Source organism: Hyla sarda, chromosome 4 (assembly GCF_029499605.1).
Source record: "Hyla sarda isolate aHylSar1 chromosome 4, aHylSar1.hap1, whole genome shotgun sequence".
Taxonomy (NCBI): Eukaryota; Metazoa; Chordata; class Amphibia; order Anura; family Hylidae; genus Hyla; species Hyla sarda.
Window position 1 is genome coordinate 348,207,933 of NC_079192.1, and position 144,179 is coordinate 348,352,111.

General features: G+C 44.0%; 2 protein-coding genes across 4 annotated transcripts in view; one reads left to right on the forward strand and one right to left on the reverse strand.

Moving 5' to 3' along the window:
- The first annotated feature begins 7,852 nt into the window (after window positions 1-7,852).
- On the forward strand, window positions 7,853-84,639 carry NME5 (NME/NM23 family member 5). Its single transcript, XM_056516568.1, has 6 exons — window positions 7,853-8,470; window positions 13,450-13,610; window positions 48,115-48,320; window positions 61,249-61,349; window positions 74,516-74,634; window positions 84,450-84,639. The coding sequence occupies exons 2-6, from the start codon at window positions 13,458-13,460 to the stop codon at window positions 84,516-84,518; spliced, it is 648 nt and encodes a 215-aa protein (XP_056372543.1). The 5' UTR covers window positions 7,853-8,470; window positions 13,450-13,457; the 3' UTR covers window positions 84,519-84,639.
- Window positions 84,640-125,815: 41,176 nt separating this feature from the next.
- The window catches only part of PFDN1 (prefoldin subunit 1), a 53,463-nt gene continuing 35,099 nt past the window's right edge, over window positions 125,816-144,179 (reverse strand). For all 3 annotated transcript variants that reach the window (XM_056516569.1, XM_056516572.1, XM_056516571.1), the window contains exon 4: window positions 125,816-126,044. In XM_056516569.1, coding sequence (XP_056372544.1) covers window positions 125,961-126,044 — 84 coding nt within the window. In that variant the 3' untranslated portion in view covers window positions 125,816-125,960. The remainder of the gene's footprint in view (window positions 126,045-144,179) is intronic.

Here is a 144,179-nt window from a genome sequence, read left to right on the forward strand (position 1 = left end):
CGATTCATCACAAACTTCTCGACTCGGCAGTTGATGACTTTTCCTGCATAAATTCAGCTTTCAGGTGCTCCTGTGGGCTGGAAAAGGTGGATACATTCCTAGGAGACTTTCCTAGGACTGTATCCACCTTTTGCAGCCCACCGCTGAACACATTTATGCAGGAAAAGTCAACTGCCGAGCCGAGAAGTTTGCAACGAATTGAATTTACTATAAGTTTGCTCATCTCTAGTTGGCACTCCTGAAATATTTCTCACAGAAAAGGATTGCAGTATCGCTTGTTTTGCTATACACATGTTTGTTCCCTTTTGTGTGTATTGGAACTAAACAAAAAAAGGAGGGAAAAAAAAGCTAATTTGACATAATGGAGGAGATTTATCAAAATCTGTGCAGAGGAAAAGTTGCCCATAGCAACCAATCAGATTCCTTCTTTCATTTTTGCAGAGGCCTTGTTAAAAATGAGAAAAAAAAAAATCTGGTTGCTATGGGCAACTGGGCAACTTTTCCTCTGCAAAGGTTTTGATAAATCTCCCCCAATGTCACACCAAACTCCAAAAATGGTCTGAACAAAATTATTGGCACCCTTAACTTAATATTTGGTTGCACACCCTTTGGAAAAAATAACTGAAATTAGTCGCTTTCTATAACCATCAATAAGCTTCTTATTCCTCTCAGTCAGAATGTTGGACCACTCCTCCTTTGCAAACTGCTCCAGCAATTTTAAGATATCTCCACAGGTGTTCAATGGGATTTAGATCTAGACTCATTGCTAGGCACTTCAGAACTCTCCAGTGCTTTGTTGCCAACCATTTCTGGGTGCTTTTTGATGTATTTTTGGGGTCATTGGGGGAGATTTATCAAAACCTGTGAAGAGGAAAAGTTGCCCATGGCAACCAATCAGATAACTTCTTTCATTTTTCAGAGGTCTTGTTAAGATTGTAAGAAGTAAGCTGATTGGTTGCTATGGGCAACTTTGCCTCTGCCCATTGTTCTGCTGGAAGGCCCAAGATTTGGATACAAACCCAGCTACTGACACTGGGCTGTACAGGGCAACCCAAAATCTGTTGGTAATCCTCAGATTTCATGATGCCTTGCACACATTCAAGGCACCCAGTGCCAGCAAAACAACCCCAAAACATCATTGAACCTCCACCATATTTCACTGTATGTACTATGTTCTTTTCTTTGTAGGTCTCATTCCATTTTCAGTAAACGTCTTGGAGACAGATGAGACCAAGAGAGAGCTTTTTGGTAAAGCACATCATTCTATAATGATGTGCTTTACCAAAAAGCTCTATCTTGGTCTCATCTGTCTCCAAGACGTTTTCCCAGAAGGATTTTGGCTTAGTCCCCTTTCGCACAGTATAAAAGACATCCATTATGAACGGCCGTTAGGAAATCGGCGGTTAAATGGCCGGTACAAAATCAATAACGGCCGTTAGAAAATCCCATAGTAGTCTATGGGATTTTTCTAATAGCCATTTTAACCCCTTAAGGACTCAGCCTTTTGCATTTTCATTTTTCCTCATCACCTTCTAAAAATCCTAACTCATGGAATTTTTTTTTTTTAGCAAAATTGAAAATTATGGCTTATTTTTTGCGCCACCAATTCTACTTTGCAGTGACATTAGTCATTTTACTGAAAAATCCATGGCGCAGCGGAAAAAAAAAGTAATTGTGCCACAAAATTGAAGGAAAAAATGTCATTTTGTAACTTTTGGGGGCTTCTGTTCCTACGCAGTGCATTTTTTTGGTAAAAATTACACCTTCTCTTTATTCTGTAAGTCCATACGATTAAAATGATATCCCATATTGTCGTACTTCTGAAAAAAATCATAACTACATGCAGGAAAATGTATACGTTTAAAAATTCTCATCTTCTGACCCCTATAACTTTTTTTATTTTTCTGCGGACGGGCCGCTATGAGGGCTAATTTTTATGCGCCGTGTTCTGAAGTTTTTATTGGTACCATTTTTGTATTGATCGGACTTTTTGATCGCATTAAATGTTTTCATGATATAAAAAGTGACACAAAATACACTAATTTGGACTTTGGAATTTTTTTTACGCAAATTTTTTTACTCATCTGTCTGAGGAATCTAATGATTCCTCCTAAAAGTCTAATAAAGTGTATAAAAATAAAAAAAATAAGAGTTCTATTGAACTTCATTGATCTGTGATCCATTGATGGAGCCTAGTCAAGACAGGCTCTATCAATGACAGAGCCACTGGACAGCAGGAAGCAGAGGTATGCCCTCCGGCTACCTCCACAGTGGATCGTCCGCCCATGATCGCACAGCGGGGTGGGGGCACGATCTAGCCCACCAGGGAGCATTCACAGATCCCTTTAGATGCCGCTGTCAGCTTTGACAGCAGCGATCTAAAGGGTTAATAGCCAGCTGTGGCGAATGCCGCATGCTGGCTATTAGCGGCGGCCACGGATACTGAAAACAGGCAGGGGCTGCAGAGTATGGAGCGGGCAGGAGTCCGCAGCCAGCTCCATACACCCAGATCGCTGCCGCGCTTGTCCGGCCCTGCTTGCAGGAGCCAGAAAAATTCACCTGCCCGGCGCCCGGAACAGCATGTCCTAAGCGTCAGGAGATACAAATTCCACATTCCTAAAAGTATCGATTCAAAAAAAAATTGAATCGATTCAGTATCGCCAAATGAAAAATAGCGATAATCGCGCAAATCGTTTTGTTTTTTTCTTGCATCCCTAATATTTATACATAGTTATTGTCTCCCCTAAGCCTTCTTTTTTGTAAACTAAATAGCCCTAATTCTGATAATCTTTGTGGGTACTGTAATCCTCCCATTCCCCGTATTACTCTGGTTGCCCGTCTTTGAACCCTCTCCAGCTCCACCATATCTTTCTTGTACACTGGTGCCCAGTACTGTACACAGTATTCTATGTGTGGTCTGACTAGTGATTTGTACAGCGGTAGAATTATTTCCTTGTCGTGGGCATCTATGACCCTATTGATGCACCCCATGATTTTATTTGCCTTGGCAGCAGCTGCCAGACACTGGTCACTACAGCTAAATTTATTGTTAACTAAGACTCGCAAGTCCTTTTCCACGTCAGTCGTCCCAAGCGTTCGCCCATATAGTACATAATCCCAACCCAGATTTTTCCTCCCCATGTGCATTACCTTACATTTATCAGTGTTGAACCTCATCTGCCACTTCCCAGCCCAAACCTCCAACCTATCCAGATTCATTTGTAACAGTGTACTGTCCTCTATAGTGTTTACCGCCTTACAGAGATTGCTACTTTACTATTCAACCCCTCTACAAGGTAATTAATAAACATATAATATATTAAATAGAACAGGACCCAAGACTGACCACATGCCACCTCCTCCTATCCCCTGCCATTGGTCGGTTAAGACTAACCGACCAGTGGGGGGGTGGCTTACAGTTGAAATCTCTGCTCTGCCCGCCCCTGGATGTCAGGGCAGAGCAGGAGGAAGATGGCGGCGGGTATCGGAGCAGTTGAGGATGGCGAGGGACCAGTGATCACAGCAGGACCGGTGCAGTGCCATAGAATGAAATTTCCTATAGAATGAAATGCTCCGCCTCCATCATCCTATTGGCTCACACAAGTCATGTGACATATTTAACTGTCACGCATCGACGCGCACGGCAGTCTCAGTTCGGCTATCACAGGGAGAGGATCGATAGCACTGTCAGGCTGTTGCTGTTTGGTTGGTATTTGGCTGTAAATGAAAAGACGGGGAACCACACACGTTTTTTTTCAATGAACATTGAAAAAAAAAAAAAAAAAAAAACGTGTGTGGTTCCCTGTCTTTTCATTTTCAGCCAAATACCAACCAAACAGCTACAGCCTGACGTTACCAGGGTGGGCAGGGACCATTGTTACTGGCCCTCCCCAGCCTAAATAACGCCAGTCTGTTACCGCCTAGGCCCAAGAGCACCATATTTGGCGCTCTAGGCCTGTTGGTATCGGCTCTTCCCGGTACTCCTGTGGCGTTGGGTACCGGGGTAATAATTGGGGGGTTAGCGCTAGCTGTTTTTGGGGCTAACGCAAAGCCCCGACTTAGTAATTGACTCCGTCTACACACTAGCCTGCAAAGTAATAACAAAGAAAAAAAGCACACACAAGTTAAAACATTTTTATTAGGAAAAACACTCCCCCACAGCCCTCGTTAACCATTTTATTAAAAGAAAAGAAAAAACTGGAGGTCATCATCGTAGTCCACCGATTCCGATGTAGTCCTCCGCATTCACGTATCTCAAACGGGAAGAAAAAACACAAAAAAAATGGGTTAGTACCTGGAGAGCCTAACTTACAACCCCCCCCCCCCCCCCCCCCCCCCCCGTTCCAGCTCCGTCATCTTCCTGCATTGCTACAAGGCCAGTGACTGAGCAGGAACGGAGGTGGGTAAGTGGCCTTCTGATCACCGTATCCAGCCATCTATCCTCTTGGCCGTATACTGTATTAACGTAGCAGAGCGCAACTGCCTCTGCTACTTTTGCAAAACTACAACTCCCATCCTGCCCGGACGGCCTTTGGCTCTCTGGGCATGCTGGGAGTTGTAGCCCCTTCACTTTATGACTAAGCTAAGCTACGCCCCACGCTAAACTCTCTAAACTACACTTCATCTGCCTGTAAAACTGAGTTAGCAGGGGACGGGGGTATAGCAGCGGGCGGGGAGGCAAGCGGTTGACTGCGCTATCGGGCATAGGGATCCCGATAGCGCTGTCGACCCGATAGCGCTGGCGATCGAGCGCGCTGACGGGTGACCATAAAACAGTAAAAGTCAATACGTGACGGTTAAATATGTCACGTGACACGTGTGAGCCAATAGGATGTGATGGAGGCGGAGCATTTCATTCTATGGCAAATTTCATTCTACGGCACTGCACCGGCAGAAGTAAAGAGGCAGCGGAGCAGTGGTGGAGGCAGTAGTGAAGATCAGTGGTAAGTGATCTTCACTGCTGCCTTCTAGGAGTTGCCAAACTACAACTCCCAGTTTGGAGACCACTATACAGTAGTGCCCAAGCTGTAGCCCTACAGATGATGCAAAACTACAACTCCAAGCATGCCCAGACTGCCCATGCATGCTGGGAGTTGTAGTTCGGCAACATGTGGCTCTTCAGATGTTGCCGAACTACAACTCACAGCATGCCTGGGAGTTGTAGTTTTGCAACATCTTTTTATTTTTTTCCTGCGTTTTGGCATTTTTTGTGGCGTTTTTTTCCCGGCCAATTTTGTACCCTGTGGCAGTTTTTTTTCACTGCCTTCAGGGTACCACTCTGTGGGTCGGATGAACAGCATCTGGTCCACAGAGTATTAGGAGATGAGGAGTGATTTCTGCTGGTGTATAGTGTACAGGGGTGCAGAGTGTAGCCCTTTATACGATACAGGAGCCAGGAATCCTGTCACTATATTGACAGGATTCCCTGCTCCTATAGCCCCTTTGGGCAGTATACAGTATATACAGCTATCTATAGATAGCTGTATATAGTGTATACAGAAGAGGACGTCGACTTACCTCCTTTGCTCCTGTTCCCTCTGGGTCCATGTAGCTCCGCCCCCTAGTGATGATGTCATTAGGGTGTGGAGCTACAGACAGAAAACAGACTGGTAAGTGTGAGACTCTGTTCACATTGTACATTTTGTATAATGTGAACATACCCTTCAGGCAGTGTCTTCCCAGACAGGGAGACTCCAGCTGTTGCTAAACTACAACTCCCAGCATGCCTGGACAGCCAAAGGCTGTCGGGGCTTGCTGGGAGTTGTAGTTTTGCAACAATTTGAGGCTCCCTGTTTGGGAAGACATTGCATTATGGGCACTCTTCCCAGTGGAGAGTGCCAAAAATGTAATAACCCATTTTTTTTTTTTTTTTTTTTCTTCATCTCGTTTCAGATCCGTGTATGCAGAGGATTACGATTACGGCGGATTCGTTGGACTACATGAACTGGATTTTTTTTTCTTTTAATAAAATGGCTAACGAGGGCTATGGGGAGTGTTTTTTTTTTTTTTTTAAACTCAATTTTCAGGGTTAGCAGTTGAAGCAGTCTTTAAGACGGGGCTTAGCATTAGCCCCCAAAAAAGCTAGCGCTAACCCCCAAATATTACCCTGGCACCCTCCGCTACAGCGGTGGCGGGAAGAGCCAGTACCAACAGACTCGGAGTAACAGGCTGATGTTATTTAGGCTAGGGGGGCCAGTAACAATGGTCCTCGCCCACCCTGGTAACATCAAGCTGTTGCTGCTTGGTTGGTATCTGGCTGAGAATTAAATATGGGGAACCATATGTTTTTTTTTTATAAATACATTTAAAAAATTCATAGGGTTCCCTGTATTTCATTCTCAGCCAGATACCAAGCAACAGCCAGACGTTACCCCAGGGTGGGCTGGAGCCAAAACGAATCTGCCAGAATCCTCTGCATATACTGTTCTGAAACAAGCGTCCCGGCATGCTGGGAGTTGTAGCATTATGCCAAACATACAATGTAAACAGAGCCTCACACTTACCAGCCTGGCATCTGTCTGTAGCTCTGCCCCCTAATTATGTCATCACGAGGGGCGGAGCTACACGGTGGGGACAGGAGCGAGGGAGGTAAGTGGATGTCCTCTCCTGTATACACTATAGCTATGTATATATTGTATATGCACAAAGGGTTAACCTACACTGTCCAGCAGTGTAAGTTAACTCTTTCCTTGCTGGGTTGGCACATAACGCACAGCTCAGCAAGGGGTTAAAATGCCGAAGTCTGGGGAAAAAACACCAAACCCAAAAACGCTAAATGGCTCAAAAACTGCAGTGGTGTTTTGCATTTCCCCATTGACTCCCTGCTAACATCTTTCCCACAGAAAAACGCCATGCAGCCATTTTTTATTTTTGGCAAAACTCCCCCAAAAATACAAGTGGAAACTTAGCCTAATTATAGTTTAAAAATGGCGCTGGGACCCAGGTAACTACTCCTTGGGGAGGGTCCAAGCACCTGCTCACACCCAGCAGGCTTGAGTGGCGCATCTCTCCCTAGCTGTGTATCAGGAGCGACGTGTCACTAAAGCCGGACAGGCAACCAGTTGCCGGGACCCGCCCTGAGGACTGGTTACCTGACGCCAGCACCATTTTTATACTGATTACTTTGAAATGCTCAAGCATCTCAGAGTAATCCATAGTGTCCCAGAATCATGCTGCCTGTGGTTTGGGCAGCATAATCTGATGACAGTTTCTATTGTGGCTCAGATACATGACCTTATCTGTACACTTCCCCTGCACCTGCTCTTACTAAATAACATCACCATATAAGCCTTGGTTTTTACACAACCAATTGTACTTTGTAATGACACCTTTCATTTTACCATAGAATATTATTTATGGTGAGAAACTGAAAAAAGAAAACCGCAATTTTGCAACTTTTGTTTTTTTTTTGTACACTTTATGGTAAAACTGACACAGTGGGGGAAATTTATCAAAACCTGTCCAGAGGAAAAGTTGCTGAGTTGCCCACGGCAACCAGAGTTCTTTCATTTTTAACAAGGCCTATGCAAAATGAAAGAAGCAATCTGATTGGTTGCTATGGGCAACTCAGCAACTTTTCCTCTGGACAGGTTTAAATAAATCTCCCCATTATCTTTAGTCTGTGGGTTAATATGATTAAAATGATGTCTATGTTTACATGTTTTTTTCCGGGTGACCACTTCTGGCTCAAAAACTGAAGTAGCAGTTGCCAAAAGTTGACCAGTTGCCCATAGCAACCAATCAGATTGCTTCTCTCATTTTGGAAAGGCCTCTTTTTTCTAAATTACTAGAAGCGATCTGATTGGTTGCTATAGGCAACTGGTCGACTTTTTCTCGGCACATTTTGATAAATCTCCCCAAGTGTGTAAGTGCAGTAACTTTCTTGCAGCTGGCTGAGCTGTCCCCCCCAATATCAGGAGTGCCCTCTAGGCGGCTGCCCCTTTTGCATATAGGTGGCACTGACCCTGTACTGACACAAACTGGCATCCCTATTATGTTGGTGTAAAAGCTGCCTCATCTGAGGAGTGCAGCTATTATCTATACAGTAGAAACATATTACAATATGGCTCCTCCTGCTTTTTTTTTTACTCGAGGTGACAATTCTGCCCTCAGTATGACCGGGTCATTGCAGTGTTCAGTACAAGCTGGAATGGCTCAGTATGGCGCAGCCACCAACCTATATCTGCGTTCACATACTATGTAGTCCGTTTACACATAGTCACACTGCGTTTTTACTTTCATTTTCACATTGGAAAGTAGGGTCTTTCGTCTACGTAGTTCTGGTATAACAGCACAGTGTGGCCCACTGCAGACGCCGTACTATCCTCCTAACGACCGTTGCCAAGAAGCGAATGTCGCAAACAAAGGCTTGATCCGGGTAGACGGGGACATTTTCAAGTGAATCCGCATGTGAGGACAGCCGAGGGTGTTTGCAGTCTTTATACACGGTCTCCTACTATATCTGGGGCTGGTAAGTCTCTTTATACACGGTCTCCTACTATATCTGGGGCTGGTAAGTCTCTTTATACACGGTCTCCTACTATATCTGGGGCTGGTAAGTCTCTTTATACACGGTCTCCTACTATATCTGGGGCTGGTAAGTCTCTTTATACACGGTCTCCTGCTATATCTGGGGCTGGTAAGTCTCTTTATACACGGTCTCCTACTATATCTGGGGCTGGTAAGTCTCTTTATACACGGTCTCCTGCTATATCTGGGGCTGGTAAGACTCTTTATACACGGTCTCCTACTATATCTGGGGCTGGTAAGTCTCTTTATACACGGTCTCCTGCTATATCTGGGGCTGGTAAGTCTCTTTATACACGGTCTCCTGCTATATCTGGGGCTGGTAAGTCTCTTTATACACGGTCTCCTACTATATCTGGGGCTGGTAAGTCTCTTTATACACGGTCTCCTACTATATCTGGGGCTGGTAAGACTCTTTATACACGGTCTCCTACTATATCTCGGGCTGGTAAGTCTCTTTATACACGGTCTCCTACTATATCTGGGGCTGGTAAGACTCTTTATACACGGTCTCCTACTATATCTCGGGCTGGTAAGTCTCTTTATACACGGTCTCCTACTATATCTGGGGCTGGTAAGACTCTTTATACACGGTCTCCTACTATATCTGGGGCTGGTAAGACTCTTTATACACGGTCTCCTACTATATCTGGGGCTGGTAAGTCTTTATACATGGTCTCCTAGTATATCTCGGGCTGGTAAGTCTTTATACATGGTCTCCTACTATATCTCGGGCTGGTAAGACTCTTTATACACGGTCTCCTACCTGCAAGGTTGGTGGCACAGCCAGCTCAGCTCCGTTGTATTTTCTGAGGCGAGATGGACAACAACCACCCTCATCCTCCTCTATGGAGCGAATTCAGGACCTGCTATGTGGAAGAAGCTGATGCCTTTGCCCCATAGACACCAACAGTGACTGCTCTGAAGTTTGAGAAAGAAAGGGATTTGCTAACTCTGTAAATATGTGAATAACCTCAGAAAAAGTTTAGAGGTTAGCATGGAGATCATGCAGTTCCTGTGCTGGACACTAGATGTCAGTGCAACACTGTATGAGAGCGGGCGCCTATATAAGCTTGGGCACCTCATAATAGTACAGTACTAAAGATTTCTTTGTATGGCGCCAACATGTTCCACAGCACTGTACAATTACAAGGGTATAGATGTACACAATAGGGAAATGTATTAAAATCTGCAGAGGAAAGGAAGTTACCTATAGCAACCTTATTAAATTTCTGATTTCATTTTTTAGAGGCCTTTTTTTAAAAATAAAAGAAACAATCTGGTTGCTATGGGCAACTGCTCTACTTTTCCTCTGCACTGGTTTCGATAAATCTCCTCATATGTACAGTAAATGATCAGACATTAGTGAATGACATGCTAATAATTCAACCAGGAGGAGTAAGGGCCTGTGCACAAGACTTTCGATATGAATGCCCGTTAGGAAATTGTAGGAGATGTGTAGCAAACTTCGAGGCGGATAGGAATTCCGGCGCTGACCAAGGAGAAGACCAATCTCCTTGGTCAGCGCCGGAATTCCTATCCGCCTCGAAGTTTGCTACACATCTACTGTTTCTAGGAAGGCTGCAGACCAGGATCATCATATTAAACGCATATCCTGGTTGTGTGGGAGTGCACACAACTTGGCAGGGTGAACCTTTACTTTTTCCCTCCCCTCCCACACACCTGTGATCCCGTTGATTCTCCACAGGGGAGCGCCTGTTTTTCTTTGTTTTACAGATCTGTTAGGAAATTGGCAGTTATACGGCCGGTACAAAGTCATTAACGGCCATTAGAAAATCCCTTTATAGTCTAGGGGATTTTCTAATAGCTGTTTTAACCCGTTATCGCCCGTTATTAATAGTGCATGCACTAATTCTCCCGTTACTATCGCCCGTCACAAAATAATGTCCGTTATTAATAACAGGCGATAACGGGTTGAAACGGCTATTAGAAAAATTTAAAACAATTTTGACCCCTCTTCTTTTTTCATATGAGGGCAAATGTTTTGTGCTGTGATCTGTATTTTTTATTTTATGTAACATTTGGATCACTTTTATTTAGTGTTTTCCTGGAGTGTGATCAGCAATTTTGGCCTTTTTTTTTTCACATTTACGCTTATACATGATAACTATTTTATGCTTTTACGTTTATACACGATAATTTTAACATTATATTTTAATAGTTTGGACATTTACGCACCGGACTGTACCAAATATGTTTATAAATTTTTTTTGTTCTGTTAAATTAGGCTATGTTCACATGGCATTCTGCATAAATTTAACCCCTTAACAACGCAGGACGTCCTGCGCCGATTCCCGATATGTGAAGCGAGCTCAGGGGCTTAGCTATCAGCAGCCAGGACCCGCGACTAATACTGGCCGATCGGGCTGATGTCCAGTATTAACCCTTTCAACTTTGATTGCGGCGTCTAAAACAGGAGAATATTGTTGCCGGTTAGCTCAGTGGGCTGTTCGGGACCGCCGCAGTGAATCGCGGCATCCCGAACAGCTGAGAGGACAGCAGGAGGCTTCTTGCCTTGCTTCCCGCCTTTCGACCGTCGCTCTGCTGCTCCATGCCATAGATGCAGGCTGGTGCAGCAAAGCACCGATAACACTGATCAATGCTATGCTATGGAATAGCATTGAACAGTGTATGCAATCCAAGGATTGCATGTAATAGTCCAATATGGGGACTGAAAAAAAGTTAATAAATGTAATTTAACCCCTTTAGTTATAATGATGAATCACCCTTCTCCAATAAAAAAAAAATGTAAATAAAGATAAACATATGTGTTATCGCCGCATGCGTAAATGTCCAAACTATAAAAATATAATGTTAATTAAACCGCACGGTCAATGGCGTACACGTAAAAAAGTTTCAAGTCCAAAATTGTGTATTTTTGGTCACTTTGTATACCCTAAATATTTTTATAAAAAGCAATCAAAAAGTCCCATCAAAACAAAAATGGTACCAATCAAAAAACTAAAGACCACGGCGCAAAAAATGAGCCCTCAGACTGCCCCGTATACGTAAAAATAAAAAAGTTATAGGGGGTCAGAAAATGACAATTTTAAACATACTAATTTTGGTGCATGTAGTTATAAATCTTTTTAAGTAGTAGTAAAATTTAATAAAACCTACATAAATTGTGTATCCTTGTAACCATATGGACCTACAGAATAAAGATATGATGTCATTTTTACGAAAAAAAAGTGCACTGCATATAATCGGAAGCCCCTAAAAGTAAAAAAAAAATTGCATTTTTCTTCAAATTTTGCTGTCGCGCCCCCTCCCATGGACTTGCATTAAGGGGGCAGGGCGTGACGTCACGATACTCCGTCCCCGTGGTCGGGAGGCATGAAACTTGGAGCTTCCTGCAGTGCTCACAGGTGGGTGCTGCATGCTAGATTGCAGGGGTCCCCAGCGGCGGAACTCCCGCGATCAGACATCTTATCCCCTATTCAAAGGGTTGGGGATAAGATGCCTTAGGGCTGGAGTACCCCTTTAAGACCAAAATGGGCTTAGTCCTTAAGGAGTTAAAACTAATAAACTTCAATGGGATTCCGCTGTCCCATTCACACATCAGAATTTCTGCTGCAGAATTTCCGCTGCAGGAATGAGTAATTACTGCCGAATTTTCATGCAAAATTCCATGCAGAAATTCTGCCATGTGAACATAGCCTTACTGTTCAGTGCTATGCAACACTGATGCCGTCCTTTAGATGCGGTGATCAATATGGATCACAGCATTTGAAGGGTTAATGGCGGGCATCACCATGATCGTTGATATCCGCAATTACTGGCGACCTGCTGTCTATGAAGAGAGAGCAGCTCCTGCACATTCTTTATAGTCGTAATGCCACTTAGGATTTAAAGGTACGTCCTGGTGTGTTGAGTACCAGGGTAGAGCCCTGTGTGGGACTGTTTTCTTTATCCCAGTCTTGCTGGATTTCCGACCATTACCCTCTCCCACAAGGAGTGTGTTACATTTCAGCCCACGTCCGCAATATGTGTGTCAAATTCTGCCTGCTCCCCGCAAACATTCTGTCACAGCTTTTAGAGATAGCCCCTCCCCCTTGTGCCATGTCATCACCCCCTTGAGCTTGTGCCATGTCATCACCCCCTTGTGCTTGTGCCATGTCATCACCCCCTTGTGCTTGTGCCATGTCATAACCCCCTTGTGCTTGTGCCATGTCATCACCCCCTTGTGCTTGTGCCATGTCATCATCCCCCCCTGTGCATTTCAGAAGTTTGCAGGACTGTGTGGGATTTTGCCAATCCGCTGTATGTTCTCTGATCACCCGCTTCCACCCGATCCTGCTAGTTTTATTATGGGTCCTGTGGATCCCAATCCCATTGCAATCTTCTGTACCTGGGAAACCAAGAATTGCATGTCATTAAGTGGTTAAAAAGGTTTTTCCACAAAGCAAAGTTGGTAAAAATCTGATGTGTACCGCTATATATATATATAAATATATATATGTGTGTGTGTAAAGAAGGAAAAATGTGCTGTTTTAGGCAATATAAACTACATCACTGTACTGTTATTTAGAATTGGGGCTGTATCAAAAACCATGGATAATACCAAGTAGTTTATCCAGTTGATCCCCCACTCTATTGGGACATCTTGCAGTCTAAGGGTACATTCACGCGGGATCTACTGCGGAAAATCTGCTGTGGCTTAAACCTGCAGCACGAAACTCGCAGTCGATCCCACCAGTGTGAATGTACCTAAAAGGGTTATTTCTGAGTCACATAGGTAGGTACTGAAGAGATTATCTAAAATATACTGCAGCCCTGAAAGGTAGATTACATATTTTTTGTGATTGTTAAACTATATAAACTATTCAATTCCCTGGTTGAACTTGATGGACGTATGTCTTTTTCAACCGTACTAACTATGTAACTATGTAATATTTCCAGGACAAGAAATGACTGAAAATCTAACAAAAATGAAGGAGCAGTCCATGGAAGCACCTAGGATTCATGTTGAAAGAACCTTAGCACTTATCAAACCAGATGTTCTCCATAAAGCAGAAGAAATTGAGGACATAATTCTATGTAGTGGATTCCATATTGTTCGGGTAAAATCATAATTCAATTATAATGTAGCAATAATGTATATTTGTCCAGTCTTGTGAAGTACTAAATAGTATGAAGTAAATTAATGGTTGTAATTAATGTTCGGAGTCTGTCACCCTACTTTATGCTTTGCCAAACCACAGGCAGCGTGAAGCACTGACAGGCCCCCTCTCTACAGTTATGTATGAATCACGTTAAAACGCTTTAGAGTTTCAGAGGAATCATACTAATAAAGCTGGTGGGGAAAAGAACTGCGTTGTCATTGCGGTGGTTCCCGGAGGCTTATCCCTGCTTCTCTATCCCTTATTGATAGATATCTCCTTTATACCCATAACAATAATTCCTCAGAAACATCAAAGCATTTCAGAGTAAACCATACGTACAGTCATGCCCGTAAATGTTGGCACCCCTTAAATTTTCCAAGAAAATGAAGTATTTCTCACAGAAAAGGATTGCAGTAACACATTTTGCTATACATATGTTTATTCCCTTTGTGTGTATCGGATTAAACCAAAAAAGGGAGAAAAAAACAAATTGGACATAATGTCACACCAAACTCCAAAAATAGTCTGGACAAAATTATTGGCACCCTTTCAAAATTGTGGAAAAATAAGATTGTTTCAAGCATGTGATGCTTCTTTAAACTCACCTGGGGCAAGTAACAGATGTGGGCAATATAAAAATCACACCTGAAAGCAGATAAAAAGGAGAGAAGTTCACTTAGTCTTTGCATTGTGTGTCTGTGTGTGCCACACTAAGCATGGACAACAGAAAGAGGAGAAGAGAACTGTCTGAGGACTTGAGAACCAAAATTGTGGAAAAATATCAACAATCTGAAGGTTACAAGTCCATCTCCAAAGATCTAGATTTGCCTTTGTCCACAGTGTGCAACATTATCAAGAAGTTTGCAACCCATGGATGGCACTGTAGCTAATAGGGATCGACCAATATTGATTTTTTAGAGCCGATGCCGATAACCTGTGAACTTTTAGCCGATAACTTATACCGATATTCCGTTGACAGTATAGTTCCCCACATTAGGTTGGCAATATAGTTCCCCACATTAGGTGCAGTATAGTCCCCCACATTAGGTGCAGTATAGTTCCCCACATTAGGTGCAGTATAGTTCCCCACATTAGGTTGGCAGAATAGTTCCCCACATTAGGTTGGCAGAATAGTTCCCCACATTAGGTTGGCAGAATAGTTCCCCACATTAGGTGCAGTATCGTTCCCCACATTAGGTGTGCAGTATAGTTCCCCACATTAGGTGTGCAGTATAGTTCCCCATATTAGGTTGGCAGAATAGTTCCCCACATTAGGTTGGCAGAATAGTTCCCCACATTAGGTTGGCAGAATAGTTTCCCCATATTAGGTGCAGTATAGTTCCCCACATTAGGTTGGCAGAATAGTTCCCCACATTAGGTTGGCAGAATAGTTTCCCCACATTAGGTTGGCAGAATAGTTTCCCCACATTAGGTGCAGTATAGTTCCCCACATTAGGTGCAGTATAGTTCCCCACATTAGGTGCAGTATGTTCCCCCACAGACATACAGCCTCCAGCCATATACAGTGTATGGCTGGAGGCTGTATGCCTGTGTACTGCCTCACTTCAGTGCTCTGACCACCACTCCTCATGTCCGGCCATAGCAGTAGGTCCTGGGACCGGAGAAGCGGTGGTTTGAGCACCGAAGCTGACGTGCTGCTGGTCACTTACCATGCTGGCCAGCGCGTGTCTTCCACCTCCATGTTCTGCTCCTCCGCGCCTCTGTTGCTATGGGCGCATGCACGGGACGTCAGTGACGTCCCAGCATGGGCTATTGCCCGATGGCCCCAGCGTTTTTAAATGTAATGTGGGGCCGCAGAGAGTTGTCGGGGGCATCCCTGTGTCCTGAAAACATCTTTCGGGACACAGATGTCCGGGCCGCAAATATATTCATTGGGGGGCGCACGTGCTGGACGCATTATGGGCAAGGTTAGATGCCGCTACCTATAATTTACAAAATCGTGAATATCGGCCGATAATGTTGGCGAATCCGATAGTCGGTCGATCCCTAGTAGCTAATCTCCCTTGGCGTGGACGGAAGAAAAAAATTGATGAAAGGTGTCAACGCAGGATAGTCCAGATGGTGGATAAGCAGCCCCAAACAAGTTCCAAAGATATTTAAGCTGTCCTGCAGGCTCAGGGAGCATCAGTGTCAGCGCGAACTATCCGTCGACATTTAAATTAAATGAACCCCTATGGGAGGAGACCCAGGAGGAACCCACTGCTGACACAGAGACCTAAAAAAGCGCAAGACTACATTTTGCCAAAATGAACTTGAGTAAGCCAAAATCCTTCTGGGAAAACGTCTTGTGGACAGATGAGACCAAGATAGAGCTTTTTGGTAAAGCACATCATTCTACTGTTTACTGAAAATGGAATGAGGCCTACAAAGAAAAGAACACAGTACCTACAGTGAAATATGGTGGAGGTTCAATTATGTTTTGGGGTTGTTTTGCTGCCTCTGGCATTGGGTGCCTTGAATGTGTGCAAGGCATCATGAAATCTGAGGATTACCAACAGATTTTGGGTCGCACTGTACAGCCCAGTGTCAGAAAGCTGGGTTTGCGAACAAGATCTGGGGTCTTCCAGCAGGACAGTGACCCCCAATGATACGTCAAAAAGCACCCAGAAATGGATGGCAACAAAGCGCTGAAGTGGCCAGCAATGAGTCCAGATCTAAATCCCATTGAACACCTGTGGAGAGATCTTAAAATTGCTGTTGGGAAAAGGCGCCCTTCAAATAAGAGAGACCTGGAGCAGTTTGCAAAGGAAGAGTGGTCCAACATTCCGGCTGAGAGATGTAAGAAGCTTATTGATTGTTATAAAAAAAGCGACTAATTTCAGTTATTTTTCCCAAAGGGTGTGCAACCAAATAATAAGTTAAGGGTGCCAATAATTTTGTCCAGCCCATTTTTGGAGTTTGGTGTGACATTATGTCCAATTTGCTTTTTTTCCTCCCTTTTTTGGTTTAGTTCCAATACACACAAAGGGAATATACATGTGTATAGCAAAACATGTGTTACTGCAATCCTTTTCTGTGAGAAATACTTCATTTTCTTGAAATATTTCAGGGATGCCAACATTTACTGCCATGACTGTAACTCCACCAAGGTATATTGTACTAACTTGATCCTGTTTCTGAGGTTTCATGTGACTGAAAAATGTGCTTTTGTTTCAGCTTTGATTCCATTGAAGCCCCTCCCACAGCCACAGATTAGCGCTAGGTGCTTTAACCACTTAAGGACTCAGCCGATTTGGGCCTTAAGGACTCAGACAATTTTATTTTTACATTTTCGTTTTTTCCTCCTCGCCTTCAAAAAATCATAACTCTTTTATATTTTCATCCACAGACTAGTAGGTGGGCTTGTTTTTTCTGCGTGACCAGTTGTCCGTTGTAATGCCATCACTCACTTTACCATAAAATGTATGGCGCAACCAAAAAAATACTATTTGTGTGGGGAAATTAAAAAGAAAACCGCAATTTTGCAAATTTTGGAAGGTTTCGTTTTCACGTTTTTCATTTTTCTGTATAAGCGGCAATATGAGGGCTAATTTTTTGCGCCTTGTTATTAAAAAGCAACTATTTTTAACCTTTTTTTTTTACGTTCACGCTGTTCACCGTACAGTATCATTAACATTTTATTTTAATAGTTGGGATATTTATGCACGCGGCGATACCAAATATGTATATAAAATAATTTTTTTTACCCTTTTTGTGGGGAAAATGGGACAATTTAAATTTTTATTGGGGGAGGGGGGTTTTCAATTTTTTTTTACTTTTATTTTTACACTTTAATGGTCCCCATAAGGGACTATTTATAGCAATCATTCGACTGCTAATACTATTCAGTGTTATGCATAGGACATAGCACTGATCAATATTATTGGTCATTTTCTGCTCTGGTCTGCTTGATCGCAGACCAGAGTAGAAGACACATGGAAGGTAGCAGAGCCAGGTGAGGGGACCTCTGTCTGCCATGCTGGATGATCGGATCGCCGCGGCAGCACTGTGGGCAATCCGATCATCCATTTCAGTGTCCGCAATGCTGCAGATGCCGTGATCTGTATTGATCACGGCATCTGAGGGGTTAATGGTGGACATCCACACGATCGCTGATGTCCGCCATTGCCGGCGGGTCCCTGGCTGCTATCAGCAACCGGGATCTGCCGTACATGACCCGAGCATCGCTCCGTACGTAAATGTAAGTCTTGGTGCGTTAAGTACCAGCTCACCAGGACATACATTTACGTCCAGCGTCGTTAAGTGGTTAAAATGGGATCATTGGCAGATTTTAGCGACGCCTGCTTGTTCCTCTTGGTATTACAATTTTATTTCAATGTTGAGGAAATCATGTGTTTCCTACTACCCCCCATAGTAAAAAAAACAAACACAGGGGACAGTACAGAGATCTCTCCCATGATCTATTTATACCCAGGACTGTATCTATAACAAGGGGGCATCCTCACCGATATCCTCTAGGGGGCATCCTCTACGTCTAGAGGAAAGATGGTTTCTACACCAGCACAGACGGGAGTTCTTTACTGTAAGAGCAGTGAGACTGTGGAATTCTCTGCAAGAGGAGGTTGTCATGGTCAACTCTGTAATGGAGTTCAAAAAGGGGCTGGATGCATTTTTGGAGAGTAATAACATTACTGGTTATGTATACTAGATTTATAGGGACAGAAGGTTGATCCAGGGATTTATTCTGACTGCCATATTTGGAGTCGGGAAGGAATTTTTACCTCTAGTATGAGTTTTTTTTTGCCTTCCTCTGGATCAACTCAACTCAGTAGGGACTCATTAGGGTTATAGGTTGAATGGACTCTGGTCTTTTTTCAATCTTATGAACTATGTTACTATGTTAACACAGATATCTAATCAGCCAATCATAATAACCTCAATGCATTTAGGCCAAGACAACTTGCTGAAGTTCAACCTGAGCATGGGAAAAAAAGGGCATTTAAGTGACTTTTAACGTGGCATTGTTGTTTGTTCAGAAACTGCTAATCTGCTGGGATTTTCAGGCACAACTATCTCAAGGGTCAGGGATGTGGAATTTCTATCGCCCGACGCCCCGGACTAGCAGTTTTGGGCGCCGGGCAGGTGAATTTGTCCGGCCCTTAGCCCGGCTTCGGGCAAGCAGGGCCGGACCTGACAAGTGCGGCGGCGATCTGCAGTCTGTATGGAGCGGGCAGGAGTTGGGAGCCCGCTCCATACAGACTGCAGATCCGAAGCAGAGTAGGGGAGATGAGAAGCTGTGTATGTCTCTCTCTCCCCTGCTCTGCAGACGTGCGGGGGTAGATGAGGGGGCGTGGCTTACTTCTCCCCGTGCAGACCTGCGTCCTCTGGCTTCACTCCCCCCAGCTGTAGCTTCGGAGAGCTGAGGGGAGGAGGCACGTCTGCACGGGGAGATGTATGCGGTGCTCTGCAGTATGTATGGAGCGGGCTCCGGACTCGTGCCCGCTCCATACTCTGCAGCCCCCGGCTGTTCTCAGTAGCCGGGGGCCGCCGCTAATAGCCAGCATGCGGCGATCGCCGCGGCTGGCTATTAACCCTTTAGATCGCCGCTGTCAAAGCTGACAGCGGCGTCTAAAGCCTGGGTTCTCAACCTGGGGTACGCGAAAACGCTGACAAATACCGGCCATGCATTGGCCAGTATTTGTCAGCGCATAGCCGCGGCAGCTCACTGTACAGTAGCGCGGCCAGAGATGCGGCCGGGGCTACTGTAAGTGAGCTGCGTGGTTGCCAGGGAGACGTGTGGCCTCCCCTGACGTTGCGCGGAGTTGCCGCACAGCGCAGGGGGACGTCACACGTCAGTGCGGCCCTGTGGAACATCCCGTGAAGCAGCAGGCAACGGGACCACAGGACGCCAGGTAAACAGCTGTATGGCACAGAGGGGGGGGGACGGGACTGAATGGGACGGAGCACAAGGCATTAAGATGGAGGGGGGGGGAGGGATAATGGCGGAGGGGGGGGGGGGGAGTAATAAAGCACAAGGCATTGAAATTTTATGTCTTGTGCTTTATTACTCCCCTCTCCCCTTCCATCTTAATCCCCTTGCACCATTCCCCCCTTCCTCTGATCCCCCTTTTGCCATATGCGATAATAATGGCACAAGGGGATTAATATGGAGGGGGGAAAATGACAAAAGGGGATCAGAGGGAGGGGGGGAATAATGACACAAGGGGATTAATATGGAGATGGGGGGGTTGATTATCCCCCCCCCCTCCATCTTAATCCCCTTGTGCTATTATTATCCGATATGGCAAAAGGGGATCAGAGGGAGGGGGGAATAATGACACAAGGGGATTAATATGGAGGAGGGGGGGTTGATTATCCCCCCCCCCCCCCCCTCCATCTTAATCCCCTTGTGCTATTATTATCCGATATGGCAAAAGGGGATCAGAGGGAGGGGGGAATTATCAAACCCCCCCCCCCCCCCTCCATATTAATCCCCCTGTATCATTATTCCCCCTCCTCCATCTTAATCCCCGTGTTCCATATTGGATAATAATGGCACAAGGGGATAAAGATGGAGGGGGAATAATGGTAAAAGGGAATCAGAGGGAGGTGGGAATTGTGGGACAGGGGTAGTAAGACGGAGGGGGAATAATAGCACAAGGGGATTAAGATGGAGATGGGATGCATTAGTATAAAGGTAAGAACACGCCTTTTCTCTGCGGGTACCCCTCGCTCGCAAGTTCCGCGTGAGGGGGTACCCGTGGACATACTTTTAGGCCTTGGGGGGTACGGTCACCGAAAAGGTTGAGAACCACTGGTCTAAAGGGACATGTGAATGCTCCCTGGTGGGCTAGGGGGGTGGATCACCCCTCCCCCCCGCAGCGCGATTGCAGGGGGGCGATCCACTATGGAGGTAGCCGGAGAACTTACCTCTGCTTCCTCCTATCCCGGCTCTGTCATTGATAGATCCTGGCTGGACCAGGCTCTATCAATGGATCACAGAGCACACAGATTAATAGAGTTCAATAGAACTCTATTCATCTGTCTGAGGAATCTAATGATTCCTCATAAGTCTAATAAAGTGTAAAAGAAAAAAAAAAAGTTTTAATAAAAGTTTGAAAGACACCCAGTGGTCTTCAAACGGTGCCCCTCCAGATGTTACAAAACTACAATTCCCAGCATGCCAGGACAGCCGTTGGCTGTCCGGGCATGCTGGGAGTTGTAGTTTTGCAACATCTGGAGGGCCACAGTTTGAAGACCGCTGCATTAACCCCTTCCATGTTAAAAGTTCAAATCACCCCCTTTCCCTATATAAAAACATGCAAACATAATAAAAATAAACATATTTGGTATCGCTTCGTGTGTGATTGTGCAACCTATTAAAACATAACATTATGTATCCCGTACGGTAAATGTAATAAAAATACCAAACCACAGATTTGCAATTTTTATAATATCCCAGAAAAAAAAAGTTAAAAAGCGATTAAAAAGTCAGATCAATGCCAAAATGGTACCGATACAAAAAACAGATTATGGCGCAAAAAATGATCCCTCATACAGCCTGGTATGCGGAAAAAAAATAAAGCTACCGGGGTTAAAAAATGGCAATTAAAAAAATTTGAAAAAGTTCAGAATTAGTAAAACATGACGTAAACAATACAAATCTGGTATCGCTGTAATCAGGCGCCTAAAGTAAAAAACTAACATGTTACCTCAACCACAAGGTAAATGGCGCAGAAAAGAAAAACACCAAATCTGCAAAATTATCTTTTACTATTTCAATTTCACTTCCCTAAATATATATATATTTTTTGGTTCAGAGAATACGTTATTGAAAAATTAAAAAGTATCCTTATAGTAGGTATTTATGGCTATTATAGGGCGAGGAGGAAAAAATCAGAGCGTAAAAGCGAAAATTGGCCCGGACAAGTAGATCGTCATGAGGGACAAGTAGATTTTGCTCCATTTTAGTCCCGTTTACAAGTAGTTTTTTATAAAATTTCCACACCCCTGAGGGTTTACAGAGAATGGCCTGAAAAAAAATATTCAGTGAGCGGCAGTTGTGTGGATGGAAACGTCCTGTTGATATCAGAGGAGAATCAGACTGGTTTAACCCATTAAGGACACAGCCCATTTTGGCCTTGAAGGGGTACTCTGCCCCTAGACATCTTATTCCCTATGCCTCTCTTGATACATCCCATGATTTTGTTAGCCTTGGCAGCAGCTGCCTGCCGCTAATCACTAAGCTGAGCTTACTGCCCACCAGAACCCACAAGTGCTTTTCAGTAAAAGTTTTTCCTAATGTCTTATTATTTAGTATATAAATGTACATGTTGTTTTACGGCCCAAGTGCATAACCTTACATTTATCCACATTAAACTTCATTTGCCATGTGGTGGTGTGTTAAAGGAAATCTGTCATCAGAATCACCCGCACTAAACCTGTTACACAGGCTTGTAGTGCGGGTGATCCTGATTAAAACGCTCCTTACCTGGTTAAAAATGGTTCAGTGGTTCTTAAGATATCTATATTTTTAGTTTTCTGTTATTCCCTGGCTTGGGACTCAGTGGGAGGTGTTATCATCTGGGACTCGGCCACACGTCATTCTAGCTGGGCAGAGCTGCCGCCCGGCTCATGAATATTCATGAACTTATCCTCCTGGTCTAATTCTTCTTTCTCGGTCTAACTTCATGAATATTCATGAGCCGGGCGGCAGCTCCGCCCAGCTAGAATGACGTGTGGCCGAGTCCCAGATGATAACACCTCCCACTGAGTCCCAAGCCAGGGAATAACAGAAAACTAAAAATATAGATATCTTAAGAACCACTGAACCATTTTTAACCAGGTAAGGAGCGTTTTAATCAGGATCACCCGCACTACAAGCCTGTGTAACAGGTTTAGTGCGGGTGATTCTGATGACAGATTTCCTTTAAAAGGCAATTTATTAAGATACTTCAGAATAGCCTCAAAAACCTTACCCACAACACATTACCCCTTAAAGGGTACCTCTCATCAAAAAAACTTTTGATATATTATAGATTAATGTATTCAGAATAACTTTACAATTGCATGTTATTAAAAAATATGCTTCTTTCTATTTCATTTTCCACTTTGAAGAAATGACCACTAGGGGTCTCCCTACCAGTCCTGGCAGCAAGCATTTCAGACTCATAGTTACATAGTTACATAGTTAGTACGGTCGAAAAAAGACATATGTCCATCAAGTTCAACCAGGGAATTAAGGGGTAGGGGTGTGGCGCGATATTGGGGAAGGGATGGGATTTTATATTTCTTCATAAGCATTAATGTTATTTTGTTCCAGGAATGTATCTAATCCTGTTTTAAAGCTGTTAATTGTTCCTGCTGTGACCAGTTCCTGAGGTAGACCGTTCCATAAATTCACAGTCCTCACGGTAAAGAAGGCGTGTCGCCCCTTGAGACTAAACTTTTTCTTCTCCAGACGGAGGGAGTGCCCCCTCGTCCTTTGGGGGGGTTTAACCTGGAACAGTTTTTCTCCATATTTTTTGTATGGGCCATTAATATACTTATATACGTTTATCATATCCCCCCTTAAACGTCTCTTCTCAAGACTAAACAATTGTAACTCCTTTAATCGCTCCTCATAGCTAAGATGATCCATGCCCCATATTAGTTTAGTTGCGCATCTCTGCACCCTTTCCAACTCCGCAGTGTCCCTTTTATGGACAGGTGCCCAAAACTGAACAGCATATTCCAGGTGAGGCCGTACCAATGCTTTATAAAGGGGGAGTATTATGTCCCTGTCCCTTGAGTCCATGCCTCTTTTGATACATGACAATATCCTGCCGGCTTTGGAAGCAGCAGCCTGACATTGCATGCTATTCTGTAGTCTGTGATCTACAAGTACACCCAGATCCTTCTCTACCAGTGACTCTGCCAGTTTAATCCCCCCTAAGACATACGATGCATGCAGGTTATTAGTACCCAGATGCATAACTTTACATTTATCCACATTCAACCTCATTTGCCAAGTGGATGCCCAGACACTTAGTCTATCCAAGTCATCTTGTAACTTATGCACATCCTCTATAGACTGTACCGTGCTACAAAGCTTGGTGTCATCTGCAAAGATAGAAACAGAGCTGTTAATACCATCCTCTATATCATTGATAAATAAATTAAACAACAGCGGGCCCAGTACTGAATCTTGGGGTACACCACTAATAACCGGGGACCAATCAGAGTACGAATCATTGACCACCACTCTCTGGGTACGATCCATGAGCCAGTGTTCAATCCAGTTACAAACTAAAATTTCCAAACCCAAAGACCTTAACTTACCTGTCAGACGTCTATGAGGGACAGTATCAAATGCTTTAGCAAAATCCAGAAACACTATATCCACAGCCATTCCTCTGTCAAGGCTTCTACTCACCTCTTCATAAAAGCAAATTAGATTGGTTTGACAACTTCTATCCTTAGTAAACCCATGCTGGCTATCACTTATAATACAATTATCCCCTATGTATTCCTGTATGTAATCCCTTATAAGTCCTTCAAACAATTTACCCACAATGCACGTTAAACTTACCGGTCTATAGTTTCCTGGGGAAGACCTAGAGCCCTTTTTGAAGATTGGCACCACATTCGCCTTGCGCCAGTCCCTTGGCACAATACCAGACACCAGAGAATCTCTAAATATCATGAACAGGGGTACAGATATTACTGAACTTACCTCTCTAAGAACTCTTGGGTGTAGTCCATCTGGCCCTGGAGATTTGCTTACATTTATATCACTTAACTTACCTTGTACCATCTCTACTATAAGCCAGTTCAGTACATTACATGATGTGTTACCAGCACTGACCTGGCCAATGTCAGCTCCTTTTTCCATAGTGTATACAGAACTAAAGAACCCATTCAGTAGCTCTGCCTTCTCTTGATCGCCTGTGACAACCTCCCCATTATCATTATTAAGGGGTCCTACATGCTCTGTCCTTGGTTTTTTTGCATTTATATATCTAAAAAAATATTTAGGATTAGTTTTGCTTTCTTTGGCCACCTGTCTCTCGTTTGGAATTTTTGCTGTTTTTATTACATTTTTACAGATTTTATTAAGCTCTTTGTACTGTTTAAATGTTATCGCTGACCCATCAGATTTGTATTTTTTGAAGGCTATTTTTTGTTGTTTATTGCTCTTTTAACATCATTTGTCAGCCATGTAGGATTTAGTTTTAATCGTTTATATTTGTTCCCCTTTGGTATATATTTAGCTGTATAGTTATTTAGAGTTGATTTAAAGATGTCCCATTTACCTTCTGTATCAGTATTTGACAACACCTGCCCCCAGTCTATGTCCTGTAGTGCAGCCCTCAGCCCAGGGAAGTTTGCCTTTTTAAAGTTATATGTTTTTGCCTTCCCCGCCTGTCTTTGTTTTCTACATTTTAAGTCAAAAGTAACTATATTGTGGTCGCTATTACCAAGGTTTTCCCGCACAGTTACATTACCAACCAGCTCTGCGTTGTTGGAAATGATCAGATCCAACAAGGCATCACTTCTTGTTGGGTCCTCCACAAACTGGCCCATAAAATTATCCTGCAATAAATTTAGGAATTGACGCCCCTTTGTAGTTTTAGCAAACCCCGGACCCCAATCTATATCTGGATAGTTAAAATCTCCCATTATTACCACTGTACCTGCCCGGGCGGCCCTCTCTATTTGTTTATGAGGCCGAACTTCTATCTCTTCAGTGATATTAGGGGGTCTGTAGATTACCCCAAATATTATTTTTTCAGTATTTCCCTCCTTTTGTAATTCTACCCACAGTGATTCCACCTCCTCAAAATCATCATACACTATGGCATCGTTCACATTGACTTTCATACCACTTCTTACATACAGACAGACTCCACCACCTTTTCTGTTCATTCTATCCTTGCAAAACAATGTAAACCCCTGCAGATTGACAGCCCAGTCATGCGAGGAGTCCAGCCATGTCTCAGTGACCCCAACTATATCAATATGTTCCTCCAGTATCAAGGCCTCAAGCTCTCCCATTTTATTTGCTAGGCTTCTGGCATTTGTGAACATACACTTTACATTTCCATCCTTTATGTTATTGGGGCCAATGGGATTCAAGGGTGTAAGTTTTATTTTCCTATGAAGCCTATTCCTATTAACTATTCTAACCCCTCCCTCTGCTCCACCCCCAGGTACATTTATAATTACCACCTCTCTATCTACACTATCTTCCCCCTCTTTGCTGTGGGTTCCCTCCCCCCAAGTCCCTAGTTTAAACACTCCTCCACCCTTCTAGCCATCTTCTCCCCAAGCAAAGCTGCACCCTCCCCATTGAGGTGCAGCCCGTCCCTACAGTAGAGCCGGTAACCGACAGCGAAGTCAGCCCAGTTCTCCATGAACCCAAACCCTTCCTTCCTACACCAGCTTCTGAGCCACTTGTTTACCTCCCTGATCTCCTGCTGCCTCTCTGGTGTGGCTCGTGGTACAGGTAATATTTCAGAAAATACTACCTTGGAGGTCCTTGCCTTAAGCTTGCGGCCTAAGTCCCTGAAATCATTTTTAAGGACACTCCACCTACCTCTTACTTTGTCATTGGTGCCAATATGTACCATGACTGCTGGGTCCTCTCCAGCCCCGCCCAGCAACCTGTCAACCCGATGCGCGATGTGCCGAACTCGTGCGCCAGGCAGACAACACACTGTTCGGCGATCCCGGTCTTTGTGACAGATTGCCCTGTCTGTCCCCCTAATAATTTAGTCCCCCACCACCACTAGTACCTGTCTGGCCTGCCCTGTACTCCTCCCTTCCTCCTTACTGGAGCAGACACCCCCCTGGCGGTCAGAGGCGGTATCCTGCTGCAGTACTGCTAGCTCTGTAATGGCATCCCCCTCATCTGCCAAGCGGGCAAACTTGTTGGGGTGAGCCAGTTCAGGACTAGCCTCCCTGACACTTTTTCCCCTACCCCTCTTTCTAACTGTAACCCAGCTAACTGCCTGACTGTCCTGCAACTCCGTCCCACTGTCCTCCCCCACCTCTATTCCCGAGAGTGCCTGCTCAGTGAGCACGAGACTCCTCTCCATGTTGTTAATGCTTCTCATTGTTGCCAGTCGCCCCTCTAGATGCAGGATCTGGGCTTCCAAATGGGCAACTAGCTCACATCTCGCACAACAATATGCACCCTCAAACTGTTGTTCAAGGATTGCATACATTGAACAGGATGTACATTGAACTGCATTTTCCAACATGGAGGCCATCTAGTTATGGGGATTTCACAAATGTATAGGAAAAAACAGATAATCAAAATTACACTTAAAATTTTTTGTAGACCTTGTGGGTTCAGAAATTAACACTCACAGCGATCTCAACCTCCTGCTTTCAAACTCCTGTTTTTGTAACTCCTTTTTCACGCCCCCCCCTTACACAGCAACACTCAGAAGAGCAAGCTCTCAATAAGAGTCCCAAGCTAAGATTTATACACCTGTGCCCAATCTACTCCTCCTCCCCCTAGAGGTGGAACAGAGAAAAAAAAAAAATGAAAAAGGGTGTTTAAACTCTAACAGTTATCCCACTATGTGCAAAAGAGAAAGACTTACCCAAAATATGAATGTGGACTACAGGCAGTCGCACCCACTCCACAGATTCACTCCGCACAACAGATAATCACAGTTTTTGTAACTCCTCTTTCACGTCCCCTCTTACACAGCAACACTCAGAAGAGCAAGCTCTCAATAAGAGTCCCAAGCTAAGATTTATACACCTGTGCCCAATCTACTCCTCCTCCCCCTAGAGGTGGAACAGAAAAAAAAAAATAATGAAAAAGGGTGTTTAAACTCTATCACTTATCCCACTATGTGCAAAAGAGAAAGACTTACCCAAAATATGAATGTGGACTATAGGCAGTCGCACCAACTCCACAGATTCACTCCGCACAACAGATAATCACAGTTTTTGTAACTCCTCTTTCACGCCCCCTCTTACACAGCAACACTCAGAAGAGCAAGCATGCTGGAGTCCTAAACACTACGAGCTGCCAGTCTGCTTTGTTCACAAAGGAGAACACGCAGAGCTGCCAGCCTGCTTTGTTCACAGCCTGTTTGGCTGTGAACAAAGCAGGCTGGCAGCTCTGAGTGTTTAGGACTCCAGCATGAGTCAGAAATGCTTGCTGACAGGACTGATCGGGAAAAATACAATAGAAAGAAGCATATTTTTCATTAACATGCTATTGGAAAGTTATTCAACATTCATTAATCTAAAATATATCAAAAGTTTATTTGATGAGAGGTACCCTTTAAGGACACAGGGTTTTTTCATTTTTGCACATTCAGTTTTTCCACCTCACCTTATAAAAATTGCTTTTAATTTTTCAACGACCGACCTATATGAGGGTATGTTTTTTGCGGCACCAATTGTACTTTGTACGGACATCAATCATTTCACCACAAAATCTACGGTGAAACACAAAAAAATATTATTTGTGGGGCAAAATTGAAAGAAAAAAAAAGCGCCATTTTGTAACTTCTGGTTTCAATTCTACGCAGTGCATTTTACGTTAAAAGTGACACCTTCTGTTTATTCTGTAGGTCCATTCTAGGGATCAACCGATATAGCTTTTTAGGGCCGATACCGATAATCTGTGAACGTTGAGGCCGATAGCCGATAACTTATACCGGAATATTGGTATAAGTTATCAGCTATTTCCCCCCCCCCCCCTACCCTACCCCCGCTACAGATCAATGATTTAAAGCGGGCACTTTAAATCAATGAACTGCAGCGGCTTTTGCATGGCCAGAGACTGCTGCCACCGCCCGCTTCTCTCCCCCTGCCTATCCTGGGGTCCTCCTGAGTCCAACCACCAGCTCCGCTGCCCCCCCCCTGCCTATCCTCTGGCCAGAGACCGCCGCTGCCCGCTTCTCTCCCCCTGCTGTCCTGGGGTCCTCCTGAGTCCACCCACCACCACCGCTGCCCCCCCCCCTGCCTATCCAGAAGTAGCGCAGACCCCGGGAACAGGTAGTTATAAAACCAGGGATGAGGGAGGCAATGGGGCAGCAGCGGCGGCGGTCTCTGGCCGGGGGGGGTCTTTTGCCGGGCATTATCGGCATGGTAATTGCCGATACCGATAACGTCCAAAATCGTGATTATCGGCCGATAAAATCAGCCAAACCAATAATCGGTCGATCCCTAGTCCATTCGATTAAAATGATACCCAACTATATGGGTTTTATTTTGTTTTATTTCTATAAAAAAAATGATAACTTTTTGAATGAAAATTAGCATGTTTAAAAATGTCCTCTTCTGACCCCTATAACTTTTGTTTTTCCATACATGAGGGCTCCTTTTTTGTGCCATGGTCTGTAGTTTTTGACCCGTTAAGGACCCATGATGTACCGGTACGTCATGAGTCCGCTTCCGTTCTATAACGCGGGGGCCACGGTGTGATGCCAGGACCCGTGGCTATTGACGCGCGGCACTGATCGCGTTGCGGCGCGCTATTAACCCTTCAGATGTGGCGTTCAAAGTAGGGCTGCAGCTAACCATTATTTTTTTAAGTTTACGTCGGTTGCTATACAGGGTCATTATTAATGATCCTGTACAGAAACCAGCGTAAATTTGATACTGCTGCATGGGTAACTGTCTGAACTATTAAAATAAAATGTCAATGATTTATTAACATTTAATTTTAAGTGTTCAGACAATTAGCCATGCGGCAGTATCAGATATGTAAAAAAATGTTTTTATTTATTTTTACGAATTTTGTATAGCAATAGGAAAAGGTGGAGCAAATTTTTATTGGGGGCGGTTTATTGTAATTTGTTTTTACTTTATACTTTTTCAATAGCAATCCTATACACATGGGGGTATTTGCAGACTGCAGAGCATTGCACCCGACCCATGTCTGTAGTACAGACACTAGGATGCAATGCTCTGCATCCCCTCCATGTGTATAGCAGTGTATATGTACTACATACACACTGTTTTACCCATGGGGGTATGTGCAGAGCATTGCACCCTTGTGTCTGTACTACAGACACAAGGGTGGAATGCTCTGCACAAACCCCCATGGGTAAAGCGATGTGCACTGCTTACTGATATAAACATAGGGGTATATGCAGAGCGTTGCACCCTTGTGTCTGTAGTACAAACACAAGGGTGCAATGCTCTGCACATACCCCCATGTGTATAGTAGTGTAAGTGTGTACTGCATGCACACTGCTATACACATAGTAGTATGTGCAGAGCATTGCATCCTAGTGTCTGTACTAGTAGTACAGAGTCCTCCAGGGCAGGCTGAGGCTCCATAAGTGTAGAGCGTCCATAAGCGGCGGGGGAGGGGAGGAGTTCAGAGAAGCAGCCGCACACGTGATTGGTGAGCAGTGGGTAGCGGGGGGGTGGGACAGGGACTAGACTAACTTAACAGAGGCTGCGGCGGTGCAGACTAGCGTCTGACCGCGCGCCCGCAGCAGTGTTATCACAGCCAGAACCTGGACAACGAATCGGCCGATTATTTGATAATGGGATTCGGCGACGACGAATCCCGTTATCGAATTTTATCGATAACGCAGATTAATCGTTGCAGCCCTAGTTCAAATTTCAACGCCGCATCTAAAGTGAAAGTAAATCATTGCCGATTAGCTCTGGGGGCTGTTCAGGATGTCCGCGGCGAAATCGCGTCATCCCGAACAGCTGTGACACAGCAGGATGGTCCCTTACCTTGCCTCCTGGTGTCCGTTCGCCGAATGACTGCCCAGTGCCTGAGATCCAGGCATGAGCAGTTAAGCGGCAGAATCATTGATCAATGTAAAAGATCAGTGTGTGCAGAGTTATAGCCCCATATGGGAGCTATATCATTGCAAAAAAAAAAAGTGAATAAAGATCATTTAACCCCTCCCCTAATAAAAGTTTGAACCACCCCCCTTTTCCCATAAAAAAAAAAAAGTGTAAATAAAAATTAACATATGTGGTATCGCCATGTGCGGAAATGTCCAAATTATAAAAATATATCATTAATTAAACAGCACGGTCAATGGCGTACGCTAAAAAAAATTCCAAAGTCCAAAATAGTGTATTTTTGGTCACTTTTTATATCATGAAAAAATCTATAAGTCCTATGAATACAAAAATGGAACCGCTAAAAACTCCAGATCACAGCGCAAAAAATGAGCCCTCATACCGCCCCATACTCAGAAAAATAAAAAAACTTATAGGGGTCAGAAGATGACAATTTTAAACGTATACATTTTCCTGTATGTAGTTATGATTTTTTCCAGAAGTGCGACAAAATCAAACCTACATAAGGGTATCATTTTAATCGTATGGACCTACAGAATAAAGAGAAGGTGTCATTTTTACCGAAAAAATGTACTGTGTAGAAACGGAAGCCCCCAAAAGTTACAAAAGGGCATTTTTTTTTTCAATTTTGTCTAAAGCTGGGTTCCCATTACGTTTTCCCCCATACGGGAGCTTAAACGGCAGGAAGAGCTAAAAACTTGCGCTCCCTTATGCCTTTCTATGCGCTTCCGTATATAATTCATTTCAATGAGCCGACCGCGGTGAAACGTTCGGTCAGGTCGGCTCATTTTTGCCCCATATGCGCTTTTACAACCGGACCTAAAACCGTGGTCGACCACGGTTTTAGGTGCGGGGGAAAAGCGCATACGGGGCAAAAATGAGCCGACCGGACCGAACGTTTCACTGCGGTCGGCTCATTGAAATTAATTACATACGAGAGCGCATAGAAAGGCATACGGGAGCGCAAGTTTTTTAGCTCTCCCCTGCCGTATGTGCTCCCGTGCGGGAGAAAACGTAATGGGAACCCAGCCTTACAATGATTTTTTTTCCCCGTTTCACCGTAGATTTGTGGGTAAAATGACTGACGTCATTACAAAGTAGAATTGGTGGCGCAAAAAATAAGCCATCATATAGATTTTTAGGTGCAAAATTTAAAGAGTTATAATTTCTTAAAGGTAAGGAGTAAAAAACGAAAATGCAAAAACAGAAAAACCCAGGGTCCTTAACCACATAGGGACCCAGGGCGTACAGGTACACCTTCGTTCCCTGGTACTTAAGGATCCAGGGCGTACCTGTACGCCCGTGGGAATTTCGGTGCGCGCCGGGCGGGGACCGGACCGGGGTGACTGCTGATATCGATCAGCAGTTACCCCGCGCAAATGCCCAGGGGGGGTCATCAGACCATGTCGGCGATCGCGGCAAATCGAAAGTGAATGTACACTGTCGATTTGCTGTGACTCCGGTGATGCGGGTCACTTGTGACCCGCTGACCCGGAGATACATGGTGATCGGGGGGTGTAGGATACACCCCCTATCACCCACTGTATCTATGGGGAGGTGGCGATTTCATCACCCCCCCCAGGATCGGTGCTATTGGCCGGACGATAGCCAATAGCAGCCGGCAGGGGAGGGGTTAACAGCACCCTCCCGTAGCTCCCGCCGCTGGCTGAGTTCAGTCAGCGGTCAGAGCTGCTGGAAGGAGCCGTGGACCCCCCCTCTGCACGATCGGACCCCCTGAGGACCGAAGATCCCCCCTTAGAGCAGGGACAGATAACCCAACAGGAAAAGGTAGTAGTAAAAAATAGAAAAAGTAGTAAAAAGTACCCCAAGGGTCCTCTGTAGTTTTTTTCGTGTGACCCGGGCCCCCCTTTTTTTTTGGGCCGCAGCGCTTTTTTTCCCCCTATATATAACGGTGTCGTATGTGCTCCCGTGCGGGAGAAAACGTAATGGGAACCCAGCCTTACAATGATTTTTTTCTTCCCATTTCACCGTAGATTTGTGGGTAAAATGACTGACGTCATTACAAAGTAGAATTGGTGGCGCAAAAAATAAGCCATCATATAGATTTTTAGGTGCAAAATTGAAAGAGTTATGAATTTTTAACGGTAAGGAGTAAAAAACGAAAATGCAAAAACAGAAAAACCCCGGGTCCTTAACCACATAGGGACCCAGGGCGTACAGGTACACCTTCGGTCCCTGGTACTTAAGGACCCAGGGCGTACCTGTACGCCCGTGGGAATTTCGGTGCGCGCCGGGCGGGGACCGGACCGGGGTGACTGCTGATATCGATTGAGTTAAGTCAGCGGTCAGAGCTGCTGGAAGGACCCCCTGAGGACCGAAGATAACCCCTTAGAGCAGGGACAGATAACCCAACAGGAAAAGGTAGTAGTAAAAAATAGAAAAAGTATTAAAAAGTACCCCAAGGGTCCTCTGTATTTTTTTTTTGTGTGACCCGGGCCCTATTTGGGGGTTCAGGGCGCTACGATGTGCCCCCTTTTTTTTTTTGCCGCAGCGCTTTTTTTTTTCCCCCTATATATAACGGTGTGGGACCGGCACTAGTACAAGCGACAATACCGCTGGTACTAGGAGTCCGACCCCCCAGACAAGTTTACCGGAGCCCCCTTTCGGTGAACCTGTCTGGAGACCCCCAGAGGCTTATCAGCCACGGGTTCCGGAGTTTGTTGGCGACTTCGGAATCTGGATTGACAATTCTGGATTCACTGAAATTGACTATTTCAGTAATTTTTTAAGTGACAGTTTTGTCAATCTGATGGTGGAGCAGACGAATCTGTACGCCAGGCAGATCATCGCCCACCACCCTGATTCTTTTTTGGCCAGGTCCAATGAATGGTACGCCATTGATGCAGCAGAAATTAGGACATTTTGGGGCCTTGTGCTGCATATGGGCCTGGTCAAAAAGCCAAGTGTCAGGCAGTACTGGAGCGGGGACGTGCTATACCAGACCCCGCTTTACAGTATGGTCATGACACATAAGCGGTTTGAGGCCATTCGGAAATGCCTCCATTACACTGCCCGAAGTCATCCCGCCTATGGCCGGCTTTACAAAGTGAGGCTGATCATCGATCACTTTGGGGCCAAAATTTTTGGTGGCCTACCTTCAGGGAGCTCTCGGTTGATGACTCTCTTATCAGTTTTAAGGGGAGACTCATCTTCCGCCAGTATATTCCCTCGAAGCGGGAGCGGTATGGCGAGAAGCTCTATAAACTTTGTGAAAGTATCTCCGGGTACACTTACAAGTTTCGAGTGTATGAGGGACGAGATTCCCGTATTGAACCCCCAGAATGTCCCCCCACTCTGGGTGTAAACGGGAAAATCGTTTGGGAGCTTGTGCACCCATTGCTGGATAAGGGTTTCCACGTGTACGTGGATAACTTTTATACCAGCATCCCTCTGTTCACATTCCTTGCCGCCAGATCCACATCCGCTTGTGGGACCGTGCGGAAAAGCCAGAGAGGCCTCCCTCTAAATTTTGTTAAGACACCTATGCCCAAGGGTGAGTCCCGTGCCCTTACCCATGAAAGTCTGTTGCTGGTCAGGTATAAGGATAAGAGGGATGTCCTTATGCTGACCACTATTCATGGTAACGGCAGCTCACCCGTCCCTGTGCGAGGTACCACAACAACGGTCCTCAAGCCCGATTGTATTCTGGACTACAATCGGCATATGGGGGGAGTTGATCTTTCTGATCAAGTCCTCAAACCATACAACGCCATGCGGAAAACACTGGTATGGTACAACAAAGTTGCGGTCTACATGGTACAGGTTGCCATGTACAACGCTTTTGTACTGTCCCAGTACGCTGGCAAAACAGGGACATTCCTTCAGTTCCAAGAAGAAGTCCTAAAAGGTCCTGATCTTTGCTGACCAGGAAAGAGCAGGCCGGAGTTCCCAAGGAACTGAAAATATAGGTGTCAGGATCGTCCCAGGCCAACACTCGAGTGTGTAACAGGAGGGGAATATGGAAGGATACCACCACTCAATGTGAAATTTGCCCCGATCATCCGGGCCTCTGCATTAAAAACTGCTTCAGGGAGTATCACACTTCCATGCAGTACTACATTTTCCCTATTCATTTTTAATTTTCCATAATTTGACCCCAATGTACCCCTTGTTACGTTCCTTGAGGGGTATAGTTTCCAAAATAGGATGCCATGTGTTTTTTTTTTTTTGCTGTCCTGGCACCATAGGGGCTTCCCAAATGGTACATGCCCCCCAAAAATTATTTCAGCAAAATTTGCTTTCTGAAAGCCAAATGTGACTCCTTCTCTTCTGAGCATTGTAGTGCGCCAGCAGAGCACTTGACGTCCACACATGGGGTATTTCCATACTCAGAAGAGATGGGGTTACACATTTTGGGGTGCATTTTCTCCTATTACCCCTTGTTAAAATGTAAAATTTGGGGGGAAACCAGCATTTTAGTGAAAAAAAAAATCATTTACACATCCAACTTTAACGAAAAGTCGTCAAACACCTGTGGGGTGTTAAGGCTCACTATACCCCTTGTTATGTTCCTTGAGGGGTGTGGCTTCCAAAATAGTATGCCATGTGTTTTTGTTTTTTTTTGCTGTCCTGGCACCATAGGGGCTTCCCAAATGGGACATGCCCCCCCAAAAATTATTTCAGCAAAATTTGCTTTCTAAAAGCCAAATGTGACTCCTTCTCTTCTGAGCATTGTAGTGCGCCAGCAGAGCACTTGATGTCCACACATGGGGTATACTCAGAAGAGATGGGGTTACACATTTTGGGGGGAATTTTCTCCTATTATCCCTTGAAAAAATTTAAAATTTTGGGGAAAACTAGCATTTTAGTGAAAAAAATAAAATCATTTACACATCCAAATTTAACGAAAAGTTGTCAAACACCTGTGGGGTATTAAGGCTCACTGGACCCCTTGTTACGTTCCTTGAGAGGTGTAGTTTTCTAAATAGTATGCCATGTGTTTTTTTTTTTTTTGTTGTTCAAGCACCATAGGGGCTTCTTAAATGTGACATGCCCCCCAAAAACCAGTTCAGAAAAACTCACTCTCCAAAATCCCACTGTCGCTCCTTCCCTTCTGAGCCCTCTACTGCGCCTGCCGAACACTTGACATACACATATGAGGTATTTCCTTACTCGAGAGAAATTGGGTTACAAATTTTAGGAAGATTTCTTTCCTTTTACCCCTTTTAAAAATTCAAAAGCTGGGTCTACAAGAACATGAGAGTGTAAAAAATTAAGATTTTCAATTTTCTCCTTCACTTTGCTGCTATTCCTGTGGAACACCTAAAGGGTTAACACACTTACTGAATGTCATTTTAAATACTTTGAGGGGTGCAGTTTTATAATTGGGTCATTTATGGGGTATTTCTAAAATGAAGGCCCTTCAAATCCACTTCAAAACTGAACTGGTCCCTGAAAAATTAGGATTTTGAAAATTTTGTGGAAAATTGCTTCTGAACTTTGAAGCCCTCTGATGTCTTCCAAAAGTAAAAACATGTCAATTTTATGATGCAAACATAAAGTAGACATGTTGTGTATGTGAATCAATGTATAATTTATTTGGAATATCCATTTTCCTTATAAGCAGAGAGCTTCAAAGTAAAAAATAATGCAACATTTCAATTTTTTCATCAAATTTAGAAATGATGCAAGTATCGACAACATTTTACCACTAACATAAAGGAGGATATGTCACGAAAAAACAATCTCGGAATCAGAATGAAAGGTAAAAGCATCCCAGAGTTATTAATGCTTGAAGTGACAGTGGTCAGATGTTCAAAAAATGGCCGGGTCCTTAAGGTATATTTGGGCTGGGTCCTTATGGGGTTAACAGTACCATTTTTTGCTTTTATGGAACTTTTTGATCGTTTTTTATACATTTTTTAGGGTATACAAGGTGAGCAGAAATACGCAATTTTGGACTTTAGTATTTTTTTTTACGCATACGCCATTGACCGAGCGGTTAAATAAACATTATATTTTTATAGTTTGCACATTTACGCACACGACAATACCAAATATGATTATGTTTATTTTTGTTTACACACACACACATATATATATATATATATATATATATATATACATAAATATATATATATATATATATTTTTTTTTTATTTTTTTTATGGGGGGGTTCAAACTTTTATTTGGGAAGGGGTTAAATCACATTTATTGACTATTTTTCTTTACATTTTTTACACAATTTTTTAGTCCCTATAGGGGACTATTGCATACACTGTTCAATGCTATGCCATAGCATAGCATTGATCAGTGTTATCGGTGCTCCATTGCTCCAGCCTGCTGAGGCTGACTGGAACCTTGAAGAACCGATCGGACAGAGAGGAGGCAGGCAAAAGCCCTCCTACTGTCCTCTCAGCTGATCGGGACATAGCGATTTCCCTGCGATGATCCCGGATGATCCCAGCTCCGTTGACCTGCCGGGACTGTATTTTCAGCATTCTAAAGGGTTAATGCCAGGCATCGTCCCGATCGCTTGTGTCTGGCATTAGCTACGGGTCCTTGCTGCTGATAGTAGCTGGTACCGAAAAGATATGAAGCAGGCTCAACTCCTGAGCTCACTTCATAGACCTGCCACGTGACTGTGACGTATATATATGGCGCAGGTCGTTAAAGGGTTACATTTATAGGCCTTATAGGTTTCCAGGGTTTTGACCCCTTTTCGAATATTGGTACCATGTTTGCTAAGCATAAGTCCTGTGAAACAATCCCTGTCATTATATAAGCTTTAACCCCTTAAGGACGCAGCTCATTTTCACCTTAAAGGAAATCTGTCATCAGAATCACCCGCACTAAACCTGTTGCACAGGCTTGTAGTTCGAGTGATCCTGATTAAAACGCTCCTTACCTGGTTAAAAATGGTTCAGCGCTTCTTAAGATATCTATATTTTTAGTTTTCTGTTATTCCCTGGCTTGGGACTCAGTGGGAGGTGTTATCATCTGGGACTCGGCCACACGTCATTCTAGCTGGGCGGAGCTGCCGCCCGGCTCATGAATATTCATGAACTTATCCTCCTGGTCTAATTCTTCTTTCTCGGTCTGGTGTGGAGGGCCGCGCATGCGCCGCGTTCCGTACACCCGGAAGCGGCGTTCTCCCCCCGGCTTCACTCAAGCTGCTGCCCTATACAAGTAAGAAGACGGGCTGCATAAGTGAAAAGCCGGGGGTGGGAGGAAGGGAGGGACGGAGGGTGTATTTATTCACAAACAGACCGAGAAAGAAGAATTAGACCAGGAGGATAAGTTCATGAATATTCATGAGCCGGGCGGCAGCTCCGCCCAGCTAGAATGATGTGTGGCTGAGTCCCAGATGATAACACCTCCCACTGAGTCCCAAGCCAGGGAATAACAGAAAACTAAAAATAAAGATATCTGAAGAACCGCTGAACATTTTTAACCAGGTAAGAAGCGTTTTAATCAGGATCACCCGCACTACAAGCCTGTGTAACAGGTTTAGTGCGGGTGATTCTGATGACAGATTTCCTTTAAGGACGCAGCCCTTTTTCGCAAATCTGACCACTGTCACTTTATGCATTAATAACTCTGGGATGCTTTTACCGATTATTCTGATTCTGAGATTGTTTTTTCGTGACATATTCTACTTTATGTTAGTGGTAAATTTTCGTCGTTACTTGCATCTTTTCTTGGTGAAAAATCCCAAAATTTCATGAAAATTTAGAAAATTTAGCATTTTTCTAACTTTGAAGCTCTCTGCTTGTAAGGAAAATTGATATTTCAAATACATTTTATATTGATTCACAAATACAATATGTCCACTTTATGTTGGCATCATAAAATGGACATATTTTTACTTTTTGAAAAAATTTGAGGGCATCAAAGTATAGCAGCAATTTTCAAAATTTTCATGAAAATTGCTAAATCTGAAGGGACAGATGTTACAGAACTACAACTCCCAGCATGCCTGGGCTCTCTGGGCATGCTGGGAGTTGCAGTTTGGCAACCACTAGATGGGCAGCAGTAAATATGGCTTTACTGTCACCTTTCACTTCCACTTTTATTAGGGAAGGGGTTAAATGATCTTTATTCACTTTTTTTTTTTTTGCAATGTTATAGCTCTCATAAGGGGCTATAACACTGCACACACTGATTTTTTACATTGATAGGAAACCAGTGATCAATGATTCTTCCGCTTGACTGCTTATGCCTGGATCTCGGAATATCGGTATAAATTATCGGCCTGAAAGGCCACAGATTATCGGTATCGGCACAAAAAAAATCGATATCGGTCGATCCCTAATCCACATTGCATTATTTTCTTTTTGAATTTCATTTCTGTCTGGCCACAGTGCTTTCTGCTGACACCTCTGTCCATTTTAGAAACTGTCCAGAGTAGGAGCAAATCCCATAGAAAACCTATCCTGATCTGGAAAGTTCCTAAAATGGACAGAGGAGTCAGCAGATAGCACTTTGGTCAGGCAGAAAGGAGATTCATAAAGAAAAGAACTTCCTGTGGATCATAACAGCAGCTGATAAGTACTGAAAGGATTAAGATTTTTTAATACAAGTAATTTACAAATAGAAACATAGAATGTGTCGGCAGATAAGAACCATTTGGCCCATCTAGTCTGCCCAATAATCTGAATCCTATGAGTAGTCCCTGGCCCTATTTTATATGAATATATATATCTTATATATCTTATATGATAGGCCTTATGCCTATCCCATGCATGTTTAAACTCCTTCACTGTATTTGCAGCGACCACTTCTGCAGGAAGGCTATTCCATGCATCCACTACTCTCTCAGTAAAGTAATACTTCCTGATAGAAAGTATGTCACATGTTTTCCCAAAGGGTTGCTGGTAGGATCGTTTTTGCTGTTCATTCATTTAATCTATTTTTATTTTTGCAAGGTGTATCTCTCAGTGCTTAGAGCGGCTTTCACATTATGTTAAACTGGTATGCGGCACCTCTCCGATATGTGTTGTATTATAAACAATTATGTTATCATGCTTTTTTATGGTGCATTCTGTTCCACTATCATATAAGGGCAACACAATGTACACAAACTTTGTTCTTTTATAAACAGATATCTTATAAACAGATATTCCGATGGATTACCGTATATACTCGAGTATAAGCCGACCCGAGTATAAGCCGAGACCCCTAATTTCAACCCAAAATCCCAGGAAAAGTTATTGACTCGAGTATAAGCCTAGGGTGGGAAATACCTCATCCCCCCCTGTCATCATCCAGACCCGTCATTAACATCCTCATCATCCCCTTGTCATCATCCCACACATCCCCCCTTCATCATCCCCTTATCATCCCACACATCCCCCCTTCATCATCCCCTTGTCATCATCCCACACATCCCCCCTTCATCATCCCCTTGTCATCATCCCACACATCCCCTTATCATCCCACACATCCCCCCTTCATCATCCCCTTGTAATCATCCCACACCCCCCCCCCTTCATCATCCCCACCCCCCTTCATCATCCTCTTCTCATCATTCGCCCTCAGTGGTCTTCAACCTGCGGACCTCCAGAGGTTTCAAAACTACAACTCCCAGCAAGCCCGGGCAGCCATCGGCTGTCCGGGCTTGCTGGGAGTTGTAGTTTTGAAACCTCCGGAGGTCCGCAGGTTGAAGACCACTGCGGCCTTCAACATGCGGACCTCCAGAGGTTTCAAAACTACAACTCCCAGCAAGCCCGGGCAGCCATCGGCTGTCCGGGCTTGCTGGGAGTTGTAGTTTTGAAACCTCCGGAGGTCCGCAGGTTGAAGACCACTGCGGCCTTCAACATGCGGACCTCCAGAGGTTTCAAAACTACAACTCCCAGCAAGCCCGGGCAGCCATCGGCTGTCCGGGCTTGCTGGGAGTTGTAGTTTTGAAACCTCCGGAGGTCCGCAGGTTGAAGACCACTGCGGCCTTCAACATCATCCAGCCCCCTCTCACCCCCTTTAGTTCTGAGTACTCACCTCCGCTCGGCGCTGGTCCGGTCCTGCAGGGCTGTCCGGTAAGGAGGTGGTCCGGTGAGGAGGTGGTCCGGGCTGCTATCTTCACCGGGGGCGCCTCTTCTCCGCGCTTCCGGCCCGGAATAGAGCCGTTGCCTAGACAACGACGCATCTGCGTCATTGTCAAGGCAACGTGACTATTCTGAGGCCGGGCCCGAAGCGCTTAGAAGAGGCCTCCCCGGTGAAGATAGCAGCCCGGACCACCTCCTCACCGGACCACCTCCTTACCGGACAGCCCTGCAGGACCGGACCAGCGCCGAGCGGAGGTGAGTACTCAGAACTAAAGGGGGTGAGAGGGGGCTGGATGATGTTGAAGGCCGCAGTGGTCTTCAACCTGCGGACCTCCGGAGGTTTCAAAACTACAACTCCCAGCAAGCCCGGACAGCCGATGGCTGCCCTGGCTTGCTGGGAGTTGTAGTTTTGAAACCTCTGGAAGTCCGCAGGTTGAAGACCACTGCGGGTGGGGGAGTTCACTCGAGTATAAGCCGAGGGGGTGTTTTCAGCACGAAAAATCGTGCTGAAAAACTCGGCTTATACTCGAGTATATACGGTACATCTAACTGTTTTAGAGCCCAAGGAATCCTCATCAGTACAATTATGCCCCACCTGCTACTTGATTCCTTGGCTGAAGCCCGTCATTTCCTTTTTGGAAGGCGGGGAGGTAATTCGTTCACGGAGGCTGTAGGATATGTCTCAGTAGCTATTTAAACCTCCGTGTGACATGATACCAGTGCCATGACTAAGAGCACTAGCTCGAAACGCATCAGAGTTTCACTTGTTTTAAGGAGTGACATGTCTCTTGCCACTTTGGTGGCGACCAGTTTTTAACATGCTCTAAATAAACGTTAAGTTTTACTGCATTTCCCTGGGAGCTGGATCCTACCTACTTTCTATCTCCATTGCCATGAGGAGAGGCAGCTCCTTCATCCGTGCTTCCAGCACTCATTCTGCGGTGTCCACACATGAACTGAACTGTGGTGAGCTGATACTTCCTGATACATTTAAAACTATGTCCTCTTGTGTGCCCTCTAGTTTTTCTTCTTTTAAATATGCTCTCCTCCTTTACTGTGTTGATTCCCTTTAAGTATTTAAAAGTCTCTATCATATCCCCTCAGTCTCTACATACATGTTAAAGTCCTTTAACCTTTCCTTTGAAAGTTTTATCCTACAATCCATGTACTACTTTAGTAGCTCTTCTCTGAACTCTCTCTAGAGTATCTATATCCTTCTGGAGATACGGCCTCCAGTACTGTGCACAGTGAGGTCTCACCAGTGTTCTGTACAGTGGCATGAGCACTTCTCTCTTTCTACTGCTTATACCTCTCCCTATACATCCAAGCATTCTGCTAGCATTTTCTGCTGCTCTGTTACATTGTCTGCCTACCTTTCAGTCTTCTGAAATAATTACTCCTAAATTCCTTTCCTCAGATACTGAGGTCTGGGCTGTGTCAAATATTCTGTATTCTGCCTGAGGGTTTTTACGCCCCAGGTGCATTATCTTGCATTTAATCCACATTAAATTTCAGTTGCCAGAGTTCTGACCATTCTTCCAGTTTGCCTAAATCCTTTTCCATTTGGCGTATCCCTCCAGGAACATCAACCCTGTTACATATCTTTGTGTCATCAGCAAAAAGACATACCTTACCTTCGAGAGCTTTTGCAATATCACTAATGATGATATTAAACAAAATTGGTCCCAGTACAGATCCCTGAGGTACCCCACTGGTAACAAGACCTTGCTCATAATATTCTTCATTGACTACAACCCTCTTGCAATCCATGGGATTTTATATGTTCCACAATCCTATCCTTTAGTAGGGTTTCCATTAATTTCCCCACTATTGATGTCAGATTTACTGGCCTATAGTTGATTGATTCCTCCCTGCTATCTCTCTTGTGAATGGGCACGACATTTTGCTAATTTCCAATTTTCCGGGACGACTTCTGTTACCAGTGATTGGTTAAATAAATCTGTTAACGGTTTTGCTAGCTCACCACTAATCTTCTTTAATAATTTTGGGTGTAGCCCATCAGGCCCCTGTGACTTATTTGTCTTCACTTTAGACAGCAAACGTAGAACCTCTTCCAGTCTTCCTCCCTAATTGAGGTCCTTTTCCTTCTTTTTCTTCTGTAAAAACTGAACAGAAGTATTCCTTAAGGCAGTCAGCTAGCCCTTTATTCTTTTTTACATACCATCCTTCCTTTGTTTTTAATTTAGTTATTCCTTGTTTTAATTTCCTTTTTTCATTTATATATCTGAAGAATGTCTTATCCCCTTTTTTCACAGACTGAGCTAGTTTTTCTTCTGCCTGCGCTTTAGATGTTCTTATAACTTGCTTGGCCTCTTTCTGCCTAGTCTTGTAGATTTCCCTATCATCATTGCTCTGGGTTATTTTATAATTACTTGAAAGAAGAGATCGCAGACGGCACTCACGGAAACAGCAAGAAGTTTTATTCGGGATCGCTGGTCCACGCAACAAGAACGCCAGGTAAGTCGACCGGTTTCGCGCTACGCAGAGCGCTTACACGTGACCTCTGACATCAATTAACCCTTCCCCCCTTAAATACATACACCAGGTAATACAAAAATAGAAAAATAGACATTACAGGGTTAAAAGCACAAATATTGTGTATGGTGTGGAGAGACTAGCATTAGTATTTACTAACTAGCTATAGCAGCGCCTAAAACTATGTAACACTAACGGAGGTTATGCATTGTACTTAAAACGCTAGGTGTGAACATAGGTCCTATGCTAACAACATCCACCTGCACTATGGAAATACATTAAGATTCTCCCGTAGGTTTAATCCTAGTGGTCCTATGGCGTCTGTAAGTATAATCATTTCAGATTCTTTTTGTAACAATAATTTATGTCTGTCTCCACCAAATTTTAAGGGTGCAACTGTTTTTAATCCTAGGAATTTTAAATCTTCAATTTTGTTATTGTGTTTATATTTCATATGTTAATTATTTTATAATTACTAAATGTTAGCTTTTTGTTTTATATGATTTTGGCCACTTCTGCTAAGTACCACAGTTTTCTCTTCCTTTTTCTGCTTTTACTGACAAGTGTAATGCAATTTTCTGTTGCCTTCAATGATGCATCTTTTAACCCATTAAGGACCGGGCGTTTTTCGCTCTTTCGTTTTTTCCTCCTTACCTTTAAAAAATCATAACTCTTAAAATTTTGCACCTAAAAATCTGTATTATGGCTTATTTTTTGCGCCACTAATTCTACTTTGTAATGATATCAGTCATTTTACCCAAAAATCTACGGCGAAACGGGAAAAAAATTCATTGTGCGACAAAATTGAAAAAATACAGCCATTTTGTAAATTTTGGGGGCTTCCGTTTCTACGTAGTACATTTTTCGGTAAAAATAACACCTTATCTTTATTCTCTAGGTCCATACGGTTAATAGGTTTGATTTTGTATTGCTTCAGAAAAAAATCATAACTACATGCTGGAAAATGTACATGTTTAAAATTGTCATCTTCTGACCCATATAACTTTTTTATTTTTCTGTGTTCAGGGCGCCATGAGGGTTCATTTTTTGCGCCGTGATCTGAAGTTTTTGTCGGTACCATTTTTGCATTGATCGGACTTTGGAATTTTTTTGCGCGTACGCCATTGACCGCGCGGTTTAATTAGTGGTATATTTTTTTTAATCGGACATTTCCGCACGCGGCGATACCACATATGTTTATTTTTGTTTTTATTTACACTGTTTTTTTTTTTTATTATTGGAAATGCCGGTTGATTCAAACTTTTATTAGGGGAAGGGATAATTCAAAGGGATAATGATTTTTTTACATTTTTCTTTTGCAATATTATAGCCCCCATAGGGGGCTATAACATTGCATTTACTGATCTTTAAAGGGGTTCTCTGGTGCTTAAACATCTTATCCCCTATCCAATGGATAGGGGATAAGATGCCTGATCGCGGACGTCCCTTGGATAGGGGATAAGATGTTTAAGCACCGGAGAACCCCTTTAACTGTGTTTTCGGCGATTGATTGCTCAAGCCTGGATCTCAGGCTTGAAGCATTCAATCGGCAATTGGACTGCAGGAAGGAAGGTAAGAGACCTTCCTCCTGTAGTACAGCTGTTTGGGATGCCGCAATTTCACCGCGGCGATCCCGAACAGCTCCCTGAGCTAACCAGCACTTTTTACTTTCACTTTTAGCCACGTGGCTCAGCTTTGAGCGCGCGGCTAAAGGGTTAATAGCACGCGGCACCGCGATCAGTGCCGTGCACTATGACGCCGGGCCTGCCGTGATATGATGCGGGGTCACCGTGGGTCCTCGCGTTATATCACGGGAACGGGACCAAGGACGTACTCATACGTCTTTGGTCCTTAAGAGGTTAAGTAGTCTCATTTCTCCTGGACTCCATGTAATCAGTTCCAGTCTAATAGGGACTCATTTATGACTAATCTCATTTTTTTTTAAAGTCTGTTCTTCTAAAATCTAAAACGTTTGTTTTTGTGTTGTGTGACTCCTTTTTCTGTTCTTATATTAAACCACACTGACTGGTGATCACTAGATCCCAAGCGTTCGCCTACAATAACATCATATACCGAATCCCCATTTGTGAATACCAAATCTAAAATGGCCTCCCTCCGGGTTGGCTCCTCAACCACTTGTTGTAGAAATAATCCCAGTAGGGAATTTAGAATATCTGTACTCCAGGCAGAACTAGCTATTTTGGTTTTCCAGTTTATATCCGGAAGATTGAAGTCTCCCATAATGATAACTTCTCCTTTCATTGTCATTTTAGCTATTTCTTCAACTAGTAGATCATCTAATTCTTTAACTTGGCCAGGTGGTCTATATATCGCACCTACACGAGTTACTGCATGATTATTAGCAAACTGCAACGTAACCCAAACTGACTATGAATTTGTGAGAGGCAAAGGGGATTTTACCTTACCTGGATCCTCTGATGTCAGACGCCTGATGAAGTACGTGATGACGTAGGAAACAGCTGTCGCGCCGACTCCTAGCTCCTGCTAACACCACTCCAGCTCCCCGCCTCAGTGTTAATGTTGGCACATGAAATTTGGATAAATAAAGACTGAATTTTCTGGTATTCGCCATTGTTTCTATTTGCTCTACATTATATGCCTTGTTGAAATCTACATTGTCACAATAGAGCACCTTTGAAATACTTTGAAATAATTGTCGCAAAATTATCGCAACTGCGACTACACGATTTTTCACGCGACATTTTGACTGGAAAGCGAGAAAAGCAAGTTTTCCAAAAATTAACTATGTAGTAATAATTTTAAAATGGACTACGGGTAGTCAGGTATTTATTAACTGCGACAGTCGCAACTGCGCATAAAAAAGTCGCAACAGGGTTAAAAATTGACTAAATTTACTCCAGCGCAAACATGGAGCAGAAAAAGCTACTACCAAAGTAAAAAAGGAAAAATTGCTTACGTGAAAGAAAATTATCAACAGGCTGAAACCAGTTGATAAATAAGTCACACATAAGCAAAAAAAAAGTAAGGAAAAAATTACCAAAAAAAAAGAATACATAAGCAAACATTGATAAATGTCCCTCTATATGTGCACTAGTTCCTCTGTGTAGCAAAGCCCTCCTAAAGTGTTGTTAACCCTATACGGGCTGAAGTGCCAGACCACATCTACCATAGAACAAACTGACTCTATGTTGGCCTCACTAACTTGTATTAGGTTAGATTTTATGCTATTTTTCACATATAGGGCCACTCCTCCTCCTCCTTTCTTGCCTCCTCTGTCTCTTCTGGATAAAGAGTACTCTGGTATGGATATGTCCCAGTCATTACTTTCATTAAACCATGTTTAAAATGTTTCTGGCACCAGTTTAATAAAAAAAAAAATTCCAGCGGAGTACCCACAAAACTCTGGAATAGATGGCATCTGGGCTAGGTGATTTGTGTGTTTTAATGTTAATAAGGTGGTGCTGCACTTCTTGTGGGGTTAGACAGGTGAGCTTTGCTGGATAATTTCCATTAACCCTATTCATATGATTTTACATGAGATTTTATTGTGTAAATACAGTTAGAGAAGAAAGTATTTAATTTGGCTTTTTCCTCCCCCACCATCACACCCAGATTATTTCTTAGGGGGACAACTTTTTCATAATTTTTTTATTATTTGTGTGGGTGAAGAATATTTGGGGATCTATTTACGGCAATGGGGATCTATTTACGGCAATTGTTCTCTTTGCTGCAATTTTTGCTAATTTTATAACTTTTTATAGTTCAGACATTTACACACGCAGCAATACCAGATATGTTTGTTTATTTTTATAATGTTTTTTTATATGTAATTTGGGAAAAAGGGGGTGTTTTAAACTTTTATGAAACTTTATTTTATAATTTTTTTTTTTTTACACTTTATTAGTCCCCTTAGAACTACATTGATCTGTGTCTGCACTCGATTTTGTAAACTTTTATGAAACTTATTTTTTAGACTTGATCAGTCCCCTTAGGGTACTTTTAGGAGTAATCATTAGATTCCTCATACAGATCAATGTAGTTCCTCAGAACTACATTGATCTGTGTCTGCACTCGATTGATAAAGCCTGGTCCAGACTTTATCATCCTCAGAGCCATGGATGGTGGAGGAAGATAGGTATACCTCAGCAGTGGATCGCGATCAAAATGGTTAATATCCAGCCGCGGCAAACAGCTGCATGTCGGCTATTAACGCCGGCCCTCAGCTACAAGAATCAGCTGAGGGCTGGCCAGTATGGCGCGGGCTTGACTCGGAAGCCCGCGCCATACACTGTTAATGGCACAAGGGCATGTATACACGTCCCTGGACGTTAACCAGTTAAAGATGTTACATTTAGCTTGTATACTTTTATTACTGAGGGAAGGGCCCCAATCTATGTACTGAGGTCTTCTCTTAGTTGGTGAAAATTAACCTTCCTGAAGTTTAATGTTTTTGTAGCCCCACTAGTAGACATCCTCTTATTAGATACATAAAAACATATTGGGGAAGACTTATCAAAAACTGTGGAGAGGCAAAGTTGCCAAGTTGCCCAATGCAACCAATCAGATTGCTTCTTTCATTCATAACAAGGCCTATGAAAAATGAAAGAAGCGATCTGATTGGTTGCTATGGGCAACTAGTCAACTTTGCCTCTCCACTGGTTTTGATAAATCTCCCCCATTGTGTTATGATCACTATTACCAAGATGACCCTCCTCCTCTACTTCCGATACTGTGGCTGGCCTATCGGTTAATACAGTCCAGGTTGGCTTTCATTTGTTTTTTACTCAGGAGAGGCTTCTTTTTTGGCCACTCTGCCATAATGTCCAGAATGGGGGCGTGCTGCAATGATGCATGAGCTTCTGGAGGTTTTTTTTCCACCTGCACCCAGGATCTTTGGCGCTTAGCCATAATGACCATTGGGTTCTCTGTCACTTCTTAGTAAAGCTCTTTTCCCCTGATTCCATCTAGAAGTAATTTACAAATCTGTTTAACTTTCTGGAGTCAGTTGATATATAAAAAAAAGTTTTTTCCTGGATAACCCCTTTAAAGGGGTTATGCAGGATAGCATGTTGGGGTAATTTTTTGACATAACTTTGTGAAAAAAAATTTGTAAATTAGTTACAGAAGCCAAAAAATTTTTGTAGACATTCAGGTATGTTAAGACATTGCTCTTAAAAGGATTGATGGCAGAAGACAGGAACATTTACATTCATGTTTTATTAAATATTTTTCAGAAAATGAAATTACATCTAAGTCCAGAAAAATGTAGCGACTTCTATGCAGAACAATATGGAAAAATGTTTTTCCCTAGTTTGACTGCTTACATGAGTTCTGGACCAATAATTGCTTTGGAACTGGCAAGACATGATGCCATAAACTTCTGGAGACAAGTAATGGGACCATCAAATAGCTTAAAAGCTAAAGAAACTCATCCTGAAAGGTAAGATTACATACCGTATTTATCGGTGTATAGAACGCACTGGCGTATAACACGCACCCCCATTTTAAAGGGGAAATTTAAAGGGGTACTACCGTGTTGACAACTTATCCCCTATCTAAAGGACAGGGGATAAGTTGACTGATCACGCGGGGTCCCGCCGCTGGGGACCCCTACGATCTCTCACGCAGCACCCCGCTCTCATCAGGCCCTGGAGCGAACATCCGCTCTGGGTGTGATGACTGCCGATCACGGGGCCGGAGTATTGTGACGTCCCGCTCTGTCCCCTCAATGTAAGTCTATGACGGGGCGAGACAGCTGTCTCGCCTTGCATTGAAGGGCGGAGCGTGACGTCACACGGGGGCGCGGCTGTGACGTCACTATCACCGGCCCCGTCATCAGACCTGGAGCAGATGTTCGCTCCGGGGCCTGATGAGAGCGGGGTGCTGCATGCGAGATCGCGGGGGGACCCCACGCGTTCCGTGACACCCCTGAGGAAGTCACATCTGGTGACGGAACGTGTAGGGTTTTCCCTGTGGACATGGGCTGATCGGGTTATTGTTCCTCTTTTCCTCTGTGGCGCGTACATATTGGTGACTATGTATATTGTTTAGCCATCATTCATTTTGTACATTTATATATATACATTCTCTCTGTTCTTTGCAATATTGCACCTGCACTTCATTTTCGTGTGTTATTGTAATAGGTGTTCCAGGACATTGGTGTATTTTCTACATAATCTGTGGACTGTGATAGCATAGCACTTTTGAGGTTTTAGAGGAATCCCTGCATATATATTTTTTCACCCATGTCCAGTGGTGATCGTTACCGGTCCCACTGTCTTTGTAGTGTGGCTCTATTGAGCCTTTTTAATATTTTTAATGGTGTCTTGGTTTGTTATATGTGATATTCTGTCTAATAAAGGTTATCTTTGCACTTTACTTTGTTTTGGGTGTGCATCCATTTTGGCATTTCAGATTTTTCCTTTTTTTGCATTGTGCATTGTTTCTGCCTGGATAGCACCCCTTTTGTGATAGGATACATATTCTTGAGCCTCCCCTCCTCCTTTCTTCTCTTCAATGCAATAGACCAGGGTTTTCTGACCAGGGTGCCTCCAGTTGTTGCAAAGACAGAATGATCTTCCTCCCACCCAGCAGTCAGTCGCTCCACCCATTGAAGCAAAGACAGGCTCCCTCTGAACACCTGACTAGTGATGTACTGTAACATAGTAACATAGTTCAAGTGGTTGAAAAAAGACCAGAGTCCATCAAGTTCAACCTATATCCGACTCCAAATATGGCAGTCAGAATAAATCCCTGGATCAACGTTCTGTCCCTATAAATCTAGTATACATAACCAGCAATGTTATTACTCTGCAAGAATGCATCCAGACCCGTTTTGAACTCTTTAACAGAGTTCCCCATGATCACCTCCTCAGGCAGAGAATTCCACAGTCTCACTGCTCTTACAGTAAAGAACCCCCGTCTGTGCTGGTGTAGAAACCTTCTTTCATCTAAACGTAGAGGATGCCCCCTTGTTATAGATACAGTCCTGAGTATAAATAGATCAAGGGAGAGATCTCTGTACTGTCCCCTGATATATTTATACATAGTTATTAGGTCTCCCCTAAGCCTTCTTTTTTATAAACTAAATAACCCTAATTCTGATAATCTTTCTGGGTACATTCCCCGTATTACTCTGGTTGCCCGTCTTTGAACCCTCTCCAGCTCCACTATATCTTTCTTGTACACTTGTGCCCAGTACTGTACACAGTATTCCATGTGTGGTCTGACTAGTGATTTGTACAGCGGTAGAATTATTTCCTTGTCGTGGGCATCTATGCCCCTATTGATTCACCCCATGATTTTATTAGCCTTGGCCTCAGCTGCCTGAAACTGGTCTCTACAGCTAAATTTACTGTTAACTAAGACTCCTAAGGCCTTTTCCATGTCAGTCGTCCCAAGTGTTCTCCCATTTAATACATAACCCCAGCCCGGATTTTTCCTCCCCATGTGCATTACCTTACATTTATCAGTGTTGAACCTCATTTGCCACTTCCCAGCCCAAACCTCCAACCTATCCAGATCCATTTGTAACAGTGCACTGTCCTCTACAGTGTTTACCGCTTTACAGAGTTTAGTATCATCTGCAAAGATTGTTACTTTACTATTCAACTCCTCTACAAGGTCATTAATAAATATATTAAACAGAACAGGACCCAAGACGGACCCCTGTGGTACCCCACTAGTAACAGTCACCCAATCAGAATAAGTACCATTAATAACCACCCTCTGCTTCCTATCACTGAGCCAGTTACTTACCCACTTACACACATTCTCCCCCAAGCCCCATCCTTTTCATTTTATGCACCAACCTTTTATGAGGCACCGTATCAAATGCTTTGGAAAAATCCATATATACGACATCCAGCGATTGCCCCTGGTCCAGTCTGGAGCTCAACTCTTCATAAAAGCTGATCTGGTTAGTTTTACAGGACCGATCCCTCATAAAGCCATGCTGATATGGGGTCATACGTTTATTTTTATTAAGATATTCCAAAATAGCATCTCTTAGAAAACCCTCAAACAATTTACATACAACAGAGGTTAAACTAACAGGCCTATAATTCCCTGGGTCACCTTTAGTTTCCTTTTTAAATATTGGTACCACATTTGCTATGCGCCAGTCCTGGGGAACAGTCCCTGTTACTATAGAGTCCCGGAATATTAAAAATAGGGGTCTGTCTATAACATTACTTAATTCCTTTAGAACACGGGGGTGAATGCCATCTGGACCTGGTGATTTGTCTGTTTTGATTTTTTGTTGGCGGCACTGTACTTCTTTCTGGATTAGACAGGTGACCTGTACTGGGGAGTTTACCTTATCACACTGTATTTCACCTGGCATTTCATTTTCCTCGGTGAACACAGTGGAGAAGAATTTGTTTAATATATTTGCTTTTTCCTGATCCCCGTTTATAATTTCTTCCTCATAATTTTTTAAGGGGCCCACACTTAAATTTTTGACCTTTTTGCTATTTATATACCGTATTTATCGGCGTATAACACGCACTTTTTAGGCAAAAATTTTTACCCTAAAGTCTACCTGCGTGTTATACGCCGATAAGCCGCTGCAGTTCAATAATTTAATCGGGCGCTTTAAATCAATGAACTGTAGCGGCTTTGCAGGTGCAGAGACCGCCAACGCTGCCGGCTTCTCTGCCCCTGCCTGTCCTGGGGTCTAGAGCCCTGCTGCCGGCCCTTCTCTCCCCCTGGCTATCGGCGCCGCTACCCATTCTCTCCCCCTGACTATCGGTGCCGGCGCCCCCATTGACGGCGCCGATAGCCAGGGGGAGAGAAGCTGCGCCGGCAATGGGGCAACGGCGCCGACAGACAGGGGGAGAGAAGGGGCAGCGGCACCCATTGCCGGTGCCGCTGCCCCGTTGCCTCCCCCATCCCCGGTTGCATAATTGCTTGTTGCCGGGGTCGGGTCCTTGCTGCTTCAGGCCTCCGGTGTGCGTCCCCTGCGTCGTTGCTATGCGCTGCACGGCACGGCGCAATGACGTCACTTGTCAAGACACTCCACCTACCTCTTACTTTGTCATTTGTGCCAATATGTACCATGACTGCTGGGTCCTCTCCAGCCCCACTCAGCAACCTATCAACCCGATCCGCGATGTGCCGAACTCGAGCGCCCGAAAGACAACACACTGTTCGTCGATCCCGGTCTTTGTGACAGATCACCCTGTCTGTCCCCCTAATAATTGAGTCCCCCACTACCAGCACCTGTCTAGCCTGCCCTGCACTCCTCCTTCCCTCCTTACTGGAGCAGACAGCCCCCTGGCGGTCAGAGTCCTGCTGCAGTACTGCTAGCTCTGAATTGGCACCCCCCTCATCCGCCAACAGGGCAAACTTGTTGGGGTGTGCCAGTTCAGGACTAGCCTGCCTGACACTTTTCCCTCTACCCTGTTTTCTAATTGTAACCCAGCTAACTGCCTGACTGTCCTGAACCTCTGACCCACTATCCTCCCCACCTCTACCCCAGAGAGTATTTGCTCAGTGAGCAGGAGACTCCTCTCCATGTTGTCAGTGCTTCTCAATGTTCCCAGTCGCTCTTCTAGATCCAGGATCTGGGCTTCCAGACGAACAACTAGCACACATCTCGCACAACAATATGCACCCTCAAACTGCTGTTCAAAGATTGCATACATTGAACAGGATGGGCACCGGACAACATTTTCCAACATGGAGGCCATACTAGCTATGGGCATTTAGTAGACCTTCTCTAGTTAAAGTCTCTACAGTGTAAGCAAAGTAACACTCACAGCGATCTCAAACTCCTGCTTTCAAACTCTCAGATTTCTAACCCTCTTTCAGTTTCACTCTTACAGAGCCCACTCAAAACAGAGCCCACTCAGAAACTGAGTCCCAATCTAAAATGTATACACCTGTGTCCACTCTACCCCTCCCCCTACAGGCATAGTGTCTCAAGCTTCACTGTAACCTGGGAAAACATGAGACAACACTCATTTTGTATGCTGTTAAAAATAAACCTTGGGTCAAAAATCACAGAAGAATTGCAAGACCACCATGAAACACAGGTGCAGACACTATATTATGAACTACACTAACTTTACAGCCCCTGGAGCATAGTCAAATAAAAAGAAATCCCGGAAAACCCTTTGCCGCAAAACGCTGTTTCTAAACGGCGCTGCATTATACCCGCACGTTCCCATCTGCTATCAGCAGATTGGGTGGTAAAATAATTGATGTCATTACAAAATAAAATTGGTGGCGCAAAAAACAAGCCCTCATATTGGTCTGTAGGTGCAAATTGGAAAGCATCATTTTTTTTTTTTAGAATGTGATGAGGAAAAAACTAAAAGTGCAAAAAGGAAAAAACCCTACATCCTTAAGGGATTAATGACTTCAAATCAGAATAAATCCTTTGATCAATGTCCCATCTCAAGAAATCTAGTATCCGTCACTTGTAATATTATATTGTACAAGAAAGATATCCAGGCTCCTCTTTAAAAGGGGTACTCCGGCCCTAGACATCTTATCCCCTATCCATGTCAATAGGACTTTGAGACTTTGGTGTTTTTTTTTCTGTTAAATCTTGGCGTTTTTCTCCCATAGAAGCCTATGGAAGTGAAAAATCTAAAAAAAAAGCCATGTGGGTTTTAACATTGGTGTTTTTTGCGGGCGGTTTTTATTCTTATTTTTTTTTTTACTTAAGCCATCCAATAAAGGGATGGAGTTAGCGCTTTTTTTAAAATTACATTTTGTACATTATTATATATATATATATATATATATATATATATATATATATAAAAAGATACTGTAGGGATGGAAAAAATTGTAGGCAACGAAATTTAAATTTTTAGAACCAAATTTGTATTAATTTTCAATCAGGAACCAATTTATGTGAGTGGGCAGGGACAAAAATGTAGGCGGCAATATAAAAAGTGGACAAAGGGGTCATGTAATTTATATATTGTTTTAATTAACTTTGGAACTTTTTATTAATAATGTATTCCATGTTGTTCCATGGTCAGAGTAGAAGTAGCACCTAAATAATGACGAAAATAAAGTTGAAAAGTAGTAAAAAATAAAACACACTTAATAAAACAAATTATCAAAATACATTATTAAAACAAATTTCACAAAATTAATTTAAAATATATATACATTTTTACAATTACATGGCCCCTTTATCCATTTTCTATATTGCCAGCTACATTTTTATGTCCCTGCCTGCTCACATAAATTGGTCCCTGATTGAAAATTTATAAAAATTTTGTTCTAAAAATATAAATTTTGTTCCCCAAAATTTTGTGTACAGTGATAGACAGACCCCTTTTCCTTATATTTAAAGATTCTATAATAACGTGACTGGTGCTTAGCAAATATGGTACTGATTTTAAGATAATATTTTTGAGGGTTTTCTGAGAGAGGCTATTCTGGAATATCTTAATGAAAATAACAGAGCACCAACATGGGTTTATGTGGCATCAGTCCTGTCAGCAGGGCCATCTTTAACACGTGGCAAAAGGGGCAGCTGCCCTGGGCCCTATCATTCCTGGGTGCCCAAAGCAGCTAGCCCTTTAGCCCCATGCTAAAGCAGCTAGCCGCCGCCACCGGTCAGTGCAAAAAATTGCTTGTCCAGGGTCCAATCAAAATTAAAGACGGCCCTGCCTTTCAGACTAATCTGATCAGCTTCTATGAGAAGGTCAGTTAGACTGGACCGAGGTTAGGCTGTGTATGCTGTATATCTGGACTTTTCTAAGGCATTTGATAATGTGCCACACAAAAGGTTAGTACATAAAAGGAGGATTCTGGGACTAGGGGAGAATATATGTAAATGGGTTAGCAACTGGCTTAGTGACAGGAAGCAGAGGGTGAAAGTCAATGAAACCTACTCTGAGTTACAGTTACTAGTGTGGTACTGCAGGAGTCAGTACTGGGTCCACTTTTCAGTATGTTTATTTATGACCTTTGTAAGGATTCCTCCTTGCGGATTAGCTCCGGGATCGTCCTGGACACTGCCACGGGACACGTTTCCACTCAATATACCCGCAGACAACGGTTATTCATGCACGCCTGGCACCTTGCGAGCTTTATTTAGACAGGTTGCAGGTAAAACAAAACATAACTCAGGAACAAACCAAAGTCCTAGACCGTCTGGTCACTGACTACACATGTAAGCATGCCCTGACTACTAACTGGTGAGCTACCCTCAGCCAGCATAAAACATGTGCCCCTGCAACCTGTTACTCACAGTTCACACCACTTCTTCACTTCTTGGACCACTCACAGTTCGCTGTGTGTCTCCCTCTACAGCGACATGCTGTTACCCAGGGAGAGCCCAAACTATTCTGTTTCTTTTTCCTTTTAAACACACTTTCCCTTCCTGATACCTCATTAATCAGGCCACAGGTGGAGCATTCAGCAGAGTTAGCAAGGGAAATACACCCTTTCCTTGCCACACTGCCACACTTTGTAGATGGATTATGGAGTTTAATTTCAATATTTGCAGTTGACACTAAACTGAGTAAGGTAATCACCACAGAGGAGGATAATATAATATTACAGAGTGATCAGGGTAAGCTGGAGGCAAGGGCACAGACATGGCACATTAAGTTTAATGTGGATAAATGTAAGGTTATGCTCTTGGGCTATAGAAACAACATTTACAAGCATGTGCTAAATAATAAAACATCAGGCCAACCTTTCCCGAAAAGGACTTGGGGGTACTGGTGGACAGTAAACTCAACTTTAGTGATCAGTGCCAGGAAGCTGCTGCCAAGGCTAACAAAGTCATGGGATTCATCAAGAGAGACATTGAGGCACGTGACAAAGACATAGTTTTGCCTCTGTATAAATCATTAGTCAGACCACATATGGAATATTAGCCCTGATTTACTAAGAGTGGAGTGTAGTTTTCTTTGTGTTTTTTTTTCCCATTTTCCCAACAGATATTTTTCCACGGTATTTACTAAGGTTTCCCTACATTTTGCTTTTTTTACACATGCTCTGAACTGTAGGGTTTTTCTCAGCTCAAATCCAACACATTTTCTTTGGAAACCTTAGTAAATATGTTGGGATTTTTAGAAAATGTCAGGGACATGCCCCCTTTTTGGCAGCCACGCCCCCTTCCCACGCCAGCCACACTTTTTTTTTTTTATAAATTCTGGCGCAAATTCTGGTGCAAATTCTGGTGCAGATTCTGATTCTGTAAATCAGGGCCATTGTGTCTAATTCTGGGCACCTGTAAATAAGAAGGACATAGCTGAACTGGAGAGGGTGCAGAGGAGGGCAAGAAAGATAATTAATGGTATGAGGGGATTACAGTACCAAGACAGTTTATTAAGCTCTGGGATATTTATTTATTAAGTCAGGAAAAACATTACTCAATATTATCTCTATAAACCCCCCCCCCCCCCCCTTTCCCCACAGGACAGGCAAAAAAAATGAAAAGGACCCTTGATAATCCTATTCAAATATAATAGATATAATACTCCGCTTTATCATTTATTCCCCCCCCCACACACTCTTCCCACAGCTTACCTCTCTTAATATTGAATCCTCCACCTTTATCTTTCGATAAAGTGGTCTCATATACTTTTTAATTCTTTCTACTAATAATTCCCATACCTTAACAGATGGAATCTTCCTAGCAAACCAATTCCTAACTAATACTACCGGTAATACTCCTAAAAAAAAACAAGTTTAGAGACCAGTTTACATTTGGAGGCTTCTATAACTTGCGTATTACCCAGAATAACCCTGATTAAGTTGGCTTCCAAGCCCCATAGGGCTTTTGATTGCAGACATTTCCAGAGAAGATGCTCCAATCCAGCATCACATAATCCACAGTGGGGAGATTCAGCCGACTATATAGTCTATAATACAGTCTATGAATAATTTAAAATAGATTTTTTTGTGATTCTCACAAAGTGAGACAGTTATGGGGATTTTTATAAAGGTATTCCATTTACAGATAATTCACCCATCTCTTTCTCCCATTTCTTCTTACTTAGAAACTAAATTCCTCTAGATATTGAGTTATTCATAATCTTATAGGTTTGGCTTCTATAAAGTTATATTCTGCCTAAGTATTTCAAATAAATAATGTGATTTTATTACTAGTCTATCATTATTAATAGTAGCTTTGTATGCGTGCTGAATCTGATAATATTGAAAGCGACAGTTTTCATTTAACCCCTTAAGGACCAAGCATTTTTCTGTTTTTACACTTTCGTTTTTTCCTCCTCACCTTTTAAAAATCATAACCCTTTCAATTTTGCACCTAAAAATCCATATTAGGGCTTATTTTTTGCGCCACCAATTCTACTTTGGAATGACATGAGTCATTTTACACAAACATTTATGGCGAAACGGAAAAAAAAATCATTGTGCGACAAAATTGAAGAAAAAACACCATTTTGTAAATTTTGGGGGCTTCTGTTTCTAGGCAGTACATTTTTCAGTAAAAATTACACTTTATCTTTATTCTGTAGGTCCATACGATTAAAATGATACCCTACTTATATAGGTTTGATTTTGTCGCACTTCTGGAAAAAATCATAACTACATGCAGGAAAATTTATACATTTAAAATTGTCCTTTTCTGACCCCTATAACTTTTTTATTTTTCCATGTACAGGGCGGTTTGAGGGCTCATTTTTTGCGCCGTGATCTGAAGTTTTAATCGGTACCATTTTTATTTTGATTGGACTTCTTGATCGCCTTTTATTCCTTTTTTTATGGTATGAAAAGTGACCAAAAATACGCAATTTTGGACTTTGGAATTTTTTTGCGTGTACGCCATTGACCGTGCGGTTTAATTAATGATATATTTTTATAGTTCAGACATTTACGCACGCGACGATACTACATATGTTTATTTTTATTATGGTTACATATTTTTAATATGGAATTTGGGAAAAGGGGGGTGATTTAAACTTTTAATAAAGAAGGGGTTAATGTGTGTTTTTAAACTTTTTTTAAACTTTTTTTTTTTACACTTTTAGTCCCCTTAGGGGACTTTTAGGAGGAATCATTTGATTCCTCATACAGATGAATGGGATTGCATACAATCCCATTCATCTGTGTGCTCTGCGCTCGATTGATAAAGCCTGGTCCTGCCAGGCTTTATCATTCAGAGAGCCGGAGCCGACACAGGAGGAGAGGTAAGCCCTCAGGCTACCTCAGCAGTGGATCGCTCCCCCGCGATCGCGCTGCGGGGAAGCGATCCACCCCACTGGACCACCAGGGACTGTATACAGGCACCTTTAGACGCCGCTGTCAACTTTGACAGCGGCGATCTAAAGGGTTAATAGCCGGCCGCGGCGATCGCCGCATGTCGGCTATTAACGCCGGCCCCCAGCTACAGGAATCAGCTGGGGGCTGGCCGGTATGACGCGGGCTCGAGTCGGGAGCCCGCGTCATACCCCGGTAACGGCCATTGGATGAGTATAGACGTCCATGGTCGTTATCGGGTTAAATGTATCAAATTCAATAAGTCGCCCATCTTGAAAATTGGGCAACCTGTGTTAGTCACCACTTCTTCCATAACAAATATCCACCAATTTTAAAAAATTCTGTGAAACTTGGGGTTATTTAGTTTGGGAAAAGACATCTTAGGGGCAATTTAATCACAATGTAAAAATATATGAATGAACAGTACAGAGATCTTACTAGTGATTTTTTTTTTTTAACCTAGGCCGGAAACCATGACAAGGGGGCATCCTCTACGTCTAGAGGAAGAGCAGTGAGACTATGGAACTCTCTGCCACATGATGTTGTGATGTCTGATTCAATAAACTCTAAGTTAAAGTTCAAAGGGGGCCTGGATGTTTTTATGAAAAAAACATAATACTACAAGTTATGGATACTAGATTTATATGAATAGAAGGTTTATCCATGGAGTCAGGGAGGAATTATGAGCATGGGGGGAGGGCTTTCCTTCCTCTGTATCAAGACAGTAGTGTCTAGATTGAACTTGACATCTTTTTTTTCAACCTTACAAATTATGTAACTATACACTATAACATACATAGTAACATAGTTCATAATGTTGAAAAAAGACCAGAGTCCACCAAGTTCAACCTATAACCCTAATGAGTCCCTACTGAGCTGATCTAGAGGAAGGCAAAAAAAAAACTCTTACTAGAGATATATATGAAAGAAAAAAAAAAAAAAGAAAAAGCCACCAGCAGCGCTCATCCAATGCGTATAGATAGGGTAATGTACACACTACAGCTTTCGCATTCACCTGTCGTAGTGGAGGGTCACCAACCTTATGGGTGGCTCTCCACAACACCTATGGCCAAGAAGATGTAGATAGTTATGATGCAGATTCCTCTTGTCTCAAGATCCCCTAGGATGGGGAAGGCGCTGTCCCAGAGTCCCCTGGAAGGCAGGATTCACCCAGGCTCAGAATGTGTATATATGGAGATAATACAAATATGGGAGATACTAGCGCTCAGGAACCAGATGGATACATATATAGTAATAAAATCACACTGGAATTACTCACTCCTCCGTGGGGGGACCAAAAGCACATACACTGGTACCCCTCTACGTCCACTATATACAGGTCCACAGATGGATGTATTACAATTCCGGATCTGGTCATGTAAATGAGACTTTTGGAGGTGTCCGTAGCAGAGGGTCTTTTATTCCATTAACAGCTAAAAACTTAAAAATGTGGCAACGTGTTTCTGGGAGATATACATAGGATCTACTCCCCTTCCTCAGGCCGTATGGTATAAGTAGTACATCATCAATTTATATACAAGATGGGCTTCCGGTCCTCCCGCTCACTCCGGATGCTAGCATTATCACCGGAACTGCGTCACCTCCTGGCCTGAAGCCTCCCCATCTCGCCGCGAGGAAGGCAAAAAAAAAACCTCTTACTAGAGGTAAAAATTCCTTCCCGACTCCAAATATTGTAGAGGATGCCCCCTAGAGGATATCGAAGAGGATGCCCCCTTGTTATAGATACAGTCCTGGGTATAAATAGATCATGGGATAGATCTCTGTACTGTCCCCTGATATATTTATACATAGTTATTAGGTCGCCCCTGAGCCTTCTTTTTTCTAAACTAAATAACCCCAATTCTGATAATCTTTCTGGGTACTGTAGTCCTCCCATTCTCCGTTTTACTCTGGTTGCCCGTCTTTGAACTCTCTCCAGCTCCACTATATCTTTCTTGTACACTGGTGCCCAGTACTGTACACAGTATTCTATGTGTGGTCTGACTAGTGATTTGTACAGCGGTAGAATTATTTCCTTGTCGTGGGCATCTATGCCCCTATTGATGCACCCCATGATTTTATTTGCCTGGGCAGCAGCTGCCCGACACTGGTCACTACAGCTAAATTTACTGTTAACTAAGACTCCCAAGTCCCTTTCCACGTCAGTTGTCCCAAGTGTTCTCTCATTTAATATATAATCCCAGCCCAGATTTTTCTTCCCCATGCGCATTACCTTACATTTATCAGTGTTGAATCTCATCTGCCACTTTCCAGCTCAAATTCCCAACCTATCCAGATCCATTTTTTAACAGTTCACTGTCCTCTATTTTTTGACCACTTTACAGAGTTTAGTATCACATTCTAACCCAGCCCAATCCTTCTAATTTTATGCACCAACCTTTTATGTGGCACCATATCAAATGCTTTGGAAAAATCCAGATATACGACATCCAGCGATTCCCCCTGGTCCAGTCTGGAACTCATCTCATAAAAGCTGATCAGGTTAGTTTGACAGGACCATCCCTCATAAATCCATGCTGATATGGAGTCATACATTTATTTATATCAAGATATTCCAAAATAGCATCCCTTAGAAAACCCTCAAACAATTTACATACAACAGAGGTTAAACTAACAGGCCTATAATTCCCAGGGTCACCTTTTGACCCCTTCTTAAATATTGGCACTACATTTGCCACGCCCAAGTCCTGGGGAACCTTCCCTGTCACTATAGAGTCCTTGAATATTAAAAATAAGGGTCTGTCTATTACATTACTTAATTCCTTTAGAACACGGGGGTGAATGCCATCTGGGCCTGGTGATTTGTCTATTTTGATTTTTTTGTATGCGGTACTATGGTTTTCCTGATGTGTTTATTTTCCTTTGTACTTAGACATAATGGGGCAGATTTATCAAAACCTGTCCAGAGGAAAAGTTGCTGAGTAGCCCATAGCAACCAATCAGATTGCTTCTTTAATTTTTGAAAAAAACTCTTAACAACGAGAGAAGCAATCTGATGGTTTTGCTAAATCTCCCCCTATGTGTCAATTTATATTGCAACAATAATAGAAAGCTAAGGTTTACATTTATGTGTTTGTTTTTTTCACTGATGTAAATCACTCGTGCAACACATTCAAATGATTTACTAACATTTTTTGTTTCAGTATTAGGGCTATCTATGGAACAGATGATCTCCGCAATGCTGTACACGGCAGTTATTGTTTAACTTCAGCTGAACGTGAAATTCGATTTATGTTTCCTGAAGGTAACTATCACATACATCTGACCATTACATCAGTTAACTAGTTGCAACACATACTTGTCAAAAATTTTATTTTATACATATTTATTTGTTTTTACATTTACAAGCGAAAATAAACATTAAGCAATACAAATGTACAACAACAGAAAATCTGCCTATCTGGCATAAGTAACTCAATATATATGCTCACCATTATATCATATGTCACTTTAAGCTTGAAGTGTTTTTGACAGGGGTACAGGTGAAATCCATTTGCTTCTGAGAAAAGCAACAATGACAAAGACACACACAAGCATATCCATAAAAATACAAACTTTATTACATATCTCCATAGGCAACAAAACATGAAAACACGGTCAACACATTGAAACTGCGTTTGATACTATATATTTCTTTGTCAGGCTGTACTAACAGTGTGATAAACCTGTTATTGCACAATAACACTGACCAATACCTTGTTGGATTCACCTTAAAATGTTGCTAAATTCCAATGTTAATGAGTGTGACGAACTAATTTCTACAGTAGAGAAAAATAATGGATCGCAATGCTTTTAAAATGTGAGTGATTTTTATTCTCATCCTACTCCAGGTTACAGATAGGGCCTGTATCACAATTCCATTTTCCATGCATGTTTTGTCAAAAGGACAGTCAAATTCCTTCAGTGCAGAGTACTGTTTCCCTTTTCTCTATTTATAAATCACTACATATTACAATGTCATTTTGGAGAATCTTTTTTTTTTAATCTGGTGACTCTTTTATTCCATGGTCTTGCCAACCCTTGCCTCCCAAAACTCAGGAATGGGTCTCTTGCCGAGAGGCTCGATATCTGGGGGAACAATTTTTTTGAAGCCTATGATTCAGGGGGTCTAGGATATCTAAAGAGTAAAGAGTGTCATGACCGACTGGGGGGACAGGCAGAGTGAGCCCTAAAAACACACTCCCTGCCTACTTGCCCATCCATCCTAAGCTTGGAGCCAGTCCCTCCCTGCGCTACAGTGCAGTGGCGTAAAAACAAATATATACATAGTCGGTCACAGGCCAGAAACAGAGATGGAAAACTACCAGACATACCATAAAGGGTACAAATAATAACAGGGCAGAATATAAACAGGCAAACTGATCAGGAACATAGGACACTGTTCACAAACAGATACAAGTACAAAGAACAAACAACCAAACAGGATATAAATAAAGAACACTGTTCACACTGGACACAGATAACTAACAAACAGATTAGGTCCAGAACACAAGACTGGGAAACAGATGAGTCAGCAAAGACTCTAGGAACAAACAGGAATAAAAACTCAATCCCCCAGAAAACATAGGAATGTCTTGATGCTAGAACTCAATCTCCCAGAGTCCACCATGGAGCACGGAGATATCTTGTACTAAATCTCAATTCCCCAGAGTCCCATTAAAAGGTCACGGGGATGTCTTGTTACAAAAACTCAGAAAACGGATACAAGAAAACTCACAGTGTGAACAGTGACATAGCAGAACGGACATACTAATCCTAAAACCGACTAATGTAACATAGACTAAAATCTACTAAACAAGACTACCGTATTTATTGGCGTATAATACGCACTTTTTAGGCAAAAATTTTTAGCCTAAAGTCTATGTGCGTGTTATACGCCGATACACCCCCAGGAAAGGCAGGGGGAGAGAGGCCGTCGCTGCCCGCTTCTCTCCCCCTGCCTTTCCTGGGGTCTAGAGCCCTGCTGCCGGCCCTTCTCTCCCCCTGGCTATCGGCGCCGCTGCCCGTTCTGTCCCCCTGACTATCGGTGCCGGCGCCCCATTGCCGGCACCGATAGCCAGGGGGAGAGAAGCGGCGCCGACAGCCAGGGGGAGAGAAGGGGCAGCGGCACCCATTGCCGGCGCCGCTGCCCCGTTGCCTCCCCCCATCCCCAGTGGCATAATTACCTGTTGCCGGGGTCAGGTCCGCGCTGCTTCAGGCCTCCGGCGTGCATCCCCTGCGTCGTTGCTATGCACTGCACGGCGCGGCGCACTGACGTCATGTGCCGCGCCGTGCAGCGCATAGCAACGACGCAGAGGACGCATGCCGGAGGCCTGAAGCAGCGCAGACCCGACCCCGGCAACAGGTAATTATGCAACCGGGGATGGGGGGAGGCAACGGGGCAGCAGCGCCGGCAATGGGTGCCGCTGCCCCTTCTCTCCCCCTGGCTGTCGGCGCTGCTTCTCTCCCCCTGGCTATCGGCCCCGTCAATGGGGCGCCGGCACCGATAGTCACGGGGACAGAACGGGCAGCGGCGCCGATAGCCAGGAGGAGAGAAGGGCCGGCAGCAGGGCTCTAGACCCCAGGAAAGGCAGGGGGAGAGAAGCGGGCAGCGGCCTCTCTCCCCCTGCCTTTCCTGGGGGTGTATCGGGGTATACACGCGCACACACGCACCCTCATTTTACCATGGATATTTGGGTAAAAAACTTTTTTTACCCAAATATCCTTGGTAAAATGAGGGTGCGTGTTATAGGCCGGTGCGTGGTATACCCCAATAAATACGGTAATTAACCATTGCTAAAAACTCAGATAAAATCATAAGATAAATACAAGGTAAATGCTCAAGCAGACATAGATGTATAATGCACAAACAAACATAGCAGCATTATTGCACAAGCAAAGTGTATTGCACTTAATAACCAGCAGCTAGACTACAGACTGAGCTGGAGTTATACAGCCACACCCGCCTAGCACAAGGGTGAAAGGCGTGACTCTTCCATGCCTGGAAAGGAAAGCACAGAAAACCAGAATGCATGAAAAACAAGGTCTGAACAGGGCCTGAAACGGAAAAATGCAAAAACAAATAAACGGACATTACAAATAGGTTCTAATAATGCTTACTGAGTTTGAATGGACTTTTTTATTGTGGTAGAACTAACATCATTTTGCGTTTTCTGCAATTTCTCACTAGTTGGGTAGATGTAGTTTATACTTAGCAGAGCTTAGTGAATACATATTGATGTGTGTCAATTTTTTTTTGAACGGGTCCAAAGTTCAGATTGATAGGAGCAATGTTGAGACTTGAGTAGATTTCTTTGATGTACGTTTATGTTCAACAGCCAAGGTCACCAGGCATCACTATTTTGGATGTAACGGAAGGCCATCTTCATATCCTGGTCCAATTCCTTTAGGTGTATATGTAAGGGCAAGAAGAGCCTGTTTTAGTAAAGAGCTGTTTAACACCTTTAGGACTAGGCTAATTTTGTCCTTAGATGACCAAAGCCTGTTTCACGAATCTGATATGTGTCACCTTATGTTGTAAGAACTTTGGAATGCTTTAAGTTATCCAAGTGATTCTGAGAGATATTGTACACTTTACTGCTACTGTAAGTTTCCACTTGTTCTTTTTTTTGGCAAAAACACCAATAACAACGCCGATTCTGCCGCATGGCATTTTTGTTGTTGTTAAAAAACACTGCAGCCAGATGTTAGATGCAAGTCAAAAGATAACTGCAAAATGCCATATTCACTTGGCGTTTTTCAGTTTGGCGTTTTTTAAAAATCTTTCTGGCATTTCTAAGCTATTTTGGGCTCCCTGGGCATTTTTCAAAAACAACCTCTTGTTGAGACTTTGGCTTTTTTTCGGAAAAATCTTCACGTTTTTATCCCATAGAAGTCTTTGGGAGGGAAAAAATTCCAAGAAAATTGCCATGTGGGTTTTAACTATGGCGTTTTTGCTGGCGATTTTAATTCTTTTTTGGATTTTAGCGATCCAAAAAGGGATGGAGCTACCTTTTTTTTATTAAATTTCGTAGGGTAGCATTAAAAAAAAAAAAAAAAGTTACAGTATGGATGGAAAAATAGTATTTAACGAAATTTATGATTTTTAGAATTACATTTTTATAAATTTTTAAACAGGGACCAATTTATGTGGGCGGGCAGGAACATAAAAATGTAGCCGGCAATATAAAAAATGTATAATTGTAAAAATAATATATTTTTTATAATTAATTTTGTGAAACTTTTTATTAGTAATGTATTTTAATTGTGTTTAATAAAGTGTGTGTTTTATTTTGTTTTCTTTATTTTTGACATTTTTTACAGACTGTTCCATGCTGGGAGTAGTAGTACCTGGACTAATAGACACATTTCCGAGGTGTCACTTCTGACACCCGTTGCAATCCTCCTGTATAATCTATAGAAGGGGGCAGCACGGCTGCACTTCCCCGCTCCCCTGCCCGGCACTATACTTCTCTGTTATGTGAAGTTCTCGTCACATCACATATTCATATTTGCCGCTCGGATCGGTGATTGGCTAGATGGTGTCAGCCAGTCACCGCTCTCAGCAGCATATACGAATCTGTGATGTGAAGATAACTTCACATCTGGATGCTGTGTGGGCAGGGGACCAGAGAAGTGCGGCCGTGCCGCCCGCTTCTATAGCTTATACTGAAGCATCGCAACGGGTGTCAGAAGTGATTAATGCAGGTACTACAGCTCCCACAGGGGTGTGGAAATTTTATAAAAAACTACTTGTCCACGGGACTAAAATGGAGCAAAATCTACTTCATGACGTCCTTCTACTTCATGACGGCCAATTTTCGCTTTTACGCTCTGATTTTTTCCTCCTCGCCCTATAATAGCCATAACTACCTACTATAATGATACCTTTTTAATTTTTCAATAACATTCTCTGAACCAAAAAATATATATTAGGTGAACTGAAATTGAAATAGTAAAAGATAATTTTGCAGATTTGGTGGTTTTTTTTCTTTGCCATTTACCTTGTGGTTGAGGTAACATGTTGTTTTGATACCTTAGGTCGCCTGATTACAGCAATACCAGATTTGTATGGTCTACATCATGTTTTACAAATTTAAAAAAAATTCTAAACTTTTTTGAATTGTTATTTTTTGACCCCTGTAGCTTTATTTTTTTTCCACATACCAGGCTGTATGAGGGCTAATCTTTTGCGCCATAATTGGAGATTTTCCTATCCTAGGTGACGGAAAATATAGATTTTATGAAAGACAGGAGGCGAGCATTATAGTGCATTTCTTTCTTTACTGCGGGAAATATAGCAGCAACATTAAAACGTTTTTTCAATAGTTAACAAGAAAAACTTTGAGGTACACAAATGTACAGGTGTTAATCATAGGTAGTACAACCTAGCATGCTGTATCTAGTAGTACCCAATGAGCATAAGGCCCAGGTAATATAAACCCTGCACTGACACAACTAGCCCTCTTTCTTTGATGAGCCATTTAAAAAGAACGTTCACATGAAGAAAAATATATGCTAAAGTCTATGAAACTGGAACAACTTGAAGACTGAAATTTTTCTGAAAGGAAGCCTCCGTCAAACCGAAAAGTTCATTCATCTGTGAATCTGAAGAAAAACTTGAACAAGAAACGAGAAGATGATCCAAAAGGAACAGAAATAACCCAGATAGGTCCACATGTCCTGGTGATTAGTAGGCTGAAATAAAATAAAAATTGTTAGTGGGTGGGAAAACGGGAGGGATAATGCTCGCCTCCTGTCTTTCATAAAATCTATATTTTCCGTCACCTAGGATAGGAAGATCTCCTATTTTATGACAAGACAGGAGGGCTTCGCATTATAGTGCATGTTCAAAGCTTAAGATATATCTATTATAATGTCTCACATCTAAATAATAAATAATCAACTACATTTAAAACTCTAAAACAGAGACATAGAAACATGGTGTTCAGGTCTGAAATAGAAAGATTTAAAAGTGGATTCAGATGACCAGTTGGCTGCTTTAAGGAGATCTGATAGTGATCCCCCAGATTGAATGAGTTTAGTAGAAACAGCGCTTCTGGTGGAATGTGCTCCAAATTTTGATATATCAATATTAGCCATGGCCATGACCGATTTAATCCATCTGGCTAAGGTAGAAGAAGAAACCGGTAAGTGTGGTTTACAATAAGAAATAAGAGGTTGAGAATGAGAAGGATGGCGGATAGATTTTGTCTTGTTCTCATAAGCAAGTAGACAGCGGACAGCACAGAGTTTATCATTGTGAGGGAAAGCCGGATAGAACACCTGGTGAATATTGGTTTTGGTTCTTCTATGAACCGAAAAGGACACCCCTTGAGGTGAGAACTGTCTATGAGAAATATCTAGAGCCTTGACATCCGAAATTCTTTTAATTGAGATGAGGCAAAGTAAAGTGGAAAGTTTAAAAGATAAGAGTTTTAAGGACAATGAATCATTATCCTCCCAACTCGTAAAAAGATCAAGAAGAAGATTAACATCCCAAGTGGATTGATATCTAGGAGTCGGGGGTCGTCTAAAACGAATCCCTTTAAGTAATTTGCAAACCAAAGGATGTTTACCGATGGAAATGGAATTAACGGGAGTATGATAAAAGGAAATAGCTGAACGATAGAGATTTATAGTACGGTATGCTTTACCCGCATCAAAGGCATCCGAAAGATAATTCAGAATGTGTGGGATAGGTGCAGATAAGGGATCCAATTCCCGTTGTATGCACCAATCAGCCCAAAGTTTCCAGGCTGATCTGTAAGCAACCCTGGTACCTGGGGCCCAGGCATCCGAAAGAATTTCTCTAGTTGTATGAGAAAATTCTGTCTCTGTGGGAGATGTCCTGAAATTAACCATGCCACTAAAGGAAGTTGATGGGATAATACTAGAGGATGAGAGTTCCCAAGTGGATCTAGCAGGAGATTCTGGAAGATGGGAAGAACCCTCGGGAAATCGATCAGCATACCCAAAATCTGTGGGAACCATGGTTGAGAAGGCCACCATGGAGTTATCAGAACTACAGTTGCTTTCTGCATAGCAACCTGGACCAGAAATCTGGGAATCAGATTGAAGGCATATAGTGTTTTCTGTGGCCAAATTTGAATGAAGGCGTCCGTCCCTGCTTATTCCGGATCCGGACGCCAACTGAAGAACCATGGGATCTGACGGTTGAGTCTGGATGCAAACAGGTCCAGATACAAAGGACCCCAAATCTGTTGTATTTGTTGGAAAACGCAATGATCCAATATCCAGTCGCTGGAGTCTTTCAAATAACGTGAATTCCAATCTGCTATGGTGTTGGAGAGACCTGGAAGATATTCGGCCTTGAGAGTAATGTCCCTGTCCAAGCAGAAGTGCCATAGGTCCTTGGCTATATTGGACAACATAGAGGATTGTGTTCCTCCTAGGCGATTGATATATTGAACCGCTGAAATATTGTCCATACGAAGTAAGACACATTGTTGAAACTTGTCCTTCGCGAAACTCTTCAGAGCAAAGAAACCCGCTAAGAGTTCTAAACAGTTGATGTGATATTGGGTCTCTGAGGATGACCATTTGCCCCCAGTGGAGAGAGGACCACAACGAGCTCCCCAACCAAGGAGACTCGCGTCTGACTCCAAAATCAAGTCTGGAAGGGAATTGAAAATCGCTTTCCCGTTCCATTCTTGTATGTGTTGAAGCCACCATAAGAGTTCCTCTCTGGCTTCTGAAGAAAGAGGAACCTCGTCCGAATACCCAAGACCTTCTCTTAGATGTTGGATTTTCAGACGCTGCAATGCCCGATAATGTAATGGGGCTGAGAATATAGCTTGAATGGATGCGGAAAGAAGTCCCATGATACGTGCTATGGAACGAAGAGAAATGAGATCCTTGTTGAGAAGTGACCGTATTTCTTTGCGGATAGTCTTCAATTTCTTCATGGGAAGACTCAATAAAGCTGATCGGGTATTGATCAAAAATCCCAAAAATTCCAGTTCTTGAGAAGGAATAAGGATTGACTTGTCGATATTGATTAGAAATCCTAATTCGGTCAGGAGTGATAGCGTCCACTTCATGTGGGAATAAGCTTGATGGACTGAATTGGCCATAATAAGGATGTCGTCCAAATATATTATAAGACGAATCCCCCTTGATCGTAAAAGAGCCACTACTGGTTTCATTAGCTTGGTGAAACACCAAGGGGCCAAAGAGAGTCCGAATGGGAGGCAAGTGAATTGCCAATTATGTGTCGTTCCAAATAAATTGGAGTAAGGGTTGACAAGATGGATGAATTGGGACTGTAAGATATGCGTCCTTTAGGTCGATTTTTATCAACCAATCGTTCTGAAGAAGGATATCCCTGAGAAGATGGATGCCTTCCATCTGTAAATGACGATAGCATACGAAATTGTTTAATATTTTTAAATTTATAACTGGACGATAACCTGAATCTTTCTTTTTTTACCAAGAACAGGTTGCTGACAAAACCTGGGGAATTTAATGGGACCGGGATAATGGCTTGTTTGGAATAAAGGTCTTTTATTTCTGATTGTATCAGAATCTGATCCTCTTTTGTAAAATGAATAGGATGAGGAATCTCTGTCTGTATAGGACTGGCTATGAGTTCTATTTGGTAACCTTTCACAGTATTGAGGATCCATTGGTCGGAAGAGATCCCAGCCCAAAGGTGGGAAAAAAGAAGGAGTCTTCCGCCCACTGGAGGATGGGAAGAAAGATTGGGAGGGAGTCTTACCTTGGGGTCTGGAACGTGTGTATCCTCTTTGTCCTCTCGGACAATGTCCTCATGGACTTGCCCAGTAAGGGAAGAAGGGTTGTGGTTGAGGGGGAGGGATTTGGAAGGAAGCTCTGTCTGTCTGGTAAGAGGGACCTCTATATTGTGCTCTATATTGGGGATATCGGCCGGGAAAACGGCCCCTACTTCTCCCGGCCCTTCCCAAAAATTATGAGGGGAAAACTTTTTTGAGGGATGACTGGGCCTTGTCTAGTGATGAGAAAAGGCCCACGTATTTCGATATTTCTTTAATAAACTGTTCTCCAAAGAGAAAACCTCCTGTGGGGGAAGGAGGTTGAGTGGTAGCTAAGTGGGTCAATTGAGGATCTAGTTTTAATAATATTGATCGTCTCCTTTCAGTACAGAAAGCTTCATTAATGTTACCAAAAAGGCATATAGCCCTCTGTATCCAACCCCTAAGGGTGTTAGCATCCACCATAGTGCCAGAATTATAAGCATTCTCAGTAATTTCCATAATTTTTGTCAGGGGACCTAATAAATCTAAAAATTTGTCCTGGCAAATTTAGAAATTTCGGTCCATACCTTTTTTGGGATTTTTACCCGATTTTTGAATATATCTTACTAGAATTGGATCTAGTTCGGGTGTTTGGGCAGCATTCAAGGGTCTTGGACACTCTGCTCTAAGTTTCTTTCTATCTTTATTGTCCAAGCTTTTTCTTATCCAATAAGATATGAATTTCTCTATTTCGGGATTAGGCGTCCACTCCCCAGATCTGGGATGTACTATTTGGGAGGGGTCAAAAAAGGGAAGTCCTTGACCATCTAGGATGGTGGACTCAGAAAAATTATTAAAACTATCAAAATAAATGTCTACACCCTCATTATTTTCAGGTACATATGAAGGGTCTTCAACATCCGACAATTCGGAGTAATCGTCTGCCATATCATTTTCATCCTCATATAAAACAGCATCATCACCCTCATTAATCTCGTAGTAATCCGAGGGGTTAACAGTATCTGAGGCAAAAGTGACCCGTTTATTAGAGTTCTCCTCCCGGGTAGAGGGTATGGGATGGGATTTTTCCGCATCATGTTCATGGTTACTGGTGGAAGGCAAATCAGCATTAGTTTGTAAACCTCTGGCACTGGTAACTATTTTCCTTTGTTTATTAGCAAGGAGGTTGTCATGAGATACATGTCTCCTTTTTGCAGAGCATTTTTTAGCCTGCTGCGTCTGATGTTCTTTATGTGCAGACGTTTGAGAGATTGCCATAGCAACAGATTTGACTAAAGATTCCTGCATAGCTGCCATAGCATTATTAACAGCAGAATGTACGGACCTAGAAACAGAGTGGTCCACTAATGATTGAATTTGGTCATTAGACATTGTTTCAGGGTTAGAAGCCTCCATCCTAATTAACAATTAATTAATTCAGTCAGTGACCAAAAGAAACAATATATATATTTGAAGTATAATAGAGAACTCTATATGTAGGTAAACTAGGCTATAACCAGTGAGAAGTGACCCAGTTTATAAAATAATTAATTAACAATTAATATTATAGTGAGTGACTGTTAAAAGAATAGCAAATAATTCTCTATAAACTGTCCTGAAAAGGACAGTAAAATAGAAAGGAGTATATATATATATATATATATATATATATATATATATATATATATATAAATACACTGCAGGAGCACTGGCTGGACTGAGGAGACAGTGACTGTGAGCTGTGAGCTGCTGTGAGGTGAAGACGCGTCTGACAGGAGAAAGGCGGGAGTGGTTTGAAGTGATCACCACTTCAGACAAAATCTTGCGACACTACGCTGTGTCTGCAAGATTAGGCTCGCATGAGGGAGAAAGGCTGTGTGTGTGAAGAGAGAAAACTGTGACCTAGCAGAGGGGTAGCCGGTGATAACAGAAGTTATAGATAAGAGGGAAAGATTAGGAACGGAACAGTAATGTTAACAGCAAACGGAAGGGAAAGAGAAAAAAGGAATAAAAGGAGTGAATAGAAGATATGCAATGAAAGTATGGGTTAATGAATGATAATGGAAAATAGGAAATATACAATATAGGAAATATAGAAAAATATAGATTCACTATACACTGCAATAAGTATGAATAGAATGGGTACTTATCTGAAGTGTAGCAGCAAAGAAAGACGGTTAGTTGTGTCAGTGCAGGGTTTATATTACCTGGGCCGTATGCTCATTGGGTACTACTAGATACAGCATGCTAGGTTGTACTACCTATGATTAACACCTGTACATTTGTGTACCTCAAAGTTTTTCTTGTTAACTATTGAAAAAACGTTTTAATGTTGCTGCTATATTTCCCGCAGTAAAGAAAGAAATGCCTTATAATGCGAAGCCCTCCTGTCTTGTCATAAAATCAGTTTTTTTTGTATCGGTACCATTTTGGTATTTATCTGACTTTTTAATCACTTTTAAACTTTTTTTTCTGGGATATTATAAAAATTGCAATTCTGTGGTTTGGTATTTTTTTTACATTTACCATACGGGATACATAATGTTATATTTTAATAGGTCGTACAATTACGCACAAAGCGATACCAAATATGTTTATTTTTATTATGTTTGCATGTTTTTATATAGGAAAAGGGGGTGATTTGAACTTTTAACATGGAAGGGTTAATGTGTTTTTTTTAAAACTTTTATTAAAACTGCTCGCTCCATACAGACTGCAGAGCGCCGCAGCGCTTGTCAGGTTCGGCCCTGCTTGCCCGAAGCTGGGCTAAGGGCCGGAAAAATTCACCTGCCCGGCACCCGGAACTGCATGTCCCAGGCGTCGGGCGATAGGAATTCCACATCCCAGTCCCAGCATGGAGCAGAGTATGCTCCATGTTGGGAGCAGTAGTACCTGCAGTTAAGGACAGATCACAGCGGGTGTCACTCCCAACACCTAATGCGATCGTCTTTTAGATTCCTGAGATGCGGAGCGACTTTCTTCTGCCCTCCGCATCTCTGCACTATAAGGCCGGCCCCAGTGATGTGAATATAAATTCAAATCACTGATTCATATATGCCGCTCAGATCGTTGATTGGCTGGCACCATATGGCCAATCACCGCTCTGAATCTGTGATGTGAAGAAAACTTCATATCACAGAGAAGTATAGTGCCGGGCAGGGGAGTGGAGAAGTGCGGCAATGCCTCCCGCTTCTATAGATTATACAGGAGGATCGCAATGGGTGACAGAAGTGGCACCTGGGGCGATCTGTATATTTGTTCCATGCTGGGAGTAGTAGTACCTGGACTGTCTGTTCCATGCTGGGAGTAGTAGTAGTACCTAAAAAATAAAATAAAAAAAGTAAAACAACCACTTTATTAAACACATAATTCAAATACCGTATTTATCGGCGTATAACACGCACTTTTTAGACTAAAATTTTTAGCCTAAAGTCTGTGTGCGTGTTATACGCCGATACACCCCCAGGAAAGGCAGGGGGAGAGAGGCCGTCGCTGCCCGCTTCTCTCCCCCTGCCTTTCCTGGGGTCTAGAGCGCTGCTGCCGGCCCTTCTCTCCCCCTGGCTATCGGCACCGCTGCCCGTTCTGTCCCCCTGGCTATCGGTGCCGGCGCCGATAGCCAGGGAGAGAGAAGCGGCGCCGACAGCCAGGGGGAGAGAAGGGGCAGCGGCACCCATTGCCGGCGCCGCTGCCCCGTTGCCTCCCCCCATCCCCGGTGGCATAATTACCTGAGTCCGGTCCGCGTTGCTCCGCTGCTCCAGGCCTCCATCGTGCGTCCCCGGCGTCATTGCTATGCGCTGAACGGCGCGGCTCATGACGTCAGAGCGCCGCGCCGTGCATAGCAACGACGCTGGGGACGCACGACGGAGGCCTGGAGCAGCGCGGACCGGACTCAGGTAATTATGCCACCGGGGATGGGGGGAGGCAACGGGGCAGCGGCGCCGGCAATGGGTGCCGCTGCCCCTTCTCTCCCCCTGGCTGTCGGCGCCGCTTCTCTCCCCCTGGCTATCGGCGCCGGCACCGATAGTCAGGGGGACAGAACGGGCAGCGGCGCCGATAACCAGGGGGTGAAAAGGGCCGACAGCAGCGCTCTAGACCCCAGGAAAGGCAGGGGGAGAGAAGCGGGCAGCGACGGCCTCTCTCCCCCTGCCTTTCCTGGGGGTATATCGGGGTATACACGCGCACACACGCACCCTCATTTTTTCATGGATATTTGGGTAAAAAACTTTTTTTACCCAAATATCCGTGGTAAAATGAGGGTGCGTGTTATAGGCCGGTGCGTGGTATACCCCGATAAATACGGTACATTACTAATAGAATTTTTCACAAAAGTTATTATAAAAAAATATATTATTTTTACTATTAAATGGCCCCTTCATACATTTGTAATATTGCCGGCTATATCTAAAAAATATAACATTTGTTAAGTGCAATTTTTTCCATCCCTACTGCATCCTTTTTTTTTTTTTTCTTTTTTTTTTGGTACAGAGGGGTCAAAATGCAATTTCCACACAAAGGCAAAAACGCCAAAACACAAACCATTATTTCAAGGCCAACATGCCTTCTCTAACATTCAAACTGTCTTGATGTATGCCTACTGTTTTTAAAAATTGTAGCATGTCACACTTTTTCATTTGTTTAGTATAAGGAATATTTTTGTATTTGCTTTTTTGATAATAATGTTTTCATCATCTTTCAGCTCCCATTGAACCTATGCCCAGTGGACAAATAGCCATGGATTATCTGGACCTTTTTGTTAATTCAACATTGCTCTCTGGACTTATTAACCTGTGCAAGCAGAAACCATCTGACCCATATGTACGTTAAGTTACACTTATATGACCTGTGTTTATGTCAGAGTGAGGCTTTATATTATATCTATTTTTAAAATTATATTATGGAGTTAATTAGTTAGCATTTCTAAAATGCAGTGTTTTTCAGCCCAGTCCTCAAGAAACCTCAACAGATCATGTAGTGAATGTATCACCTAGATTTTTTGTACTGATTAGGCTGATACTGAAAAATGTTTTTTTCTAATCTGTTCTATTCTCTAATTGTAATTTATTCATATATTTTTGAACATTATTATGGGGGAAGCAATCTTGCCTGAGCTGTTTTTAACCATATTTAGAAATATGACTTACAGAAGGCCCAATGAACACAGGCAAATATAGACTGAAGCTGTCCTATTCACATGGATGGGAAATAGGTCTGGACATAGTCTGTGACCTTTTCAGAGGTCATTCTATTGGGAGAGGGAGGCTGATGTGTGCACCTTTTTATCTAAACATTGGTGTTACCTTTCACTGTAATCCTGCCAGGAATAAGGAGGTTACTGCTAGCAAGTCTCAGCTTTGTTTTAGCCCTGGTGGCCAGAAGGCAAACTGCAAGATATATATATATATATATATATATATATATATATATATATATTTTTTTTTATTTTTTTTAAAGAATACTTGTAAGAACAACAATAGGGTCTGGCACTACCACAACAATCAGACCACAGTGTGGGCAGCGACCAAAGATAAAACCGGACAGTTCATGTGCAGATTCAGGTGGTGCAGCGAGTATAGGAATCTCATTCAGCAGATAATAGAAGAAAAGACTCGGCGGCTCACCATTCTGCAGAAACTTCTTTTATTCACAGGAGGCACATAATGCAGGGAAGGGCAAGGAATGAGGCAGGGGGTGCGGGTAGAACAGCGCGGTTTTGTGCTGCTCTGGCACTTCTTCAAGCTACATGCACACTGAGTTCTCCCATTGCCTTAATGGTATGTGCACACTAAGATTTATTTAGAGCCGAATTTCACTTGCAGCAGTCTCCCATTGTTTTAATAGAATTCTGCTGCACCACTGTACACTGAACAATTTAGTAAATTCCTCATTCTGAATCAAAAAAATGAAAATGTATATTATTTTGTCGGAATACTGCCCAAACTGCATTGCCGTCATTGGGGACAGTGCATGTCCAAGTCGTCCGAGCGCCGATTAATATAGGTGGCGCCAGCTGTACACAAAATATCCGCCTGGAATTTCTCCGGGGCAGATGTTCTCAGTGTACTCAAAAGGTGACCCTTAACGACGCCGGACGTAAATGTACGTCCGGGTGAGCTGGTACTTAATGCACCAGGACGTACATTTACATCCTATGCATAACTGCGAGCATCGGAGGGATGCTGGGGTCATGCGCGGCAGGTCCCGGCTGCTGATAGCAGCCAGGGACCCTCCAGTAATGGCGGATGTCCGCAATTAACCCCTCAGATGCCGTGATCAATACAGATCACGGCATCTGCAGCATCGCGGTCACTAAAATGGATTATCGGATCGCCTGCAGTGCTGTCGCAATGATCCGATCATCCAGAACGGCAGACGGAGGTCCCCTTCACCTGCCTCCGCTGCCTTCCACGGGTCTTCTGCTCTGGTCTGCGATCGAGCAGACCAGAGCAGAAGATGTCGATCATACTGATCAGTGCTATTTCCTATGCATAGCACTGAACAGTATTAGCAATCAAATGATTGCTATAAATAGTCCCCTATGGGGACTGTTAAAGTGTAAAAATAAAAGTAAAAAAAAGTGTGAAAACCCCCCTCCCCCAATAAAAACGTAAATTGTCCCATTTTCCCTATTTCACCCCCAAAAAAGTGTAAATTTTTTTATATACATATTTGGTATCGCCGCGTGCGTAAATATCCAAACTATTAAAATGTTAATGATACCATACGGTGAACGGCGTGAACGTAAAAAAAATAAAAAGTCCAAAATAGCTGCTTTTTCATAACATTTTTTTTTAACATTTTTTATAAAAAATTTATTAAAAGTTTTATATCAGCAAATTTGGTATCAATAAAAAGTATCATGGCGCAAAAAATTTGCCCTCATACCGCCGCTTATACGGAAAAATAAAAAAGTTATAGGTCTTTTATATGTTATAGGGATTTTAAACATACTAATTTGGTTAGAAAGTTTGAGATTTTTTATATCATGTATATCATTTTAATCGTATTGACCCAAAGAATAAAGAACACATGTCATTTTTACCGTAAATTGTACGGCATGAAAACGAAACCTTCCAAAATTAGCAAAATTGTTTTCTTTTTCATTTCCCCACACAAATTGTATTTTTTTTGGTTGCGCCATACATTTTATGGTATAGTGAGTGATGGCATTACAACGGACAACTGGTCGTACAAAAAAACAAGCCCTCATACTAGTCTGTGGATGAAAATATAAAAGAGTTATGATTTTTTGAAGGCGAGGAGGAAAAAACGAAAAAGTAAAAAGTCCTTAAGTCCCAAATGGCCTGAGTCCTTAAGGGGTTAAGATGTCCCTCCTAATACAATCTCACAGATATAAAAAAAAAAAAAAAAAAAATCAGTAAAATCACATTTCATCCTTCATGCTAATGCAGTTATATCGGTTGGAACATTGGATAAAAACATAATTTAAGGTCCGCAAGTCATACATGTCCACTCCCGGTGGGTTTAACTTACGATTCATCCGGCATTCCTAATACAAGCAAGGCCTGGAAGAGAGTTCAGTTTGTGTTCCGGCAGCACTCACTGAGCTGGTCACCTGACCGTGTGGTCGCTTCCACTCCTTAAAGGAGTAGTCCGGCGCGCACTTTTCTCATTTTATCCCGTCCGGGCTGCAAAATAAAAGAAAACAAACTTTCTCTTGCCTGCCAACGAGCCCCCGGAGCTCCGGTACAGGTGTTCGGTCCCCGGGCTGTATTCTTCTTACTTCCTGTTTAGCCCGGCACATCACACGGAGCTTCAGCCTATCACCGGCCGCAGCGTTGTCCTGCCTCGGCTGGTGATAGGCTGAAGCTCCGTGTGACGTGTCGGGCTAACAGGAAGTAAGAAGAATACAGCCCGGGGACCGAACACCTGTACCGGAGCTCCGGGGGCTCGTTGGCAGATAAGAGAAAGTTTGTTTTCTTTTATTTTGCAGCCCGGATGGGATATAATGAGAAAAGTGCGTGCTGGACTACTCCTTTAAAGGAGTACTATGGTGCTTTTTTTTTTAATTAACTCTCCGTGCCCGGGCTGCAAAATGAAACAAAACAAACTTTAACTCACCTGCATATTTTACCCCATTGCTCCGATGTTGGTGTCCCGTTCTCTGGTCCCTGTCTTCTTCCACTTCTGCGGGAGATTTCTGCGGCCGGTGATACGCTGAGAGCAGCCTGACTCACCGACCCGCAGGAAGCGGAAGAAGATAAGGACCAGAGAACGGGACATCGGAGCAACGGGGCAACGTAGGCAGGTGAGTTAAAGTTTGTTTTGTTTCATTTTGCAGCCCGGGCACGGAGGGTTAATAAAAAAAAAAGGGCCATAGTACTCCTTTAAGCACTTCAGGGCGCTACCATCTATCAGTCTCGGAGGGAGGGGGGAGCAAGGGGAGCGACCTCACTCCCGTCACCTCCATACCAACACTATCCACCGCTGGTGTCACGGATCGGTTGTCAGTCCCGTACTTCCTCTACCCGCCATCCCCGATTCTTGAGGAGGCGAGAGGGCATCTTGCTCCCTCCTTCCTTGGCGTCCCCACCTAATGGCATCCCCAGTCGGGCATTGTTCCTCTGGTCACTGGAAGGAGGTAGGAGGGAGTAAGCGGAGAGGCTGCAGAGAAGGGGAGGAGGAGCCACTCGTGCATGCGGACACATGCCATGATGTTTCTCCCCACATGAAAACCCTCCAAATACAGTCTACACATCTGATATTGAGTGCAAGAGAGACCCTGGCACACACTTTTATGATAACAAAATTGTTTTAGCATAACTTACTGGGGTTCCTTGAGGAGTGGATTAGGAAACACTGATTTAATGGAATGTAATGATTAAATGTGGGGAGAACAATGCAAATATTATAACTAAAAGACCACCGGAAACCCAAATTGCTTGTCCTGCAGACATTTAATCACTCTATTTATAAAACAGGAGGCTGTTCATACAGTGCTGTTGTATCATGGTTTTCAACATACTTTAGTTAAAATGCTGTGGCTTTAGGAAACCTCTGTGTATTTTTTGATCGGTGCAAAAACTAAAATAGAACAGCGACAGCCTTACTATGTTCTAGTAGCAGCTTTAACCACACCATGTACAGCATACAAGATACAGTATCTTAAATGATGCCTGTACAAAACAGAGAATATAAACTGCCCACGGTTCTCAATTACTCTACATTTGACACTTTGAATGTCCCCATTTCTTCTGAGTATGGAAATACCCCATATGTGGACATAAAGTGCTCTGCATGTGCACTACAATGCTCAGAAGAGAAGGAGCAACATTTGGCTTTTGGAAAGAGAATTTTGCTGAAATAGATTTTGGGGGGTATGTTGCATTTAGAAAGTCCCCAGGGTGCCCGAACAGTGGAAAAAAAAAAAAAAAACACATGGCACACTATTTGGGAAACTACACCCCTCAAGGAATGTAACAAGGGTAAAGTGAGCCTTAACACCCCACAGGTGTTTGGTTACTTTTCGTTAAAGTTGGACATGAAAATGAAAAATTAGATTTTTAACACTAAAATGCTGGTGTTACCACAAATGTTTCATTTTCACATGGGGTAATAGGAGAAAAAGGCCCCCAACATTTGAAGCCCAATTTCTCCCGAGTAAGGAAATACCCCATATGTGGACGTAAAGTGCTTTCCTGGCACACTACAGGTCTCAGAAGAGAAGAAGCGCCATAGGCCTTTGGGAGAGAGCATTTGGCTAGAATTGAAGTCGGGCCATGTGCGTTTACAAAGCCTCATTGTGCCAGAACAGCAGAAACCCCCCACATGTGACACCATTTTGGAAACTACACCCCTAAAGGAACGTAACAAAGGTTATAGTGAGTACTTACACCTCACAGGTTTTTGAACAGTGGGCCGTAAAAATGAAAAATTATTTTTTTAACACAAAAATTAGGGTGTTACCCCAAATTTTTCATTTTCACAAGGGGTAATAGGAGAAAATGTCCCCCCAAATTTTTAACTCCATTTAACTTGAGTAAGGAAATTCCCCAGAACAGTGGAACCCCCCACATGTGACCCCATTTTGGAAACTACAAACCCTCACGGAATGTTATAAGGGGTGCAGTGAGCATTTACACCCACTGGCGTTTGACAGATCTTTGGAACAGTGGGCTGTGCAAATAAAAAAACATTTTTTTTCCATTTTTACGGATCACTGTTCAAAAAATGTGTCAGACACCTGTGGGGTGTAAATGCTCACTGTACCCCTTGTTACATTCTGTGTGCGCTCCCCAGCATCATACGGGCGCTCTGCCACTGCAGAGCTCGTCGTGGCACCCCGCTCTGACCCTGCAGCTTCATATCAGCCCTTATGCAGCACTATGTGGGATCCCCTACCCCTGTGATACGCTACATGCTGAGGATAGGGGTCCAGTGTTATTGTTCCCGGTATAATCGCCATTGACCATAAGCAGGTTATACTTCCTGCCAGGGATCTATATTTTGTACCACATAGCTGCCATTTTATCTATACATTTATAATCTAAATAATGATTGGGCTTACTGCTGCAGTCTTTTGATTAGTTCTGACACCTACACTTATCATTATATGTGTTTTTGTTACCTCTGCATTCTGATCTACCCCTGATGAAGTTCACTATGAACAGAAATGCGTTGGGTATTTGTGCTATAAGAAGGGGTCTTTTGTCAATACTACTTGGTGTACAGTTACTTAGAATTGTTCTGCGATAACCGGGGATGTGCATCTTTGTTCCCTCTTTCAGTTGTTCCCTATTTTGGTGAGAGGTCACTTTGATACATACACTGTATTCCTTTTTATTTGGTGTGTATTTTAGTATCTATTAATTAAAAGTTATATTTTAAGGCACCTACTCAGTAGTTTACACTACATTCTGTGAGGGGTGTAGTTTTCCAAAATGGGTCACCTGTGGGGGGGGGTCCACTGTTCAGGCAGTATGGGGGCTTTGTTAAAGTACATGGCCTTCAATTCCAGCCAAATTCTCTCTCCAGAAAACAACTTTTGCTCCTTCTCTTCTGAGCATTGTAGTGCGCCCGCAGAGCTTTTTACATCCACATATAGGGTATTTGTATACTCATAAGAAATGGGGTTACAAATTTTGGGGGCTTTTTCTCCTATTACCCTTTGTGAAAATGAAAAGTTTGGGGTAACACCAGAATTTCAGTGAAAAAAATGCAATTTTTCATTTTCACTTCCAACTTGAATAAAAATTCATCAAACACCTGTGGGGTATTAAGGCTTACTGCACCCCTTGTTACCTTTTTTGAGGGGTGTAGTTTCCAAAATGGGGTCACATGGGGTGTTTTTTTTTTTTTTTTTTGAGTTTATGTCAGAACCGCTGTAATGGTTACCCCTGTGCAAATCACCAATTAAGCCCTCAAATGTACATGTGTGCTCTCACTCCTGAGCCCTGTTGTGCGCCTGTGGAGCACTTTACATCCACTTATGGGGTATTTTCGTACTCGGGAAAAATTGTGTTACAAATTTTGGGGGTCTTTTTCTCCTTTTACCTCTTGTGAAAATGAAAAGTATGGGGCAACACCAGCATGTTAGTGTAAAAAATTACATTTTTTTTACACTAACATGCTGGTGCAGATCCCAACTTTTCCTTTTCATAAGGGGTAAAGGTAGAAAAAGACCCCCAAAATTTGTAAAACTATTTTTCCAGAGTACGAATATACCCCATATGTGGCCCTTAACTGTTGCCTTGAAATATGACAGGGCTCCAGAGTGAGCGACAACTCCCAGCATGCAACGACAGACCGTGCATGATGGGATTTGTAGTTATGCAACAGCTGGAGGCACACTGGTTAGGAAACACTGAGTTACAGAACCTAACTCAACGTTTTTCAACCAGTGTGCCTCCAGCTGTTGCAAAACTACAACTCCCAGCATGCACTGACAGACCTTGCATGCTGGGAGAGGCCTCTGGTTCTGATCCTGAAGCCAGTGATCGGGGGCCCCCACTGCCAGTGTCCACTCCCGGCACCCGCTCTCTCCCTCCAGTCTAGGGGCAGAGCAGGTGCCATTAGTGACACTGCACAGCAGGAGTCCTGATTTGTCAGCCGGTATCAGCCGACGAATTAGGGCGATCATGAGGTGGCACCAGTGTCACCTCACTCCTGCTGGGTAAGCGTGATTGGTGCTGTCTTGGACTGCACCAATCAACCTTTTTTTCTGGGTCACTGGAGACTCGATTGACCCAGAATCGCCGCAAATTGCCGGTCTGAATTGGTCTCAGGACCCCCTTCGGCGATGTCACGGGATGCCTGCTGAATGATTTCAGCATGCATCCCGTTCTGGTCTCCACCCAGCGAACGTCGGGGACCGTAAAACAGCAGGGCGTAAAGGTACGACCTGTGCCCTTAACTGGTTAAGCATCCACCCAAACAAATATAATGTCATCAATGATTGGGTGGGTGTTGACTATGTAGATCAGGGTCTAGTCACATGACATGACAGCTAGTGTCATGTGACTATATTATGGCCACTATAATCACCTGTTCAATCAGTAAACATCCTTGTCTTTCGAACTCATATAATCATGGATTCCTTTCTCAGCCAAATAGATAACTTGAGATAGACAAATACTATTTACTAAGGGCAAATAAAACCCAGTGCTATCTAAAAACACATGTACCCAGACCATATGTCTAGTCTCTTAGTATTCATAAGCTATATAGATCAGTATATAGTCATCAAAACAATATTATAACATGATAATATAGCATAGCAATACCAATGGATACTAACTATAGAAGTATAAGATAGATATCATTAAATATCTGACTATACCAACATTCCACTGCAAGTTTTTATGATACACATTCAGACCACTCAGTGGGAGACATTTATCAATGTTGGTGTAAGGAAGTAAAGATTTTACCCCTGTTTGCTTGGTGTATTGTTTGAACAGTTGCTCAAAATTTACCAAAAGGTGCAAAGGACTTGATAAATTTTGCAAAATTACAGAAACCAGTGAGCTGCAGAGATTGGTTAAAGCTTTAGGTTTTTGCAAAAAAAGTAGGCTTTGGGCAAAAAAAAAAAAAATTCTAAATTGAATTTGCGCAAATAATAAATACAGCTCCTCTGCAAAAAGTGGGGTATGGTGCAAAAATGCAGTTGCGCAAAATTTGCAGGGACATTTAGAAGATTGAAGTGGTGTAAAGCCAATTCTAAATGTCCCCCAGTGTGTACAGAGCAATGGAGTCATAAAATGATAGACAAATGGGGGAGATTTATCAAAACCGGTCCAGAGGAAAAGTTGTTAAGTTGCCCATATCAACCAATCAGACTTATTCTTTCATTTTACAGAGGCCTTTTCAAAAATTAAAGAAGCGATCTGATTGGTTGCTATGGGCAACTCAGCAACTTTTCCTCTGGACAGTTTCTGATAAATCTCCCCCAATGGGTTTCACCATCACACCTGTTCATTCAGGTACTGAATTCATTCAGAGACCTATTGTCCTGTCTAATACACATTGGGGGGTATTTATCAAAACTGGTTGTTCAATGTGGTTTTTTACCCTATTTTTTTTTGCGTTGTTTTCAACGGACTTGCGCCAAATTTATCATTTTTCGCACGCTATATCGTAACTTTGGCGTTTATTGGGGTTTACTAGCCAAAACTGATGGTATGGCACTTTATGTCAGTTTAAAAATGACTTTGATTTGTGACAAAATTGCGGTATTAGTAACCATTTTTGCGCCAAAGTATAAAAGGCGCAATTAGTAAATTCCCAACCACTGCAAAAAAATGCTGGCAACAGTTGAAATCCAGTCAGAACATGAAAACGACATAATGACAAAGGCGAAATGCAAAGTCGCAAATCGCAATGTCTCAGAGGAAATGCGACAAAAGTACACAAGAAAAGACGTGTATATCCAATAATAAATACCCCCCATTATGTTTTAACTAACACGTTCTATGACCTGGTGAAATTAAAGTGAATCATTCTGATTGATTAAAATGAAATCCTGACACTATATAGTACCTCTCATATCATAACTCTGATTTGATTGGTACAAATAGTAAATAGCACATAATCATTTTTGTATTGTGGCAAACACATTATAGGGACATAGAAAGGATTTAGAGGATGGCTCTCAGTTACATACAGCAGACATTTAAAGAGTATCTATCACCAAACTAAACTTTTAATATATTGTTCCTTATGTTATTATAAGACACTTTGCTATTTTCTTGCTGTTAAAATTCTCAACCTTTATATGTTTTTAATGTGATTGAAAAAACGGCCACTAGGTGGCTCTGTTCTGTTCCCTGCGCAAGTCAAACGGTTATTTTGGTCTCCTCTCGGCCTGGCAGGAGACCAATCTCAGGAAGTGCATGCGGGGCATGGTGAGGCACAGCTCTCGCAGCCTTCAGTGACGTTGTGCCTGCTTGTGAACTCCTAATTTCTCCTGCCGGGAGCTCACACAATGTGAGCAAGAGGAAAGGTATGATACACAGCTTTTTAAAGCTTGGAAAAAAATTTTAAGGGCAGGAGGCGTGTTAGGAGTAGTTATGGAATATAATCTGAGTTATTTTTTTTAAATATGGTTTGATCACAGGTACTCTTTAAACTGTAACAGTGTTAATTCTATTCTTCTTTTTGTCTTTTTCTTACAGATATGGCTTGCTGATTGGCTGTTGAAGCACAACACAAACAGACCTGGAGTTCACAATGAAACCATTTAAGACTTAACTTAAAATAACAGCTACAAATAATTTATAAGTGTAAAATGATTTTCTTCTTACTTGTTCATTATTTCATTATCAACAATCAAAATTTATAGTAAAAAGTGAAAATGTGACAGTTCATTTATTTATTGTATTTTTGTAACAACACATGCCGCAATGTTTTATACAAAATGTATCTATCCTTTGTCACCGACTGACATATAGTGAAAAAGCTTGTTGGCAGATTTTGCTATATTCATAAGTGGAACATCTACCCCTAGGTAGGTAGAGTGAGTTTATAGAAAATGAGTCTATGGGCAATAATCAGAGTACAGTAGGATGCCCCACTTGCCATAGATAGCTTTTCTTATAAACATGCATGCATCTAGTATCCTGATAACACTACCATATATTCCCACAAATACTTCCATATAATATTTAAAGTGAACCTGTCAGGTAATTTATACTGCTCTATCTGAAAGCAGGTTATCCTGACAAAACTACTAGGAAAGACAATGAGAGTCCGGTTTACCTCACCCACACACATTAATTGATGTCATTGCATGCACACTCACTGATATAAAGGAACCTGTTAATCATTGCGCCTTCATTATTCGTGACATACTTTCTACATGGTGCTGAAAACTTTTTTTTTTTTTAGAAGTTTTGGTCCACACGGACATGATGGTATCATGCAGTTGCTGCAGATTTGCCGACTGCATAACCATTATGCAATTCTCCTGTTCCACCACATTCCAAATGTGCTCTATTGGATTGAGATCTAGTAAATGTGGATGTCACTGGAGTCCATTGAACTCATTGTCATGTTCAAGAAACCAGTTTGAGATGACGTGAGCTTTTTCACATTGTGCTGAAACAATCGCACTTGGCGAGGCCATGCATGCTATTCAGTGAGGAGTTACAGGAAATCAGCTGCTGAAGTGGGGTATTTAGTTTTCTCCACAGCATTCTGGCAGAGCTCTTGATTTGCATTTTCGTATTTGTCTTGATTTTAGCCTTATCCTGTTTTTCTTTGTTTTGTCTACACTTTTTGCTGTTTTAGTTTTTTACACTGTAAAAACACTGCTTGTTTCCTGACCTTTTCTGTTTTGCTTGAGTTTTGTACTTCACCTTTGTATAGGTCTAACCCATTGCTTTTCTTGCATTGCCACTTGCCTTGTGTGTTTGTACTTCTCCTTTATCTTGTTGGAACCTAAACCTGTATTATGACTCCAGGTACTTTTATTCTGACCTGTATCCTGTACCTGTTGGTCAGTACTCTGTAAACCTACTGTTATATATTCTTTTGTCCGTTTGTCAGTACTCTGTATACCTGTTGTTTTATCTTCCTGGTTCCCTGTTTGTCAGTACAAAGGGTTAACCCTTTGTGTCCTGTTTCACTGCCTTTCACTGTATAGTTTGTGGTTCCCTGCACTTTAGTCCAGAGCAGGGACTGTTGCCCAGGTAAGAGTCCGGTATCTAGGGCCGATTGTTAAGTAGGCAGGGGCAGTGGTCTGGGTGAGAGCAGGGCCTCACTATTCCTTGCCTGACATGACAGGTGCATAATCCCCATCAGAAGATGGGTACACTGTGGTCATAAAGGGATGAACATCAGTCCCATCAGTGACATTGATGGGCCTGAAGATATGCCGCTATGAGTGAAATGGCTGCTGTCACCTGCCCAGTGAAGTGCTCATTGCCTCTTCGCTCCCTCTGCCCGTACTGTTCCTTGATATTTTGTGAGATATGAAATAAAGTGACTACTAGCAAATCCTGGATGGTGAGTACTGCGTTCTTCTGTTCATTATAGTTGCATGGACTGTATTCTGTGCGTGCAGCACCACTAGAGGATCTAATAAATAGTGGCCAGTCGCATTTTGGAACTCTGTTAAGTTATATATAAGTGTGAACAGTGGCCAGGTGTTTCTTCTCCTCTTTGATGATTTCATGGTCTGCAACAATATTCATGCAGGTTTTGGGATTGAAACGATACTCAATTGTTACTAAGGGCTCAAAGTGTGCCAAGAAAATATCCCTCACACCATTACACCACCACTACCAGCTTAAACTGTTGATACAAAGCAAAATGGATGCATGCTTTTATGTTGTTTATGCCAAATTCTGACCCTGCCATCTGAATGTTGCTGTTGGAATCAAGATACATCAGACCAAGCAACATTTTTTCCGTCTGCTATTGTCCAATTTTGGTGAGCCTATATGAATTAGAGCATTGGTTTCCTGCTCTTAGCCAACAGGAGTGGCAATGAGTGTGGTCTTCTGCTACTGTAGCCCATCTACTTCAATGTTGGACATGTTATGCATTCCTGAGATGGTATTCTGCATACGTATTTTTTTTCTTTTGCATTGCTTTAAAGATTTATGTACAGGTTACATATGCAAGATGCGTTTCGGCATCCAGCCTTTGTCAGTTGTATATTGTAACTTCCTTTATCTAATCAAGGCATCAGCTGAATAAACAATGAGGCTTACACTGGGAGCACAGCCTAATCTCTGCTCGGCCCAAATTATAACGTCACTTGTCATTAGGATCTGTACCAGAGCAGAGAAGGTAGCAGAGAGCTGGCTGTTGCCATGCGAGGGACAGAAGGGCAGTATGTTTTTTTTATTTTAGCACAAAGGGGACAGGGATGGGGGGCATACCTGGATAATGGGGGATCTACCTGCCTACTAAGTGCTACGCCGAGCGCTCCGGGTCCCTGCTCCTCCCCGGAGCGCTCGCGGCGTTCCTCTCTCTGCAGCGCTCCGGTCAGACCCGCTGACCGGGAGCGCTGCACTGACATTGCCGGCGGGGATGCGATTCGCATAGCGGGACGCGCCCGCCCGCGAATCGCATCCCAAGTCACTCACCTGTCCCGGTCCCCGGCTGTCACGTCCTGGAGCGCGCGCGCCAGCTCTCTAAGATTTAAAGGGCCAGTGCACCAATGATTGGTGCCTGGCCCAATCAGTCTGATTAGCTTCCACCTGTGCACCTGTCTATATAACCTCACTTCCCCTTCCCTTCCTTGTCGGATCTTGTTGCCATTGTGCCTAGTGAAAGCGTTTACAGTGTTTGCCTTACCAGTGTTCTTGACCTCTTGCTATCTCCATTGACTACGAACCTTGCCGCCTGTCCCGACCTTCTGCTACGTCTGACCTTGCCTCTGTCTAGTCCTTCTGTCCCGCGCCTTCTCAGCAGTCAGCGAGGTTGAGCCATTGCCGGTGGATACGACCTGGTTGCTACCGCCGCAGCAAGTCCATCCCACTTTGCGGCGGGCTCTGGTGAATACCAGTAGCAACCTAGAACCGGTCCACCGACACGGTCCACGCCAATCCCTCGCTGACACAGAGGATCCACATCCAGCCTGCCGAATCCTAACAGTAGATCCGGCCATGGATCCTGCTGAGGTGCCGCTGCCAAGTCTCGCTGACCTATCCACGGTGGTCGCCCAGCAATCCCGACAGATCGCCCAAAAAGGTCACCAGCTGTCGCAGTTGACCGCCATGCTACAGCAACTTCAGTCACAGCTACAGCAGCAACCATCTCCTCCGCCGGCTCCTGCACCTCCTCCGCAGCGAGTGGCCGCTCCTAACCTCCACTTGTCCCTGCCGGACAAATATGATGGGGACTCTAGACTCTGCCGTGGTTTCCTGTCTCAATGTTCCCTACATTTGGAGATGTTGTCGGACCAATTTCCTACAGAACGGTCGAAGGTGGCTTTCGTGGTTAGTCTCCTGTCTGGGAAGGCCCTGTCATGGGCCACACTGCTCTGGGACCACAATGATCCTGTCACTGCCACTGTACAGTCCTTCGCTGAGGTTCGTAGTGTCTTCGAGGAATCAGCTCGAGCTTCTTCTGCCGAAACTGCCTTGCTGAACCTGGTCCAGGGAAATTCTTCTGTAGGCGAATACGCCATCCCATATAGTACCCTCGCCTCTGAATTATCTTGGAACAACGAGGCCCTCTGCGCGACCTTTAAAAAAGGCCTATCCAGTAACATCAAGGATGTGCTGGCCGCACGAGAAATTCCTGCCAACCTGCATGAACTTATCCATTTGGCCACCCGCATTGACATGCGTTTTTCTGAAAGACACCAGGAGCTCAGTCAGGAAAAAGACCTTGATCTCTGGGCACCTCTCTCCCAATATCCTTTGCAAACTACCCCTGTGCCTCCCGCCGAGGAGGCTATGCAAGTGGATCGGTCTCTCCTGACCCATGAAGAGAGGACTCGCCGCAGGGATAAAAATTTATGTCTGTACTGCACTAGCACCGAACATTTCCTAGTGGATTGCCCTATTCCTCCTCCACGTCTGGGAAACGCACGCACGCACCCAGCTCACGTGGGTGTGGCGTCTCTTGGTATGAAGTCTGCTTCTCCACGTCTCACTGTGCCCGTGCGGATTTCTCCTTCTGCCAACTCTTCCTTCTCAGCTATGGCCTTCTTGGACTCTGGTTCTGCGGGAAATTTCATTTTGGCCTCTTTTGTTAAGTTCAACATCCCTGTGACCCGTCTCGTCAAGCTGCTCTACATTTCCTCGGTCAACGGAGTAAAATTGGACTGCACTGTGCATTACCGCACAGAACCCCTGCTCATGAGCATTGGACTGCATCACGAAAAAATTGAATTTTTTGTTTTGCCCAACTGCACCTCTGAAGTCATCCTCGGTCTGCCATGGCTCCAACGCCACTCTCCTACCCTTGACTGGACCACCGGGGAGATCAAGAGCTGGGGTGCTTCTTGCCACAAAAAATGCCTCACGTCTGCTCCCAGTCCAGTCAGTCAAACCTCAGTGTCTCCTCCTCATAGCCCCCGTCCTGGTAACACTCTGCCCCGTGCCAAGCTTCACCCTCTGCCCCCCTCCCCATTCCCACTCCTTCTGGACTGCCTGCCTTTGATGAGTTTACCCAGGACTTCTCTGTCTTCCAGAAGGAAACTCTAGAATCGCTCCCAATGTCCTCGTCCCATGTGAAGCGACAACCGGACAAAAAGAGGGGGAGACCTAAGTGGGGGTGGGGGGTACTGTTACGCCGAGCGCTCCGGGTCCCTGCTCCTCCCCGGAGCGCTCGCGGCGTTCCTCTCTCTGCAGCGCCCCAGTCAGACCCGCTGACCGGTTGCGCTGCACTGACATTGCCGGCGGGGATGCGATTCGCATAGCGGGACGCGCCCGCTCGCGAATCGCATCCCAAGTCACTCACCTGTCCCGGTCCCCGGCTGTCACGTCCTGGCTCTCTAAGATTTAAAGGGCCAGTGCACCAATGATTGGTGCCTGGCCCAAACAGTCTGATTAGCTTCCACCTGTGCACCTGTCTATATAACCTCACTTCCCCTTCCCTTCCTTGCCGGATCTTGTTGCCATTGTGCCTAGTGAAAGCGTTTACAGTGTTTGCCTTACCAGTGTTCCTGACCTCTTGCTATCTCCATTGACTACGAACCTTGCCGCCTGCCCCGACCTTCTGCTACGTCTGACCTTGCCTCTGTCTAGTCCTTCTGTCCCGCGCCTTCTCAGCAGTCAGCGAGGTTGAGCCGTTGCCGGTGGATACGACCTGGTTGCTACCGCCGCAGCAAGACCATCCCGCTTTGCGGGGGGCTCTGGTGAATACCAGTAGCAACCTAGAACCGGTCCACCAACACGGTACACGCCAATCCCTCGCTGACACAGAGGATCCACATCCAGCCTGCCAAATCCTAACACTAAGGAGACTACCTTCCTAAAGAGGGGGAGCGGGCGCATACTTGGCTCATGGGGGAAACTACCTGCCTGCTGGGGGAACATATCTGGCTAAGGCTGCATACACACTACAGTCGGAGTGTACGACTGCTGGACACTGTTTGACACCGGTCGGCTCATTAAAGTGAATGGAGTTCGGCGCCAATCCGGCTTGGGTACGGGAGTGCACGGTTTTCCCCTCCCCCAGCCAGATCCGGCAGCCGTACGCTCCGATCGTACTGTGAATGCAGCCTAATGGGGAAATAACCCACCTACATGGCTAGTAGGGAAACTACTTGTCTACTGGGGGGGTATATACCTGGATAGTGGGGGAGCAACCTGCCTAATTGGGAACATAACTATCCAATGGGGACTTATCTATCTACTAGATGTACCTGCTTAATGGGGACATACTTGTCTACTGGGGGGATTTACTTGCCTAATGGCTAGCACACTTGCTTACTGGGAGAACTACCTGCTTAATGGTGGAACATACCTACCTTCTGGAGGAACAACCTACTTAAGAATATACTAGCCTAGTTGGCCAACTGTCCACCTATTAGGGGATGTACCTACAAAATAGGGACCTTCTCACCTACTTGGAAAAAATACTACTAGGGAGACATACCAAACTAATGGGAAACTACCTGCTGTGGGAGCATACCTTTTTAATGGGGGCCCTACTTACCTAACCAGGGCTGTGCAGAGCACCAAATGAGGCATTATTACAGTTTGGAAGACTATAGACAAGTTTGTTTAGAGGTGGGAAGAGAGCTGGAAAAGTGTAGAGCTGATCAGATTCTGAAAATACAAATAATAGCTGAAAGAAATCATGATAGTCTAGGACTGTTGGAAAAGAAAATGAAAGTGAACAACTCCAGTAAGAGATGTGACCTGTCAGTCACTGGATATAACTTTAATCACATTTATGGTCTGCAGAGTCTGTGTGCAGCTGGGATATATCACTATATGATCACTGTGTGGAGGGGGATGTTGGTCTTTAAAGGGAACCAATCAGCAGATTTTAGCATGTATAATGCTTGGCAATACATTATATACGCTAAAGTCATTATGCTCACCATCTCCGGGGGATGTTTGTGCCCCCAGGGATGGTGAAGATATTAAGTTATAAAGTCCCCAGGCCCCGCCCCGACGGCTTGAATTATGGCATGCGTCACTGCTCTGCTCCATCTGCTTAGGGAGCAGAGCGATGATGCGAGGCGTCATTCAAGCCGTCAGGGCCACGAACGGAGCTGGTAAGTGGAAGTCCCTGCCCACTTGCCGGGCGGCCCGGGGGGACTTTATAACTTAATATCTTCACCTTCCCTGGGGGCAGAAACATCCTTGGAGATGGTGAGGATAATGATTTTAGCAAATATAACACATTGTCAAGCGTAATATATGCTAAAATCTGCTGATTGGTTCCCTTTAAGGTGTTTTATTCATTATGGCAGTATTTTTCAATCCCTATATGATGGTAATATATACTCCTGGTTTACCAGTATTTGTGCCTTGAATAGTGGTACTATAGGTCATTTTTGTCTATGTATTATGCTTTGTATTCAATAACAGTATGGTGGTAATATTTAGTCACTGTGGTGGTAATTTGTGGTCATGTTGTTAGTGGTAGTGTTATATCTCCCTTGTATAGTGGTAATATTAGTCTCAGTATTCAGGATTTGGTCAGTAACAGCATGATGGTAAAATGTATGGTGATAATATTTCTCTTTGTATGCTGGTATTATTGGTAATAAAACCCAAAATATAAAAAGTTACTTTTAGAAATAAAGTAGATCTTTATTGTTACAGAAAAAAAGATATATCTATTAAAAAGGAGGGTACATACAGACAAACAATGGGTTACAAAAGTGACCTCCTAGAAACAGCACTCTGGCAATATATATATATATATATATATATATATACACACACACACACACACACATATATATTACAGGGTGGGCCATTTATATTAGGGATCGACCGATATCGTTTTTTTAGGGCCGATGCCGATAATCGGTGGAGGTTAGGGCCGATAACTTATGCCGATATCCCGGTATAAGTTATCAGCTATTTATCCCCCCGCGACACCGCTGCAGATCATTGATTTAAAGCAGGCGCTTTAAATCAATGCACTGCAGTGGCTTTTGCGGTGACATAGGCCGCCGCCGCCACCACCACCCGCTTCTCTCCCCCTACCTGTCAGGGTGGTCCGGGCCATCCTTCCTTCCTGTAGTGTCCTGCGGCATTCCGGGTGGAGGGTGAACCGGTCCGGGCTGTCCTTCTTCTCCGGGGGTCATCTTCTCCACTCCGGGCAGGCTCCTGCCTAGTAACGCAGCATAGACGCCGCTGCCCAGTGACGGCCGTGCGCAGCGACGCACCTGACGTCACGGCGTAGCGGGGTCTATGCAGCGTACTAGGCCAGAGCCTGCCTGGAGTGGAGAAGAGGACCCCCGGAGAAGGACAGCCCGGACCGGTTCACCCTCCACCCGAAATGCCGCCGGACACTACAGGAAGGATGGATGGCCGGACCACCCCCATTACGGGTAAGTTTTCTTTTGACTCGGAGGGTGGGGGAGGGGCCCGACCGGTATAGCGGTATGGGCAAAAATCCATACGGGTATACCGCCCTGCACTACGGTGGGGGGTGCGACGCGGTGCGGTGGGGGTGGGGGGGACCGGTCGCGGTGTGGTAGGGGCGGTGTGGGGGGCGGGGCATTATCAGCTTATCGGCAAGATAATTGCCGATACCGATAATGCCCAAAATCGTGATTATCGGCCGATAATATCGTCCATACCGATAATCGGCGATCCCTAATTTATATGGGTACACCTTAATAAAATGGGAATGGTTGGTGATATTTACTTCCTGTTTGTGGCACATTAGTATATGTGAGGGGGGAAACTTTTCAAGATGGTGGTGACCATGGCGGCCATTTTGAAGTTGGCCATTTTGAATCCAACTTTTGTTTTTTCAATAGGAAGAGGGTCATGTGACACATCATATACGTAACTTTATTCTTTCATGAGTTATTTACAAGTTTCTGACCACTTATAAAATGTGTTCAATGTGCTGCCTATTGTGTTGGATTGTCAATGCAACCCTCTTCTCCCACTCTTCACCACACTGATAGCAACACCGCAGGAGAAATGCTAGCACAGGCTTCCAGTATCCGTAGTTTCAGGTGCTGCACATCTCGTATCTTCACAGCATAGACAATTGCCTTCAGATGACCCCAAAGATAAAAGTCTAAGGGGGTCAGATCGGGAGACCTTGGGGGCCATTCAACTAGCCCAAGACGACCAATCCACTTTCCAGGAAACTGTTCATCTAGGAATGCTCGGACCTGACACCCATAATGTGGTGGTGCACCATCTTGCTGGAAAAACTCAGGGAACATGCTGGCTTCAGTGCATAAAGAGGGAAACACATCATCATGTAGCAATTTCGCATATCCAGTGGCCTTGAGGTTTCCATTGATGAAGAATGGCCCCACTATCTTTGTACCCCATATACCACACCATACCATCAATTTTTGTGTTCCAACAGTCTTGGAGGGATGTATCCAATGTGGGTTAGTGTCAGACCAATAGTGGTGGTTTTGCTTGTTAACTTTACCATTCACATAAAAGTTTGCCTCATCACTAAACAAAATCTTCTGTGTAAACTGAGGGTCCTGTTCCAATTTTTGTTTTGCCCATTCTGTAGCACCTGAAACTACAGATACTGGAAGCCTGTGCTAGCATTTCCCCTGCTGTGTTGCTATCAGTGTGGTGAAGAGTGGGAAAAGAGGGTTGCATTGACAATCCAACACAATGGGCAGCACATTGAACATATTTTATAAGTGGTCAGAAACTTGTAAATAACTCATGAAAGAATAAAGTTAAAACCAAGCACATTGTTTTTCTTGTGAAATTCCCAATAAGTTTGATGTGTCACATGACCCTCTTCCTATTGAAAAAACAAAAGTTGGATTCAAAATGGCCGACTTCAAAATGGCCGCCATATTCACCCCCCATCTTGAAAAGTTTCCCCCCTCACATATACTAATGTGCCACAAACAGGAAGTTAATATCACCAACCATTCCCATTTTATCAAGGTGTATCCATATAAATTGCCCACCCTGTATATAAAACTCAATGTGTGCGTGTATGTTCCAGTATCACGTCCAAACGGCTAAAGATATTAACATGAAACTTGGCACACGTTACTTATATGTCAACAACAAACATAGGATAGGTAATTTAACCCTTACCCACCCCCATTTGCCAGGGGCGGGGTTTTTGTTTAAAGTCCCATACAAGTCAATGGGAAATATATGTTACTGAATAACTTCCAAACGGCTGGAGATATTTCGATAATACTTGGTCACATGTTACTTATATGTCCACTTAAAATATAGGATAGTTAATTTAACCCTTAACTACCCCCATTTGTGAGGGTCAGGGTTTTTGTTTAAAGTCCCATGCAAATTAATGGGAAATGTATGTTCCCGCGTAACTTCAGTACGGCTGGAGATATTTCAATAACTGGTACACAAATTACGGGTCGGGATAGGAGGTCAAGATAGGAGGTCGGGATAGGAGGTCGGGATAGGAGGTCGGGATAGGAGGTCTGGATATGAGGAAGGGATATGAGGTTGAGATAGGAGGACGGCATGGGAGGTCGGGATAGGAGGTCGAGATAGGAGGACGGGATAGGAGGTCGATATAGGAGGACAGGATATGAGGACTGGATATGGGGTTGGGATATGACAACATTATATGAGGACGGGATATGAAGTCAAAAGCTTCCTCCTTTGTTTTTTTTCCTCCCCAACAAGGATTAGGAAGGAATAACAGTGCAACGCCGGGTACTCAGCTAATAAATATATATATATATATATATATATATATATATATATATATATATATATACGCACACAGTGCATAGTGAAAGTATTCGGCCCCCTTGAACTTTTCAACCTTTTGCCACATTTCAGGCTTCAAACATAAAGATATAAAAGATTTTTTTGTGAAGAATCAACAAGGGGGACCCAATCATGAAGGGGAACAAAATTTATTGGATATTTCAAACTTTTTTAACAAATAAAAAACTGAAAAATTGGGCGTGCAAAATTATTCAGCCCCCTTAAATTAATACTTTGTAGCGCCACCTTTTGTTGTGATTACAGCTGTACGTCTCTTTGGGTAGGTCTCTATCAGTTTTGCACATCGAGAGACTGAAATTTTTGCCCAAGCTCACAGAGGTTGGATGGAGAGCGTTTGTGAACAGCAGTTTTCAGTTCTTTCCACAGATTCTCCATTGGATTCAGGTCTGGACTTTGACTTGGCCATTCTAACACCTAAATATGTTTTTTTGTGAATCATTCCATTGTAGATTTTGCTTTATGTTTTGGATCATTGTCTTGTTGGAAGACAAATCTCCTTCCCAGTCTCAGGTCTTTTGCAGACTCCATCAGGTTTTCTTCCAGAATGGTCCTGTATTTGGCTCCATCCATCTTCCCATCAATTTTAACCATCTTCCCTGTCCCTGCTGAAGAAAAGCAGGCCCAAACCATGATGCTGCCACCACCATGTTTGACAGTGGGGATGGTGTGTTCAGGGTGATGAGCTGTGTTGCTTTTACGCCAAACATAACGTTTTGCATTGTTGCCAAAAAGTTGGATTTTGGTTTCATCTGACCAGAGCACCTTCTTCCATATGTTTGGTGTGCCTCCCAGGTGGTTTGTGGCAAACTTTAAACAACACTTTTTATGGATATCTTTAAGAAATAGCTTTCTTCTTGCCACTCTTCCATAAAGGCCAGATTTGTGCAGTATACGACTGATTGTTGTCCTATGGACAGAGTCTCCCACCTCAGCTGTAGATCTCTGCAGTTCATCCAGAGTGATCATGGGCCTCTTGGCTGCATCTCTGATCAGTCTTCTTGTATGAGCCAGGGACGGCCAGGTCTTCGTAGATTTGCAGTGGTCTGATACTCCTTCCATTTCAATATTATTGCTTTCATAGTGCTCCTTGGGATGTTTAAAGCTTGGGAAATCTTTTTGCATCCAAATCCGGCTTTAAACTTCTCCACAACAGTATCTCGGACCTGCCTGGTGTGTTCCTTGTTCTTCATGATGCTCTCTGCGCTTTAAACGGACCTCTGAGACTATCACAGTGCAAGTGCATTTATAAGGAGACTTGATTACACACAAGTGGATTCTATTTATCATCATTAGTTATTTAGGTCAACATTGGATCATTCGTAGATCCTCACTGAACTTCTGGAGAGAGTTTTCTGCACTGAAAGTAAAGGGGCTGAATAATTTTGCACGCCCAATTTTTCAGTTTTTTATTTGTTAAAGTTTGAAATATCCAATTAATTTTATTCCACTTCATGATTGTGTTCCACTTGTTGTTGATTCTTCACAAAAAATTACAGTTTTATATCTATGTTTGAAGCCTGAAATGTGGCAAAAGGTCGAAAAGTTCAAGGGGGCCGAATACTTTCACTATGTACTGTATATATATATATATATATATATATATATATATATATATATACATACACACACACACATATATATTTCCCTGTCAACTGCTCAGCAGCACAGTGATGGAGTGAATCTCCTCCCCTGTGAGCTGCAGGACCTAGGAATTGTTAATAGTAAACTCAAAATACATTCCCCACATGGCATAAAACACCCCTCAGAGAGAGGCACTGTGAGTTTTTTCTGTCCTGTGAAGCAGGACCTGGGTGCTGGAGGGTCTCCATTTTTTCCCTGCTACCCTCCGTTTTTTTAACTTATACCTGCAGTTTGGACTTGCTTGGACGGTGCTCCTGGAGTGTACAAGTCCTGGTGTTCCCCTGTTTGTACGGGGCTTGCTGCGTCCGTGCGCATACTACGGGCATTCGTATGGTGGCGGCATGTTACATAGTTAAATAGTTAGTACGGTCGAAAAAAGACATATGTCCATCAAGTTCAACCAGGGAATTAAGGGGTAGGGGTGTGGCGCGATATTGGGAAGGGATGAGATTTTATATTTCTTCATAAGCATTAATGTTATTTTGTTCCAGGAATGTATCTAATCCTGTTTTAAAGCTGTAAATTGTTCCAGCTGTGACCAGTTCCTGAGGTAGACCGTTCCATAAATTCACAGTCCTCACGGTAAAGAAGGCGTGTCGCCCCTTGAGACTAAACTTTTTCTTCTCCAGACGGAGGGAGTGCCCCCTCGTCCTTTGGGGGGGGTTTAACCTGGAACAGTTTTTCTCCATATTTTTTGTATGGGCCATTAATATACTTATATACGTTTATCATATCCCCCCTTAAACGTCTCTTCTCAATACTAAACAATTGTAACTCCTTTAATCGCTCCTCATAGCTAAGATGTTCCATGCCCCATATTAGTTTAGTCACGCGTCTCTGCACCCTTTCCAACTCCGCAGTGTCCCTTTTATGGACAGGTGCCCAAAACTGAACAGCATATTCCAGGTGAGGCCGTACCAATGCTTTATAAAGGGGGAGTATTATGTCCCTGTCCCTTGAGTCCATGCCTCTTTTGATACATGACAATATCCTGCCGGCTTTGGAAGCAGCAGCCTGACATTGCATGCTATTCTGTAGTCTGTGATCTACAAGTACACCCAGATCCTTCTCTACCAGTGACTCTGCCAGTTTAATCCCCCCTAAGACATACGATGCATGCAGGTTATTAGTACCCAGATGCATAACTTTACATTTATCCACATTGAACCTAATTTGCCAAGTGGATGCCCAGACACTTAGTCTATCCAAGTCATCTTGTAACTTATGCACATCCTCTATAGACTGTACCGTGCTACAAAGCTTGGTGTCATCTGCAAAGATAGAAACAGAGCTGTTAATACCATCCTCTATATCATTGATAAATAAATTAAACAACAGCGGTCCCAGTACTGAACCTTGGGGTACACCACTAATAACCGGGGACCAATCAGAGTACGAATCATTGACCACCACTCTCTGGGTACGATCCATGAGCCAGTGTTCAATCCAGTTACAAACTAAAATTTCCAAACCCAAAGACCTTAACTTACCTGTCAGACGTCTATGAGGGACAGTATCAAACGCTTTAGCAAAATCCAGAAACACTATATCCACAGCCATTCCTCTTTCAAGGCTTCTACTCACCTCTTCATAAAAGCAAATTAGATTGGTTTGACAACTTCTATCCTTAGTAAACCCATTCTGGCTATCACTTATAATACAATTATCCCCTATGTATTCCTGTATGTAATCCCTTATAAGTCGTTCAAACAATTTACCCACAATGCACGTTAAACTTACCGGTCTATAGTTTCCTGGGGAAGACCTAGAGCCCTTTTTGAAGATTGGCACCACATTCGCCTTGCGCCAGTCCCTTGGCACAATACCAGACACCAGAGAATCTCTAAATATCATGAACAGGGGTACAGATATTACTCTCTAAGAACTCTTGGGTGTAGTCCATCCGGTCCTGGGGATTTGCTTACATTTATATCACTTAACTTACCTTGTACCATCTCTATATTAAGCCAGTTTAGTACATTACATGATGTGTTACCAGCACTGACCTGGCCAATGTCAGCTCCTTCTTCCATAGTGTATACAGAACTAAAGAACCCATTCAGTAGCTCCGCCTTCTCTTGATTGCCTGTGACAACCTCCCCATTATCATTATTAAGGGGTCCTACATGCTCTGTCCTAGGTTTTTTTGCATTTATATATCTAAAAAAATATTTAGGATTAGTTTTGCTTTCTTTGGCCACCTGTCTCTCATTTTGAATTTTTGCTGTTTTTATTACATTTTTACAGATTTTATTAAGCTCCTTGTACTGTTTAAATGTTATAGCTGACCCATCAGATTTGTATTTTTTGAAGGCTATTTTTTTGTTGTTTATTGCTCTTTTAAACATCATGTGTCAGCCAAGGCATCAGGTGCTGCGTGGTCTCTGCGAGCCTTGCTGTTACTTACAGCTGTAGTGTATAGCGTACGCGTGTCTCTCTCTCTCTCTCTGACTTCCCTGCTTGGGAGGCGGGGCTTGCGATCATGTGATCGCATCTGTTCAAATTTCTCCTTATATGAATATTTTTATATATTTTTCTTACCATTGTGGCTTTTTTAATTTAGTATGTTAGCCATACTTTTTGTTATCTGTTTTTATGGGTTTTTTTTTCTTGGAAATTCTCTCTAACTTCCTGGGGGTGGGATTAAACCTCCTATTTACGGCAGGCTTTTCCTTCAGCTACAGGGTTTGCCTTGCTGTACCTTTTGCTGTTAAGCCTGTGCCTTTCTGCTTCATGGTGTGTGTGTGTGTGTCCCCCCCCCCCCCCCCCAACACACACACACTTTTTTTACTTCCTTTAAAAAAAAAAAAAATTGTAAAAAATAAATTTTTCTTAGATGTATTCCAGAGAATCCAGTGTGGCTCCACACAAGTCTTTGGAGAAAAAAAGCAGCATCTCTCTGGTAGGAAGTGCAATATTCCTCTTCCTGATGACAGCGACTTTACCACCTGCGGAACATGTCGCCCACCACCTCCTCTGCCTTCCCCGGGTGAACCCAATATTAGGGACATGTATGCCTGGGTCAAAGATTTTGTTACGGGAACCATTAAGGATCTTAAGGACTCTCTTAGTACTCCTAAGAAGCGCTCACGCTATAGTCATCCCTCCCCTGCTCCTATGGAGGTTGATAGTCATGATGAGAAAGATTCCTGTTCCCGTTCTTCTGAAGATGAAGAGGTGGTGGATCTGGCGGTCTCCAGATATTATTTCCATCAAGAAAAATCACAAAAGTTTATTAAATTTGTGCAGGTCGAGAGCCAGCCAAGTCCTAAACCTGATGCTACTTCCACGTCTAAAGCACTTAGAGCCTTTCAGATGGATAACATACTCTCTGCTTTAAAGGAGTACTCCGATGCTAATCTTTTCTGGGGCAAAAGAAGCATCAAGCAAAGTTATATAGCATTCTAATATACTTGCGCTTTCCATATGGCCCTTTTCCCGGTGTTCTCCAGCATTTTTCCGCCGACCGGAAGCTGTGTCCTTTACCTGCATTTGATGACGCTTGACTGCTTATTCCGAGCGCTCCGCCGGCAACTTAGTCCGGTGACTCATACCTCCCATAAGTCATTGCGGGCTCTGCCGGCCTCCCAGCCCGGAGTCGGCTACTCCCCCCTCACTAATATATTCATATATGCGCAGAGCTGCCATAGACTCAGCTCAGCAAACGCGGAGGGGGCGTGATTATAATTTCTGGAGGGGGCCGAGCAGGGGAGATACAGGCAGGAGCTGGCCGGATGTGACGAGCTGGCATGCTGGGAGATGTCGTTTTTACAGCACGGGCCAGGCACATAACGCAAAAACGTCTGGGCCCTTCTACACGATTGAGGGCTCCATCAAAAGGCATTTTAATGGGCTACATTATGGCATAAATTTTTTTGGGGGGGGCTGCATCGGAGATTTCCTTTAATGTCGGCAGAGTGGGAGAGACCAGAGAATACTCCAGTTACTTCTAAAAGATATAAAATGATGTTTCCCATTGAGGAGTCTCAGTCCAGACCTTGGGCCAATCCACTTAGGGTAGATATGGCTATCGCTAAAATGTCTAAACGTACCATTATTCCTTCAGAAGATGGTTCTAATCTACGTGATCCTATGGATCGTCGGATGGAGGTGGCTTTCAAGCGAACCTATATTGCTGGCTCTAGTCAGAGCTCTGTAGCCATTGCTTCCAGTAACATGGCCTGGTGCCTCAGAAAGCGGCTGAATAACCTACAAGAGGATATCCGTTCAGGAGTTGCTAGAGAATATCTTCTATCTTCCTTTGGGAAGATCAATTTGGCGGTACCTGGCCAGGTGACAGCTCTTCTAAATTTCAGCTTTGCAACATTAAGTATTTACCCGGCAAGCTTTTTGGCCCTGAACTGGACTCTATTATGGAAGAGCTTTCTGATAGGAAGGGTAAATCTTTACCCCTAACTCCATCCTCCTCTAGAAGATATACTCGTAGGAACTCTCCTCCAAGTAGGAAAAATAGAACCGCTACTACAGTCATGGCTGGGGGTCTAGGACCTCCAGAAGAGGGAATCAAGCTAAAGGTGCTTTTGAACAGAAGAAGCAGAGCTTTTGACGGGGTCGATACTCCAGTAGGTGGCCGCCTATTTTTGTTTTTTTCCTGCATGGGCACAGAGGATGAAACATCCTATAAGCCTACATTGAGGGGGCGGAGCGTGACGTCACACTGGGGCGGGGCCGTGACGTCACAACGTTCCGTCCCCATGATCGACAGTAATCATCAACTCAACAGAGATGAATCTTTATCTCTGTGGCCAGGAGGAATCGTATCCCCAGTTGGTGTGCTGCCAAGCAGATTGATGCTGCTATTTCTACAACTGGACAAATTTTAGAATTTTTGCAGGATGGCTTTGACAAAGGACTATCTCCCAATACTCTTAAAGTACAGATTTCTGCAATGTCTGCCTTTCTAGGACAAAGACTGTTCCAGGTTCTTGAAGTCAAGAATTTTGTTAAAGCCATCACCAGGCTACGTCCTAAGATTATCAAGCCTATTTCTACGTGGGATCTAAGCCTAGTCCTCAAACATCTTTGTTTTCCCCCCTTTGAGGCTCTACAGGAAGTGGACTTGAAATATCTTTCCATGAAAGTGTCTTTTCTTTTGGCGATTACAACAGCAAAAAGAGTTGGTGAGCTCAAGCCTTTGCTGCTTCTGAGCGTAACACTATTTTCTCATCCGATAAAGATACTTACATATTTTTTCTCCTAAGGTCCCTTCCTTTGCTAACCGTAATCAGTTAATCTGTTTACCTAGGTACATTCCGGATTCTTCAGCTGGAGAAGAAAATCATCTGAATAATCTAGATGTTGTTAGAGCTCTCCAGATCTATATTGACAGCACAAGTTCCTTTAGAAAAGATGAAAATCTGTTCATCCTGTATCATGGCTCAAATAGGGGTAAAAAAATCTTCCAAGCCTACTATAGTACGTTGGATATGTGATTGCATCCAGGATGCTTACCATGTGGCCTCCTGAGTTCACAGCACACTCAACCAGAGCCTTATCCACTTCCAGAGCTGAGCAAGGCTCAGTGCCGTTAGATCATATCTGTCAGAGTGCATCTTGCAGCACTCCATTAACTTTCTTTAATACTTAAGGACCGGGAGGTTTCCGTTTTTGCATTTCCGTTTTTTGCTCCTTGCCTTTAAAAAATCATAACTCTCAATTTTGCACCTAAAAATCCATATGATGGCTTATTTTTTGCACCAACAATTCTACTTTGTAACGACGTCAGTCATTTTGCCCAAAAATCTACGGTGAAACGGGAAAAAAAATCATTGTGAGACAAAATTGAAAAAAAAACGCCATTTTGTAACTTTTGGGGGCTTCCGTTTCTACGTAGTACATTTTTCGGTAAAAATTACACCCGATATTTATTCTGTAGGTCCATACGGTTGAAATGATACCCTACTTATATAGGTTTGATTTTGTCGTACTTCTGTAAAAAATCATAACTTCATGCAGGAAAATGTATACGTTTAAAATTGTCATTTCTGACCCCTATAACTTTTTTATTTTTCTGTGTATGGGGTGGTATGAGGACTCATTTTTTGCGCCGTGATCTGAAGTTTTTAACGGTACCATTTTTACATTGATAGGACTTATTTTTATTAATTTTTTCATGATATAAAAAGTGACCAAAAATGCACTATTTTGGACTTTGGAATTTTTTTGCGTGCACGCCATTGACCGTGCGGTTTAATTAACGATATATTTTTATAATTCGGACATTTCCGCACACAGCGATACCATATATGTTTATTTTTATTTACACTGGGTTTTTTTTTATGGGAAAAGGAGGGTGATTCAAACTTTTAATAGGGAAGGGGTTAAATGATATTTATTCACTTTTTTTTTTGCAGTGTTATAGGTCCCATAGGGACCTATAACACTGCACACACTAATCTTTTACATTGATCACTGGTTTCTCATAAGAAACCAGTGATCGATGATTCTGCCGCTTGATTGGTCATGCCTGGATCTCAGGCACTGAGCAGTCATTCGGCGATCGGACAGCGAGGAGGCAGGTAGGGACCCTCCTGCTGACCTGTAAGCTGCTCGGGATTCCGCGATTTCACCACAGCTATCCCGAACAGCCCACTGAGCTAACCGGCATGGTTTCAGTTTCACTTTAGACGCGGCATTCAACTTTGAACGCCGTGTCTAAAGGGTTAATAGAGCGCGGCACAGCGATTAATGCCGCGCGCTATTAGCCATGGGTCCCGGCCTCTATGTTAGAGGCCGGGCCAGACCCGCTATGACGCTGGGCCACGCCGTGGCCCCTCGTTATAGATCGGGAGCGGACACATGACGTTCCAGTACGTCATGTGTCCTTAAGAGGTTAAACATTGTAAGTTAGATAATGTACCTTCTGATAATTTCTCTTTTGTCAGATCTGTTATTGATTCTGCTAACATGTAAATCCCACCCTTTTTATGCAATGTAAATCCCATCATTGTGCTGTTGAGCAGACAACAGGGAAGTTAAAATTTAAGAAGTTAATTTGTTTTCCCTTAGTCTGTCAGCAGCACAAGGTTCCCACCCTTTTATGTAAGTAATTCATTTTCTTGCCATATAGAACTCACAGTGCCTCTCTCTGTGGGATGTTTTATGCCCTGTGGGGCATGTGTTTTTAGTTTACTATTAAAAATTCCTAGGTCCTGCAGCTCACAGGGGCGGAGATGCACCCCATCATTGTGCTGCTGACAGACCAAGGGAAAACAAATTAACTTCTTAAATTTTAACATATGTATATAATACGAATAAAGGCAACAGCACACCCAGGCAGAATTCGGTGAAATTCTTAGAGCTTTATTACCCATGTTCAGTGCAAGGTTTCAACGGTATCACACCGTCTTTATCAAGCATAGCATATAAGTGTTCAAGGTGACATTTATATTGGGTGTCATACATCATTAGATAATTAACTAATATACAAAAAATATCAAAATACAGCAATAATACAACATTTCATTTAACATCAGTGTAAAGTGCTAGCATAGTTCAACAATATACAGTATTATACTGATACAGATCGTCTTGAATAACATACCGATCATAGTACAGAGTGAAAAGATATAATAAAGTGCCAGCTGTCTGTGCCAAAGTGTTAATTAAAAACAAAATTGTCATGGGAACGGATCACAAAACCCACCTTCGTGTGCGTGGTCGCCATCATGGCGTTCACTTTAGTATTGGGAGTCAGGTGACTCACCTATGACCTAGTTTGTGGTCATATGAGCGATACTTCAGATTGGTATGCACATGTCATATATGAAGCCGAAAACGGCATCAAACTAAAGGGTAGTAACAAGGATCGTAACTCACTTTGTTTAACATCATAAACTGCAGTTGTCAAATACAACCGCAGTGTATGGTGCAATCTTATGTAGTACAGATATGTAAATAGAGTAAATGTATGGCATGTAAGAAGTGAATATGTGAAAAATGTGTGGTGTAGGTTTAATGTGTATGAAAAAACGCATGTAAAACGCTTTATGTGAATGATGCCAAAAATAAAATAGATTTTAAATCACTCAATGTGAAAAATATCTATAACAGAAGTTCTTGTGTATATAGATACATATATATACACACAGTGGCTCTCAATATTCGTCTGTGTGTTACATATATATATATATCATTATGTAGCCCAAAAGAAATTGTGTAAAAAAAAAGTTTTGGGTGAAAAAAATGTTTTTTTAAGTGTTTAAAGGGGTACTCCGGCGCTAAAACATCTTATCCCCTATCTAAAGGATAGGGGATAAGATGCCTGATCGTGGGGATCCCGCTGCTGGGGACCCTCGTGATCTTCCACGCCGCACCCTGTTAGAATCAGTCCCCGGAGCGTGTTCGCTCTGGGTCTGATTATTGGCGATCACGGGGACGGAGCATAGCGACGTCACGGCTCTACCTCCATGTGACGTCACCCTCCGCCCCCTCAATGCAAGCCTATGGGAGGGGGCGTGGCATCTGTCACACCCCTCCAATAGACTTGCATTGAGGGGGCAGAGCGTGACATCACACGGGGGTGGAGCCGTGACGTCACTATGCTCAGTCCTTGTGGTTGAGATGGTTCCGGAAGCCGCTAAAGGTGGGTGCTGCATGGTAGATCCCGGGGGTCCCCCAGCAGCGGTACAAAATAATTTTATGTTTAGCGACAAATTTTATTTACAGTTATCTGGGACCGCTATGGGCACAAACGTTGCACTCAAGTATGCCAATGTGTTCATGGCAGCCCTAGAAGAGATGTTCGTCTATGGTAGCCACCACTTCAGCCATGTGCTGGGGTGGTGGCGCTACATAGACGACATCTTTTTAATTTGGTCTGGTTCCCAAACACATTTATAAGATTTTTTTCAATATTTAAACCAAATTAACGATCACATCCGATTTGCATTGACATCTTTTTCTGTCTCAGTAACATAGTTCATGAGGTTGAAAAAAGAACAAAGTCCATCAAGTTCAACCTATAACCCTAGTGAGTCCCTACTGAGTTGATCCAGAGGAAGGCAAAAAAAAAAAAAAAACTCATACTAGAGGTAAAAATTCCTTCCCGACTCCAAATATGGCAGTCAGAATAAATCCCTGGATCAACCTTATGTCCCTATAAATCTAGAATCCCTAACCTGTAATGTTGTTATTCTCCAAAAATGCATTCAGACCCCTTTTAAATTCTTTTACAGAGTTCACCATGACCACCTCCTCAGGCAGAGAATTCCACAGTCTCACTGCTCTCACTGCACATCTGTGCTGGTGTAGAAACCTTCTTTCATGTAAATGTAGAGGATGCCCCCTTGTTATAGATACAGTCCTCGGTACAAATAGATCATGGGAGAGATCACTGTACGGTCCCCTGATATATTTATACATAGTTATGAGGTCTCCCCTAAGCCTTCTTTATTCTAAGCTAAATAACCCCAATTCTGCTAATTTTTTTGGGTACTGTAGTCCTCCCATTCCCCGTATTACTCTGGTTGCCCGTCTTTGAACCCTCTCCGGCACCACTATATCTTTCTTGTACACTGGTGCCCAGTACTGTACATAGTATTCCATGTGTGTGGTCTGACTAGTGATTTGATCAGCGGTAGAATTATTTCCTTGTCGTGGCCATCAATGCCCCTATTGATGCACCCCATGATTATATTTGCCTTGGCAGATGCCGTCCGATACTGGTCACTACAGCTAAGTTTACTATTAACTAAGACTCCTAAGTCCATTTTCATGTCAGTCGTCCCAAGTGTTCTCCCATTTAACACATAATCCCAGCCCAGATTTTTCTTCCCCATGTGCATTACCTTACATTTATCAGTGTTGAACCTCATCTGCCACTTCCCAGCCCAAACCTCCAACCTATACAGATCCATTTGTAACAGTGCATTGTCCTCTATAGTGTTTACCGCTTTACAGAGTTTAGTATCATCTGCAAAGATTGCTAATTTACTATTCAACCCCTCTACAAGGTCATTAATAAATATATTAAACAGAACAGGACACAAGACGGACCCCTGTGGTACCCCACTAGTTACATAGTTACATTGTTAGTACGGTCGAAAAAAGACATATGTCCATCAAGTTCAACCAGGGAATTGAAGGGTAGGGGTGTGGCGCGATATTGGGGAAGGGATGGGATTTTATATTTCTTCATAAGCATTAATGTTATTTTGTTCCAGGAATGTATCTAATCCTGTTTTAAAGCGGTTAATTTTTCCTGCTGTGACCAGTTCCTGAGGTAGACTGTTCCATAAGTTCACAGTTCTCATGGTAAAGAAGGCGACACGCCCCTTGAGACTTAACTTTTTCTTCTCCAGACGGAGGGAGTGCCCCCTCGTCCTTTGGGGGGGTTTAACCTGGAACAGTTTTTCTCCATAGTTTTTGTATGGGCCATTAATATACGTTTATCATATCCCCCTTAAACGTCTCTTCTCAAGACTAAACAATTGTAACTCCTTTAATAGCTCCTCATAGCTAAGATGTTCCATGCCCCATATTAGTTTAGTCGCGCGTCTCTGCACCCTTTCCAGCTCCACAGTGTCCCTTTTAAGGACAGGTGACCAAAACTGAACAGCATATTCCAGGTGAGGCCGTACCAATGCTTTATAAAGGGGGAGTATTATGTCCCTGTACCTTGAGTCCATGCCTCTTTTGATACATGACAATATCCTGCCGGCTTTGGAAGCAGTAGCCTGACATTGCATGCTATTCTGTAGTCTGTGATCTACAAGTACACCCAGATGCTTCTCTACCAGTGACTCTGCCAGTTTAATCCCCCCTAAGACATAAGACGCATGCATGTTATTAGTACCCAGATGCATAACTTTACATTTATCCACATTGAACCTCATTTGCCAAGTGGATGCCCAGACACTTAGTCTATCCAAGTCATCTTGTAACCTATACACATCCTCTATAGACTGTACCATGCTACAAAGCTTGGTGTCATCTGCAAAGATAGAAACAGAGCTGTTAATACCATCCTATATATCATTGATAAATAAATTAAACAACAGCGGTCCCAGTACAGAACCTTGGGGTACACCACTAATTACCGGGGACCAATCAGAGTACGAATCATTGACCACCACTCTCTGGGTACGATCCATGAGCCAGTGTTCAATCCAGTTACAAACTAAAATTTCCAAACCCAAAGACCTTAATTTACCTGTCAGACGTCTATGAGGGACAGTATCAAATGCTTTAGCAAAATCCAGAAACACTATATCCACAGCCATTCCTCTGTCAAGGCTTCTACTCACCTCTTCATAAAAGCAAATTAGATTGGTTTGACAACTTCTATCCTTAGTAAACCCATGCTGGCTATCACTAATAATGCTATTATCCCCTATGTATTCCTGTATGTAATCCCTTATAAGTCCTTCAAACAATTTACCCACAATGCACGTTAAACTTACCGGTCTATAGTTTCCTGGGGAAGACCTAGAGCCCTTTTTGAAGATTGGCACCACATTCGCCTTGCGCCAGTCCCTTGGCACAATACCAGACACCAGTGAATCTCTAAATATCATGAACAGGGGTACAGATATTACTGAACTTACCTCTCTAAGAACTCTTGGGTGCAATCCATCTGGCCCTGGAGATTTGCTTACATTTATATTGCTTAACTTACCTTGCACCATTTCTACATTAAGCCAGTTCAGTACATTACATGATGTGTTACCAGCACTGACCTGTCCAATGTCAGCTCCTCCTTCTTCCCTAGTATATACAGAACTAAAGAACCCATTCAGTAGCTCCGCTTTCTCTTTATCGCCTGTGACAACCTTTTTAAAGTTATATGTTTTTGCCTTCCCCGCCTGTCTTTGTTTTCTACATTTTAAGTCAAAATTAACTATATTGTGGTCGCTATTACCAAGGTTTTCTCTCACAGTTACATTACCAACCAGCTCTGCTTTGTTGGAAATGATCAGATCCAACAAGGCATCACTTCTTGTTGGGTCCTCCACAAACTGGCCCATAAAATTATCCTGCAATAAATTTAGGAATTGTCACCCCTTTGGGGTCCGGGGTTGGCTAAAACTACAATCTATATCTGGATAGTTAAAATCTCCCATTATTACCACTGTACCTGCCCGGGCGGCCCTCTCTATTTGTTTATGCAGCCAACCTATCTCTTCAGTGATATTAAGGGGTCTGTAGATTACACCAAGTATTATTTTTTCAGTATTTCCCTCCTTTTGTAATTCTACCCACAATGATTCCACATCCTCAGAATCATCACACACTATGGCATTGTTCACACTGACTTTCATACCACTTCTTACATACAGACAGACTCCACCACCTTTTCTGTTCATTCTATCTTTGCAAAACAATGTAAACCCCTGCAGATTGACAGCCCAGTCATGCGAGGAGTCCAGCCATGTCTCAGTGACCCCAACTATATCATTATGTTCCTCCAGTATCAAGGCCTCAAGTTCCCCCATTTTATTTGCTAGGCTTCTGGCATTTGTGAACAGACACTTTACATTTCCATCCTTTATGTTATTGGGGTTAATGGGATTCAAGGCTGTAAGTTTTATTTTCTTATGAAGCCTATACCTATTAACTATTCTAACCCCTCCCTCCGCTCCACCCCCAGGTACATTTATAATTCCCACCTCTCTATCTACACTATCTTCCCCCTCTTTGCTGTAGGTTCCCTCCCCCAAGTCCCTAGTTTAAACACTCCTCCACCCTTCTAGCCATCTTCTCCCCAAGCACAGCTGCACCCTCCCCATTGAGGTGCAGCCCGTCCCTACGGTAGAGCCGGTAACCAACACCGAAGTCAGCCCAGTTCTCCATGAACCCAAACCCTTCCTTTTCTACACCAGCTTCTGAGCCACTTGTTTGCCTCCCTGATCTCCCGCTGCTTCTCTGGTGCGGCTCGTGGTACAGGTAATATTTCAGAAAATACTACCTTGGAGGTCCTTACCTTAACAACGCAGGACGTATATTTACGTCCTGCGCCGACTCCCGCAATATGAAGCGGGATCGCGCCGCGATCCCGCATCATATCGCGTCGTTCCCGGCGCTCATCAACGGCAGGGACACGCGGCTAATACCACACATCGCCGATCGCGGCGATGTGCGGTATTAACCCTTTAGAAGCAGCGGTCAAAGCTGACCGCCGCTTCTAAAGTGAAAGTGACCCGGCTGCTCAGTTGGGCTGTTCGGGACGCCGCGGTGAAATCGCAGCGTCCCGAACACCTTACAGGACACCAGGAGGGCCCTCCTCGGTGTCCTATCGGCGAATGACTGCTCCGTGCCTGAGATCCAGGCAGGAGCAGTCAAGCGCCGATAACACTGATCACAGGCGTGTTAATACACGCCTGTGATCTGTGTAAAAGATCAGTGTGTGCAGTGTTTTAGGTCCCTATGTTAATAAAGGTCATTTAACCCCTTCCCTAATAAAAGTTTGAATCACCCCCCTTTTCCCATAAAAAAAATAAAACAGTGTAAAAAAATATATATATAAAGATATGTGGTATCGCCGCGTGCGTAAATGTCCGAACTATAAAAATATATCATTAATTAAACCACAGTCAATGGCGTACGCGCAAAAAAATTCCAACGTAAAAAAAAAAGCGCATTTTGGTCACTTTTTATACCATTAAAAAATGAATAAAAAGTGATCAAAAAGTCAGATCAAAACAAAAATCATACCGATAAAAACTTCAGATCACGGTGCAACAAATGAGCCCTCATACCGCCCTGTACGTGGAAAAATTAAAAAGTTATAGGGGTCAGAAGATGACATTTTTAAACGTATACATTTTCCTGCATGTAGTTATGATTTTTTCCAGAAGTGCGACAAAATCAAACCTATATAAGTACGGTATCATTTTAACCGTATGGACCTCCAGAATAATGATTAAGTGTAATTTTTACCAAAATATGCACTGCGTAGAAACGGAAGACCCCAAAAGTTACAAAATGGCGGGGTTTTTTTCGATTTTGTCGCACAATGATTTTTTTTTCCGTTTCGCCGAGCATTTTTGGGTAAAATGTCTAATGTCACTGCAAAGTAGAATTGGCGACGCAAAAAATAAGCCATAATATGGATTTTTAGGTGGAAAATTTAAAGGGTTATGATTTTTAAAAGGTAAGGAGGAAAAAACGAAAGTGCAAAAACTTAAAAACCCCGAGTCCTTAAGTGGTTAAGCTTGCGGCCTAAGTCCCTGAAATCATTTTTAAGGACACTCCACCTACCTCTTACTTTGTCATTGGTGCCAATATGTACCATGACTGCTGGGTCCTCTCCAGCCCCGCCCAGCAACCTGTCAACCCGATCCGCGATGTGCCGAACTCGTGCGCCAGGCAGACAACACACTGTTCGGTGATCCCGGTCTTTGTGACAGATTGCCCTGTCTGTCCCCCTAATAATTGAGTCCCCCACCACTAGTACCTGTCTGGCCTGCCCTGTACTCCTCCCACCCTCCTTACTGGAGCAGACACCCCCCTGGCGGTCAGAGGCAGTATCCTGCTGCAGTTCTGCTAGCTCTGTAATGGCATCCCCTGCAGGAAACTTTATTGAAGCCTCATTCATCAACAGATTTAATATCCCAGTTACCTGTCTCTTCAAGCCCTTCTTCATCTCATCTGTAAATGGAGAGAATCTGGACTGCACCGTGCTTTACCGCACAGAACCCTTACTCATGACTGTTGGAGTACTCCACCAAGAAAAAAATGAATTCTTTGTTTTACCAAATTGTACCTCGGACATTCTGCTTGGCTTGCCCTGGCTCCAGCGACCTACCCTTGACTGGACCACTGGGGACATTAAGTCCTGGGGCGCTATCTGCCACAAACATTGCATTAAATCTGTACCAATCAGCCAAGTCCCCATAGCTACAACTCTGCCTGGTCTTCCCAAGGCCTACCAAGACTTTGCTGACGTCTTTAGTAAAAAAACAAGCGGAGGTCTTGCCCCCACATAGACCCTACGACTGTCCTATTGACTTGCTCCCTGGTACCACACCACCCCGTGGCAGAATTTATCCTCTCTCCGCTCCAGAGACCAAGGCCATGTCTTAATACATCCAGGAAAATCTCGAGAGGGGTTTCATTACGAAGTCCTCTTCGTCATGCCATTTGGACTTTGCAATGTCCCTGCAGTTTTCCAAGACTTTGTCAACAAAATCTTTCGGGACTTACTGTATACCTGCGTAGTGGTCTATCTTGATGACATACTAATCTTCTCCTCCAACCTACAGGAACACCGCCTCCATGTTTGTCAAGTGCTCCAGCGCCTCCGTGTTAACCATCTCTACGCCAAAATTGAAAAGTGTCTCTTTGAACGTAGCTGTCTTCCTTTCCTGGGATACCTGGTCTCAGGACAAGGTCTTCAAATGGACCCCGACAAGCTCTTTGCGGTCTTAGATTGGCCACGCCCCTCAGGACTTCACTCTATCCAGCGCTTCCTTAGATTCTCTAATTACTACCGTCAGTTCATCCCCCACTTCTCCACTGTCGTGGCACCTATTGTGGCACTGACAAAGAAAGATGCGAATCCGAGATCCTGGTCTCCCCAAGCGGAAGAAGCTTTTACCCGCCTTAAGGCCGCCTTCACCTCCGCCCCAGTCTTGACTAGACCCGATCCTCTGAAACCATTCTTCCTTGAGGTATACGCCTCTTCGGTAGAAGCCGGGGCAATCCTTCTTCAAAAAAACGCTAAAGGAAAAAATGTCACTTGCGGTTTTTTTCTCTAAAACTTTTTCTCCTCCTGAAAGGAACTACGCTATTGGTGACCGTGAATTGCTGGCCATTAAGTTGGAGGAGTGGAGACATCTCCTGGAAGGATTCCTTCACTCTATCACCATCTACACTGACCACAAGAATCTGTCCTACCTACAGTCAGCCCTGCGCTTAAATCCTCGCCAGGCCAGGTGGTCGTTGTTCTTTGCCCGCTTCAATTTCCAGATCCCTTTTCGTCCTGCAGACAAGAATGTCAGGGCGGATGCCCTATCACGTTCCACCAATGCCACGGAAGCTGAAGCCTCTCCCCAACACATCATCCCTTCTGAGTGTCTGATCTCTGCTGCCCCTGCTTCTCTGGTGCCAGTTCCTCCAGGAAAAACTTATGTCCCTCCACGTCTTCGCCTCCGGACTCTCAAATGGGGTCATTCCTCCCACTTGTCGGGTCATGCTGGAATCAAGAAATCCATTCAGTTGATTGCCAGACACTATTGGTGGCCTGCCTTTGAAAAAGATGTGACTGAGTTCGTACGATCCTGTGCTGTCTGTGCAGGGTCTTCTCCTTCCTCTGCCGTTGCCTGAACAGCCTTGGTCACACATAGCGATGGATTTCGTCACTGACCTTCCTGTATCCCATGGCAACACTTTCATTTGGGTGGTTGTTGATCGATTCTCGAAAATGGCTAATTTTGTCCCGCTTCCTGGTCTCCCTTCTGCGCCACAGTTGGCGAAGCAATTCTTTTTGCACATTTTTCGTCTCCACGGACTGCCTACGCATATCGTCTCTGATAGAGGTGTTCAATTAATCTCAAAATTCTGGAGAGCACTCTGCACCCAATTAAAGATTAAATTGAATTTTTCCTCCGCCTGGTGCCACCTCACGATTGCCCCGATTCGTCGGCCGGTTTTACCTGCTGCGGGTGTCACTCCCACAACCCGCTCCGCCCCTCTTCCGGAGGACGTGAGCGGGTGTGGGAAAAAGACCCCGGGAGCTGTGGACCCCGATCCCCGGTGTCCCTGTTGGGATCGGGGCCCCAGGAGCGACGGCAGCGGCGGCGTGGATCTGCAGTTGGAGGTGAGTGACAGCCTCCTGCTGTTGCTTAGCAACAGCTCCCAGCATGCAAAAAGGCAGACCACCACCAGCATGCAAGAGGCAGACCACCACAACTCCCAGCATTCCCTTATGGGCATGCTGGGACTTATAGTTTTGCAACAGCTGGAGGCACATATTTTGTATGGAAAAGTGTACCTTCAGCTGTTGTATAACTACAACTCCCAGCTTGCACAAACAGCTAAAGTGCATGCTGGAAGTTGTAGTGGTGCATCTGCTGGTTGCATAACTACAACTCCCAACATGCCCGTTGGCTGTCGGTGACTGCTGAGAGTTGTAGTTTTGCAACAGCTGGAGGCACACTGGTTGTGAAACACTGAGTTAAGTAGCAAACCAGTGTGTCTCCAACTGTTGCATAAATACAATCCCCAGCCAAAGTAGTATGCCTCCAGCTGTTGCATAACTACCCTTCCGCTGTCCGTACATGCTGGGGGTTGCAGCTTTTGCAACAGCTGAAGGCACACTGGTTGCAAAACACGGAGTTTGTTACCAAACTCTGTGTTTCACAACCAGTGTGCCTCCAGCTGTTGCAAAACTACAACTTCCAGCATGCACTGATAGACTGTACATGCAACAGCTGGAGGTATTCCCCCCCCCCCCCCCCCAATGTGAACGTACAGGGTACACTCACATGGGCGGAGGTTTACAGTAAGTATCCGGCTGCAAGTTTGAGCTGCGGCAAATTTTCTGCCGCAGCTCAAACTGCCAGCGAGAAACTACTGTGAACCCCTGCCCGTGCGACTGTACCCTAAAAACACTACACTAACACAAAATAAAATAAAAAGTAAAAAACACTACATATACACATACCCCTACACAGCCCCCCTCCCCAATAAAAATGAAAAACGTCTGGTACAACACTGTTTCCAAAACGGAGCCTCCAGCTGTTGCAAAACAAATACTCCCAGTATTGCCAGACAGCCACTGACTGTCCAGGCATGCTGGGAGTTTTACAACAGCTGGAGGCACCCTGTTTGGAAATCACTGGTGTAGAATACCCCTATGTCCACCCCTATGCAAATCCCCAATTTAGGCCTCAAATGCGCATGGCGCTCTCACTTTGGAGCCCTGTCGTATTTCAAGGCAACAGTTTAGGGTCACATATGGGGTAACACCGTACTCGGGAGAAATTGTGTTACAAATTTTGGGGGGTATTTTCTGCTATTACCCTTTTTAAAAATGTAACATTTTTGGGAAACCAAGCATTTTAGGTAAAAATTTTTTTTACATATGCAAAAGTCGTGAATCACCTGTGGGGTAATAAGGTTCACATTACCCCTTGTTACGTTCCCCGAGGGGTCTAGTTTCCAAAACGGTATGCCATTTTTTATTTTTTTTCGCTGTTCTTGCACCATAGGGGCTTCCTAAATGTGGCATGCCCCCAGAGCAAAATTTGCTTTCAAAAAACCAAATGTGACTCCCTCTCTTCTGAGACCTGTAGTGCGCCAGCAGAGCACTTTTCACCCCCATATGGGGTGTTTTCTGAATCGGGAGAAATTGGGCTTCAAATTTTGGGGGGTATTTTCTGCTATTGCCCTTTTTAAAAATTTTAAATTTTTGGGAAACCAAGCATTTTAGGTAAAATTTTTTTTTTTTTTTACATATACAAAAGTCATGAATCACCTGTGGGGTATTAAGGTTCCCTTTACCCCTTGTTGTGTTCCCCGAGGGGTCTAGTTTCCAAAATGGTATGCCATGTGTTTTTTTTTTTTTTTTTTTTTTTGCTGTTCTGGCACCATAGGGGCTTCCTAAAGGTGACATGCCCCCCAAAAACCATTTGTCGTTCCTTCCCTTCTGAGCCCTCTACTGCGCCCGCCGAACACTTTACATGGACATATGAGGTATGTCCTTACTCGAGAGAAATTGGGTTTCAAAGACAAGTAAACATTTTCTCCTTTTTACCCCTTGCAAAAATTCAAAAATTCGGTCTACAAGAACATGCGAGTGTAAAAAATGAAGATTTTGAATCTTCTCCTTCACTTTGCTGCTATTCCTGTGAAACACCTAAAGGGTTAAAACACTTACTGAATGTCATTTTGAATATTTTGGGGGGTGCAGTTTTTATAATGGGGTCATTTGTGGGGTATTTCTAATATGAAGACCCTTCAAATCCACTTCAAAACTGAACTGGTCACTGAAAAATAGTGAGTTTGAAAATTTTGTGAAAAATGTCAAAATTGCTGCTGAACTTTGAAACCCTCTGGTGTCTTCCAAAAGTAAAAACTCATGAATGTTATGATGCCAACATAAAGCAGACATATTGTATATGTGAACCCAAATTTTTTTTATTTTGAATATCCATTTTCCTTACAAGCAGAGAGCTTCAAAGTGAGAAAAATTCAAAATTTTCATTTTTTTGATCAAATTTGGGGATTTTTCACCAAGAAAGGATGCAAGTTACCATAAAATTTTACCACTATGTTAAAGTAGAATATGTCACGAAAAAACAATCTCGGAATCAGAATGATAAGTAAAAGCATCCCAGAGTTATTAATGTTTAAAGTGACAGTGGTCAATTGTTCAAAAAATGCTCTGGTCCTTAAGGTGAAAAAGGGCTCAGTCCTTAACCCCTTAAGGACCAGGCCATTTTACACCTTAGGACCAGAGCGTTTTTTGCACATCTGACCACTGTCACTTTAAACATTAATAACTCTGGAATGCTTTTAGTTATCAATCTGATTCAGAGATTGTTTTTTCGTGACATTCTACTTTAACATAGTGGTAAAATTTTGTGGTAACTTCCATCCTTTCTTCGTGAAAAATCCCAAAATTTGATGAAAAATTTGAAAATTTTGCATTCTTCTAACTTTGAAGCTCTCTGCTTGTAAGGAAAATGGATATTCAAAATAATTTAATTTTTTTATTCACATATATAATATGTCTACTTTATGTTTGCATCATAAAATTGACGTGTTTTTACTTTTGGAAGACACCAGAGGGCTTCAAAGTTCAGCAGCAATTTTCCAATTTTTCACAAAATTTTGAACCTCGCTTTTTTTCAGAGATCAGTTCAGGTTTGAAGTGGATTTGAAGGGTCTTCATATTAGAAATACCCCACAAATGACCCCATTATAAAAACTACACCCCCCAAAGTATTAAAAATGACAATCAGTAAGTGTTTTAACCCTTTAGGTGTTTCACAGGAATAGCAGCAAAGTGAAGGAGAAAATTCACAATCTTTATTTTTTACACTCGCATGTTCTTGTAAACCCAATTTTTGAATTTTTACAAGGGGTAAAAGGAGAAAATGTATACTTATATTTGTAGCCCAATTTCTCTCTAGTAAGCACATACCTCATGTCTATGTAAAGTGTTCGGCGGGCGCAGTAGAGGGCTCAGAAGCAAAGGAGCGACAAGGGGATTTTGGAGAGTAAGTTTTTCAGAAATGGTTTTTGGGGGGCATGTTGCATTTAGGAAGCCCCTATGGTGCCAGAACAGCAAAAATAACCCACATGGCATACCATTTTGGAAACTAGACCCCTTGGGGAACGTAACAAGGAATAAAGTGAGCCTTAATACCCCACAGGTGTTTCACGACTTTTGCATATGTAAAAAAAATATATTTTTTTTCCACTAAAATGTGTGTTTCCCCCCAAATTTCACATTTTTGCAAGGGTTAATAGCAGAAAATACCCCCCAAAATTTGTAACCCCATCTCTTCTGAGTATGCAGGTACCCCATAAGTGGACCTGAAGTGCACTATGTGCGAACTACAATGCTCAGAAGAGGAGGAGCACCATTGAGCTTTTGGAAAGAGAATTCGTTTGGAATGGTAGTCAGGGGCCATGTGCATTTACAAAGCCCCTCGTGGTGCCAGAACAGTGGACCCCCCCCCACATGTGACCCCATTTTGGAAACTACACCCCTCACAGAATGTAATATGTGGTGCAGTGAGCATTTACACCCCACTGGCGTTTGACAGATCTTTGGGACAGTGGGCTGTGCAAATGGAAAGTTACATTTTTCATTTTCACGGATCACTGTTCCAAAAATCTGTCAGACACCTGTGGGGCGTAAATGCTCACTGCGCCCCTTATTACATTACATGAGGGGTGTAGTTTCCAAACTGGGGTCACATATGGGGGGGGGGGGGGGTCCATTGTTCTGGTACCATGGGGGCTTTGTAAACACAAGTGGCCTTCAATTCCGGAAAAATGTTCTCTTCAAAATCCCAATGGCGCTCCTTCTCTTCTGAGCATTGTAGTGCACCCATAGAGCACTTTACATCCACATATGGGGTATGCTCTTACTCAGAAGAAATTGGGTTACAAATTTTGGGGGGCTTTTTTTATTTTCCCTTGTGAAAATGAAAAATTTAGGGTGACCAGCATTTTAGTGATTTTTTTTTTTTTTTTTCACTTTCCCATCCAACTTTAATGAAAATTTGTCAAACACCTGTGGGGTGTTCAGGCTCACTATACCCCTTGTTACGTTCCGTGAGGGGTGTAGTTTCCAAAATGGGGTCACATGTCTGTATTTATTGTTTTGTGTTTATGTCAGAACCACTGTAAAATCAGCCACCCCTGTGCAAATCACCAATTTAGGCCTCAAATGTACATGGTGCGCTCTCACTCCTGAGCCTTGTTGTGCGTCCGCAGAGCATTTTACGCCCACATATGGGGTATCTCCGTACTCAGGAGAAATTGCGTTACAAATTTTGGGGGTCTTTTTTTCCTTTTACCTCCCGTGAAAATAAAAAGTAAAGGACAACACCAGCATGTTAGTGTAAAAAAATTTTTTTTTACACTAACAGGCTGGTGTAGACCCCAACTTTTCTTTTTCATAAGGGGTAAAAGTAAAAAAAGCCCCCAAAATTAGTAACGCAATTTCTCCCGAGTACGGAGATACCACATATGTGGCACTAAACTGTTTCCTTGAAATACGACAGGGCTCCGAAGTGAGAGAGCGCCATGCGCATTTGAGGACTAAATTAGGGATTGCACAGGGGTGGACATAGGGGTATTCTACGCCAGTGATTCCCAAACAGGGTGCCTCCAGCTGTTGCTAAACTCCCAGCATGCCTGGACAGTCAGTGGCTGTCCAGAAATGCTGGGAGTTGTTGTTTTGCAACAGCTGGAGGCTCTGTTTTGGAAACACTGCCGTACAATACGTTTTTTATTTTTTATTAGGGGGACAGTGTAAGGGGGTGTATATGTAGTGTTTTACCCTTTATTATGTGGTAGTGTAGTGTAGTGTTTTTAGGGTACATTCACACTGGCGGGTTTACAGTGAATTTACCGCTAGGAGTTTGCGCTGCGGTGAAAAATTTGCCACAGCCCAAACTTGAAGCAGAAAACTTACTGTAAACCCGCCAGTGTGAATGTACCCTGTACGTTCACATGGGGGGGGGAAACCTCCAGCTGTTTCAAAACTACAACTCCTAGCATGTACTGACAGCCCGTGCATGCTGGGTGTTGTACTTTTGCAACAGCTGGAGGCACACTAGTTGGAAAACCTTCAGTTAGGTTCTGTTACCTAACTCAGTATTTTCCAACCAGTGTGCCTCCAGTTGTTGCAAAACTTCAACTCCCAGCATGTACTGATCGCCGAAAGGCATGCTGGGAGATGTAGTTATGCAACATCTGGAGGGATCGCAACTACAACTCCCAGCATGCAGAGACAGCTGTTTGCTGTTTAGGCTTGCTGGGAGTTGCAGTTTTGCAACATCTGTAGAGCTATAGTTTAGAGACCACTGCATAGTGGTCTCCAAACTGTGGACCTCCAGATGTTGCAAAACTACAACTCCCAGCATGCCCAGACAGCAAACTGCTGTCTGGGCATGCTGGGAGTTGTAGTTTTGCAAGATCTGGAGGTGCACAGTATAGAGATCACTTTGCAGTGGTCTCAAACTGTAGAGCTGTTGCAAAACTGCAACTCCCAGCAAGCCTAAACAGCTCTCTGGGCATGCTGGGAGTTGTAGTTTTGCAACATCTGGAGGGTTACAGTTTAGAGACCACTATAGTGATCTCAGACTGTAGCCCTCCAGATGTTGCTAAGTAACTCACCGGCTTCCGTTGGATCCAGGGAGCTGCGTCGCGGTCCTCTTCTTCCGCCGATCGTCGCCCGCTGCCGCCGTTTATCGTCGCCGCTGCCGTCGCCGATGGGTAAGTGGATCTTCGACGCCGGTCCCTGTCGGTTTCCCCGTTCTGCCCCGCCTATTGTGGGTGGGCAGGACGGGGAAACCGAAAGTAAACCCCTCCGCCCCCCGATCTGCTATTGGTGGTCGCGTCTAGACCACCAATAGCAGAGATAGAAGGGGTGGCAACTCTGCCACCTCACTCCTATCGCTACAGGGGGATCGTGGGTGTCTAGGACACCCGCGATCCCCCTTCTATTCCGGGTGACCGGGTCACCATAGACCCGTATGACCCGGAATCGGCGCAAATCGCAAGTGTGAATTCACTTGCGATTTGCGCCGATCGCCGACATGGGGGGTCTAATGACCCCCCTGGGCATTTGCGCAGGGTGCCTGCTGATAGATATCAGCAGTCACCCCGGCGCGATCCCCGCCCGGCACGCGGCGGGGACCGAAATTCCCACAGGCGTACAGGTACGCCCTTGGTCCTTAAGTACCAGGGAGCAAAGGCGTACCTGTACGCCCTTGGTCCTTAAGGGGTTAAAGGGGTTCTCTGATGGAAAAACTTTTTTTTTTCTTTTTTAAATCAACTGGTGCCAGAAAGTTAAGCATATTTGTAAATTACTTCTATTAAAAAAACTTAATCCTTCCAGTACTTATTAGCTGCTGAATGCTACAGAGGAAATGCCTTTCTTTTTAGAACACTGATGACATCACGACCACAGTGCTCTCTGCTGACATCTCTGTCCATTTTAGCAACCGTGCATAGCAGATGTATGCTAAGGGCAGCATGGTGGCTTAGTGGTTAGCACTGCTGCCTTGCAGTGCTGGGGCCTTGGGTTCAAACCCCACTAAGGACAACAATAAATAAAGACATTATTATTATAATGTCAGCAGAGAGCAGTGTGTTCGTGATGTCATCAGAGAGCATTCCAAAAAGAAAAGAATTTCCTCTGTAATATTCAGCAGCTAATAAATACAGGAAGGAAAGATTTTTTTAATAGAAGTAATTTACAAATATGTTTAACTTTCTGGCACCAGTTGATTTAAAAAAGAAAAAAAAATGTTTTTTCCACCGGAGTTCCCCTTTAAGGGGTTAAAGTGTTTAAATATACTATAGTTACATAGTTAGTACGGTCGAAAAAAGACATATGTCCATCAAGTTCAACCAGGGAATTGAAGGGTAGGGAGGTGGCGCGATATTGGGGAAGGGATGGGATTTTATATTTCTTCATAAGCATTAATGTTATTTTGTTCCAGGAATGTATCTAATCCTGTTTTAAAGCTGTTAATTTTTCCTGCTGTGACCAGTTCCTGAGGTAGACTGTTTCATAAGTTCACAGTTCTCATGGTAAAGAAGGCATGTCGTCCCTTGAGACTAAACTTTTTCTTCTCCAGACGGAGGGAGTGCCCCCTCGTCCTTTGGGGGGGGGTTTAACCTGGAACAGTTTTTCTCCATATTTTTTGTATGGGCCATTTATATACTTCTATACGTTGATCATATCCCCCCTTAAACGTCTCTTCTCAAGACTAAACAATTGTAACTCCTTTAATCGCTCCTCATAGCTAAGATGTTCCATGCCCCATATTAGTTTAATCGTGCGTCTCTGCACCCTTTCCAGCTCCACAGTGTCCCTTTTATGTACAGGCGACCAAAACTGAACAGCATATTCCAGGTGAGGCCGTACCAATGCTTTATAAAGGGGGAGTATTATGTCCCTGTACCTTGAGTCCATGCCTCTTTTGATACATGACAATATCCTGCAGGCTTTGGAAGCAGCAGCCTGACATTGCATGCTATTCTGTAGTCTGTGATCTACAAGTACACCCAGATCCTTCTCTACCAGTGACTCTGACAGTTTAATCCCCCCTAAGACATACGATGCATGCAGGTTATTAGTACCCAGATGCATAACTTCACATTTATCCACATTGAACCTCATTTGCCAAGTGGATGCCCAGACACTTAGTCTATCCAAGTCATCTTGTAACTTATGCACATCCTCTATAGACTGTACTGTGCTACAAAGCTTGGTGTCATCTGCAAAGATAGAAACAGAGCTGTTAATACCATCCTCTATATCATTGATAAATGAATTAAACAACAGCGGGCCCAGTACTGAACCTTGGGGTACACCACTAATAACCGGGGACCAATCAGAGTACGAATCATTGACCACCACTCTCTGGGTACGATCCATGAGCCAGTGTTCAATCCAGTTACAAACTAAAATGTCCAAACCCAAAGACCTTAACTTACCTGTCAGATGTCTATGAGGGACAGTATCAAATGCTTTAGCAAAATCCAGAAACACTATATCCACAGCCATTCCTCTGTCAAGGCTTCTACTCACCTCTTCATAAAAGCAAATTAGATTGGTTTGACAACTTCTATCCTTAGTAAACCCATGCTGGCTATCACTTATAATACTATTATCCCCTATGTATTCCTGTATGTAATCCCTTATAAGTCGTTCAAACAATTTACCCACAATGCACGTTAAACTTACCGGTCTATAGTTTCCTGGGGAAGACCTAGAGCCCTTTTTGAAGATTGGCACCACATTCGCCTTGCGCCAGTCCCTTGGCACAATACCAGACACCAGAGAATCTCTAAATATCATGTACAAGGGTACAGATATTACCTCTCTAAGAACTCTTGGGTGCAATCCATCTGGCCCTGGAGATTTGCTTACATTTATATCACTTAACTTACCTTGTACCATCTCTACATTAAGCCAGTTCAGTACATTACATGATGTGTTACCAGCACTGACCTGTCCAATGTCAGCTCCTTCTTCCTTAGTATATACAGAACTAAAGAACCCATTCAGTAGCTCCGCTTTCTCTTGATCGCCTGTGACAACCTCCCCATTATCATTATTAAGGGGTCCTACATGCTCTGTCCTTGGTTTTTTTGCATTTATATATCTAAAAAAATATTTAGGATTAGTTTTGCTTTCTTTGGCCACCTGTCTCTCGTTTTGAATTTTTGCTGTTTTTATTACATTTTTACAGATTTTATTAAGCTCTTTGTACTGTTTAAATGTTATCGCTGACCCATCAGATTTGTATTTTTTGAAGGCTATTTTTTTGTTGTTTATTGCTCTTTTAACATCATTTGTCAGCCATGTAGGATTTAGTTTTAATCGTTTATATTTGTTCCCCTTTGGTATATATTTAGCTGTATAGTTGTTTAGAGTTGATTTAAAGATGTCCCATTTACCTTCTGTATCAGTATTTGAGAACACCTCCCCCCAGTCTATGTCCTGTAGTGCAGCCCTCAGCCCAGGGAAGTTTGCCTTTTTAAAGTTATATGTTTTTGCCTTCCCCGCCTGTCTTTGTTTTCTACATTTTAAGTCAAAAGTAACTATATTGTGGTCGCTATTCCCAAGGTTTTCCCGTACAGTTACATTACCAACCAGCTCTGCGTTGTTGGAAATGATCAGATCCAACAAGGCATCACTTCTTGTTGGGTCCTCCACAAACTGGCCCATAAAATTATCCTGCAATAAATTTAGGAATTGTCGCCCCTTTGTAGTTTTAGCCAACCCCGGACCCCAATCTATATCTGGATAGTTAAAATCTCCCATTATTACCACTGTACCTGCCCGGGCGGCCCTCTCTATTTGTTTATTGAGCCGACCTTCTATCTCTTCAGTGATATTAGGGGGTCTGTAGATTACACCAAATATTATTTTTTCAGTATTTCCCTCCTTTTGTAATTCTACCCACAGTGATTCCACATCCTCAGAGTCATCACACACTATGGCATCGTTCACACTGACTTTCATACCACTTCTTACATACAGACAGACTCCACCACCTTTTCTGTTCATTCTATCTTTGCAAAACAATGTAAACCCCTGCAGATTGACAGCCCAGTCATGCGAGGAGTCCAGCCATGTCTCAGTGACCCCAACTATATCAATATGTTCCTCCAGTATCAAGGCCTCAAGCTCCCCCATTTTATTTGCTAGGCTTCTGGCATTTGTGAACATACACTTTACATTTCCATCCTTTATGTTATTGGGGTTAATGGGATTCAAAGGTGTAAGTTTTATTTTCCTATGAAGCCTATTCCTATGAACTATTCTAACCCCTCCCTCCGCTCCACCCCCAGGTACATTTATAATTCCCACCTCTCTATCTACACTATCTTCCCCCTCTTTGCTGTAGGTTCCCTCCCCCCCAAGTCCCTAGTTTAAACACTCCTCCACCCTTCTAGCCATCTTCTCCCCAAGTACAGCTGCACCCTCCCCATTGAGGTGCAGCCCGTCCCTACGGTAGAGCCGGTAACCGACAGCGAAGTCAGCCCAGTTCTCCATGAACCCAAACCCTTCCTTCCTACACCATCTTCTGAGCCACTTGTTTACCTCCCTGATCTCCCGCTGCCTCTCTGGTGTGGCTCGTGGTACTGGTAGTATTTCAGAAAATACTACCTTGGAGGTCCTTGCCTTAAGCTTGCGGCCTAAGTCCCTGAAATCATTTTTAAGGACACTCCACCTACCTCTTACTTGGTCATTGGTGCCAATATGTACCATGACTGCTGGGTCCTCTCCAGCCCCGCCCAGCAACCTGTCAACCCGATTCGCGATGTGCCGAACTCGTGCGCCAGGCAGACAACACACTGTTCGGCGATCCCGGTCTTTGTGACAGATTGCCCTGTCTGTCCCCCTAAAATCAGCAATTTTACCCAAGAATCTACAGCAAAACGGGGAAAAAAAATCATTGTGCGACAAAATTGAAGAAAAAAAAACGCTATTTTGTAACTTTTGGGGGCTTCCGTTTCTACGCAGACCCTTTTATCAGTAAAAATCACACCTTATTTTTATTCTGTAGGTCCATACAATTAAAATGATACCCATATAAAGGTTTGATTTTGTTGTACTTCTGGAAAAAATCATAACTACATGCAGGAAAATGTATATGTTTAAAATTGTCATCTTCTGACCCCTAGAACACTTTATTTTTCCGCGTATGGGGCAGTATGAGGGCTCATTTTTTGCGCCGTGATCTGAAGTTTTTAGTGGTTTCATGTTTGTATTGATCAGACTTGATAGCTTTTTATAAATTTTTTCATGATATAAAAAGTGACCAAAAATACGCTATTTTGGACTTTGGAATTTTTTTGCATGTACGCCATTGCCCGTGCGGTTTAATTAACTATATAATTATATAATTCGGACATTTCTGCACGCAGTGATACCATATTTGTTTATTTTTAAATTTACACTTTTTTTAAATGGGAAAAAGAGGGTGATTCAAACTTTTATTAGGGAAGGGGTTAAATGATCTTTATTAACTTTTTTTTGCTCCCACAGGGGGCTATAACACTGCACACACTGATCTTTTACATTGATCTTTATAATTCCATAGGATAACATAGATCAATGATTCTGCCGCTTGACTGCTCATGCCTGGATCTCAGGCACTTAGCAGTCATTCGGCAATCGGACACCAGGAGGCAGGTAAGGGCAACCTCCTTGTGTCATAGAGCTGTTCGGGATGCTGCGATTTCACAGCAGCGATCCAGAATAGCCCCCCAAGTTAACCGGCAGCAGTGTAGTTTCACTTTAGATGAGGCGATCAACTTTGAACGCTGCGTCTAAAGGGATTAATAGCGTGCTGCACCGCGATCAGTGCCGTGTGCTATTAGCCATGGGTTGCGGCCGTTGCTAGGTGCCGGGCCCGACCCGCTATGATGCGGGGTCACGCCTTGGCCCCTGCGTTATAGTAAGGGAGAGGACTCAGGACATACCGGTACGTCATTGGTCCTTAAGGGGTTATACTCCCTGAATTTAAAGTCCCTCTCACTTTTATACTTCACACTGTTGCATACAGACACACAATCACTAGCTCAAAAAAAACACTGTGTACTTGCTTTTATATTTACCAGATACCACTTCTCCCTCTTCCACTGCCTGGAAGTGAATGCAAAGGATAGCCGACTACAAACAGCTGCAATTTATCAGCTGCTAATTAAATACTCCACCTGTATTCCTCCCAGACAGAGAAAGAGAAAAACAAAAAACAAACTCACAGAAATGCACTCAACAGTGCACACAATACTTCTTACAGTATTCCCTTAATTTTAAGTCCCTCTCACTTTTATACTCTTGTATACAGACACAAACTCACAAATAAAGGTTTAATGATACATTTCATTTAATTTAACAAGGGTACACAATGGCAACTCAAAAAGGCTTACAAAACAGTCTTAAGGCTGAATGTATCTACATGAATCATTTCAATACTCAATTGGGAATAAAGAAATATTTCACTTCAATCACATAGATTTTCTAGCCATTAACATTTCTCTAATGTTATCTTCGGCTTCTTTTACACTTCGCTCCAGATACGACTTTTTCTGCTGCAAAACATAATTAAATATTGGTAAAATACAACATAACTTCTTGTCGATCAATAGACAGACTCCTATATAAAAAAAAAGTTTGAGTTTGAAACACACTACTTAGAGAAATAGTAATGCCAGATAAATGTAATTATTAATTCACATCCACAACATGCCTACTTTATGTTGGCATCATTTGTTAAACATTCTTTTACTTTTTTTACAACATTAGAAGGCTTATATTATGAGCATTTTTTTCAATTTTGAATTTGTGTGTGTGATAAACATTATATCTATCTATCTATATATATGTGTATGAATAAATATATATATACATAGACATTATATATACAGGGATGTGGAAATCCTATAGCCCGACGCCCGGGACAAGTAGTTTTGGGCTTCGGGCAGGTGAATTGTTTATAGATTTAGCCCTGTATCGGGCAGGGACAGACTTCCTTCCCCCTTATTTTTCTTTAATGTCGGTGTGAGGCGCAGTCTGTACCTCACACCAGCTCAGAGTGTATGGAGGGGGCGGCGGCCTCCAACTGACTGCAGAGCCCCCTTATCTCCCCTCCCGGAGGATGGACGGAGCTCAGAAGACACAGCAGGGTGAGAGAGAGGACATAGACAGCTCCATGCACAGCTCCATCCCCCACACACAGCTCTATCCCTCCCCTGCTCTGTCTAGACAGGACCTAATCCACCACGGGGAGGTTGCTTGTTTGCACGGGGAAAACACAGAGCAGGGGGGGAGGGGTGAGAGGGGGAGGACGGAAATCTCACCTCACACCGGCCGGGACTACAGCTCTGATGTCCACTCATGGCGGCTCAGGTGAGGAGGCAGAGAATGCAGACGGCAGCGGCAGGAAGGGTGGTTGTATATGTATGGTGTGAGTGTATGTGTGATGGGGGGGGGGCAGCGGCAGGTGTATGTATGATGTGTGCATATGTATGGTGTATATCAGTGCTTCCCAACCAGGGTGCCTCCAGCCCTGGGCATGCTGGGAGTTGTAGTTTTGCAACAGCTGGAGGCACCCTGGTTGGGAAACACTGGTGGATATGTATGGTGTGAGTGTATGTGTGTATGATGTCTATGTGTGATGTGTATGTAATGTATGATGTGTGTATAATGTCTAAGTGTGATCTGTGTGTGTATGTGATGTATGATGTGGGGTGGGCAGCGGCGGGTGTATGTATGATGTATGCATATGTATGGTGTATATTTATGGTGTGAGTGTATGTGTGATGTGTGTATGAAGTCTGTCTGTGTGTGATGTGTATGTAATGTATGATGTGTGTATAATGTCTAAGTGTGATGTGTGTGTGTGTATGTGATGTATGATGTGGGGTGGGCAGCGGCAGGTGTATGTATGATGTGTGCATATGTATGGTGTATATGTATGGTGTGAGTGTGTGTGTATGTAATGTATGATGTGGGGGGGCAGTGGCGGGGGTGTGTGTATGTATGATATGGGGGCAGTGGCTGGTGAATGTATGATATGTGTATGCATGAATGTTTTGTATAGGAGAGGACTGTCACGTCGGGCATTAGGGCAGTTGTGCCATCTAATTTACTTATCTTTAGTGGCACCCGCACTAAATTGCACCCCCAGAATCCCACCCCCTTCATACTCACCCGACGACCAAGAGCCCCACGGATATATGCAAACACGCCCGAACCAAAACTACAACTCCCAGCATGTTGGACCATAACCTAAACTGTAGAACTATAAAGTGCAACATGCTGGGAGTTGTAGTTTTGGTTCGGGTCAGCAGCAGAGCTATAGGCTGCATCAGGGCATGCTGGGTGTTGTAGTTACTAACTGTAATTCCCAGTATTCCTTGACACAGACTATGGCTCTGCAGCTGACACAAACCAAAACTACAACTCCCAGCATGTTACACAATAACCTTAACTGTAAAACTATACAGTGCAACATGCTGTAACACCCACACATCCATAGGCTGTATCAGGGCATGCTGGGAGTTGTAGTTATCTAGTAACTAAATGCAACTTCCAGCATTTTCTGACACAAAATGCAGCACATAAACTGGAGAAGCAGAACCGCCCCCCCCCCCCCCCCCCCCCAGTAACACATAAGTCCCTATTGATACTGAAAAATAGTGATTAAAATATTTTAAAAAGTGCGTATACATGTGAATAAGCCCCTTTCCTAATAAAAGTTTCCAATTTTCTTTCAATAAAAATAATGCACAAAAATAAACATAAGTGGTATCGCTACATGTGGAGATGTCCAGACTATTAAAATATAATGTTAATTAAACCGTACGGTGAACGGTGTAAATGTAAATACTTGTCCAGAATTGCTCATTTTTGGTCACTTCATATGAGAAATTTTTTATAAGGTGATCAAAAAGTTACATCTAGACTTTTCTGGGCTCGGGTGTAAGAGGAGCTACAACTCTCCCGCCGCTAATATCCTGGCATACTGCGATCGCCTATTAAACCATTAGATCTCCGCTGTCAGCAGTGTCTAAAGGATCTTATATCCATCCCTGGTGGTCTAGTGGGGGGGGGGGGGGTTTGGGGGATCAGACTATTTTGGTTGAAATTATTTTATCTACCAGGACAAGTAGATTTTTTTGAGGGACAAGTAGATTGTGTTCCGCTTTAGTCCCTTGGACAAGTAGTTTTTTTTTTTTTTATTTCCACACCCCTGATATATATACACACAGAGAAAGAGAGAGAGGAGGAAAGACAGAGGGGGGGGGGGGGGAGAGGGACAGAGGGGGGGGGGGAGAGACAGAGGGGGGGGGGGAGAGAGACAGAGGGGGGGGGAGAGAGACAGAGGGGGGGGGGAAAGAGACAGAGGGGGGGGGGGGAAAGAGACAGAGGGGGGGGGGAAAGAGACAGAGGGGGGGGGGAAAGACAGAGGGGGGGGGAAGAAGAGACAGAGGGGGGGGGGGAAGAAGAGACAGAGGGGGGGGAAGAGACAGGGGGGGGGGAAGAGACAGGGGGGGGGGAAGAGACAGAGGGGGGGGGGAAGAGACAGAGGGGGGGGGAAGAGACAGAGGGGGGGGAAGAGACAGAGGGGGGGAAGAGACAGAGGGGGGGGGGGGGAGAGACAGAGGGGGGGGGGGGAGAGACAGAGGGGGGGGGGAGAGACAGAGGGGGGGGGAGAGACAGAGGGGGGGGGAGAGACAGAGGGGGGGGGGAGAGACAGAGGGGGGGGGGGGAGACAGAGGGGGGGGGGGAGAGACAGAGGGGGGGGGGAGAGACAGAGGGGGGGGGGAGAGACAGAGGGGGGGGGAGAGACAGAGGGGGGGAGAGACAGAGGGGGGGGAGAGACAGAGGGGGGGGGAGAGACAGAGGGGGGGGGGAGAGACAGAGGGGGGGAGAGACAGAGGGGGGGGAGAGACAGAGGGGGGGAGAGACAGAGGGGGGGAGAGACAGAGGGGGGGAGAGACAGAGGGGGGGAGAGACAGAGGGGGGGAGAGACAGAGGGGGGGGAGGGAGAGACAGAGGGGGGGGAGGGAGAGACAGAGGGAGGGGGAGAGACAGAGGGGGGAGGGAGAGACAGAGGGGGGGAGGGAGAGACAGAGGGGGGGGAGGGAGAGACAGAGGGGGGGAGGGAGAGACAGAGGGGGGGGGAGGGAGAGACAGAGGGGGGGGAGGGAGAGACAGAGGGGGGGGAGGGAGAGACAGAGGGGGGGGAGGGAGAGACAGAGGGGGGGGGAGGGAGAGACAGAGGGGGGAGGGAGAGACAGAGGGGGGAGGGAGAGACGGGGGGAGGGAGAGACAGAGGGGGGGGAGGGAGAGACAGAGGGGGGGAGGGAGAGACAGAGGGGGGGAGGGAGAGACAGAGGGGGGGAGGGAGAGACAGGGGGGGAGGGAGAGACAGAGCGGGGGAGGGAGAGACAGAGCGGGGGAGGGAGAGACAGAGGGGGGGGAGGGAGAGACAGAGGGGGGGGGAGGGAGAGACAGAGGGGGGGGAGGGAGAGACACAGGGGGGGGAGGGAGAGACAGAGAGAGCGAGCGAGTGAGAGCGAGCAAAAAATATTGCAGCACTACTCAGGCTAAAGATGTGGGTGCCAGTGTCCAAAACTTCTTGATAAAAAGTCCTTATATTAGATAGTATCCAACAACAACACAGCACTCCAAAAAATGGTGAAAAATTGTGGGTTTATTCCTGTCACATCAAAACAAGCAACATTTCTGCTCTAACGCCCCCTCTCGTAGGTTTGCATTGAGGGGCGGAGCGTGACATCACATGGGGGCGTGACGTCACAAGCCGCCCACCCTGTAGTCGCCGGTAATCAGTCCCAGAGCGAACACGCTCCAGGGACTGATTACAAACGGGGTGCCGCGTGCATGATCCCGGGGGTCCCCAGCGGCGGGACTCACGCGATCAGGCATCTTATCCCCTATCCTTTGGATAGGGGATAAGATGTCTAAGCACCAGAGTACCCCTTTAATGTCACCTTCTCGCAGCTCTGCTTGCCCACTGCATTCAGTCAGCGGGCAGAGCTGTGAGAAGGAGCCAGGGTGCTGCATATGAGCCTATGTATATACATCCTATACCAGACCCAGCTTTACAGCATGGTTATGACACAGAAGCGGTTCAAGGCCATTCGGAAATGTCTCCATTACACTGATAATGCGGCATGTCCCGTCCCTCCCGAGGTGAGCCCGCCCATGATCGGCTTCACAAAGTGAGGCCGGTCATAGATCACTTTGGGGCCAAATTTTTGGAGGCCTACGTACCGCTCAGGGAGCTCACGGTAGAGGAGTCTCTTATCAGTTTTAAGGGGAGACTCATCTTAGGCTAGTATATTCCCTCGAAGCGGGTGAGGTATGGCGTGAAACTCTACAAACAGTTCCAGCAAAATTTGCTTTTAAAAGCCAATTGTGACTCGTTCTCTTCTGAGCATTGTAGTGCGCCTGCAGTGCACTTAATGTCCACACATGGGGTATTTCCATACTCAGTAGAAAATGCCCCCCAAAATTTGTAACCCCATCTCTTCTATTATCCCTTGTAAAAATGTAAAATTTTGGGGAAACTAGCATTTAAGTGAAAATAAAAAAAAATAATAAACCAATCATTTACACGTCCAACTTTAATGAAAAGCCGTGAAACACCTGTGGGGTGTTAAGACTCTCTGTACCCCTTGTTACGTTCCTTGAGGGGTGTCGTTTCCAAAATAGTAGGCCATGTGTTTTTTTTTTTTTTTTTTGCTGTTCTGGGCACCATAGGGGCTTCTTAAATGTGACATGTCCCCAAAAAAACATTTCAGAAAAACTCATTCTCCAAAACACCTAAAGGGTTAAACTTTTTGAATGTCATTTTGAATACTTTGAGGGGTTCAGTATTTTATAATGTGGTCATTTATGGGGTATTTCTAATATGAAGGCCCTTCAAATCCACTTCAAAACTGAACCGGTCCCTGAAAAATTTTGATTTTGAAAATTTTGTCAAAAATTGCTGCTGAACTTTGAAGCCCTCTGATGTCTTCTAAAAGTAAAAACATGTCAACTTTATGATGCAAATATAAAGTAGACATTTTATATGTGAATCAATGTATAATTTATTTGGAATATCCATTTTTCTTATAAGCAGAGAGCTTCAAAGTAAAAAAAATACAACATTTTCAATTTTTTCACCAAGAAATGATGCAAGTATCGACAATTTTACCACTAACAAAGCAGAATATGTCAAGAAAAAACAATCTCTGAATCAGAATGAAAAGTAAAAGCATCCCAGAGTTCTTAACCTCTTAAGGACCAATGACGTTGTGGAACGTCATGGCACCCTGGGCTTTAAGGACCAATGACGTTCCACAACGTCATGGTCTTTTCCGGTCTCTGCCGCTCGCCGGGCAGAGATCGGAACTGGATGCCTGCTGAAATCCTTCAGCAGGCATCCAGGGCATACGCCGAGGGGGGCCATGTAGGCCCCCCATGTCGGCGATCGCCGCAAATCGCAAGGGAAATCGCCCTTGCGATTTGCGGCGATACCGGGCTGATCGGGTCTCTGGGACCCGACCGCCTGGTAATTTCGCATGATGCCGGCTGTCACAGACAGCCAGGACCATGCTGGAGCCTAGGAGCGAGGTGGCAAGCCTGCCACCTCCTCCGATCCCCTGCGATCTGTCGGTTAGTTAACCGACCAATCGCAGGAGGGGGGGGCGGTTACTTCCTCCCGTCCTGCCCGGCCCCTTGAAGTCCGGAGAGGACGGGAGGAAGACCGGAGGACGCGGCGGGGGACGGGGGAGTGCTGGGGACCAGCCCCGGTACTTACCTCGTCCCCGAAGACCCGGATCCAGACGATGAAGACGGCGGCGGAGGAGACAGGTGAGTAGATCTTCAGCCGCGGTCGGGCCCTTTACAGCAATGCACGTCGCCGTAAAGCGACATGCATTGCTGTAAAGGGACCCTGTAAACTACAACTCCCAGCATGCCCAGACAGCCCTTGGCGTCTGGGCATGCTGGGAGTTGCAGTTTTGCAACATCTGGAGGTCCACAGTTTGGAGACAACTGTGCCCTTCCAGATGTTGCAAAACTACACATCCTCAGCATGCCCTTACTGTCCAGGCATGCTGGGAGTTGTAGTTCTGTAACATCTGGCCCTTCAGATGTTGCAGAACTACAACTCCCAGCATGCCTGGACAGTTTTGGCATACTGGGGGTTGTAGTTTTGCAACATCTGGAAGGGCACAGATTGGGAACCACTGTATTAGTGGTCTGCAAACTGTAGTCCTCCAGATGTTGCAAAACTACAACTCCAAGCATGCTGGGAGTTGTAGTTCGGCAACATCTAGCTCTAAAGATGTTGCCGAACTACTACTCCCAGCATGCCTGAGAATGCTGGGAGTTGTGGTTTTGCAACAACAGGAGGCACACTGGTTGGGAAACATTGTCTGTTTCCTAACTCAGTGTTTCCCAACCCGTGTGCCTCCAGCTGTTGCAAAACTATAACTACCAGCATGCACTGATGGACTGTGCATGCTGGGAGTTGTAGTTTTGCAACAGCTGGAGGTCCCCCCCCCCCCCCCCCCACTGTGAATGTACAGGGTACATTCACATGGGCAGGGGGCTTACAGTGAGTATCAGGCTGCAAGTTTGCGATGCAGCAAATTTTGCGCGGCAGCTCAAACTCGCTGTAATCCCCCCGCCCATGTGACTGTACCCTAAAAACACTACACTACACTACACTACCACAAAATAAAATAAAAAGTAAAAAACACTACATATACACATACCCCCTACACAGCCCCCCTCCCCAATAAAAATGAAAAACGTCTGGTACGCCACTGTTTCCAAAATGGAGCCTCCAGCTGTTGCAAAACAACAACTCCCAGTATTGTCAGATAGCCGTTGACTGTCCAGGCATGCTGGGAGTTTTGCAACAGCTGGAGGCACCCTGTTTGGGAATCACTGGCGTAGAATACCCCTATGTCCACCCCTATGCAAATCCCTAATTTAGGCCTCAAATGCGCATGGCGCTCTCACTTTGGAGCCCTGTCGTATTTCAAGGCAACAGTTTAGGGTCACATATGGGGTATCGCCGTACTCGGGAGAAATTTCTTAACAAATTTTGGGGGGCTTTTTCTCCTTTCACCCCTCATGAAAAGGTGAAGTTGGGGTCTACACCAGCATGTTAGTGTAAAAAAAAATTTTTTTACACTAACATGCTGGTGTTGCCCCATACTTTTCATTTTGACAAGAGGTAAAAGGGAAAAACGCCCCCCAAAATTTGTAATGCAATTTCTCCCGACTACGGAGATACCCCATATGTGGGCGCAAAGTGCTCTGGGGGCGCACAACAAGGCCCAGAAGGGAGAGTGCGCCATGTACATTTGAGGTGATTTGCACAGGGGTGGCTGATTGTTACAGCGGTTTTGACAAACGCAAAAAAAACAAAACCTCACATGTGACCCCATTTCGGAAACTACACCCCTCACGGAATGTAATGAGGGGTGCAGTGAGAATTTACCCCCCACTGGTGTCTGACAGATCTTTGGAACAGTGGGCTGCGCAAATTAAAAATTTTGTACAGCCCACTGTTCCAAAGATCTGACAGACACCAGTGGGGGGTAAATGCTCACTGTACCCCTTGTTACGTTCCTCAAGGGGTTTAGTTTCCAAAATGGTATGCCATGTGGGGGTTATTTTGCTGTCCTGGCACCATAGGGGCTTCCTAAATGCGACATGCCCCCCGAGCAAAATTTGCTCTCAAAAAGCCAAATATGACTCCCTCTCTTATGAGCATTGTAGTTTGCCCGTAGTGCGCTTCAGGTCAATTTATGGGGTACCTTCATACTCATAAGAGATGGGGTTACAAATTTTGGGGGGTATTTTCTGCTATTAACCCTTGCAAAAATGTGAAATTTGGGGGGGAAACACACATTTTAGTGAAAATTTTTTTTTTTTTTTACGTATGCAAAAGTCGTGAAACCCCTGTGGGGTATTAAGGCTCACTTTATTTCTTGTTACGTTCCTCAAGGGGTCTAGTTTCCAAAATGGTATGCCATGTGGGTATTTTTTGCTGTCCTGGCACCATAGGGGCTTCCTAAATGCGACATGCCCCCGAGCAAAATTTGCTCTCAAAAAGCCAAATATGACTCCTTCTCTTCTGAGCATTGTAGTTCGCCCGTAGTACACTTCAGGTCAACTTATGGGGTACCTCCATACTCAGAAGAGATGGGGTTACAAATTTTGGGGGGTATTTTCTGCTATTAACCCTTGCATACATGTGAAATTTGGGTGGAAACACACATTTTAGTGACATTTTTAAAACATTTTTTTACATATGCAAAAGTCGTGAAACACCTGTGGGGTATTAAGGCTCACTTTATTCCTTGTTACGTTCCTCAAGGGGTCTAGTTTCCAAAATGGTATGCCATGTGGGTATTTTTTCCTGTTCTGGCACCATAGGGGCTTCCTAAATGCAACATGCCCCCCAAAAACCATTTCAGAAAAACGTACTCTCCAAAATCCCCTCGTCGCTCCTTCGCTTCTGAGCCCTCTACTGTGCCCGCCGAACACTTTACATAGACATATGAGGTATGTGCTTACTCAAGAGAAATTGGGCTACAAATATAAGTATACATTTTCTCCTTTTACCCCTTGTAAAAATTCAAAAATTGGGTCTACAAGAACATGCAAGTGTAAAAAATGAAGATTGTGAATTTTCTCCTTCACTTTGCTGCTATTCCTGTGAAACACCTAAAGGGTTAAAACGCTGACTGAATGTCATTTTGAATACTTTGGGGGGTGCAGTTTTTATAATGGGGTCATTTATGGGGTATTTCTAATATGAAGACCCTTCAAATCCACTTCAAACCTGAACTGGTCCCTGAAAAATTGTGATTTTGGAAATTTTGTGAAAAATTGGAAAATTGCTGCTGAACTTTGAAGCCCTCTGGTGTCTTCCAAAAGTAAAAAATCGTAAATTTTATGATGCAAACATAAAGTGGACATATTGTATATGTGAAAAAAAAAAATAATTATTTGGAATATCCATTTTCCTTACAAGCAGAGAGCTTCAAAGTTAGAAAAATGCAAAATTTTCAATTTTTTCATCAAATTTTGGAATTTTTCACTAAGAAACGATGCAAGTATCGACAAAATTTTACCAATAACATAAAGTAGAATATGTCACGAAAAAACAATCTTGGAATCAGAATGATAGGTAAAAGCGTCTTAGAGTTATTAATGCTTAAAGTGACAGTGGTCAGATGTTCAGAAAACGCTCTGGTCCAAAGGTGTAAAATGGCCTGGTCCTTAAGGGGTTAATGCTTAAAGTGACAGTTGTCAGATGTGCAAAAAATGGCCGGGTCCTTAAGGTGAAAATAGTCTGGGTCCTTAACCCCTTAAGGACTCAGGGTTTTTCCGTTTTTGCACTTTAGTTTTTTCCTCCTTACCTTTTAAAAATCATAACCCTTTCAATTTTCCACCTAAAAATCCATATTATGGCTTATTTTTTGCGTCGCCAATTCTACTTTGCAGTGACATTAGTCATTTTACCCAAAAATGCACGGCGAAACGGAAAAATAATCATTGTGCGACAAAATCGAAAAAAACGCCATTTTGTAACTTTTGGGGGCTTCCGTTTCTACGCAGTGCATATTTCGGTAAAAATTACACCATTACACCAGGTCCATACGGTTAAAATGATACCCTACTTATATAGGTTTGATTTTGTCGCACTTCTGGAAAAATCATAACTACATGCAGGAAAATTTATACGTTTAAAAATGTCATCTTCTGACCCCTATAACTTTTTTATTTTTCCACGTACAGGGCGGTAGGAGGACTCATTTTTTGCGTCGCGATCTGAAGTTTTTATCGGTATGATTTTTGTTTTGATCGGACTTTTTGATCACTTTTTATTCATTTTTAATGGTATAAAAAGTGACCAAAATACGCTTTTTTGGACTTTGGAATTTTTTTGCGCATACGCCATTGACCGTACGGTTTAATTAATGATATATTTTTATAGTTCGGACATTTACTCATGCGGCGATACCACATATGTTTATTTATTAATTTTTTTTACACTTATTTTTTTATGGGAAAAGGGGGGTGATTCAAACTTTTATTAGGGAAGGGGTTAAATGACCTTTATTAACACTTTTTTTTTGCAGTGTTTTAGGTCCCATAGGGACCTATAACACTGCACACACTGATCTTTTACACAGATCACAGGCGTGTATTAACACGCCTGTGATCAGTGTTATCGGCGCTTGACTGTTCCTGCCTGGATCTCAGGCATGGAGCAGTCATTCGCCGATCGGACACCGAGGAGGCAGGTAAGGGCCCTCCCGGTGTCCGGTCAGCTGTTCGGGACGCCGCGATTTCACCGCGGCGGTCCCGAACAGCCCGACTGAGCAGCCGGGTCACTTTCACTTTAGAAGCGGCGGTCAGCTTTGACCGCCGCTTCTAAAGGGTTAATACCGCACATCGCCGCGGGTCCCGGCCGTTGATGAGCGCCGGGACCGACGCGATATGATGCGGGATCGCGGCGCGATCCCGCTTCATATCGCGGGAGCTGGCGCAGGACGAAAATATACGTCCTGCGCCGTTAAGGGGTTAAAGGGGCAGTACAGTGGTGAAAAACGTATCCCTTATGCTAAGGATAGGGGATACGTTTCAGATCACAGGGTGTCCGATTGCTGGGGCACTGGCTCGCTGGACGGATATGGAGTGTTAACTACCGCGCGAAGCGGCGGCCGACGCGCCACCTCAGTACAACTCTATGGCAGAGCCGGATATTGCCGAAGGAAGCGTTCCGGCTCTGTCATAAGTTGTATTGAGGGGGTGTGTCAGCCGCCGTTTCGTCGTGGCCCCGTACAGGAAAAACTTATCCCCTAGGATAGGGGATAAGTTTTTCACCACTGGATATTTCCTTTAAGGGGTTAATGATATATACAGTGGTCCCTCAACATATGATATTAATTGGTTCCGGGAGGACCATCATATGTTGAAACAATCATATGTTGAGTACATATGTCTATGTAAAAATGGAAATTGGTTCTGGGGCCTCGGAACCATTGTATGTTGAATACAGATCTCTATGGGAAACTGCTAATTGGTTCTGGGATGACCATTGTATGTGGAGTGTATGGGGAGTGTTTAAGAAACCAGGGTGCCTCCAGCTGTCCTCCATTACGATCCTGCCGACTACAGCTCTATAGGAAATGAAGGGGAGGGCAGCCAGCAGCTCATTGGATGCCTGCAGCAAGATGCTGCAGGCTATTGGCTATGGCTGCACTGGGGGGCTCACAGTGGAAGCCTGCGTGAGTTAGGAGGACAGCATGTGAGTAACAGGAGGCAGAACGGGGCACACGGGCACATTAAACAACTGTCTGTCAGTTGCTGAAGTTGTCAGCGCTGTCAGATAGCTGTTTGTACGATGGCCCCGACACACAGCAGCATCATATGTCGATGCTGCCTTCAACAAACGATGGGCTCTGAGAGGCCATCATATGTTGAAATGATCATATGTCGGGGCCATCATAAGTCGGGGGGGTCACTGTAATTATATATATATACATATATATATATATACATATATATATATACATATATACATATACATATATACATATATACACATATATATATACATATACATATATATACATATACATATATATATATATACATATATACATATACATATATACATATACACACATATATATATACATATATATATATATATATATATACATATACATATATACATATATATATATATATATATATATATAATTGGGACATTTCCGCACAAGGCGATACCACATATTTTTATTTACAGTTTTTTTTGGGGGTAAAAGGGGGGTGATTCAAACTTATTAGGGAGGGGGTTAAATGATCTTTATTAACTTTTTTTTCACTTTTTTTGCATAGGGGGGGGGGGGGCTATAACTCTGCACACATTGATCTTTTGCATTGCTCAATAATTTCTCATAGGAAACCATTGAACGATTATTCTGCCGCTTGACTGCTCATGCCTGGATCTCAGGCACTGAGCAGTGATTCGGCGATCGGACAACAGGATGCAGGTAAGGGGACCCTCCTGCTGTCCTACAGCTATTCGGGATGCTGCCATTTCACCGCGGCGATCCCGAACAGCCCGCTGAGCCAGCCAGGGGTAGTTTAGTTTCACTTTAGACACGGCGATCAAATTTGAAAGCAGCGTTTAAAGGGTTAATAGCGCGTAGCACTGATCGCAGTATCACGCACTATTAGCCATGGGTCCCGGCCTCTACCAATTGTTAGAGGCCGGGCCCGACCCGCTATGACACAGGGGCCCGCCGTGGCCCCGTGTTATAGAACGGGAGCAGACTCATGGCGTACAGGTACGCCCTTGGTCCTTTAGGGGTTAAACTGTAACACGGCCATTTTCATAATTCAAAATAACAGTCGGCATTATATCATATAGTCTATAGAAAGGCAGTCACTAGTGTACATGTTCAAAATAAGAGCCATAACTTCAGTGATCATTACATTAACCTCTTAACGCCTTCAAAACATCAGGCGTACAGGTACGCCCTTGTGTCCTGGTACTTAAAAGGAGTACGTCAGCGCTAAGGAGATTTTTTTGTACTCACCGTAAAATCTCTCTCTTGTAGCCTTCATTGGGGAGGCCTTACTGATGGGTATATGCTCTTGCCACTAGGAGGTGCTGATACTAGGGGAAAAAAAAGTCTGCTCCTCCCTGGCAGGATATACCCGCCCACCTGCAGTGAGGTAATCAGTTTAGTCACAAAGCAGTAGAAGAAGCCAACAAAGACAAAGGAATCCAGGATAAAAAAAAACTGGAAAAAATAATCCGGAAAAAAGAAAGAATGAAGGCTATGAGAAATATTTTATGGTGAATACAAAAAAATCTTTTCTCTGTGGCTCTTCATTGGAGGGGGGGGGGGGGGGTCGGGGGGGGAAATGTACCAAAAGCAGTCCCCTAGGGTGGGAAAAAACCCAAACAGCAGCAAAAGGGGAATGAGTCAAGAGACCGAACCATTTTGACCGTAAGGCCTGCGGTTAAGATCCTAGCATAGACAACTGAGGTCCACAAACTCAGCACCCGGAAGAGCCCCCGTCCATGGAGATGGACTAGGATGCCAAGAAGAGACCGTCCTATGTAGAGAGCCTAAGCCTACGGTCCATATAGAGAGACTGAAAAAAAGGTCGACCAGAAACCAGATGGCCCAGAACCATCCCGGGAAGAGATAGGAAATCAACTCCAAGGAACACTGAACCAGACAGAGGGCTGGCCCAGCTGGGAAACAGAAAATGGAAAAGGTCACAACAAGAGAACCCTATCCAGAGTCAATCAAGTCAAGGGAACATGGCAGAAAAAGACGCCAGGGAGAGCAGCGTACGCCTAAGTAAAAGGAGAGTACAGGAGGTGGAGACCAGAAAAATACTGGAAAAAAAGAAAGAAAGATGGCGACTGGCTCTGGAGAGGCCTGTTGCATAACAGCGATGACCGGAACAGCTACCGACCAAAAACCTCTGTCCCAGGGGCTCGCCGCTAGCACCTAGGAGGCAAAATGAGCTCAAGTAGCGTAAACCGGATGACCGGAACGCCCACCGCCTCTGAAGTACATGGACCCCGAAGGAGGAGATGGAAGGAATAAGGACAAAAAGGGAGCGGAATGCCCTGAAAAGGAGCATCCGGGAACATCGGAGTGACCGCAAGGGAACTGGAGGTACCCGGGTCACCTGGAAGACTTAAAAGTAGGAATAAACGCCCAAAAGGAGCATCCCAGAACACTGCAGCAGCAGACATGGAAATCGAGGTTCCAGAGTCGCCTGGAAGACGTAAACCTGTAGAGTATGTAAACCCAACATCTGCAAAAGGCTCCGGGACAAACTTCTATGTCTAGCCAAGAGGAAGTGCGGTACAGAAAGACCGCCCCACAATGGAATCATAGAGAAGTTGGGGCAGGAGAGCTAACCTACCCGAGACCACAACTATCACTAAGGCCCAAAGAACTAGAAGGCCCGACCTAGAAAAGAAGGCACGCCACAGCATACTAGGATAGTGTCCAAGACACGGAGACTAACCAGACATGGACCCCAGCGGTCTGAGCGGACCGAAACAACATCCCATCAGGACGGGAATGGAGGGGGGAACAAAAGGGAAGGTTACTCCAGAAGACCGTAGTGTCAGCTGACACAGACAAAGGGAAGGAGGAACAAACCCCTACAGGGAGATTGCACCGAGGGAGGAGAAGAGCAATAGCAGGACCCAAACAGACTGTGCTAGACCAGCTGTTGCCGAGCCATACAAGATCGCATAAACTCCAACAGGGGAGAGTGCCAAGGATGAGCAGCAGTAGATAACCAAAAACAGGAAGAGAGCCAGGCTGTAAAGGTGCTCAGCTGATTGCTCTCAGCAAAAAACAAGGGGCCAGTCAGGTACCCCACCTAAACAGAGGAGGGGAAAACAAGGGGTGGTCACGATGAAAACCAGGCCAAGACCATGCAAATCTCCCTGATCCACGTGTACCCCTTGTGGAAGGGGGATGGTCAAGTGTGCCAGGCACTACAGGAGCAGGGAAATGCCGCCCAAAGGCAAGGGGGCAAAGTACTGGGTGGACGTAGTCCCCAGGAACCCTGCAACAACATATCAAGGAATGGAGAATCAAATGTGTCCCCCGAGAGATCGGAAATCTGTACACTGGTGCTGGGCAAAGATACCAAGATGTGACTATGAATGGAAGTAAGAAGTACACACCCCCACAGCAAACAAAGCATTGAGGGGAACACCCCAACGTGGTGAAACCCTGGACCAGAAAGTGGGTAACCAGCCTTCAGCCGATAGAGCGGCAGGCATGTAGAGGGGGACCTGGTAAAGGAAGGAACCCTACAAACCGGTATATGGCCCATGGAGCAACATGTGGAGACTCACTCGGAACTGCACCTTGGCAGTGGAACACCTGAACTTCCGTTCTCGTGTTGGAAGTGAATGATAGTGGACTTGATGTATCAGTAGTAGACCATGCAGACAACCGTCTGGCTGACTGGTATAGGATTCCTGAATGCTCAGGGTAACTCCATCGAACCCCCCCCAAAGTGGGGTATTTGAGCACGACCTAACGGGCGACCTGGCGGTGTAAGAGACCCAGCAGACGCAAGTCTGGCTGACTGGCATCAGTCCCGAGTACCTGCACCCTCATTCAGAGTCCTTACACCAGCAGTGAGGTATGGGAAACCTGACCATGCCTGTAGCAGTCCAGGGATGGAGACCATGCAGGCAACAGTCTGGCTGAACAAGTACACTTCCAGGCGCTGGATAAAAGGAGAAAGCCAGATATGTAATCACTGTGCGCCTCTGTCGCCTGTGGTGGGAGGGGAGGTCTAGAAGCCATGGATAGTATCTCCGCCACCGTGGGAGATAGGGGAGGCTGAGGAGCCGTGGAATCCATCCCCGTTACTTCGTCTAGGGTCCATAGATCACGCTGGGACATGTCTTTGTACGCGCCTCAGAGCAGTGGGGTACCGAAACTCCAGCCACAGATACATCAGCTGTGTGATGAGTAACAGGCGGTGGAGGAAACCATGCAGATCACTGTTTGGCTTACTAGTATAGGTCCATAGTAGACAACGAGTCACTCCGTCTGGACACCTTGCACAAGAATGGGGTACCGGAGTGCCAGCCGCGGACGCGGCAGCTGAGGGATGAGTGACAGGCGAGACTACTCTCAGACATATCGACATTAGGACCAATCCATGCCCACGCAGGGACACTTCCATGGAGACCTCGCACAAAACGTGAGGATTCGGAGCACTAGTCGCGGATGCAGCAGCCTGTGGAGGAGGGAATCATTGAATGATATGCAAGAACACCCCCTTGATGGGTGACCGGCGGACCTGACAGAGCATCCACCAGGAATGCAAAAAACTCTTTCCAGGGCACCCAACCAGTGTCTTGCCTTGGTAGGGAGGGACTGGACTTAAGCCGTAGGCACGACGGGCATGGCGTGGCACTCAGTGGTAAGGGAGAACAGTCACTGAATATATCCACGACAGTTTCAAAGTGATGGTGTATATAACAGATACGCCAGAGGCATACCGCAACTGACAATGTATAGGGTGACTGAAGGAATAAAGCGGCCCCCAATACGTCCCAAGAAAAGGGACCCTGCAGATATTAAACTGATAACAGATGAGACAGACAAAGGCTCTAATAGCGCTTGGTTGCCAGGTGCAATATGCTTGATTGCCAAACACACGCCAAACACAACCAAGTCGTCTGACAGAGCAGCGGTGATTTTTTTTTTTTTTTTTTAAATAGGTTTGACAGATAGTGCAGCCCTCCGAGCAGGGAGGGCACGCTGGAAGAACACCAACCCACAGAGCCGGCCTCATACCGTAAGGGGGATGGGAAGGAATTTGTAGAAAAATGCAGCCGCCCCCCTCCATCACCCGACCAAATGAATGGGGCGCCGGCTGCACCATCTGCGGCCTTTTACAGAAACAGGGCTGGGGGACTGGTTGATGGACACGGCCGGTTCCTCCATCATGGAAGCGCCCGTCTGCATGGTACGGGAGCAGTAAGGGGTGGTTGGCCACGTGGGACCGGAGACCCGCTGCCTGAAGGTCTCTGGTCAGCAAGGACAGTGCGCCTGGCCACAGCAACAGAGTAGTAAGCGGGCTGGTGTGCTCGCACTGAGGAAAAGATCAGCCACGTGGGACCGGAGACCTGCTGCATGCAGCTGCAGGTCTCTGGTCAGCCTAATAAAGAACACACGCTGTGTCCTGGCCGCACAAAAAAGGTAGCAAGCGGGCTGGTTATGCGCGCCCCCCCCCCACCCCCACCCCCATTGGGGAAGCAGACACCGATTGGGACCGGAGACCTGCTGCCCCAGAAGACAAACTGGGGCAGCAGCATAGAGTCTCCGGATGAATAGTGGGGAAAACGTGGCCAGGGCAGTGTGCCTGGCCGCAATACATGTGGGACCCGGAAAGGGAGGGGGACTGTATACTCTATGTCCAGGCTCCTGAACTCCCACCTGAAAAAGGGAAACAAAAGGGAGTAAAGAACCGAACTTAACAGCCCTTACTAGAAAATAATAATAATAAAAAAGACCAGGTCTAGAGGTGGTAGGTAGGCAGTGCATGGCAGGATGTTCTGATTTTGTATCTGTATATTTTACATTTTCTCTTTTCTGATTAACCCCTTCCCGCAAAGTCAGGTACATGTACCAGATGGAAATAAACTGTCACGGCGCCGCCGGGCGCTGTGACAGTTTAATGAAACCTGCTGTGCTACACAGCAGGACCTGCCTGAAGCTGGTCAGGGACCAATCGCAGCGGTCCTCGGCCGGCGATGGCTGCTATTGGTCCGTCAGTTCAGACGAACCGAAAGCAGGGATCTGGCGGGGGTCTCCTCCTTCCCCCCTCTCCTCCGTCGCTTCATTCAGTGAAGCGATCGGTGGTGAGGGGGCCCCGTTGGGCGAGGCCGCCCGAAGCACTCAGGATCGTATCGCAGCTCCGATCCTGAGTTAACCCTGTAGACGCTGCAGTCACTGTGCCCGCGGCATCTATTAGGGTTACAGAGGGAGGGAGTTCCCTCTGTCACCATCGGCACTCTGCAAAGTGAAAACAGAGTACCGATGGTTATCATAGCAAGAGGAGGACTGACAGTGGCCTCCGTTGTCATGGCAACATGA

What these genes read in the sequence shown, in the direction of transcription:
- NME5 (XM_056516568.1), top strand. Translation starts at nt 13,458, where the DNA reads ATGACTGAAAATCTAACAAAAATGAAGGAGCAGTCCATGGAAGCACCT. An exon ending in AAAGAAACTCATCCTGAAAG is followed by an intron (nt 48,321 to 61,248) that starts GTAAGATTACAT and finishes TTTTTGTTTCAG; the next exon opens with TATTAGGGCTATCTATGGAA. An exon ending in TCGATTTATGTTTCCTGAAG is followed by an intron (nt 61,350 to 74,515) that starts GTAACTATCACA and finishes ATCATCTTTCAG; the next exon opens with CTCCCATTGAACCTATGCCC.